The sequence below is a fragment of the Haliotis cracherodii genome, unplaced genomic scaffold (genome assembly GCF_022045235.1).
Source record: "Haliotis cracherodii isolate W230 unplaced genomic scaffold, xgHalCrac1.p SCAF_9, whole genome shotgun sequence".
NCBI classification, from domain to species: Eukaryota; Metazoa; Mollusca; class Gastropoda; order Lepetellida; family Haliotidae; genus Haliotis; species Haliotis cracherodii.
In genome coordinates, this window is record NW_027266343.1 from 37,102,588 (window position 1) to 37,246,766 (window position 144,179).

The window sequence follows — 144,179 nt, forward strand, 5'->3', positions numbered from 1 at the left end:
CCATGAACTACTGGTACACGCCTTGAACAACAGGTGCACGCCATGAACTACAGGTGCACGCCATGGACTACAGGTACACGCCATGAACAACAGGTACACGCCATGAACTACAGGTACACGCCATGAACTACAGGTACACGCCATGAACAACAGGTACACGCCATGAACTACAGGTACACGCCATGAACTACTGGTACACGCCTTGAACAACAGGTACACGCCATGAACTACAGGTACACGCCATGAACTACTGGTACACGCCTTGAACTACAGGTACACGCCATGAACTACAGGTACACGCCATGAACAACAGGTACACGCCATGAACTACAGGTACACGCCTTGAACTACAGGTACACGCCATGAACTACAGGTACACGCCTTGAACTACAGGTACACGCCTTGAACTACAGGTACACGCCATGGACTACAGGTGCAGGCCATGAACTACAGGTACACGCCATGAACTACCCTGTGGGGAGAATAAGGTGACAAACCACTTTCCAAATCAAGAGAAATATCTGCTATAAGCAGAATCCGATTCCGACTACACGGTAAGCCTGTGTTTATGAATCACTATTACATAGTGATGGTATCAGGTGTTTGTGAACAAAGACAGGAACATTTGGTTCAAAAAGGGAAATGTATCTGACATAAGTTTGGTCACTGATGCGTCAAATTTGGAAATATCCACCAAATGTGTATCACAAAACATAGTGGAAGTTTCACTAAGGCCTTGCAAATCGTAGCCCTGATCGAACAACTTCTGAGCAAGTGTGGTTACCGCCCTTTAAACGTTCCAAAGAACAGCATGCTCGATTGTACCTCAAAAAGTTGTGAAATGTAGACACCAAAGGCTGGAACTGCTGGAATATAACTCTACATAAAGGGAAAGTTGACATCATCCCTCTTGTCTTTCAGTCATGACAATATGGTCTAGTCAAACAGGAGCGTTTAATCACTGAAAATGTAGGTTACTTCTTGCTTGCTGGAGAGAAATGACAATGATTTTACACACAAATAATTTGGAAAAATATATAAATTCGTATCTGTGCAACGTTCTAGTGATAATATTATAACTGAAATATTTTGGACAATATAGAAGCAGCATCAGTAGCAGCAGCAGCAAAGAAATAGTGAAATTGTTGCCTCATGTAGGTGTCACTATGCATGTTCCCTCTGCAATGCACTGGACATCTCGTCTTGTTATTTACTATTAGGGGCTATAGCATTTTATCGAAAACAAGATGTCTGTCAATAATGTTTCATGTAGTTTTTGTTTGGTATTTAACATTGCACTCAGCAATAGTCGTTATATGACACACAAACCAGTGATATTATGAGTAAAGATCCACGCCGTACTTTGACACGCTCTTATACAAGTCACCAAATCTGACTACTCTAATCCATATCGTCGCCTCTTGCGACAAGCAAAGGATACTGGGGACCGGAGTTGACCTCGAATCAACATATGCATGGCGTTGAATTATCTCCCTTTATCGTGCATGTATGACCTTGACGAGACCGCGGGTCCACAAAGGAGTTGGGTTTAACGCCGCTTTTGACAGTATTCTAGTTATATCACGGCGTGTCAGCTTGATGTGGGAGGAAAGCCCGAAGTGATGCATGTCTTAGACGTTTACCACTTCGGTGAAACCCACGAGCGCAGATATTGTGCTGACAAACCTAGAAACGTAATCGGGGCGAACCGTGATTCGAACCCACAATCATAGGTATTTGGCGTGCCCAAGGGACGCAACTCCCGGTTATAAAACGAGCACATATACAAAATAATGAGTCAAGGTTGATTGCAGGTAATAGAAGGATTTGGGCAGTAACCGACCCACGGTTATAATCAAGCACCATGTACTTAAATGTTTGTGTTTTCAGCCAAGACATTATGTTAATGTGCCCTTTCACCAAACAGAATTGACAATATTCACGCATACTTCAAGTAAAACCTTTTACGTTTGACTTCGCAAATCAAAGCTACAAAGTTTTTCAATTACAATTGGAAATCTCTGCTAAAGGCAGGGTCCACTGTACGATTCCGACGACTGTCGAACCTCGCTTATCCGAACACTTGCGTACACAAATATTGTCCGGATAAACGGGTTTCCGGATATATGTATCCCTTGTTAACTGACCAGAATTAGCTCCAATGCCCAAGTACTGCCGAGGCATATGTGAAATAAATGGCAGAAGTGTGATGCATAAAGGATCGTCCGACCTCTGATGGTAGTTCAGGGTGATGACGGAAGACAAAATTCATTCGAGGATGAAACCGAATGTTTGTTGTTTAAATTAACAGTCAAATGGTATTTTAGATCAATGAAGTTTTAAATAAAAGTATTGAAATTGTTTGCATATAACATTATTGAAACAGCTGATGCATGTTTAGATAATACACTTGTTATTCATTTGTGGCGGAGAGGTTGGGGCAACCAGCCTCACATAAACATTAATTATAGCCATGTTTACTTCCACCAAAACTAAGTTGGGGTCATTCGTGTATGAACTAGGAACATATTACACACGAATGCACTGTATATAATAAACATCAAATTGGGTTCGTGATCGAAGATCCGTGTTAGAATAGGTCTTCAGCAACCCATGCTTATCCAAATCAAACATCGAAATGCATGAACATCAAACGTGCCATTTTCAATAACATGATACACTGGAGTGAGTGAGTGAGTTGGGTTTAACGCCGCTTTTAACATTATTCAAGTTATATCACGGCGTGTCAGCTTAATGTGGGAAGAAAGCCCGAAGTGATGCAGGTCTCAGACGTTTACCACTTTGGTGAAACCCACGAACACGGGTATGGTGCTGACAAACCTACAAACATAATCGGGGCGAACCGGGATTCGAACCCACAATCATAGGTTTCTGGCTCGCCCAAGGGACGCAACTCTGCACAGCGAATCGCTGCGCCTTCGACGACTGGGCCACCCGTGCCCCCTGATACACTGGAAGCCTACAGTACCTGTGATCGTATTTCTTTATTGATAGATGCACATTATTAATAATCACGATCATTTAAACTTAAGGGCTTAGCTGATAGCGTGGAGACGTACCCCGACCACGTGGAGTATTACTAATGATACTGATCGACACGTGAAGATCTGGGGTAGAAATCAGAAATCCGTGCTTGTCGTAAGAGGCAACTAACGGGATCGGATGGTCAGGCTCACTGACCTGGTTGATACATGACATCATATCCCAATTGCGTGGATTGATGCTCCTGCATCTCATCGTATCCCATTTACGTGGATGCTCATGATGTCAGTGACTGGATTGTCTGGTCCAGGCTCGATTATTTACATACCGCCGTCATATAGCTGGAACACTGCTGAGTGCGGCGTTAAACAACAAACAAACAAACAAATCTTTTGTTGAGAGGAGTGTGACAAACGGCTTTGTTTAACTGCCTTATATGCACTTTATGACAGCCATGATGGCGTCTCATGTTATCTCCGCACATACGCGAAGAAAAAAGGCCGGGCAGGAGAAAGTATACACCATGTTTGGTGGTTGCTAAAAATATAACAAACAAGAAAATGGTTATTCGAAGGTAATGTATTTGATACCGGTAAATTGTGTTTTGAACCTTACGTTTACAGTATTCAACCTTGTAACGTTTTGACAACGTTTGTAAGTTTGTGGTGAAACATAAAAACATGGTGGATATCAAAGAACTCCATACACCACAGTCCATTGTCTTGATTCCCTTCTATCAATAACTATACCCGCGTGTCATCAACATCAATACATGAAACTCAGATCTCAGTTCTCGCTACCTCTAAACAAAGATCTGAGTACATCCCAAAACGGGTCATGTCAGAATGACCTTTCATTTGACCAATCGAACCGAGCGTCGCTTACCAGATCGGGAAAGTGACAGTCGGAATGTCGGTATTTGAAACGGAAGAGGCTTTCCACATCCCGTGGGTAGTATCGCCATACAATATCACACATATATTAGACATTCCATAATTTTCGTTCGTTCAGTTTTCAAATTGTGAATCGAGAACATTGTCAAAATAGTTTTCAAAGCGAAGTCGGGAATGGAAGTCGCCAGTTTGAAACTAGGACCTTAAAGCTCGAGAAGGCTGCTTTGTAATTGGCTAATGTCGATTTCTTGTTAGTCTATTCATTGGTCGGTCACAGTTCGCCAAAGGACGTAACCTGAAATGAGATGTCCTTTGACCTTTTTTCGCTCGCGAGCACTAAGATCTGATTTGAATGAGATTGCACCAAATTGGAGTGTGCTGTGTTCATGTACTGGAGAGTGTGACATTTTCTGAAAAAAACACAGTGTTCCAACATCCACATTTCACGTCAATAACGTTGACAGGGGTCAAGGACACTGCTTTGAAGACATCAGATGACCTTGTGTGACCTTGACCTAACTGACCGTACTTGTTCCAACCTGATGTATATAAAACCCCGTCATCTGAAAAAAAGTACACTAAAAGTATCAAGAACTATATGACAAAGTCATTGACTCATTAAATAATTGCTTCAAGTTGGATGTAATTAATTTTCAGAGGTGAAGGGTGAAACGGCCTTGAGCTTACTTCATTGGCCAGATTATTTATGTTAACAGGTATGCAGATGGGCAGTAGTAAAGTCACTGGCTCTGCTCTCTCACAACAGTCCTAACAAGAGAAACAAAGGGATGTTCGAGTTTGGGTTTCATGCCACAATATTGATATTTAAGTTCTATCACGGAGTGTCTGTCCGTGTGTGTGTGTGTGTGTGGGGGGGGGGGGGGGGGATGCAGGTCTCAGACGTGTACCACTTTGGTGAAACTCACGGGAATGGTGCCTACAATACTTGAAATATAAACGTGGCGAACAAGGATTCGAATCTACGATCATAGGATTCTGACGTACCGAAGGGACGCAACTCTGCACAGCGAAATGCGGTATCTTCGACAGCTGCTCATCCCTGCTTTAGTAGTGTCAAGACCATCTAATGTCCCTTATTAGGCTTCAAAACACATAGGGCCCGTGAGGATCCGGGGTAGAATAGGTCTTCAGCAACCCATGCTTGCCGTAAAAGGCGACTTACGGGATCGGGTGGTACAGGTTCGCTGACTTGGTTGATGCATGTCATCGATCCCAATTGCAGGGATCGATGCTTATGTTATCAATCACTGGATTGTCTCGTCCAGACTCGATTATTTACAGACCGCCGTCATATAGCTGGAATATTGCTGAGTGCGGCGTTAAACAACAAGCAAACAAACAAACAAAAATCAAAACACATGGCAAACATACCTGTAACAACGGCAGTGTGGCGAGATCCACACGACACCTTGACAGCAGTGTAGTCGTCTGGCAGTGACGTCACCAACAACGGGGAGCTTATCAGCAACACTCTGGCCTCATCTACAAACTTCCCATGTTCCTCATCTACAAACTTCCCATGTTCCTCATCTACAAACTTCCCATGTTCCTCATCTACAAACTTCCCATGTTCCTCATCTACAAACTTCCCATGTTCCTCACCCCTAACCTTCCCACATTCCTCATCTATGACCTTCGGATATTCCTCATCTATGACGTTGTCATGTCCTGCAACATCTCCACGTCCAGACCCCTGTCCCACGACACTGGTAATGATGGTGTTCAGAGGTTCTGCAGGTTGCCTACTGGCATCAGAGCCCGCTGTTTCTGTATTGAGGGGATCCGAACAGACTGAAGGATTCTGTGTTGGATTGAAACATTGCTCGTCAGCATTAACGGGAAGGACTCCTTGAATCTGCGTGACTCTAACAGTCCCTGGTGTCTGACTACCTTCTTGATCTGCACCTTTGACTTGAATCGAATCAGAATCAGTAGCTTTGATGGGGCTGATTTCAGCAAGATTTGGCGAGTCTCTAGCTGTCCCTTCCATGCCTTCATCGTGTATTGCAGTGACATCTGTTCCACACAGATGCCCAGTCGAGTGTCCAAGTTGGCCGCTCTCATTCCACCCCCATGTAAACAGATCACCACTAGCTACAAACAAAGATTATATCAACCACCTAATATAACAGCAAACCGTAATTGTGTCCGTTAGAATACAAAAGACAAAATAATAGCACTATAATACATGCATCGTAACCATTATCTGAACAGGTCCTATCATAAGGTCTGAAAAGCTTAACACAGTACATTTGTTAAAAAACACACATATCAAAAATGAATTGTCACAGACAATTGAAGACAAAATTACAAATGCTTGGATTTTCGATACAACTATCCTTTAACCCCAATGTCCCCACATACTTTTAACATAGCTTTTACAAACTGAATAATAAAAGAATAGATTGATGTGGAATAATGATGCCACTTAACTTTGAAGCTTAGGTTTTGGCACCAAGAATGTCCTAACGTGCCAGGTTACATTAGTTAATTGTGAGTCCTCCGAATTATATTAATGACTCGTCTTACAAACTCAAGTAATCATGTTTGTATTTTGTACTTGTTGTTGTTTTTATTGTTGTTTATTCAGCAAGGTTACGTAGGCCATCGACCCATGTCACAGCAGTTGTACAGCAGCCATTATTGTTATTGAAATTTACATCAGCAGTTTTATCCTTAATTGCAGAGACTTATAAATATACATATATGAGACTAATTTCTTATAATATTAAATTTATTACTCGACATCAAGACATTGAATTTATGTAATGTAGGTAATACGTAGTAGTTTCTTGGAATATACTGTTCACGCAGTTCGGCATACACCGTGCATACAAACAAGAAATTATACTCATCCTCAACAAAACCTTTTTTACAAACATTGCAAAACCTTTCGTTTCTTGGAACATTGCATATCTGCCAGGCTCCATTTTACTTGGTGAGAACTACATCTAAACTTAGTTATAGAAATATACTTAATGTAATACTCTTGACACACAAAAGATACATTCAGTACAGAAAACTACGGTTATAACGAACACGCTTGTAACGAACTAACGGATATAACGAACTAACTTTTTAGTCCCGACTATATGCTGTAGTTATGCTGTATATATGCTTATAACGAATTATAGTTATAACGAATTATGGTTATAACGAACTAAAATTAGTAGTCCCTTTGAGTTCGTTATAACCGTAGTTTACTGTAATTGAATGTTTTTGCACCATGTGACGAGGATGCATGCCAGTCTTGCTGATAAATAAATGTTAAATTCTGATAAAAATGATTGAATACTACCAATACGCTGATTACCTTAAACCTAGCCAAATCCCATTTTAAATCATACATTTCTTAGCTTTGACGTCAAATTCCTGTTACCATGACTCATATCTAACAATATCATATCATAGCATGTCTTTGGTAGTCGTGAGACATTCGTCATCGCATGCCCCTTTCCGTAACCTGCAAGAAGACTCGTCCCCCTCTCGATGAATGTTATGTGCGAAAGTACGGTAAACCAATCAGAATGCGCATATGACTTCAAGTTCTTCGGTCAAAGAACCCCTCAGGAATAATTTTTGATTTTACGTATGTCTTGCATCTAAAAATATACCAAAGATACAGTTAAATGTGTTCAATCATACTGTATAATTCCGCATGTACCGATCTCTTTTAAATGGCATCCGAAATTATATAATATATGGGGAAATATATGTGAATCATTACGCAACGAGTAGACAATTCTTTCAGCTATTTCCATATGCGCTGAGACGGAACCTGGTCGCAAAAATGGCCACGAGAGTGACACGAGAGTGACACGAGTCACTATCGGGCTTGTCCCGGAATAACACGATTTGGTCACGAATGAGTCGTGAGTCTGGCATGGATAATAATTTATGCCAATATTTTATACAACGCTTGTTAGCATAGATATATACAGAGTATCTCTTGTTAATGCGTGTTATACTTGTCAGCCTATCTCTTTCCCATTAGTCTTGCTGTTATATTAGAAAGAGTCTTCTTTGAGACATTGAGGGCGTGGCAAGCGAACACTTTAACCACCTGGCTCCACCGCCGCTTGCCTCAATGTAGACAGTGCACTGTATTGCTCCACACAGTCGGTATATATAGTACCTGTGACAGCAGCTGAATGCCACCCTCCGGCTGCCACGCCCACAACACAGAGGCCGTCCAGACAGTCCACCATCCTCGGCTCCTTCTCCTCCTCCACGGTGTCGTGACCCAGCTGACCACGGCTGACAACACACAGTGAAACCCCGTAAGTCTGGTTCTCGTAACTCTGGGCCCCGTTAGTCTGGGTCCAGTTAGTCTGGGCCATGTTAGTCTGAACCCCATTAGTCTTATCACCATTAGTCTGGTCCTCCTTTGTCTTGTCACCGTTAGTCTGGGCCATGTTAGTCTGAACCCCTTTAGTCTTGTTACCATTAGTCTGGTCCTAGTTAGTCTTGTCACAGTTAGTCTGGTCCTCGTTAGTCTTGTCATCGTTAGTCTGGTCCCCTTTAGTCTTGTCCTCGTTATTCTGGCCCCCGTTAATCTGGTCCTCGTTAGTCTTGGCCCCGTTAGTCTTGTCACCGTTAGTCTGGTCCCCGTTAGTCAGGTCACCGTTAGTCTTGGCCCCGTTAGTCTGGTCCACATTAGTCTGTTCACCGTCATTTTGGTCCTCGTTAGTCTTGTCACCGCTAGTCTGGGCACCATTTGTCTGGTCAACATAAGTCTGGTCACCGTTAGTCTGGTAACCCGATTCCATACCAGTACTGTTGGGGAAGTCCAGTTAATATTTTACGTCACATCGGCAATATTACTGCCATATCATGACGAGAAACTATACAATGTCATTAAAAAGAAGACTCATATAAAAACTTGTCACACACAAAGGACCCAGTCATAATTAAAGGAATATGTAATAATTGACTTCAATACATATAGCATCATATATATTGTTGCGTTTATTGATGCAGATCACTTGTACGTTTATAACTCCATAAACTCAAAAGAAAAAACGTATGAATAAATACGAGAGCAATAATAATTTCATAGCCTGCTTATTTAACGAACAATACACAAACAACTAGGCAATACGAAATCAGTGACATTGTTTTTCTTATCAGTAACTTCGCACAGAATTGCTTTCGTCCGTGCACGAGTTCAGTGCGATGTGGCAGCTATTTGTAGTCACGTGACATTAAACTCGGACTCAAAACGAAGATATAGTAGCGGGTCAGTAATGGATATTTTCTCAGGGTATAACGGAGATACAAAATGCTGTTATTGAGGAGGCTAGGAACGGCCACCACGGAATATCGCGGTGTCTCTGTAAATCATTCGATTACATGGTGAAATTGTGCTAAGCGAAATATAGTTTTAGCAAATAACCGAATTTTTATTTGTTTTGTTGTTTAACGCCGTGCTCAATATTTCAGTTAAAGGACGACAGTAAATGTCGCATTCATATTGAGTCGCATTTTGGCTAGGGGCCAGCGGTCGCATTCTTTTGGAGACGCATTAATTTCACGATTTACAGTATATTCCCCATCGTCTCCTTTCGAGTGAGTGAGGGAGTGAATATGGTTTTACGCCGCTTTAAGCAATATTCCAATATCACGGCGGGGGACACCAGAAATGGGCTTCACACATTGTACCCATGTCGGGAATCGAACCCGGGTCTTCGGCGTGACGAGCGAACGCTTTTACCAATAGGCTACCCGACCACCCGTCTCCTTTCGAACACGACACGTGAGGACCTTCCTCTGTATTCGCCCGCTTCAGTATAAGTAAAAAGATAAGTCTAGTATTCAATATTATTAATCGAGTTGAATCTAACGGTACACATGGCCACCACATAATTGAACCACTTACCTACCAAGTCCAAAACTGAAAACATGGCCGTTTTCTGTGAGGAAGAGAACGTGTTCTTTGCCGCAAGACAGGCTTGTGACTGGACAAGCTTCAAAAACCTGTCTCAAAAACGCGACCTTTCCATCACTACATTTACGAAGGTTATCGTCCTCTGTTGTCCCTCTACTGATAGCGCCACCATCCACGATCTCTGATAATCGTCCGCCATCTGCAATGACCAGTCACATTACAATTACATACGTCAAGGGGAAGGTCAGACAGTTCGTTTAGAAATCAGTACAAGTACTTCAAATATTAAATTGAACTTCTATCTTCCATTTGTCACCGTGACTGCACCTGTCACTTACATACAACTTGTAAGATGGTGAGGTGAGGTGAAATGGGGTTTAACGTCGCGTCCAAGATTATTGCACTTATATATAGCGACGTGCATGCACGAGTGTGTGTGTGTGTTTGTGTGGCTGCTTGTACTAGTCCGGACTCCTGCCGATTTATAGTGCTAGCCCACTGAGATACCATGCTGCAGTTTAACATGAATACCCCACTCAGACAAAGTATACTGACTCCGAGCCGACCAGTCCATGTTTTAACCCCTTAATGCCGAGCGCCAGACAGGGTAACAACAAGTACCATCTTTGAACGTCTTTTGGTATGACGCGGCCGGGGATCGAACACCGGACCTTCCGCTTTCCGGGTGGACGCTCTACCACTGGACCACGGAGGCGGTCTATGCAACTTGTGAGGCGTCCCCTATTCGTCACAACTTGCATCAATGAGGGGGCAAATCCCTCCTTTCCTGAACACCGAATACCATAACATAATTTCACTCGGAGTCTCATTGCTCACCCTTGAATCCCGAATACTACTTAAAACAAATCACAAAAGCATTGAGAAAAGGCTGTGATTTGAAGTTTAATTACAGAACATATGTTTAAAAAATAAAAAAATATGAAGGAAACTTTTACGTACACCATTATAAATTATAAAATATTATTAAGTTGTTATATAAGTCTACTCATTATTTTAAATAGCCATGACACTGAACTATACTGTTGGGTGAATGTGTATCGTTTTACGCCGCTTTTAACAATATTCCAGCAATATCAGGACACCAGAAACGGGCTCCACTCATTGTACCCAAGTGGGGAATCGAACTCGGGTCTTTGGAGTGACGAGCGAACGCTTTAACCACTAGTTACCCCATCGCCCCGAAATATACTGTAGGAGTGTTACACACGTACCATGTATACAATACAGCCTGTCCTCTCCGCCAACAACGTGGTCTACCCGAGGGCCCACGTCTACACATACTGTGGGGTGGGGCACGGCATCCCCGTCCCCGTCCCCGATGTGGTATTGACCTGTTGCTGTTCTGTACACCGTCCTGCTCCAGAAGCCCGCCACGGGACCACATGACTCTTCCGTGTCACCAGACTCTGAAACAACACACCCTCAATACACGGCCCAACGTCAGACCAAGAACACATAACGAGTCTCATGGCCCCTTTTTTGACCCACGAGATTTAAATAAATCGGTACAAAAGTTTTTAAATTTCTTATGAAATCATTTCGAAGTCCCAATACAAAAAAAGCTATTTTTATTTTTTTTTATTTTCGTGTTTTGGGATTTATTGTAACACCACCAAATTGCAAATCATTTAAGGTCCCAATACAAAAAAGTTTATTTTTAATTTTTCTAAATTTCGTGTTTATTGTAAGACTACCAAATTGAACAAATAAAAATATAATGAGTCAAAAACTGCTGATCTTCGAGGTTTGTACGTTGGATCATGTCATGACTTTACAAATATTACAAATAAAAGGCTCGATGTGACATAAAAGTTTTCAAAGATTGGTTTAACTTTAACTTAATAGTTCCATTTGTTCAGAAAACCCCGTATTTACGTTGCCCTTTCTAAGCACAAAATATGCTCTGAGGAGGAAGGGTGAACGTGAATGTTTCGAAAATTAACTTATATGCACATATATTTTCTGCATCTGAAAGTATCTATCATTTCTTTGTGAATGATTATCCGGGGATTTATGCTTCAAAACAGCCAGAATACGGTGTGTCAGACTTTTGAGAGAAGAGGTGATGAGATTGTGAAATGGGAATTTAATCACGACGTTCATGAGTGGTGTGCGTGCGTGCGTGCGTGCGTGCGTGCGTGCGTGCGTGCGTACGTGTTCATGATTTAAAAGGCTTCTAACAATATTTCATCAACAGCAAGGATGGACACCATTTATAACTTTCACATATTGTTTGTTTGTTATTTAACTCCGCACTCAACAATATTCCAGCTATATGACGGCGGTCTGTAAATAATCGAATCTTGTCCAGACAATCCAGTGATTGGCGTCATGACGCGATAACATGCATCAACCAAGTCAGCGAGCCTGACCACCCGATCCCGTTAGTCGCCTCTCACGACGACAAGCATAGTGGCCTTTCACATATTGAACCCATGCATTTTGGAATCAAACCCAGGTATCCAGTGTGACGAACGAACGCTTCCTCCACTAGACTACTCCGTAGATACACTAACGATGACTCATGTTGTACATAGATATACTAGATTACTTATATGATTCGGCCTCGTCTGCGAGTTTGTTCACAAAGGATATTACTACAGTTACTTGGTCCAATGGTTACCGTGCATCCATTCCAAGCTCTTCGTACCACACTAGTGACAGTCATAACAAGAAAACTTTTGATGCGATACTTCACCACGGCGGCAAATTCTTTGTACCGCAAATAATATTTACATTAAAATAATTTCCTCAAAATATTTAATCAACACAGGCATGTTCCAAACAATATGAACAATATCAGTTTCTATTAATTTTCTGTTTTAGGGCGGTCGGGTAGCCAAGTGGTTAAAGCGTTCGCTCGTCACGCCGAAGACCCGGGTTCGATTCCCGACATGGGTACACTATGTGAAGCCCATTTCTGGTGTCCCCCGTCGTGATATTGCTGGAATATTGCTAAAAGCGGCGTAATAACATACTCACTCACTCACATTTCCTGTTTTACATCTTAAAACATGTTTTTGATGTCTATGCGATTACCTCCCATATATACTGAATTAGATAAACACTGTCTTCCACAGTAGCCTTTTCAGGCTGAAAATAGATCAAACAGCATTCCGCTTGTAATTATTCCGGTAAACTTTCTTACAAATGTCCTTCATTTCAGGGTTTAAAAATATATATATATAACTGAACAACTAGCAACATAATGATACTTTTAAGAACGCGTAGACCAAATATGACATGTTATAAACAATTGTTTAAAAAGATAGATGCACCCATAGCCTTCTCGGAAAACTGGTTCCCTCTCATTTTTGCGCTAAACTGTCACACAAATGCCACGTCTTTCACGTCTTAACTAAACTGAACATCTAACAAAATATCGAGAATTTTAAGAACTACTAGACCAAATGTGGCTTGTTATACACAATTGTTTAAAATTGAAATACATGTACTTTCTATTCAATTATCCACCAGGCCATTTTTCAACTACCCACGAGTCCCACATACTTTTTAGAAAACTATAACAAATAGAAATAAAATATTCAGAATGATATATAAACACAGACACATTTTGAAAAAAAACAATACTGGTTCGAATGAATTATTCATTCACAAGTTCTACTATTATATGTTTCACTATTGTTTTATGCGGTTTTATGTTTTATCACTCATATGCGGTTACCTCCCGTACTTACTGAATTCATAAACACCGTGGAAAAAGCGATGTAGACTATTCGAGTCACAGGTCTCCCTATCATTAATGTGACATTTTATGAATTTAAGGTTTTCGTTGAAAACATAAAGCTGAACAACTATCAACATAACGGGAATGTTTAAAACACATGTTCTAAAATGTATTGTCACAGAAAATTGGAAATGCATGAATTTCCTATACAACTACCCATAAACCCCATGTTCCCGGAAACACGTGAAGATCCGTGGTAGAATAGGTCTTCAGAAAGCCGTAAAAGGCGACTATGCTTGTCGTAAAAGGCGACTATAACGGGATCGGGTGGTCAGGTTTGCTGACTTGGTTGATGCATGTCATCGATCCCAATTGCGTGGATCAATGCTCATGATATTAATCACAGGATTGTCTGGTTCAGACTCGATTATTTACAGACCGCCGTCAGATAGTTGGAATATTGCTGAGTGCGGCGTTAAACAACAACCCAACCAACCGAACCATGTTCCCAGAGACTTTCAACAGAACTATTGCACGTAAAATAAGTGATATAAAAAGAATACCATATAGTACATATATGAAATATATGTAAAAGAAATATAGTAAATTTCATATCGTAAGCCTATGTTAAAGTATGGGAGTTACGATCATCTTAGCGCTGAGATCGCTTTGTGCAAGTGGACCCTGATGAGGGGATATGGTAATAGCAGTCAAAGATCCGGTTATACATTTATAGATATAATACGACTCACTGATTTGCAAAGTACCTTTGTTGCGTAGGAAACGCAGTTTTGACCACGTGATCAAACATCGTGAACTGGACAGACTGTCTGTTGTCACATTTAGTTTGACTGGGCTGTCAAAATATGGTGGCACATTGACCTGTGTAGATTTCTTTTGAACGTCCAGTTCCTGTAGTTGAGATATTTGTTGAAATCCATTAAACCCACAAGCGAATACATCCATTTTTATTCCTGAAAAAAAGAACATATTAAAGTAAAGCAATATATGAATATCCTAAATACTTCCGGTGATTTAAATGGAAGGTTACTACTGCACAGATCCTGCAATGACTTAACATAGAACATAAAATGTATGGAGGTACGCATATCTGTTTTGGGGGCACGGGTGGCCCAGTCGTCTAAGGCGCCGCGATTCGGGGTGTGGAGTTGTGTCCCTTGGGCACGCCAGAAACCTATGATTGTGGGTTTGAATCCCGGTCGCCCCGATTATGTTTCTTGGTGTGTAAGCACCATATCAGGGCTCGTGGGTTTCACCGAAGTGGTAAACGTCTGAGCCAAACATCATTTTGGGCTTTCCTCCCACATTAAGCTGACACGCCGCGATATAACTGGAATACTGTTAAAAGCGGCGTTAAACCCAACTCACTCACTTGCGTATATGTTTCACGCCTGTACAAAATATGGATTGTTATTACTGGTCGAGTTGATCGGTTTTATTTCAACTTAGCAAGCTCCTTGCAGTGAATTAAATCATAACACCGTCCGTGTATACATAGCGTTTGTTGCACGCTTTGTACCGGAGCTGAGGTAAAGCTCTCTGCCGCGATGCACTGTAATGGAGCATGTGTATCGGGCAAGCGATAGGCAGTGGTGTCTTGTGCGATTGCTAGATTGATGAGATTCATCTTTATAAACAACTAGGACCTACTTGTCATGCAGTAATTGTGAGAGATGAATATTTGTATTATCACACGAAGTGCATTCTACTCAATTTAAGGACACCATAAACGTATTGTTAGCAATATAATGTCCACTACTTGCAATAACATTCCCAGCCGCCATTCCTTTATGAGTGCAAAGAATCACTCAACTCGACCGAGTCTTCAAGTTTCATCTACAAATTTACAACACTATTTAGGAACGCTGATGTGAGGACGTGTGTGTGTGTGTGTGTGTGTGTGTGTGTGTGTGTGTGTGTGCTCGCGTGACGTTCAAGAATATTGCATATAGCAAGTGTGTGTGTGTGTGTGTGTGTGTGTGTGTGTTGAGATGCCGGTTTTATAGTGGTAGCGTACCGAGATACCATGCTGCAGTTAACACCCACCTCACGCAGAGCATAACATTCCTTTGTGAGGGAGGCCAGGCAGGGTAACAACACGAAGGCAGTCACTTTGAGGAAACATAACCAGATCGTCGATCAGCGTATGTCTCAATTCAGGTTCAAAGCACCCAAAGCACAGTTCCCTGTCATCATTCATCTCCCTTTGTGAGGATTCTAAAGATACTCAAAGGGAGAGCACTGCTGTCATTTTCAGATAGGGATCTGATGGCTGGGAAGTTTTTCTTTCAATTTAATAGTCCTTCCTGTCATTTGGGGCTATAACAGCTTGCTAGTCAATTGAAATAAATGCAGTAGCAGAGGGAGATCCAGGATTTTGAAAGGTGGGGTGAAAACCCGCCCCCTGCAAATGCATGAGTTTCCCTTTCTGTTGTGACCTGTGAAGATTCCGGGATAGAATAGGTCTTCAGCAACCCATGCTTGCCATAAAAGGCGACTATGCTTGTGGTAAAAGACGACTAACGGGATCGGGTGGTCAGGCTCGCTGACTTGGTTGATGCATGTCATCGATCCCAATTGTGTGGATCGATGCTCATGATATTAATCACTGGATTTTCTGGTTCAGACTCGATTATTTACAGACTGCCGTCATATAGCTGGAATATTGCTGAGTGCGGCGTTAAACAACAAACCAACCAACCCTTTCTGTTGTAATGTATTTCATGGATAATGAGATATACTGAGAGCAAAGGTAAAACCTGTCTTCTAAAACAAAGGCACTGCAGTGTCACAACTGGTTGCAATTGGTCTGGATCCAATGAAAGGGTTCAAATCCAATCTCATTAAAATCAGATCTTAGTTCTCGCTATCACTAAACAAAGATCTGAGTACACCCCATTAAGGGTACCGTCAGAACGACCTTTCATCTAACCAATCAGAGCGTCGCTTACCAGATCATGAACGTGACAGTTGGTATGTGTTTTCTAATCATGCAACCACGAAGTATTTAACACGGTGTATTCCGAATGACAGTTATGGGATTAATGATTATATCCATACAATCTAGGCCATCTATAAGCCATTCCAGAATGATATCAGTTTTAATTTTTTTAAATCGAGAATACATCAAAATATGTTTCGAAGCGTAGTCGCCAGTTTGAAACTAGTTCCATAAAGCTCGAGAAAGCTGCCTTCTGATTGGCTAATGTCAATGTCTTGTCAGACATTGGTTCGTCAAAATTTGCAAAAGGTCGTTATGATGTGACCCGTAATTGGATGTCCACAGATCTTTGTTTAGCGGTAGCGAAAACTAAGATCTGATTTTAATGAGATTGGTGCAAATCAAGATTAATCATGAAATTATTATCCTTGGTCAGTCAGTGTATACCTATATACTCCTTGTTTTCACAATTATGGCTGGAATAACTTTCCTTTCGTTTTCCTCTCAAACTAGAATTAATAGATCAATAATTGAAATACTGTTAAAAACATGCTCGTACACATGCATTTCATAGGATTTCCCCCTCTCGAGCAGGCTAGGTAGCCTAGTGGTTAAAACGGTCGCTCATTCCACTGAAGACATGGGTTCAGTTTCCCCAGATGGGTACAATGTATGAAGCCCTATGGAGATCATAGTTAGATTTTAGTCTTCAGCAACCAATGCTGTCGTATGAGGCGATGGGATCAGGTGGTCAGGCTCGCTGACTTGGTTGATGCATGTCATCATATCCCAAATGCATAGGTCAATGCTCAATCACCGGATTGTCTGGTACAGACTTATTTACAGGCTGCCTTCATATAGCTGGAGGGGATGCGGGTGGCCCAGTCATCTAAGGTGCCGCAAATCGTTATGCAGAGTTGCCCTTGGGCACGCCTGAAACATGATTGTGGGTTCGAATCCCGGTTCGCTCTGGTTATGTTTCTAGGTTTGTCAGCACCATACCGTGCTTGTGGGTTTCACTGAAGTGGTAAACGTCTGAGACCTCCATCACTTCGGCTTTTCCTCCCACATTAAGCCAACACTGTGATATACAGTAAACTACGGTTATAACGAACTCAAAGGGACCACTAAGCAGATATACAGCATATATGCAAAAAATGGCCGGGACTTAAAAATAAGTTTGTTTTATCGGTCAGTTCGTTATAAGCGTGTTCGTTATAACCGTAGTTTACTGTAACTGGAATACTGTTAAAAGTGACGTTGGGGTTAAACCCAACGCTCACTCACTCATATAGCTGGAATATTGCTCAGTGCATCAAACAAACGGTCACTGAAGATAAAATGGTCTGCCCCTAATGGGTTCAATGGATGACATCATCTAAAGAAAAGAGACTCAGCTTCCCATTTGAGGGTTTATTTCCAAATAAAACATTCCACATATCCAAAAGGACAGAACTGTGTGGTAAAAGTAAAGGTACATGTTACTAAAACTCTCTGGCCTTCTAGGAACAATCAAAACAATAGAAAATATCTGATGTACAAATTGACAGCTTCACAACACTGGTCAAGCACTGGTTTCTGGTGAATGTTATAACTCCCTAGCCCCTGGTAAAGCTTGCGGGAACCAAGCGGTCCACAGGACTCCTCTACATAATCAGATTTGTGACTTTGTGCGAGTGGTGGACAGTTTGTGTCGGTGAGTTTTATACAGACACCATAGTCGGTAGGAGTTTAGATCACAGTCGGTGGGGTTTTGCACCGTAATGAGATTTTACATCTAGTGGGGTTTACACCAGTGAGGTTTCAATCTAGTCCGTGGAGTTCAAGAGTACACTCGGTGGGTTTTTACACCTCAGATGGCAATATTGCTGCTACAACAGCTTCATTTGCATGTTTAAGACAAACCATGCTGTGCACCACATATTTCTGGGAGACATTTTTGTTTTACAGCGGTACAAAAAATGCCACGTGGGTATAGTTTCGCATTCTTGTATGCCTGGCAGATTCTAGTACATTATCGGCTAGTTGAAAACATACTTTCTATCACACGAGGGGAAAACATGACACTTGCATGGCCTCTTCCTATAAATGCGATCATTAATCAGATTGTTAATGCCTTTAAATAATGATACTAATAATAAACTGAGCCTTGTAACAACTTTGTGACAATCTGAAATGTGTCATGGATAAACAGGTCACGCTGCATGTTGAACACAACTGGATCTCTTCACCTTCCGACCCGTAAAGATCCGGGTTAGAATTGGTCTTCAGCAACCTATTATGCTTGTCGTAAGAGGCAACTAACGGGATCAGGTGGTCAGACTCGCTGACTTGGTTGATGCAAGTTATCGTATCCCAATTGCGTAAAATGATGCTCATACTATCAATCACTGGATTGTCTGGTCTGGACTTATTTACAGACCGCCATATAGCTGGAATATTTCTGAGTGCGGTGTTACGCACCAACCAAAGAAGCAAATCTTGACCTTCCAGTGCTGACTTCACGTTGCGTGCATGCAACCAAACGCCAAGAACATCAGCACATCATATGTGACATTAGATTAAGGTTTCATTTGTTGTCAACTTGGTTGACATTTCACACTTGAATATAATCTTGTATATATTAATATCATGATACATCATAGATCACAAACAATGCTGGAGAACAAATCATAAATAATAAATACTATCACACAGTAAAAGACCAGTGCTACATCTGAATAGTGAAAATATTGCACATTTTAACTGGCAACCTTTACTCAAGCTAGGGAGCATCCATTTGATTTCTTGGGGGTGGGTGGGTTTGGTTTGCGATTTATTTACTTTTTAATGTTTCAAACAGGTCATTATTTCTGTTTTAGTTAAATGAAAAATAACAAACTGTATTCTTCGGGCACTCGTCTTCAAGAAAAGGACACATTATCATTTCTCTTATCAGTAAAACAGGCTTTATGATTTATAGAATCAACCCCCGCACTCCTCCTGCCAACTGAAAATCAAATGGTTGCTCCCTTACCAATAAATAACAATTAAATATTTTCAAAAAAAGTTATTATGAATAGTATTACCATTTCCTCCTGAAAATATACTGTTTTTTAAAAAAAACATTCAAATGATATATATACATTTGCTTGTAACTTGCATTGACAAGCATTTGCTAAAAGAGTGGATTTCAATTTCATGACCATCTTTTCAGCGTTGACTGACATGTGAAGATCCAGGTTAGAATAGGTCTTCAGCAACCCCTGCTTGCCTTAAAAGGCGACTATGCTTGTCGTAAGAAATGACTAACAGGATCGGGTTGTCAGGCTCGCTGACTTGGTTGATGCATGTCATCATATCCCAATTGCGTAGATTGATGCTCATGCTATCAATCACTGGATTGTCTGGTCCAGACCCGATTACTTACAGACCACCGTCATATAGCTGGAATTTTGCTGATTGCTGCGTTAAACAACAACCAAAAGCAGACAGTGTTGACTTGTCTAGTTGACATGATAATGCTATATTTGTAACGTCATGTAACTGTCCATAACAGAAGACAATGAACGAACACACCTAGGGATTTATACAACCCTGCTCAGAGGCCAATATGTTGCCCCAAGTCTGCAGCAAATGTCAGAAAGAATTCCCAAATTGAAATATAAAATATCCCAATTCATGTTAAAATAGTCATATCTAATGTTCTCCAATCTGTCAATTTATGAAGTAGGAAATATCACCTCAACAAGCGGTCTAACAATCATCGTGAGCAATATTAAGTAATTATCACCTGATTCTATAAATAAATAACTCATAAACAGATAATTAACTAAAATCAACAACTCCAAGCCAAACTGGCAAGAATTATATTTATGGTACATACACTAACCGAAAAAGACTTTCAAAATAATGAAATTTTTCACCATGAAATGGCTTACTGAAGTGCCCATAAAATGATGGAACAATGTATGGGGTTTAATAGAAATTCAGTTTTATCTGGTTAATCTCAGCTTATTAGTATATATTAAATACTTTTGAAAATTCATGATACATATTAATGAAATGTCAGTTTTAATAACTTGTTTCCTGGCGTTTTTACAATAAAACAACAAACACAACATGGTGTAATCAAAGTTATAGGTATGTGAAATAAAGACTGGATCCAGTCTAGAAAACTAATAATAATCTAGATGTTTCAAATAATTACGATATTTACACATGAAATAATATGTTCTGACATTTGAAAATACTTTCGAAAATTTCATTGTTTTATTATACTTAATTTCTTTTGTTTACTCGGAACCCATTTGAGTTTTTTTGCAGATTTTTTTTATACAGTACATAATAACACATGGAAGAACACATTAGCTAAAAAAATACCTCAGTCCAGTTTTGAGACAATGTGGAAAATAAATTACATGATAAACGGTATATTTACAAATAAAGTCATTCACACTTCAGTGAAAAATACACATAAAAACATCTCTAAACTGAGACTGAAGTAGAAATATATAGGAGTGAACACTGATGATGTGAAAAAATGTGTGGGTCCTGACTTGCATGGTTAACTGTTAAGACAGGCAACATTGTATTTAGAAGTTTCCATGCAAGTTCAACTTCTTAACACTCTTATTTTGACAGGCATATTCCACAAAATACTTGTAGAGCTATGACAGTTCTATCCCATAATACATAATTCTTGTGATGTCACTGTTTTGTCTTAATCATGTATTATTCCCACAAACACTTTCTGTCAAATAGCTGAAATCCCCTATCAACATGAACTATTTGATTGTCATCAGGCATCTCCGAGTGATTTATTAACCTCGTGCATCAAGTGAGTGAGTTAAAATTTAACGTTGCATCAGCATTATGCATCAAGCTCTGTACCTACATCTTGACCTTGACCTGTGCATCCACCTCTTTCATTTCGACACCGGTGTAGTTGGTTGTGTTTGTGCGTTGGTGTTCATTTATCTATGTATAAGAAAGACCTCAAAAGTGTGTATACGACATATTAATTTATAATGGTCGCAGTAATTAAGATTGCATTGTGGAGAGATGCAACAATCACTAAGGCCTTACTTTTATGGATTTATGCTCTTGAAACATAAAGTCAGTGCTAAAAAAAACAAAACACTTTCAATTTCTTTTTTGCCTTTTGTGTAAACATATGGTCAGTAGGTTTAAAGATAATAATAATTATAATTCAGTGCCATGATAGCCAAGTTCGTGAACAATTATTTAAACATGCTGTCATGGCGAGTTTAATAGCATGTGTCTGGACATGTATGAAAATAATTTGAGATATATTTTTTTGCTAAATGAGCTATCAGACGCAGTAGTAAAAAGAAATCCTTTATATTGAGAATATATTAATTTTTTTTACTTTCCTGATTTTAAAGTCGGGAAATCTGTAAACTAATTAATAAAACAAAAAGTGACAATTTAGAAAAAACAAACCATAAACTATTTCTTTTATTCACCAGCAGATCTCTTTCTGAAATGTTATATTGATGAACAGTTGTCTTAATAGCCCTGATTCAAAATACATGATTATTTCCTGAACAAAAAAGGTTACGGATCATGAATATTTTGGGGAAATATTTCTGTTATGACAACAAAAAATTAAATAAAAATATCCCCCAAAATATTCATGATCCCTTACTTTTCTTGTTCATTGCAGCGATTTTTAAGAAAATGATCTCAAAGAATCACATGAATGGTTGCACTGAATCCAGCAGGGAATCAAACCGTGATGGGTGTCTATAATGATTACAAGATCAGACAATATATTTATTATCTTAACCATTATGGAATAATAATTGAAAATGATGAGATACCGTTTCAGAGTTCCTGTGCGACCGGCTGATACAGGTCAGCTTTGATCATAGTGGAAGCTCAAGTTAACCCTATTGATGTCAATGACATCCTTATTACTGCTGCAGCACCAGACTACAGAAACAGGCAACATTTCGATTTCTACAGCCATTTGGATTTTACATCAAGAGGCGACAGTCAGTCTAAAATCATTAGAGTATTGTGAGATCATAAGAGCCATACATAACACTGTACCATCAATGTCTGGCCTATACTACTCAAAAGAAGTTAAGGACCACCGATTCTTACATATTACGATAGTGGTCCTTTACACTTCTTTTGAGTAATATGTATTTCTGGTTTCCTATATGTTACAGAAAAACATTGTTGATTCAAACTTACTTTTTCTTTCAAAGGTTTTGGTTGGTATTGTCTAGAGTTTATTATTCTTGGCAACATTTTGAAGAGTATATCACACATACTGTTGTTATCCATTACAATAATGCCAGCCAGCTTGTGCAGCACCACTGGGCCTAACTGGTGGTACAAGTTGGGTCTTAATTCAGAATCTGAACATTTAATAATTGTTGACCTTGACAATACAATCAAATTCTGTTCTGTGTCATGATCACAATACACCTTTACAATATAACATTCATGACAAATGTAGATTAATCGACTTAAGGGTAAGGAGACAGCTAGGACCTTTTCCACTTTCTAACGAAACAGACTTTTTTATTTTCTTGTTAGATTTAAATAGTTAAACAGACCTTTGATTTCAGAACCATGAAAAGGGTGTACTATTTCTGAAGCCACACCAATGTATTTTTCTTATCTATCGGGAAATCCTTACCTCAATTCCACAAAAAACATATTTTACCTTTTCTTGGCAAAACATTTTTAAGTTATTTTGTAATTAACCTAAAATTAACCCTGAAAACCATTATTTTTATTGACCATGGCTTAGCATGTTGATACACAGATAAACCAAGAAAATATTTGGTTTGATGTAATGACCCTAACACCTGCCTGTGTTTAGGTGACCGACCACTCTGAACTCAACATCCTACAATAGAAGATCAGTTCGAGGGGACCAGACTCAGGTAGAGAGTCAGGAGTCCCAAAAAACGGTCTTAATATTTTCTCCTTTTTTTTAAGAAACAGCAGGACCACTGAATCCACATACACTAATGAAAGATAGATCCTTCAGCCACGTGTTCACTTGTATCAGTTGAACAACAAGTCGCTGTAGTTGGCCAGCAAGCAGACGATACTTGTGCTGTAGTTGGTGGTTGTCCGAACAACTTTCAGGCGGTCAGCTCGCTCGAAATTTGACTTGACCATTTCGTAGTACTCCCCATCACTCAGTGTAAAGGACTTTAAGTGGGGGCAGCGCAACCTGAAAATGAAACCAAAATTAAATATACCCACATTTTATGAATGCCGTCTGCATATGCAGGTTCAGAGAGGTGTGCGGGGGTGCATTTATTTCGGGGGAGGAGGTAGAGGTTTTTGATCTACTGTAAATAATGACCCACCCCTAATGCTTGTGATATTTTTGGATGACTCTCCTCACGTCGTGATCCAAAATGCAAAAGCACTTTATGACCCTCCCCTGAATCCCATCCTAATAAATGAATGGTCCCTTATACATTTAGAAGCTGGCAAACCAAGTATACATATATTACAACACTATAACTCATTTGGTCACAGATTGTCTACAAACATATCCCAACTACTTTGCTTGTTGTTTAACGCCGCACTCAGCAATATTCCAGCTAAATGACAGCGGTCTGTAAATAATCAAGTCTGAATAAGACAATCCAGTGATTGACATCATGAGCATTGATCTACACAATTGGGATATAATGATATGCATCAACCTAGTCATCGAACCTGACCACCCGATCCCGTTAGTCACCTCTTACAACAATCATGGGTTGCTGAAGACCAATTCTAACCCTGAATCCTCACACGGAGCATTCATTTGCACTTGTATGTTTACTCTTGATGACAAAATATCTTTTCTAAAAAGCTGTAATTATGGCTGTAACCATGGCTGTAACTATGGCTGTAAACATTGCTGTAACCATGGCTGTAACTATGTCTGTAACCAAGGTTGTAACCATGGCTGTAAACATAGCTGTAACCATGGCTGCAACTATGGCTGTAACCATGGCTGTAACTATGTCTGTAACCATGGCTGTAACCATGGTTGAAGTAAGGAAATTGAAGTGGAACCTGAGATGATCTATGAACTTGTTGCTCTTGTCGCTGTATCTGATGGTGTCCGGGTCCCACTGAATCTCCACACGCAGCAGCTTGGGGCAGTGTTGGGCGAACGCCTCCACGATCTGGTCCACATGGACACGGCTAGACATCTTCAGGAACCAGCCATTTGCAGTGCCAAGACCACACACTCTGTAACATCATAAGGAAAGATACAGATTTGGAAGTATGGACAACACATGGACACGTCTAGACATCTTCAGGAACCAGCCATTCACAGTGCCAAGACCACACACTCTGTAGAAACATAGGGAAAGATACAGATTTGGAAGTATGGACAATGCATGGAAGCGCCTAGACATCTTCAGGAACCAACCATTTTCAGTGCCAAGACCAAACACTTCATAAAAGTATATTGAAAGATACAGAATAAAAGTATTTATAAAAGCATTTAGTAAGATATGTTTGCCCTATGTGAACTTTTTCTTGTCTTTTACTTTTAACAAAACAATTTTTCACCATTTCTTGGCACAACTCTTCCATCTAACCTAAAGTTCTACTTTACAAATTCTGTGTTCAAGGTAAAAGAAAATTTACAACTCAACATCAATTTGGAGACTAATTTCTGCATTTGGAGCACATGATTTGTCATAAAGTCCACTCAAGCAACCTCTTCGTGGCTAAATTATCATAAATACTGACTCCAGTTTCTACCAATTTGGGTCAGACTTTTTGCCTTCAAAATCTGTCTTTGTGCCCTACAGAATGAAATGATTCATAGGTTCTAAACTGAACAAGAACTTGGAAGTCTGATTGACATTGTTTTGTAACATGTTTAATGTGGTTCCTTGTGGAAATGACATGAGGAGCCATGTCTATCTCAGGACAAACTATCATGGCCAACTGCAACATGCAGTAATACAAATTACCGTATTTGCCGTAATAAGCGCCCCGCTCTAATAAGCAGTCACAGCGATATTTGCTAATATATTGACTGTTGAACGATCCCAATTAGAACCCCTTCCGATTGATAAATGTACACAAGACTTATTTATTCTTGTATAATACACACTTGTATGTTATATGCACCCTTAATTATGGGCAATTAAATTCTGGAAAATATGTGTGTCGTGTATAATACGCACATAGTTTTCAGGCTGTCAGCATAAACCACGAAATTTACAATCTTTCAATTCCGTTTTTTTCTCACCAAATTCATATTCTTATAAGAGCCCCCTATTTCTAATTTTGAGAGCGCACTGGGCGCTTATTACGTCAAATATGGTAGTTTGAAATGACTGTCTTGGTACCAGCAAATCAACATTTTATAAAGATGACCAGGGTTGGAATAGCTTGAAAATCTTACTGCATTTTCTTCAAGAATGGAATGACATTCAGCCAGAAGTTCTCTGTAAGCTTGGGCTTCCCTGCCAACATCAAGCCACGGAGATTGGGGCCGTGGAGCTGCAGGAATTGGTACAGCGTGTTCTCGGAGAGAGCGTGGGTGTGGCTCACATCCAGGGCTTGGAGGCGGTTGAACTTGCCTTTCTCCATCAACTTTTCCAATACCTGGACAAAATCACCAGATGTGATCAAAACAGTCATGGAAATATGCAAACCTTATAAAAATTAAATACTCCTACTGATAAGTTATGCTATATATCATGGGCTTTCTGCTACCCGTGGCGGAAGCACATTTTATGTAACAGGTACTTCTTTATAAAATCGATAAAAGAATTTTTTTTTGAAATATCCCATTAATGAGAACTCAAACTTAAATGAAAGAGGGAAGTGTAAGGCTTAAAAAAATAAAAGAATTGGTTCACAGGCAATGACTTTTGAAAATATAGTGCGAGCTGGTGGTGTTTTTTGTTTGTTTGCTTGTTCAAACTAGTATGTAACCAAATAAACTGTTGTGTACCATCAACCTGGGAAAGGGCCTCCCTACATGAAGAAGCATACAAACTCCTATTGCCGCCATGACCATATGCAGCATGTCATGGTCCAAGCATGTCTGGTTGACATGGCAGGTGACATCCATGCCACTCAGTGAAGTGCCTAACACTGGCTTATCCTATCATGTCCGTGTCCCCTCTCACCTTGACCAATGTGATTGAAGCATTCGTAAAATCGCTAAAAGCTCACGTTATCACTATCTTTGCGCTGTGACACACATTGTGTACAGTTCAGTCACCTTCAGAAATGGTATTCAGTCAATCCTGTTGCTTCAAGTGTAAAGTCAGTATTACGAATATAAAAACTGCACATATGCACAGAAAGTTATACCTGTCCTGTACTTGCTAATATATTGGCACGTGAAAAATCCAAATTAGCACCCCTTCCGATTGATCAATGTACACAAGACTTATTCATTCGCGTATAATACGCACTCCCGTGTTATATGCACCATTAATTATGGGCAATTAAATTCTGGAAAAATATATCTGCCGTACATAAATATTTCAGGTTGTCAGCATAAACCACGAAATTAATCTTTCACCAAAATAATATTTTAATAAGAGCCCCCTATTTCTAATTTTGAGAGCGCCCTGGGCGCTTATTACGTCGAATATTGTAATAGGTTTTCTTACTTTATCTGAAAAGAACTCGCAATGCCCGAGACCAAGGTACGTAAACCCAGGCATCCGTGTGAGCACGTTCTCCAAGCACTCTGCTGAAAGCTCCGTTGAAGTGAGATCCAGTTCATTGACCATGGACGTCTCCCACGGCACACTCTGCATGTGTGCGTCTTCAACACCTACAACAGTACCATCAACATATTACAGGGCGAACAAGGTTCAAATTCATCAGCAATGTTAAAGTGCATGACATACAGAGAATTTCACCATCATGTCCTTTGATGTCACATCAATGCTCATCAATAACAGCTAAAACTCTAGGGCTTGCCAAGTGTTTTTAACTTTTATCCAGTGATTGATATCAGTGAGTGAGTGAGTCTGGTTTAACGCCGCTTTTAACAGTATTCCAGTCATATCACGGCGTGTCAGCTTAATGTGGGAGGAAAGCCCGAAGTGATGCAGGTCTTAGACGTTTACCACTTCGTTGAAACCCACGAGCACGGGTATGGTGCTGACAAACCTAGAAACATAATCGGGGCGAACCGGGATTCGAACCCACAATCATATGTTTCTGGCGTGCCTAAGGGTCGCAACTCTCCACAGCGAATCACGGCGCCTTAGATGACTGGGCTACCCGTTCCCCCGATTGATATCAAAAGACACAAAGATGAGATGATATCAAAAGACAATAAGGTGAGATTATATTTATCATCCAAAATATTCTTGCAATATTTTCAGCTTGCAAACCGCAATGCCCACTGCCTGGAGTGTAGAAAGTACTTCTAACCAGGTTTAGTAGCGCAGAGATTAGCGATGTCATTTGATTGTGACGTCATAGTAACTGATGACATCACAATGGCCCAAAAAGCATTGTGATGCAATTTCATTGCACTGATATCTCCTAGGACAGATCACTTGATCTTACGAAATGATATATCCAGTGGAGGCCATTTTGGGATGATAAATTACACCTGTCAACAGAGAGCATACTGATTGCTTTTCAGCTTCCTGGGGATCATTCAACCCTTGCTGCCTGTCTGGTGCATATCTGTGTTGATTGGAGATTGATTACTGTTTCAAAGAAAAAGACCAATGTTCTTAGATACTTATAATCCAATTCACATGACCAGTATTTCTTATTGGCTTTTCATTGCAAAAAGTCAGGCAGGCTTATAAGCCACATTTAATAAAAAATGAGTCAATTTGATAACCAATATGGATCTTTTGAATACTCATGGTTAACAAGACTTAGTCTGTACAGTGTTCAAATTAATGGGGGTCCTGGTGTCCTTGAAGTCTTCAAGGGTATTTGAATCCAGGGGCCCACAAAGTCATCACGTGATGCAGCCTCAGAAATTCAGGGTTCTGTAAGACTTGTTCTGAGGAGTAGTGTAAATCTTATATCACTAGTCCTCAGAGCTTGTGTCTAGTCCTGCTTGAAGGGGACAAAAAGGTTTATTATGTTTACACTTTCTGTCAGTTTTGTAGTAAAATTAAAGCACTTAGAATTTGTTTTAGAATTAAAGCCCTCAAATACTACATTTAGTCTATGAGGACTACCATCATTTTATTTTTCCTTGAAGGCACAGATTACAGTGTGTGAGTGAGTGTGGTTTTATGCTGCTTTAAGCAATATTCCAGCAATATCACAGCTGGGGACACCAGAAATGGACTTCACACATTGTACCCATGTGGGGAATCAAGTGTGACGAGCGAACACTTTAACCACTAGGCTACCCCACCGCTCCCACAAATTAGAAATTTCAAGCTAGAGGACAAGCACCAGTTAGTAAAGGCTGGTTACTACAAGGACACCTTGACCTTGACACAGAGCATGACTGCTGCTGTGGATGAAGAAGTCCCTGACTCACCTGTGTGCTGCAGCAGGAGGGACTTCAGCTTCTTGCAGCGCTGTATCAGGGTCTTGAAAGACGATCCTCGCACACGGAGACAGAAGTTGAGCGCCAGAGTCTCCAGATGGATGCAGTTGGAGGTCAACAGTTCGATGTGGGAGTCATCAATGAAACCAATTCCATAAAAGTTGACAATCTTTAAGTTTGGCGTGTGCGCTTTGATCTTGCTGATGTTGATGACCTCATAGCTGTCTTCATCAGACTCCGTAGACAGCTCAAATGTTCCTGAAAATATTGTGGTTATGTAATTCCAAAAGGAGACATTTTGTAGTTGGAAACTTTGAGATATGCAATAGTCCTGAGGAATGTTTGGTGCAAAATAGCTTCCCAGAAACCATGGTAACCCATATCTGATAATTAACAACTAACTGAAATGAGGATTAGATGGTTGTATAATGATGTTTGTTTATTGTTTAACGCCGCACTCAGCAATATTCCAGTTATTTGATGGCAGTCTGTAAATAATCGAGCCTGGACCAGACAATCCAGTGTTTGACATCATGAGTATCGATCCATGCAATTGGGATCGATGACATGCATCAACCAAATCAGCGAGCCTAAACACCCAATCCCATTAGTCGCCTCTTACGACAAGCATAGTCGCCTTTTACGGCAGCATGGGTTGCTGAAGACCTATTCTACTCCGGATCTACACGGGTTTTGTATAATGTAACTTGGGTGATTGTGCGTCACTGCACCAGACAGCATGAGACATGTACTGGACACCTTTCATGGCTTTAACTTAGTTCAGGTATACAGACAGGTTTGATAAAGACATCTGGCAAAGTCCCCACGACACTGGCAGCTGAGGGACTAAACTCTGTACCAGTGTCAGAAATAACTGCCTGCCCACCTGCCCGTGGCTGGTAACTTTTCTGTCGGGCTGAATAAAATTTTCCTCTACCTGCCTGACTATCTGGCAGATAATTATAAGCCAACGTATGTATTCAGTTTTATTATAACTCAGATGTTCTCAAGTAATTATTGGCATTATTTCAACTGAATTAAGATGAGATTTGTCTCTTATTTTTCGTGATTTTTCAATATTTATATATCTGATTGCGGGCAGGTAACTTTGAAGATGGGCCGGCAAGATTTATGGGTCACCTGCCTGACTGTCTTGTTGGGTTTTAGAATTATTTCAAACACTGCTCTGCACAGCACATTTGGCTTTTGTGATGCTTGTTGACAGTCCTTCATGGAGGTGTTTAGTGTTGGTGGTGAACTTTCTGGTGAGAGAATCACCTAAACCTCCTGAGTGATGTAACATTATATTATCATATCCACTCGCACCAGGGAGGCAATAACACAGGGTTATACAAAGAAATGACATTGGTATCAGGTTCTAAAAGTAGTTAGTTCAATTTCTGCAAATATGCACTATATCCCAGATTTTTTATCCGAAAATATCTTATATATTTTTGTATTTTGTCTTTTACCTCATTTCACTTGTTCGACCCATGAACCTGTGTCACATAGCGACAGTCACTGACAGACAGTGCTTGGTGTAATGAGCTGTGGCTGGGTGACACAATGGTCGTGACACTGATGTCAACTGTCACATGGATAATACATGCATGGAATTTGACAGCGATAGGCCACAGACGTGTGAGATGTGTAATGACTTTGTTTACAGATTAGCAGAACCTAAATGTCACAAATGTGCCCAAATTTCACAAATGTGCCTAAATTTCACAACTGTGCCTAAATTTAACAAATGTGCTTAAATTTAATAAATGTGCCTAAATGTCACAAATGTGCTTAAATTTAACAAATGTGCTTAAATTTCATAAATGTGCTCTAAGTTCATAAATGTGCTCTAAGTTCATAAATGTGCCCCATTTTCATAAATGTATTTAAATTTCATAAATGTGCCTCAATTTAAAAAATGTGCCTAAATTTCACAATGGGGATTACAATTGATATTTTCAGAACAGTCATAAAGAAATTCTTCATGCCAAGTCAGTGAAATAATTTCAGTAACGAAAAAAAGTAGGTCAATATATACAGGGAAGTAACCTTCTGACCATTCCTTACACCCCCAAAACTTTGTTTTGTCAATTTTCCAGAAGCCTGTCTGACAAGCCATCATAAAATTAATTGTCCAGGTTAATTGGACCAGCACATTTGTGGAAGCCTGACAATAGCATAACACAGCAGTAAAGTAGCATATTGCAGGGATTAAAGTACAGAGGTCATCAGCAAAACCTCCGACCAGACACGTTGACAGATGGTATACCTAGCGCGTGTGTGTACCTTGTGCGTGTGTGCCACAAGTCTGCCGGCGGACTTGCATTAACACTGTAGAGTTTCTAGGGTGAACACAGGATGTAACAGCAGGGTTGATAACAGTGCCTGATTTGTATACACAAGAGTAATTGTCCAAGCAGTCTTATCTGGGAGTGTAATTATAATAATAATCGATCCACATACCACGTAAACAGTTAAGCACATTTCAGGGCATATGCGATGAAAAGATGCCCTCAGGTGTCAATAAAACCACGAACTGAGAACTAACAAACGCAACATTAAGCAATCTAATGGAAAAATAGCAGCTGGGTGTATTCCGGAATGGTAGAATGGATATAACTGAAAAATTCAAATATGGCTGCCATGTTTATACCAGATGAGAATTCAGTGAGCAGAATGTAGAGACACCATTTCAAAGTTTCCATGTAAAGAATTATTGTGCACCCAGCACTTATAAGATAGAAAGGAAAGGCAATACACATAATATTAACAACAAAAAGCGACAAAACCTATTCATATGAAATCTCTGCTCAAAGCAGAGTTTGTTTGTTGCTAAACACCACACTCAAGCAATATTCCAGCTATATGACGGCGGTCTGTAAATAATCAAGTCTGGACAAGACAATCGAGTAACTGTCATCATGAGCATCGATCTAAGCAATTGGGATACGATGACATGCATCAGCGAGCCTGACCACCTGATCCCGTTAGTCGCCTCTTACCACAAGCATAGTCGCCTTTTATGGCAAGCATGGGTTACTGAAGACCTTTTCTACCCAGATCTTCACAGGTCTAATAGCAGAATCTATTGTACGATTCTGACTATATCATGAGCATAAGCATCACTTCCAAATGGCGACAATACCAGGTGTACCAGAAACAATTACAAACTGAATGAGGGGTATAAATATAAAACATAAAAACAGATTCCATTGGGTGTAAAAGGCAAAAGAGCAGTGAAAATCACTGAAAATTTTTAAAAAATCACAAAAAGGGTAAGCATGTCCTGCCCTACCTTTAACACCCACAAATCACACAATTTAATTACCGTATTCGACGTAATAAGCACCCTGGGCACTCTCAAAATTAGAAGTGAGGTGAAATTGGGTTTAACGTCGCGTCCAAGATTATTGCACTTATATAGCGACGTGCATGCACGTGTATGTGTGTGTGTGGCTGCTTGTACTAGTCCGGACTGATGCCGATTTATAGTGCTAGCTCACTGAGATACCATGCCGCAGTTTAACACGAATACCCCACTCAGACACAGTATACTGACTCCGAGCCGACCAGTCCTTGTTCTAGCCCCTTAATGCCGAGCGCCAGACAGGGTAACAACAAGTACAATCTTTTAACGTCTTTTTGTATGACGCGGCCTGGGATCGAACCCTGGACCTTCCGCTCTCCGGGCGGACGCTCTACCACAAGACCACGGAGGCGGTCTTCAAAATTAGAAATAGGGAGCTCTAGAATATTATTTTGGTGAAAAAACAGATTTGAAAGATAAATTTTGTGGTTTATGCTGACAGCCTGAAATGTTTACATACGAGAGATATATTTTTCCGTAATTTAATTGCCCATAATCAAGGGTGTATATAACACACAAGTGCGTATTATACACGAATAAATAAGTATTGTGTACATTGATCAATCGGAAAGGGTGCTAATTGGGATTGCAAATATTGCCGTGGGCGCTTAATAGAGCGGGGCGCTTCTTACGTCGAATACGGTATGAATTACGTCAGAGATTTTGATGCTAACAAGTGGTGAGTGAGTTTGCTTTTAGCAATATTCCAGCCATATCAAGGCGGGGGACACCAGAAATGGGCTTCACACATTGTACCCATGTGGGGAATTGAAAGTGGGTCTTCAGCGTGTCTATTAGGGCTGGGATGGATAACTCGGGTACTCGGGTTGGGGTGGTTCCTGAGTAGGACCCGGATAACCACAGGAGTACCCGGACCCGTGGTTAGTCACGTGATATATTGTTTAATGGCAACAATTATCTAGAACTTCAGTGGTTAGACTATAAGTGACTAGTGTTGAATTTCTTTCTGACTATACACCAATTCCTTCTGACTTTATATGTTTGAATAGAGATAAAACTTCAGTCAACTTCAATGTATGCATGGCCAGATTGTTTTCTCTGAGTATCTAAATACATTGTGCCAGTCTACAGTCAAACTATTCCCTACCGGACATTTGTACCTATCTCTTGAGACCTACAGCAGGTACCCAGGTAGGGTCAGGTAATAGTGGGGTGGGTACCCGGGTAGTAAATTTAAACTCGTCCCAGCCCTAGTGTCTAGCAAACGCTTAAACCACTAGGCTACCCCACCGCCCCTAATAAGTAAAGAAAAAACATTTAAGAAATATGTTCGTTTCGCATCACATTCACTTACCTATCAAATGCATGACTTCAAGTGATGACAAACAGCTATATATTCTGCGCATGAACCCTTCCAGAAAGATGACCTCCGAGAGACAGATACAGAGACTTCGCAAATTGCAGGGGAAGGCATTGAGGTCATTAAAGTCATGGAGCTGCATGGCATTCGAAAAGTCCAAGGTCATGTTTCGAAGATTTGGGCATTTGTTTGATAGTTCATGTAACACAGGGGCTTGAATAAGTTCACTTGGCAGCTCAATGTACTTGAGGGTGACACCAAACCGAAGACTTATCAGCGCCATTAGAGTTTCTATGTGGTTAACATGTAGACCTGAGAATTCCGGGCGGAGCGATACGCTCTGCCATAGCCGACTGTCATAAGCAAGCAGACGCCATTTCCGACACACCTGTGCCACTCTCCCAAGCTCCTTGTGCTTCAGAAATGAGAAGGCATTGAGCAAGAGCTTGTCTGGAACTTTTTCGATTGTCACCACCTGAAAAATATGAAGAAATAAGTTAGTATGCAGTTTCAAATTATGCAGTTAGGAGCTCTGTCATTACAGTTTGTTTGAACTGCAAAAATGGTAGAAGTTAGTTTTGTGTTTTCTGTTGACATGTAAACAGCAAGTAAACTGTGGAAGAGGTAGACTTGGAACAACAGCAGTCAGATTTGACCAATCCTTGATAATCCAGGAATCTCCCTTTCATTATGCTAATACCCGGACCCCTTGCCACCACAGTTTATTTTCATTAGTGATGCACACCTCAATCAATCCTCAAACAAAAAGACAGAAAGACATTATTCCCCAAATCTTTGTGTTGCATTGATTTTACCAACAGGTTGACTGGATGTTTGTATTTACAGGAAGAGGATACAAGTCTGACATTCAGTCACTGAAAAAAGGGGGCGGTCGGGTAGCCTAGTGGTCACACTTGTCACACTGAAGACCTTGGTTTGATTCCCAACATGGGCACAATGTGTGAAGCCCATTTCTGGCATCCCCTGCCGTGATATTGCTGGAATATTGCTAAGAGCGGCACAAAACTGAACTCACTCATACCTCACTTAAAATGAAAGAAACCAAGAGTAGCTGATAATTTTCCTAAAACTGAAGAAATACAAACTTGTTAATTTTTTTGTTTCAGGATCTTTCGAACGACGTGAGAAATACATGTATTGTGAACAAGTTTTTCAAAATTTGTAGGATGGACAAATGAACGTAATATTCTTTTTATCATTCACACTTGATAATTAGCTTTAGTGATAAAGTACTCTCTTCCATCTTCTATATTGAAAACTGTATCAGGTGGTGTAGAAGGAACGGTTACATCAGTACTATTGACCTCACTCCATCACATCAACAACGTTGTAGGTGTCTGTCAATAGTATGGGTATTACATCAACAATATTGGCTGAGTCTGTCAGTGGTATTTGTATTACATCAACAATGTTGTTAAGCATATGTAATCATCATAACATTTGGTTTTCTCAGCTTGCTCAACTTTGAACCATATTGGCTAGTGACCAATTATCACCAAGGACCAAATATCGCCAACGCCATTATAGCCGCACATGATCGCGACTTGTTTCATTTTTGCTCATTTTCATCAGAAGCTTAAGGGAGAAATATTTATCTGAAATCAATGAGCAAACTTGCCTCTTGTTTGGAAAAACACACATGATAAGCACCTTGCTGGAATAGAACTTTAGAAAAGACACTTGGGGTTCATGTTTCATGCACTGTAACGCAATGTGAGTACTGTCACTGTTACCATGGTTACTGCAAGTCGACAGGAACATTCTGTTTCCACTTTTTTTATTACCACTCTTTGTGGTATAACAGAAAAGAAATCTTTTTCCACAGACGCAAATAGGTGAATTTGTTCAAAGTTCCACTAAAGTCAAAGTAAGTGGTACAGGCAACTTATATTTCAAAATATTTTTATAATAAATTGTGATGAGTGGTCTGAGACCTGAGGAGATAATTCGCTTGTTCAAATGCCCATGAAAGGAGTTGAGTCAAACACATTAGCATGCATTCCACTACATCAGCACATTTCATTATCCAAGCTTTGTATCGATTTGAAAGTCATCAAGCACCTGTTTCATGTAATCACTGAAACACTCACCATCTCAAATGGATTATGGAAATTTGTCACCACTATTGCCAAGCTTACCCAATATTATAACAATCAGACCTTTTACTCTGCTACCTCCCTGTGTGAAGATCTGAGGACATCTCCATAGGAGCTTGCATCAGGTACTTTCTGGTCAGCCAATCAGCTTTGAGACTTCCAAATTCTCAGCCTGAGTGAGCGAAGTATTCAGACCAGCATGATTGCTGTATCTCAAATACTAGCTCAAATGACTTTTCCCTCATGTACATAATGAAATTAAGGCTTCAACATAATATTGTTGTTGATATTTATATAGCAATATGAGGTGGTAGAAAAATGAAGATCTTAACACAGAGCGGTATCATATTGAAATAAAAGACTTTATCCCTTCCCCAACTCACCCCTCAAACCCAGAATTGTGGAACCCAATGAAACAAAACATAAAATAATAAAAAGATGTACTTAAGTACATAGTCAATCCTCAAAACGAAGGTAACAATTGAAAATTGAATTATAGAAGATAACAAACTAAGTGCCTGCGGCAAGCAAATTTGGGAAAAATTATCATTTCATTCAAAACTCAGCATATTTTATAAAGTTGATATTTTTTTTAATTCAGAGGTATATTATCATTGTATTTTACCATTGCAATAAGGGACCGGTCATTTATTAAAGGGGTGAGTGTGTCAGAGGGTATAAGGGGAGGATCACCCAAAAATATGAGTCTGTACGGGGGGGTAATTAAATATAATACACATATTTGAGGAGGGTCATGAAAAGATGTACTAAAGTGTATAGTCAATCCTCAAACTGAAGGTAACAATTCAAAATTGAATTATAGAAGATAACAAACTAAGTGCCTGAGGCAGGCAAATTTATGAAAAACGATCATTTCATTCAAAACTCAGCATATTTTATAAAGTTGATGGGTTTGTTTAAATTCAGAGTTATTTTAACATTGTATTTAACATTGCATTCATTGCAATGAGGGACCAGTCATTTATTCAGGGGGGGTCAGAGGGAATAAGGGGAGGATCACCCCCCAAAAATATAATACTAGTACACATATTTGAGGAGGGTCATAAAAAAATATGACAAGGGGTTGGTTATTAGTTTCCTCACAATAGCACATCAAAAACCTCTGACACACAACCCAATCTTTTGCAAAGAAAATGGAGTAACCTAGTCATGATAGTGATTATTTGTATTATCTAGCTCACGGCGAAATGGCATTCACAGAGCTTGAAGAAGGATCAAAGTACTGTTCTTGTTGCACTCTTACACTCCAAAGGGCACACTGAAACATCCTTGAGAGTAGGCCCGATAACAGGGACATGATATAGGACTCGGCAACATTAAGATACCACTACTAGTGTGGCCTCATCAAAAACTAGGGGGTCATAAAATTTTATATGGAACCAAAACATGCCCATTACGTTTGAAATTGACTCTGGAATGCTACTAGGATATTCTCTAAAGAACAGCCAACTTGTGGAAAGGCAATGTCTGTCCCTTCCAAGCCTCTCCAATGGACCAATCAGATTCCACCTCTCGCATCACTCGCATTTGCTTTAAACAAAATGGCGGTGCCCAGACAGGACGATCTGATCAATAATCTATATTGTGACAAAACGGGTCTTACATCGCGAAATGCATCAAATCACGTGAAACCCTGGATTAAAAACATGTAAAGATTTGGAAAATATCTGCTGACAAGTAGGTGGTGCACATGCTTTGCAAATCCTACAATCGACCGAAATCTGCACGACAATTTAGGAACCAAATTTTGTCGCGCGATTTTGATTGGACTATGCATAGACTCATTAGTTCAGCCAAAAATACCAGCCCAATTCAGCAAGGGTTGAAACTGGAATTTTATAGCCAGTAAACTCTCTTGCCTCGGGAAGGAAACTGGACTTGTAAAGTCAGTTTACTCTCTTGCCTCGGGAAGATGCGGGAAGATGGAAAACCTCTGAAAACATGGAACAATGTTTCAAATGTTTGATTGTTCAAGGTTATAATACATTATTTCCATATTAATATTATAATAAAATGGAAATTGCTCTAAAGACAATCTTGTCTTTAATGATACTAGCACAGCTACTAAAAGCTATTATGTGATCTAACTTCAAGGAAATCAAGAACAGGCATTTCGAAACAAGCCATAATCAAATAAAATAGGTCAGGTCAACTGACAAAAATTGGGAAAGGTTCTAAGTGTCTGTACACGAGGTTGTGCAACCTTATCGCGACGACTGCTGTTACTGTACTGTAAATTTTCATCATGTGGGTAAGCAGTGTTTTACTCCTAATTATAAGATTATTTGAAAAAATTGTGAAAAACAAAGACACCTTCATACACTGATGGCGACTGTCATAACTGCTTTATCAATTTGCAACTCATGTGAACAAACTGACCACTCACTCACCTTAAGTGAATGAGTAAGGTTTTACGCTGCTTTTAGCAATATTCCAGCAATATCACAGCGGGGGACACCAGATATGGGCTTCACACATTGTACCCATGTCTGGAATCGAACCCTAGTCCTCGCCGTGACGAGCGAACGCTTTAACCACGAGGCTACCCGACTGCCCCCAATACCTTGAGCGAAGCACTAAATCAAGCACTCAACCACATTGTGTATTGGGAGCTTGTTGTAGGTCATTATTTCGGACATCAGCAGTGAACCTGATGTCACAATAACCTCCAATCTGTATGGAAAATAATGTCACTCTATTAATTTGAGCAAGGCTTACACAAAAATGTTTCATCCTAGTAAAGTAATTAAATTTAATTAAATCACACTAATTTCATAATCTACAGTATACTTTTTTTTGCATATCCTAATGTTGCTTAAAATTAAAAGAAATATTTTTGTTTTAGAGACCCTTCTTCCAATCTATCTGAAAATACAAACAATGTGTCTCATTTCAGATAACTGCACAGAGCTTGAAGAAGGATCAAAGTACTGTTCTTGTTGCACTCTTACACTCCAAAGGGCACACTGAAACATCCTTTGACAATCAAAAGAGAATGCTGCACTGCTTGCCTATACAAATTTCTTAAAAATTTGTGAAACATTTTTGTAAACCCGCTGCGAAAGCATATCGTCTATCACTGCTAAAGAGAAAACCATTCTTTATTGGCAACATTATCTTGTAAATGCAGATTGGAAACCAAAGAATCCATTGCCGACACCATGTGAGCAGGAACATGATAACATATGAATGTATATGTAGGTCAGACGCATGGGTTCCCCATTGGGGAATTCTGTGAAATAATAAATTATGTAAGGAGAATTAGCATACAACAAGGGTGTATTCCAGGTCATGTTTTATTCATACAATTTTCTTAATATATCATTTTCCCCTGTGGTGCATATTCCAAAATTAATTCTAAAAGTTTTCCTTGTTATGGGGATACCCAGTCTGCACTTCCCACTCACTTGACCCTTACCATACATACTCAAATACCAACCACATGACCCAAATCTTTACTGGGGTAAACTCTGTTTACCTTTATATACCCTGAAGGTGTTAAACAAGAGTTTATGTTACCCCACAGCCGTCGATATAGGTGCCAGTACAGAACCATTCTATATATACTGACGGAGACCGTTTATTGAACATCGTTGCTAAGCTCTAAGCCTTGGCCATACCATGTAATCAGATATCATCTATATCGTAAACCAACGACTCCCGGCTGATTACAAAAACAACTCTCAAAAGGCGATCATCGGCTATTAACATTTGTGCTGAAAATACTCCGGGATTGGATGATACAACTGATAAAGCATTGTAGAGTCCGGTCTAATATCGTTCAAGATACCCTACAAGGCCTACCTTTCGTATGAATATTTATACACCTTGTATGGAATATGCAAGGTGGAAAACGAAGGTCAACGCACCGGTCTAAGGAATCGCGCATTGTCCGTGTCGTGGTGACTGGCGACTTGGGAGGCATCTTGAGCTATATCGTAGATTGAAGTCTTGCTCAGAAAATCCATATTCTTCAGTAGACGACCTTCGCCCCGATCCAACACCCTTCCCGTCTCATTCCCCGGAACGCCTCTTGTTACTCTCTGCTTCCATCTGCTGGGTTTTTTTTAGACGTATATTCCTAGCCCGGATACATCCTTCCCCTCGCTCGCATCTTCTTCGCGGTGTCTTCTCACTTTCCCGCGAGAAAAGGACTGCCAGGAATAGAGCTGAGGGTCAAAGGTAACATTCCGTACCAATATCTCAGGCCACAGTTTGGCAGAAAATCTGAAGTTCTTTATTTAATACGGCATAAATATTGTAAAAGAAATAATTTTCTAAATGTATAATCTCCAATACAGAGCTACTGCATACGTTTTGTGTTTGTTCGTTTTCAGGATACATTATTCCGACCAATTCCTCACAAGGGCAAGGACGAATTCCCCCATGAAAGCATCGGCGGTCACCTCATCCTCGGGTATTTCCGTGACTTCCCGATGTATTTACGGAAGTAATTGAACGACGTGATCGCTCAGCCGTGAAAGTAGGATTTCGCTTGTTATCAGTGATAACGTGCAGCCATTGCAAAGCTCCATCATCTAACTGCGAGCTGAATAACTATCGCCAATATAACAAGCACCACATTCGGTAGACGTGCGAGGCAGCACCACAAAGAGATTTAACTTTCAAGGGAGGCAACTGTCAAGGAGAAACAAGAAACATCGTCCATGTGGCGAGGTCAAAGTTGAAAGGTCGCGTCAATGTTGTTGTGGACAGTGCACATGTATATTCAAAGGTGATAAGTCTTGTCACCTGCCGTAATGGCGTGCTATCAACATCTGGTATATGTGATGATAGTTATCTATGCAATATGCTCTACTTATACCACAGCGGAGATTCATCGGGCAAAGCCCACAGTGTTGAAAAACGGTGTCAAAGCCAAACGACCACCAGACGTGGCGCTCGATTCGGAAAGTCAGGATATGACTGAAGAAGTTTCCAGTAGAACTTATGAAATCTGGGGTTACTCTCTTCTAAGTTCTGTTCTTGTTGGACTAAGTGGCATATTCCCTCTTCTAGTGATCCCGCTGGAGTCCGGATGCGCTCTCAGACATGGAGGCAAGTGGTGTTTACGTGTTTCTTTAGACCTGAGTGATGCCGGTCATATCGTTTATTGTAATATGATACAGTGATCTCTAAAATGATGCATATCTCATGATTATCATTACGTTCTACCTAACAGAATCTGTTGATGATGAATGGGAATATATTTGCCATGCTCTTTTATTTTATACTACACACGATATTGTCAGTTTCATCATCTAGTTTCAAGAGTGACTGTTGGGATTTAATCACAGTACACGAGAACTAGACACATTGAAATGCACGATTTTGCCCAAAGTTGACAGTTTTTTTCTGTATCAAAACGATCACGGAATGGTAATTAATCTGAAAGCTGTACACTTAATGATCACATGTACAAAGTCACACCTTTTGGTAAAAATCAGTACTGTATCAGTATCAGTATCAGTATTGGTTGTGTGAAAATTATTAGACTGGCGTTTGAACGTCACAGGTTGTACAATATTAACAGATTGTTGCATTCTTTGTGCCTATGTTTAGCATGTGCTTCATTTGGTGTATATTTGATTTAAAGCACAGTGACATGGAATATGGCAAATGATTCACACTTAAACGCAGATGATATTGAATTCATATATATGTGATAGTTACATATTCTTCAGTGTTTCGTGTTTGCTATCTGCCAGATGTTGAAATGAACTCTTTTTCCTTGTGAAATTGAACTTAATCAGTTTCCTGTTTCCAGAACTTAATGATTTCTCAGTGGAGATGGGGGATAGTGTTCAAATTATTATGTTTCCAGCCTTAGACAAAATCAGTGGGGGTTTTTCAAGTCCAGTCCAGCAGACTAGTTTAAACCATATTTCACTAGTCCTCAGAGTTTGTTACCATGCTCTGCTTGAACATTTAGACACAAATATTTACTATGTTCACATAGTCTGTCGGCATCATTCAGTTCCTATTCGTAGCAGAAATTAAGCATCGAGAACTGAAGACAACCGTGACTTTATTTTTACTTGTTCCCAGCACAATTATGTAGTCTTTGGCTAGCAAACTTGTGGGAATTGGTTTGTAGACATGAAAAGGATATTAAGTGAGTGAGAGAGTTGGGTTTAATGCTGCTTTTAACAGTATTCCAGTTATATCACGTCGTGTCAGCTTAATGTGGGAGGAAAGCCCAAAGTGATGCAGGTCTCAGACATTTACCACTTCGGTGAAACCCATGATCAAGGGTATGGCGCTGACAAACCTAGAAACATAATCAAAGTGAACTGGGATTCGAATCCACAATCATAGGTTTCTGGCGTGCCCTAGGGACGCAACTCTGCACAGCAAATCGTGGCGCCCTAGACGACTGGACCACCCATGCCCCTGAAAAGGATAACCTGTAAAGATGACAGCATCTTATTAATACGGAGTAAGAACACCTGGCAACTCTAACAACTACTTGTCTCGTTACAAGATATATGGGATGAGTTTCAAGTAATCACAAATCCAATATATCTGGCTGCTGTCACTGCAATTAGTGACAACTGGTGCAGCTCCAGCTGACTTTATCCTGCACCATGACTGCATTCTGATATTCTAATTCTCAACACAAGATGATTTAAATAGGTTAGTGGAGATAGGCTTACATCATTTTATATTCTACAAATAAGTATTGGGAAAAAGACTTTTTCAATAGAAGAAATGTTTTTTAAACAGATGAATTTCTCAAGTTAATAGACATTACCTTACTTCCTTGATTAAATGATAGTTGTAACAAATGGTATATTTAGCATGTTTAGGATAACACTTTCTGAGTAAAGTACGGATTCGCATACTTTCGAACCCACACTGTCAGATTGAAGCACCTAATCGCCAGCACACAAAGTCAGGGATCTATCCCACTCAGCCACAGAAGCTTCCTGTTGTTTAATCAAGGCATTACGGTACAATATGATGTAAGTAGTTATTTACAAGTAGATGGAGGAGTTTTTAAAGAATTAGTGCCAGGACAAAAGAGATCTGTTGAAGTCCGCAGATACATGGGAACAGCCTTCTTGTGTTTATCATGTTCCGTTTAACATTATTATCATCATCATAAAAAAAACTTTTGTCACTGAACAAAAGATAAACGTAGTTCACACAGCTGTAGATAGTCACTCTCAAGTGATTGTCTACAACTCATTGACAAAGGTTTGACTTGACGACTATACCATAGAATGACTATAGTCATATAGCCCAAGATAGATTCCCTTCCAAATGTTTTGTTTGTTTGTTTATTTGTTGTTTAACGTCACACTCAGCAATATTCCAGCTATATGACAGCGGTCTGTAAATAATCGAGTCTGGACCAGACAATCCAGTGATTGACATCATGATCATCGATCCACGCAGATGGGGTACGATGACATGCATGAACCAAGTCAGCGGGCCTGACCACCCGATCCTGCTAGTAGCCTCTTACATGAAGCATAGTCACATGTTACGGCAAGCACCAGGGTTGCTGAAGACCTATTCTCTCCCGGATCTTCAAATTTAGTAATGTTACATCAAAAACTTTTCAAAAATTAAATCTGGTCCACATGTAATTTGATTTTGCTCAATGTGATGCATCGGAGTGACATATATCATAATATGTTGTCTAAATCAGTTTTATTATGATTGAAGAAATAGATAAAAATGATTGAACATGTTGAAGAGCTTGCTGTGTGCATGTCATGGTGTATGCCATGTAGACTAATCAGTGATAAATGATCAGTAGATGATCTGTATTTTCTCAATAATCTGATGAATTTTGGAGGGCTCAAAGTGTGTGAGTGAGTGAGTGAGTTGGCTTTAAGATGTTTAATGTTCCTTTTAGCAATACTGCAGTAATATCAGGTTGGGGACACCTAGGTTTTTCACATTACACCCATGTGGGGAATCAAACCCAGGTCTACAGTGTGACGAGTGAATACTGTAACCACAAGGCTACCCCACCGAACTTTCATGCTTAATACTTCAAAATAGGTGATAATCTAAGACGAAATTGTTATGGATGAGCAACTTCTTTATTACAATTGGGCGACGTTTCGGTGTAGATTCTAACACCGTTATCAAGCAAATGATGATAACCTTACAAATATATATTTAAACAATGTCACCTAATCATGCTCACAGTTTGACATTCTTGTCGACATATTTTCACAGTTAAGATCAGACAGGGATATAAGAAGTTTTAAATACATTTGCTATGTTAATGCTTACGCTTTTTAGAATATGTAATGCAGTTTAATTTCAGCATTGCATCTGTGTCTGAAATGAACCCTATGATTGGTGTATAATGTACTTGATGTATTTTGAATACTGTTGTCTTAGATGATGTTTGATACATCTTATATTTACTTTAAAATGTATTTTTAAGGGGGCAGTGGTGGCCCAGTCGTGTAAGGCACTTCAATACAGTGTGCAGAGTTGCATCCCTTGGGCATGCCAGAAATATAAGATTAACAGAGATTTCGAATCCCGCTTCACCTTGATTATGTTTCTAGGTTTGTCAGCAAATGTAATTAACAATTCCCATATCAGAATCTAAATAATTCCCAATTCAAAAAGTAAATATATATAACTCAGTTTGTGACTGGAGAAATAACCTGTATTTCACTGATCACAGGACCAACAAATACAAAGAGGTTTGAATGTTTAGTTTTATTATTGCATTTTATACAATTTCAAAATGTACACAAGACTTATTTATTCGCGTATAATACACACTCGTGTGTTATATGCACCCTTAATTATGGGCAATTAAATTCTGGAAAAATGTATCTGTCGTATATAAACAGTTCAAACAGTCAGCATAAGCCACAAAATTTATCTTTCAACTCTGTTTTTTCACCAAAATAATATTCTAATAAGAGCCCCCTATTTCTAATTTTGAGAGCGCCCTAGGCGCATCTTTCAACTCTTTTTTTTCACCAAAATAATATTCTAATAAGAGCCCCCTATTTCTAATTTTGAGAGCGCCCTAGGCGCATATTACGTTGATTACGGTATGTACAATAACTACATATAACCAAGTAGATGGAGAAATAGGTAACACTATATCCTGCTGCAATTGAGTAATAGTAATACCTTGAGTCATATTTCATACTGGCTGGGTCATTTGGAATGAGACTTAAACAGTTGTTTGGAAGTGTTATTTATGCATGGTATTCTATATAATTATTTGCGATTTGAAATATCACGAATGTTTCCCAGTCATATTTAATTTGAAGAGTCATGAACAAATATGATTCATCTATGGTAAAGAGATAATTATTATGTAATGGGCTATGAATGTATGCTACAAGTTATCACAATGAATATTTATTGCCAAGATATCTGACCAAGTAGATACAACACTTGTTTAAGGTAATATTTATAATAATACATATGTATGTAAATTTTATCATATTATGATAATACATATATATGTATATTTTATCATATTATTGTGATACATATATAGGTATATTCTATAATATTATAATAATACACTGAAACATTCTGTCGAAGTATAAGGGACCTACGTAAATAATTTGAGTTATCCGAGGTTTGATGCAACCGAAAATTGAATAAAGGAGTATGCAGGGACCAATTTCAAAACAACGGTTTTTGACTGTATTTATGTGTATATATATTCTATGATATTATGATAATCTGATAATACTTATATATGTATATTCTATATTATAATAATACTTATATATGTATATTCTATATCATAATAATACTTCTATATTTATATTCTGTAATATTATAATACTTCTATATTTATATTCTGTAATATTATAATACTTCTATATTTATATTCTGTAATATTATAATACTTCTATATTTATATTCTATAATATCATAATACTTATATATACATATTCTATAATATTATGATAATACTTATAAATACATATTCTATAATATTTTAATAATACTTATATACATTCTACAGTTTTCTTCACACGATAGGGGGCACAGGTGGCCCAGTCGTCTAAGGTGCCACGATTCGCTGTGCAGAGTTGCGTCCCTTGGGCACGCCAGAAACCTATGATTGTGGGTTCGAATCCCGGTTCGCCCCAATTATGTTTCTAGTTTTGTCAGCACCTTACCCTTGCTCGTGGGTTTCACCGAAGTGGTAAACGTCTGAGACCTGCATCACTTCGGGCTTTCCTCCCACATTAAGCTGACACGCCGTGATATAACTGGAATAATGTTAAAAAAGTGGCGTTAAACCCAACCAACTCACTCACTCACTCACTTCACACGATAAGTTAAGCTGTAAATAGAACCAGAACGAGATCTAATTAACCTAGTTTCTCAAAGCCAAGTCATTGAAGTATGACAGAGATTAAACAATTACAGCCCAATCACAGCGTGGGAGGAAACGTATCAGTCGGGATGCATGTAGTGACTAATTGCTTGTGTGTCCACCCCCTGAGGGCATTGTGACCTAACATGACAAGGAGTTTGATGGGAAGCCTCTCAACATGGCAATTCGTTTGTCAGTTTAGATGTTCACATGTCTATGTTAGACTGTTATGGCTCACTTGTGTTTTATGCATCTCAATGTACTTTTTATTGTAGTCAGAACAGCCTCATAGGGCCAGGTACCAACTAGCTACATTTTGGAGTATCGTATTCGACGTAATAAATGCCCAGGGCGCTCTCAAAATTAGAAATATTAGAATATTATTTTCGTGGAAAAAACTGAGTTGAAAGATAAATTTTGTGGTTTATGCTGACGGTTTGAACTGTTTATATACGACAGATATATTTTTCCAGAATTTAATTGCCCATAATTAAGGGTGCGTATAACACACGAGTGCGTATTATACACGAATAAATATGTCTTGTGTACATTGATCAATCGGAAGGGGTGCTAATTGGGATTGTTCACTTGCCAATATATTAGCAAATATTGCCGTGGGCGCTTATTAGAGTGGGGCGCTTATTGCGTCGAATACGTTAAATTTAATTCTAGACATGGAAAAGTATGAGATATGAGTGAGATAATTGGAGGTCATGCAGCTTAGACATTCTTTTTAACTAATCCTTTGATTTGATTTTGGAGCTTAGTCCTGCTTGAACAAGACAAAACAGTTTCCTTATTCTGGCAGTATTACTAAGTTCCAATTTGTAGCAAAACTGAAGCATTGAGAACTCAGGTTCACAATTACAGCCCTCAAATGCTTCTTGTCAATGGGGACTACCATCATTGGATTTTTGCTTGTCCTCTTGACAATTTAGTATCCTCAGGCCAGCAGACTAGCATGAATTTTGAAGGCTGAATATATAGATACAAAATGATTCATGTAATTGTATATATAAAATACAAATTTAGTTTGAAATTGAATAATATAATATTATACTGCGCAAGAGTTTTCAAGTAATATCTTGTGCTATAATACAAATGTGAGGTTACATAATTGGTATGATTGGTTGGTTGGTTTAACGTTTAACGCCACACTCAGCAATATTCCAGCTACATGACAGCAGTCTGTAAATAATCGAGTCTGGACCAGACAATCCAGTGATTAATATCATGAGCATCGATCCACGCAATTGGGATCGATGACATGCATCAAACCAAGTCAGCGAGCCTGACCACCCGATCCTGTTAGTCGCCTTTTACGACAAGCATTGCAGTCACCTTTTACGGCAAGCATGGGTTGCTGAAGAACTATTCTACCCCGGAATCTTCACGGGTCTAATCGGTATGAAACAATACATTCATATGTTACTACTAAACAGTGCATGCTGTTTTATGTGAAAGTGAATAATTGAATACTATTTTCTGATGGCATATCAAGCCATTGTTGGTTAGACTGACTCAACTTTGCCAGTTTATGATGTTTGGATTTGGTCTCTAGTGGTTGCCAGTCATTCCCTTTGAAGATAGAAACCCCTCCGTATGATGGCAAATGTTCAATGTTTAATTTTCATATGGGGTGTGGTATGACAGCTTTACTACCAATACCATGTCTATGGTCTAGTGGATAGAGCATCTGTCAGGGTGGGAGTTCGATCCCTGGCCATTAAAAGATGGTAGTTGTTGTTACCATGCCTGATGCTTGGCATTACGGGGATATAACAAGCACCTGTCAGCAGCATGTCAGAAAACTGTACAAGCGTACCGTACGGACTGGTACAAGCAGGCACATAAAAATAAACATGTGCATTAATGTCGCTATGTAAGTGCAATAAACTTGAATGCGATCTTAAACCCCGTTTCCCCTCACCTTCACCACAACAATACACTTTGTATCACTGTTAAAAAAAGAGATGTTAAAGTTCAAATGGCCATTTTATTATGTCACACTGTACTCACAAGCTGCATGACTAACTCTATCAGCAGGGTTAGACAAATATTGTGATCCACTAGGCAAATGTCAGAAGGCTTTAAAAAGGACCAGTAATTTAAAAAATGAGAGGTTGGACTGGCAAGAATATTTGTTGTTTAACTAAGCACTATTCCAGATGTATGTATGGGGCGGTCGGGTAGCCTAGTGGTTAAAGCGTTTGCTCGTCATGCCTAAGACCCGGGTTCGATTCCCGACATGGGTACAATGTGTGAAGCCCATTTCTGGTTCCCCCGCCGTGATATTGCTGGAATATTGCTAAAAGCAGTGTAAAACCATACTCACTCACTCACTCCAGCTGTATGAAGGTTGCATATAAATAGTCAAATCTGAACCACTATCCAGATAAACCAGTGATTGATATAGCGAGCAACGTCCCATGTTGTTGAGTCTGACAGCCTGATTAGATCCATTGCCTCAGTTACAACAAGTAAAGGTTGCTGGAAACTGATGATGTTCAGTTATGTATCAATTATTCAATATATAATTAAAATATGAGTGAATATTGCTTATTGTTATGTAGCTTTCTTTAAGCATATAGCTATGCAGTATTATTGTTGTCTTGTTTCTCAACATTAAGAAAAACATTGTGGTTGTACGACATATATCTGGTTCTAGATACATGGACCTTAATTTTGATGAGTAAACTCATGTTGATAGGTGAAATGATGATAATAAAAGATGCAATCTCATTAAAATCTGATGTTAGCTCTCGCTATTGCTAAAAAAAGATCAGAGGACATCCCATTAAGAACGACCTTTCATCCAACCAATCAGAGCGTCGCTTACCAGATCATGAAAGTGACAGTCGGAATGTGTTTTCTAATCATGCAACCACGAAATATTTAACATGGGGTATTCCGATCAACAGTTACAGGTTTTATGATTATATCCATACAATCTAGGCCATCTATAAGCCATTCCAGAATGTTCTTATCAGTTTTAATTTTTTTAATCGAGAATACGTCAAAATATGTTTCAATGCCTAGTCGCCAGTTTGAAACTAGTGTCGTAAAGCTCGAGAATGCTGTCTTCTGATTGGCTAATTTCGATTTCTTGTCAGTCATTTCATTGGTTGGTCAAAATTCGCGAAAGGTCGTTCTGACATGACCCGTAATGGGAAGTCTCTTATGGAATTTGTTCTAAAATTAGAATTTGGCTTTGACATTGAATAAGATCTCACATGATTTATATATATGTAACAACGCTGACATTTAGTATTTCTTTCTGCATTGCGTGTGCCATGTGACAATTTCTGTGTATCCCCAACATAACTTGTAGTCAGTGATTCTGGAATACCAGTGGATTTGAAACAGAAATATCTTTGACATTATCATGAATACCATATTTGCAAAAAATTGCAAGCTCAATTCTGATTGGACCCTTTGCTACTTTCAGCCAATTAGATAAGCTGATAGTAATTTAGACATAGAAGGAAACAAAAATCAGAACGTTGACATTCAATAATTGAAGCAGCTGTCCGAGGGATGTAAAATATTTTTGACACTGGTGGTGACTCCCCTAATTATATAAACTACACCCATCTATAAGGATGTAATGTCCCATTGGGCGAAAGTATTATACGCCAATCAATAAATTATTGGGAGAATCCTGTGAGGTCGCTGCCTTGGCAGAATGCTGTACATAGCAAATCAACATCTCTTTCAAATGAACAAGTTCCTAATATTAACAATGATTAACTGAAATCAGAAAGGTACAAATTATTCCCCATCTTCTGATTAAAGCCATTGAGCTGAAGTAACCACCCATGTAATATACATACTAAACCATCTGTACATTCAGGATGCTGATGTCTATGTATCAGGAGGTTATGCTTAACTAGGGGTCGGATACAACATTTATACAGTTTAGATTTGAAAACCCCCCTTATTTGTCACCATCCCCCAAACCTAAGTAAGGGAGATAACTTGTGCATGCTCAAAGGTGATAAGTGTGGGATAAAGATGCATGTTCACACTTTCAAAGGCTCCCACTGTAGCTTGTTAACATTTTGTCATGCATTACTGGTAAAATGATGTGTTACTTAACATACTATGTGGGCGGTCGGGTAGCCTAGTGGTTAAAGCGTTATCTCGTCACGCAGAAGACCCCGGTTCGATTCCCGACATGGGTACAATGTGTGAAGCCCATTTCTGGTGTCCCCTGCCGTGATATTGCTGGAATATTGCTAAAAGCAGCATAAAACCTCACTCACTAACTTACTATGTGAATAAATCTACATTTAAAAAAAATATATATATTATATTTTTAGGTTGGTAAATCAAACAAAAATTGAATGAACCAATTTAGTCTTAAGTCTTTAAAAGGCATTTAAAAGTGAAACATATAAGGAAGAGAATTTTTTATGTCAGCTTCTAATTTGGTTTTGCATATAAATTGGCTTTGCTTCTATAGAAGCTAAAAACGCATAAGTGTTTGCATGCATGGATACATTCATCTAAATAAAGCATGTTTACCTAACTCTTATAAATCAATATACAATATATGCATATCAAACTTGGTATATTTACACATCTCAGTGTGTATTGCTAATTATATCATTGCCAAAACACTTATATATAACTAATGTGGCTTGGTGTGTTTGGATAAAACTATTCTGAAAGAGTTGTACCTATATTCAATGTATATTATTTGTTTTCTTCATATACGTGAAAAAACCCACTGTTTAATGAGGTGGTCCGTTTTAATTATTTTACCTATAGTCAATGTATGTTAGTGATTTTGTTTTTATTAGACACCAGGTATGTTTTGGGTTACAATTATTAGTAACAACTTGTCAGGTATGTGATCAACTTCAGACTCTCTCACTAGTAATGTTGTAGACTAACATCTTGTCTCTGAAAGGAAAATATTAAAGTTATCTTAATAAAATATAATAAAAAGGAGCCCAGAGACTTCATGTTTAGAGGCCTGGGACTGTAGTAATCTAGACTTGCCAACTATTATAGACTTGCTTGGGCTGTATTGGATGTATTTGTTCAAGGTCTGTTTGTCAAACTTGTAGTGTGGCTGTAACCTACATTTTGAAATTCATAAGGATAAGCACATAACCCCTGATTTGAAGAACATACCTAAGATTGTCTTGTATTGTTACAAGATAGTGCTATCTTATACATTGCTATCTTATACACCTATGTAGATAAGCAGCTCATCAGTCTGACCGCACTGCACTGTCACATCTGTTGAACTTCGATATCACTGTGTCAATATTCTACTAGTAAGAGGTGTAATGATACGGTTGGGTTGCGATACGATACGTATCCCAATACTATGGGTGCGATACGATTCGTATCCTGATACAGTACTTTTATTTCCTAAGTTGACATTCTTTCTTTTTGCAGGTGAATCACAACCCTAAATTATTTGTTTTTAAATTTAAAAGAGTAGATGGGATGTTGTAGGGAAGAAACATATAGGATAGAGGGCGCTGTGAATATAATGCTATTTATAGACAACCGCGAAATACCAGAGAATCTGTGTAAGCTGGTGGTTGAACAGTTCTTATTATGCACATGTTTTTACACCAGTGTAACTTGTAATGGATCATATGTATATCGCGATGCGGGGGTTGAAAATCAATGTATTGTTATGTGGACCTCATATCAAGAAACAATTCTGTGTCGCCATATCGTTACACAACTACTGCTAATAAACATGGAATTGCATTTGCTCGAATGGTGACCAAACTAGATGAAATTTCATGTAATAAAAGTGTAGCTGCTAGGGTCACTCTCGAACAGTTTGCCATCAAAATGTGCCCTGGGTACAAGACGATATAAATAAAATTGCACCCAGATTTTCGTTGGAATATCATTTTGTATCAGACCATATTGAAGCATACCCAGATTCTGGAAATCTTGTGATATTAAATATGTTGCAAATGAATCCATGATCAGTTGACGTCATTCAAAAACATTCCTGCTTCTGCCAGAATTCCCAAAGAATTTTCTGTCCATTTAAAAATTTATACCACAGTTTTCCCAAGCCGATTTCGTTAGACAGGGACATTTTCAAACTATGGCTTGACTTACAAAAACTGTCATCTGTCAGTGACTTACAATAAAAACAACTGTGGTTTGACAAATGTAAATAACAAACAAATATTTCCTTGGAATGTCAGCAAAATAATTCTGAGAACCTCAATTCCTCCTGAGTTCATTGACAATGTCTAATCTCCATAGATGACGACTTTCTCACTGCTGTAAAGCTTTTTAATTACCCAAGTGTAGCAGGATGTGGAGTCGTCCCACAGATGACATCCTTACCTTGTCAGCTTGCTGACGGGGTTAACCTCTTTGGTCATGTGGACAAGGCGTCCGACCTCTGCTCAGAAGGTCCGTGGTTCGAATCCCATCACAGGATCGGAAATTTTATGGCCGCTACATTGGCGCCCAACGTGGGGCTGAGCACGTTCATATTAAATTTGAGCAAAATAAGCCTCAGTACCCTACTCTGCGGCCCGGGTCGTGCCTTCTGTTGACGGGGGAGTATGTAGCAGGGCGTGGAGTCGTCCTACAGATGACATCATTACCTTGTCAGCTTGCTGACGGGGTTAACCTCTTTGGTCATGTGGACAAGGCGTCTGACCTCTGCTCAGAAGGTCTGTGGTTCGAATCCCATCACGGGACTCAGAAATTTTATGGCTGCTACACAAGAATATATGAAGACTAATAGAATATATGGTAAGTATGTTCACAGATTGATTGTCCAGTTCTCATCACTGGATTACTTGATAAGGATCAGCTCGATCCTGTTCCATATGATTGTTGCTATTTTTGGTCTATTTGCAGAAGAATATATATGATAAACAGCTTGTTTTGATAGCTAGATCCTGATGTCCATCTGTTTCAAAATGATTCAGTGCACAGCAGATGGTTTCAGTACTTCCGAACAAGCACAGCACTATCAGTGTGTTGTTCAGTGACACATTTCTTATATAGTTTGTCACATTCAGCCTTAGGGCCTCGCTTGCTGCATTTCATGGTCACAGATTTTTGCTGAAATTGCCCTGGGTTGGTCAAAATGATAAAACAAATAATACAAATAATTGTTTGTGTAAGAGTCTAGATAGGGGGTCGAAATAATTATTACAAGGAGTATAATGTCCTTGTTGTTATCTTTAGTCAGCGTCATTATAAGGTCATATTATATAGAGTCACACATAATAAGAGATAAAAGGTCACATTTTCAACTTCCAGGAGTAAATAAATTGTAATATATTAAATATATAGTTTAAATATATGTAATCTCAAGCTTTCAGCTTTAATATATAACTTATAAAACTTTGTCTGTTATTTTCATTTATAGAAATGGGTAAAAATGGGATGCCGGAGTTGAGAAGGTGATGAGAATGGAATTGCTTTATGAAATATATACCCAGGGGTCTGTTTGAGACACCATCACGATGATCTACATCAAATTATCTTACCTCCCTGTGGAGATACTGGGTGAAAATAGACTCTCAGCAACCTAATAAAAGGGGGTCAGACTCAGTGGCTTAAATGCGTGTCCTCGTACCCCAACGGCATGAATTGTAATCATATCATTGTATCAATCACTGCTTTGTTCAGACGTAAACAATAAGCAAGTATACAATTTAAAATTTATCATTCTCTTTCTCCTTTCAATACAAGACTGTTACCATAGCTTCTACCTTTAGTGTACAATTGCCCTGCCCCTAAAATGAAAAAAATATTGAGCACTTTAAAAACTTAAAAAGTTTGGGACTTTTTGCACTTCGAACTTCAAGGGGCATGGCTACGAGAGGTCATGTGGAATATTAGAATTGAGTTTCCTTTATAGATTAGTAACCTACCGGAGAAATTGAATTAAAAAATAAATTTAAAAATCCCACCTGTAACCTCGGTCAGTTTTGGAAAAAGTCATGAGAAACAAGAATATATTTTGAACTGGCCTGACTATCATCCCAGTATATGTATGTATTGCAGATGTTTACTCTACTGACAGTCAAACACAGCCTTGTCAGTAACACTCTGTCCATTAATACCGATGACAGACAGAAAATCCATACTTCTATTGAGAAACAGATGACTTTTTGTCAGTATTATATGTTGTTCATATTGTGCACAGATGTATGTAACTTCAGAAAAATGTATTTTGTTGTGTGGACATCTTTTGTGGTATATTTTCTTATTTTAAAAGGAAGAATGTTGTTGTTGCATAGAATATGAATTTGTTCCTATCTTGTTTTGAATGAATCTTTATTTCGTTTTGAGCCCCTTATGGCAGTTCAATGTCTTGATGTTTTGTCTCTTCAGCTGTCCACATCTCAATCCATTTCTCTTAATTAGTCTATAAATTGTAGGTTTTCTATGCTTGTGTCATGATCATTAAATATTAATGTATCTTTAATGAATAACCACCATTTTCTAACAGTTATTTTACTTTTAAACATTAAGCATTTTTTCAAAACTCATGTTCATATTTGTAATAATGCTTAATGTTTAAAACTAAAATGACTTAAAAACTGGTAGTTATTCATTACAAAATTCTTCCCTCGTCACACCAAAGACCTAGGTTTGATTCCCCACATGGGTACAATGTGTGAAGGCCATTTCTGATGTCCCGTATTGTGATATTGCTGGAACTTTGCTAAAAGCAGCGTAAAATCATACTCACTCACTCACAAGTGATCTGTCAATGTAAAAGTACTTATACTCTATAATACACATCATACAAGCACATACAGTTTTTGTGACATATTCCACGTACGAGTACTTGTACATTTAAAATACCACAAGAAGATTGGGTACAAGTGATCTATCAGTGTAAAAGTACTTATACTCTATGAGTTGCATCCCTTGGACACGCCAGAAACCTATGATTGTGGGTTTGAATCCCAGTTCGCCCCCATTATGTTTCTAGGTATGTCAGCACCATAATCGTCCTCGTGGATTTCACCAAAGTAGTAAACGTCTGACACCTACATCTTTTCGGGCTTTCCTCCCACATTAAGCTGACACACCACGATATAACTGGAATACTGTTAAAAGCGGCGTTTAACCCAAATCACTCACTCACTCAATGGGCCTTCATTAAGTAGATGCATCTGGCTACACACAGGCTATCAACAAACATGTGTCTACAGCGATGTAAACTGTATTCTCCCCATCATCTCGCAGTGATGTCAGAGTGTTCTAACTGGTGATGTACTGACACATGTTTTCAGTTGTGTTGCTATGGCGTTACACTCCCAGATTGGCCAGGTACCAGGTATCCAGCATGAACACTTGAAGATCCACGCTGTTCGCCCGCCACATTATACAATTACTCAGTCAATGCTTTCAGGGCCATTGTTCCTATTGCTCAGGGTCAATTTGTGTTGAGGCGGATGCTCACATAGATACAAGCAAAATAATAATTGGCATTGTTCACAGATAACTTTGTTTGGGTCTACTAAAATTGTTTGGTATCATAACGCTGGAAAGATCATAATGATCATTATGCAGACGTGGCAAATGTGAGAAGTATTCGGCTGTGTGAGGTTCATGTACTACTACTATTGACATCAGGCTAATATTAGCCCTCCACTGACAAGCATGGAGCTGAGTTAACATAGATAATGCTGACAATGCACTTCATAATGTCAGATGTCAAATAGTGCAAGTCTTTGCGAAATGGCATCCAAACGATGTTTAGGTACTAAAGTCACATTTTTCCTAGGTACTGTAGAGAAAAAAGACATTTTGTATATTTCTTTGTATATTAAAATTTCAGATAGACTCTTTAGGTATTTCTGTAGCTATGTAAGATTATATATATGTAATTGGGGAATATGATATGTTCCAATGTAAACCCGGGTCTCTTTTCACAATGCGATCTTCAAGAGCTCTATGACTGTCATCATCTGCGTTAAACAGTGGGAGTTACGATGATCTTATACTGCGGTATGAGTGAATGAGTGAGTTGGTTTTAACACGGCTTTGAAAAGTATTCCAGTTATATATCACAGCATTTCAGCTTAACGTGGGAGTAAAGCCCAAAGGGATGCATGTCTTAGAGGTTTACCACTTTGGTGAAACCAAAAGCACAGGTATCACCTGCTGACAAATCTTAAAAGCATAATCGGGGTGAACCCGGAGGATTTGAACCCACTGTCATAGGTTTCTGGCATGCCCAAGGGACACAACTCTGAACAGCGAATTGCTGGACCTTAGATAACTGGCACAACCAAGAACTCACTTCTGTAATACAATATTCCTTTGGATAATATATATATAAAGTTCATCTAGAAAACCCATCCTTTGAATGATTGTTTTGGGAATACAAGATGATTCATTAATCTGGTTATTTGATGATGAGGATGATTACAATGGACGCATTACTGTCTGAATTTATTAAATTTCATTGTTTATCAGAGGAACATATTTTTTAATTAGCTTGTCCTATAAATACCTTAACCATTATGAATTTCCCATTGAATGATAAGGACTTTTAACGATATTCAAATTAAATTTACATTAGTATTTTTAGACAATGCTAAAGGTAGGTCAGGATAGGCTTACCCTTTTCACGTACACCTGTGTCATCACTGATTTTTAGTGGTCCATTTGTATAATTTTCACCACTATTTAGCCTTTTACATCCATTGGAATCTGTTTTGGCGGATTATTCTGACTGGTTACTCTCTCGTGTTGATGTTTTATATTTAGGGCAATTATAGAGGCAGAGGACACAAAGTGGACATGACAGTACATTTATCTGAGTTCATTCGATGTAGTGTTGACCAAAGTGTAATCACATGATGGTCGGTATGCAGGAGTGGAACTCTTCTCGCGTATAGCTGCGTCCGGAGAGCGGAGGGTCCGGGGTTCAATCCCCGACCGCGTCATACCAAAAGACGTTGAAAGATGGTAATTGTTGTTATCCTGTCTGGCGCTCAGCATTCAGGGGCTAAAACAAGTACTAGTCAGCTCAGAGTCAGAGTATACTGTGTCTGAGTGGGGTATTCATGTTAAACTGTGGCATGGTATCTCAGTGAGCTAGCACTATAAATATGCATCAGTTCCGGACTAGTACAAGCAGCCACACACACACACGCATGTCGCTATATAAGTGCAATAATCTTGGATGCGACATTAAACCCAATTTCACCTCACCTCACCTTGTGTATAGCAGTATCATTTATATCTCTGCTGATGATAAAAATCGCAAACATTCAAAGTCTGTTTGAGTTTCCGATGTCAAGCACCAACCTGGACTTGACATGGATTGACCCATAATCATCATCATCATCATCATCATCATCATCATCATCATCATCATCATCATCATCATCATCATGTATCTTTTTATCCCAAACAATTGTTTCCTTTCAACATGTACAACCCAAGGCAAAACGATTTTAACAGTTCACGGGAAATACAGTTTGTTTAATACTGTCTTCAGTATGATGACAGCCATGTTTAAAGATGTTTTCTTATATTATATACAATTATATGAGGTCAATTGCTGTTTTTATCGACCCAAAAAAAGCAATAGAGGACAATTCAACATATTAAACTGTTAGCTACAATAATTTTTTAAGATGCCAACAATTAGAGAGATTTGATTTGCTCTAAGGTTTGGGGTTAAACACGACTTTGGGTAGTTTACATTGTAATTCCCAAGGGGGGGGGGTCCAAATTATAAAACTCTCTCTCTGATAATTATTTTCTTTTCAAAAGGGAGAGGTAGTGGAACCCAACTGCCCCCCTGGATCCGGCTTTGATTCCCATTCAAGTCAATATCGAAAATGATCAGACCTGTCGTAGAGTCAACATGCGTCGCTATCAAATGACACATAACCCATTCTAGGTCAAGGAATATGGGGGAAGACATTGCATTATATAATAACATTCCGTATCATGACTGTTGAATTCCTGATGGGTGAAACAACAGTTTATGCTTCTCTACTGATCCCGTCTGTTTCCCTCACTGCAACGTTACACAAGCATGCATCTGTCATGATGTGGCTATGTTTCCTGTAAGGCTCAGTGGCATTTGAGACCTGTAGCAATTACAGATATGATACAACACAGTATTGTGCCCCAAGCAATGGATCTCCACCTCGTGGATAGTACACGCTTCCTTAGCCTTGCTCCAAGGCTGTACTGAATGATAAGTCCATGGATGTGTAGTGATTCTATCCTTATTATAGGCAAGTCTAGATAAGCAGATAGTAAGGACACCAGTGTTTTATAGGGACAGCTTGTTCTTTAATTATTTATATAATCTAGGAATTATGATTTGAATAATCACTGCCTTAGAGACTTGTGCAAGTCTAACACTTCCTTTAAAGAGAGGTGGAAAGATGTCAGTCTGAGGATGGAAAGTTGGTGGGGTTCTATATTTTTAGGCTTGCTGTCATTTGGGGTCAAGTAAGTGACTCATACACATATTCATAATGTTTCTTCTGCTTCTCCATCTTCGTCAACTTCATGCCCATTTCTGGTGTCCCCCGCCATGATATTGCTGGAATATTACTAAAAGAGGCATAAAACCATACATACTCACTCACTCACTCACTCACTCACTCACTCACTCACTCACTCACTCACTCACTCACTCACTCACTCACTCACTCTTTGTATTTGTTCATTTGGGCATAGTCAGTTCCATGGTAAAATGTATTATATTGTTCATACGGAATATTTATGATGTAAAATTTAATCATGATAATTTTAATTACTTATTCTGCTATTTTGCGATTATAAGCACACATTTATAAAATTATGATTTTCACAGGCCTGATTATTTCTGGGAGCAATCTCCCCATTTACTGGCATCACTTTGGACTTTCCTCATTAAAACTGACCTGCTGTGATATACCGTATTCGACGTAATAAACGCCAAGGGCACTCTCAAAATTACAAATAGGGGGCTCTTATTAGAATAACATTTTGGTGGGGAAAAAACAGAGTCCAAAGATCGTAAATTTCGTGGTTTATGCTGACAGTCTGAAATAATACAAAAGAAAAGTCTATGCGTATTATACACGACATATATATTTTTCCAGAATTTAACTGCCAATAATTAAGGGTGCATATTACACACGAGTGTGTATTATACACGAATAAATAAGCCTTGTGTACATTGATCAATCGGAAGAGGTGCTAATGGGGATTGTTCACTAGCCAATATATTAGCAAATACTGCTGTGGGTGCTTATTACGGCGAATACGGTAACTGGAAAACTCTTCAAAGCGACATTAAACCTAACTCACTCACTTTAAGATACAATTACTGATGTTTTTTTCTCTTCATTACACATGTTAGTAATATCTGTTCACCTCTAGTCTGACACCTTGTCAGTGTTTATATTCTTGCTATTTCACATGGTATATAGCTTGGTATATGTTCAGCATTGATGCAAGAACTGCATCCTTCTGCAAGGACTCAACCAATGGCATTTGTGAATGATTAATGCTGAGGGTCGGTGCAGTGTGGCAGTGCGGGCTATTTTCATATCTAACATTTAAGATACAATAAAAGAAAAATAACCATTTTAAATACAATCAAGATTAGATATCAGTCATCTGCGCTGTGTACAGACCAGAAGATCCAGATTTATCAGAAGGAGCAAAAGTTTACATTTGGCGATAAGATTTATGGCTCTTGCATGTTTTATATGCTGTTACTAAGGGTCCATTTGATGAAATGTCCCTTCTTGTTTTGTAGTGAGTGAGTGAGTTGGGTTTAACGCTGCTTTTAACAGTATTCCAGTTATATCGCGGCGTGTCAGCTTAATGTGGGACGAAAGCCCGAAGTGGTGCAGGTCTCAGACGTTTACCACTTCGGTGAAACCCACGTGCATGGGTATGGTGCTGACAAACCTACAAACATAATCGGGGCGAACCAGGATTCGAACCCACAATCATAAGTTTCTGGCGTACCCAAGGGACGCAACTCTGCACAGCGAATCGCGGTGCCTTAGACAACTGGGCCACCCGTGCCCCCTCTTCTTTTGTAGATTTCAATGCTGTAAGGGAGTATCATCTAATTAACTGCCATTTATTAGTGGGTTGGAAAGTTTCAATTCTTGAGTGTACATAACATGCACTCATTGTGTTCATTTAACATGTGTTCATTATATTAAATGCCTCTCTTCTGTAAGCTCTCCTCCCACATTAAGCTGGCATGCTGTGATATAACTGGAATACTGTCCAAAGCCCATTCAACCCAACTCACTCACTCTAGACCAACCTGTAAGTAATCTTTGTATAACCGCCCAGTTACTAAGCCCTACAATTTGCATGACAGGATGGTATTATATATTATGAATTGCCTTGTTTTTGTTTCATCGACGTTTGTACTGTCAATACTAGGATTCTTTACTGCCTGATCAATGACAACTGAGATTTAACTCATGAATGGTCTGAATATGCTCTTCCCTTTGTAAATTTTCTAAGCACCCAGTGGGCTAAATATTACCATGGTCACCATGGTCACCGTTTGTGACATCACAGGAAACAGCTGATAACATTTTTTTGCAAATGGCGAAAAGAATAACTCGCCTACAGTTGTTTATTTGCCTCTTTCAATAAAGGTAGATACTTGTTCACTATCAATTTTTGAACTTTGCAAAACTTTTGAATAGCTATTGGCGATTTCATCTTGGGATTATATATTATAGCTGTGGATTTCATATATTGTTACATGTAAAGATTGTGGAGTTATTGAGGAAGAACGATAAACTTTGAACATTCAGTTGAAAACTTATTATCGGAAGTAGTAACATGCATAACATTTTTTTTAATAATGACAACATTGGTGTATAATAATAACTTTATTGATAATTTATAACAATAATGGCTCTAGTCCAAACTTTCGGAAAGTTGTAATATATTGGACCGCCATTCAGGCAATGTTTCTGACAGATCACGATCTGAAGAATACTATCATGAATGTGTATCCCGTGGATAAGCCGACTCCTTTCTACAGAATCTTTTTTTCTGGTCCTCAAAATTCGGCTTATCTGTGGACATATACGGTATGTCAAATAAGGTATATGTTTATAATTTGAACGGGGCATGATGTGGTCGACCTGATGGGGATGCTGATGGTGATGCAGTGTTGTTTTGAGCTGGCCAAACAGACAGATGATCAAACATCATTGTGAAAGTGTTCGCTTGTCACGCCGAAGACCCGGGGTGAATCCCGACATGGGTACAAATTGTGAAGCCCATTTCTGGTGTCCCCCGCCATGATATTGCTGGAATATTGCTAAAAGCGGTGTCAAACCATACTCAGTCACTCACTCTAACAGGTATGATAATAAACGCTTTTCATAATCAAGAGAAATCTCTGCTAAAAGTGTCCTCTCTCTGATTCCGATATATTAAAGGCACATGTTTATGAATCACTATCAAATATTGATGATAACAGGTGTATGTGAAAAGATGAGTGTATCGCGCCCCATCAGTGGCACCTGTCGCAAACACATGCAAAGACAAGTCAATTGTTCACCTTATAAAACATAGAAACACAAGCGACAGATTCCTTCTAAAGGTATGTTGGTCACCCAGGCTAAAACAATCAAATTTTCATAACATATTTTTAGCCTTAACTTAGCACCTAATATATCAATAGAAAGACATGACCTGTGTCATGTGCATGTTTTTAAAGTCAGATTTGATAATTTATGAAGTATAAGTTCAAACATAATCTTAAACTAACAAGGTTGGTGTTGCCTTGTGTTAATTGTGTTGAAATCTAATTCAAAAGGAACGTGTATGGGATACTGTTTTCTCTATAACAAACAACATGGAGGATCGTGACCTGATCCTTCAAAACTCTAAAAATACAAAAGTAGAGATATTTAATGCTTCCTTGACATAATGTTATCAACGATCTGTAGAACTGAGGGAAATTTAGCAGAAAGTGCAGTGCTTTCAAAATAGCAAATGATAAAAGGTTATGTTTAGACTCACTAAAGATAGTATGGCACACTGTCAGGGACATCTTTCTTTCTCCATAGTAATAGCAAACCTATAATTAAGTACTATAATGTTATGTATCCATTCTCTGATATTACTAAGGTTTGTATTCTCTGACAACTAAGGTTTGTTGCAAGGCATCAAACGCGAAAATCTGATCGTGGTTTCTGTAAATGACGTTAATGTCGTCCGACCTGCTGATCAGTTCACACATGATTTCGACGAAATTTATGTAAACAATTGTGAATGAAATTTCAAATAAAATGAGTAAAATTGGTTACAAGTATAAGTCCAGATTATGCACTTAATATTAGCAGAATGTGTAAAAACAGGATTAACATAATTCAGCATGCATTTTTTTATGTGCTATTTTCAGTGTAATGCACTCACGTTAATGTGTCTAACATTGACACAGCTGTATTTTTTAGGACAAAAGGTGCACCCAAGCTCAAGAAAATATGGTAATACAGAACAATTAAGCTTGTGTGAGTCTGTTCTGATGATGTGATTCATGGAATGTAGCCTTGCTAATTAACATAACATGGTTTTCCATATGTTGTCTCTGAAATAAGGTGGGAATCTGGTACTTCACGGACACTGATGGCATTTCATTGGACATGGCAAGACAGGACACTGCTATGAAAGATTGCTCTTTAAAGGGAGTCTTGGCTCCAATTTGAATCTTGGCACCTTGTGATAGTGCCAATGTTTCTCTTGAATGGTCTTAAGCAACCCTTGATGACATGCTGTAAAAAGCAAAAAACAGGATCGGGTGGTCAGGAGATGGTAATGTAGCTGTTAACCTTTTAGCGCCTCACAGGCAGCTTTGGCTGTATACTCCCCAGGGAGCTGAGAATGAAATTGGCTGGGGTAATAGTAGTGTAGCCCTTGATGAGCATCCACTAGGTGAAAGGAACTTTATATATTTATATATGATGTCAGTCACTAGATTGTCTGGACCAGACTCAGTTATTTTCAGACAGCTGTCATATAGCTGGAAATTTGCTGAGTGCCGCATTTAAGCAACAAACAAACCAATAAACAAAGAAATTTTCATAAGCCTGTTTGGCTGTTTTGGCTGTGGAATAAGCCCCATCTATGTACCACCATGCAGTGGATCATATAGCAATGCACTGATCATAGAGTAAATACGGTATCATGTTACTTGACACAGAGCTTTCAAAACTCTACGCGTTGAGGATATGCTGTAAGCCTATTATGTTATATGTGATCAGAGTAACATGGGGAGCTAATGGACATTTCCATCAAGCATCCTCCAGCCATCCGACAGGACATAAATAAGTCAGTTTTGTTCATGATAGAACAATGTTTTCATTTTCTGTCAGTTTTATTCAGTTTCAGTTTGTAGCAAAATTGAAGCATTGAGAACTGGTTCAGAATTGCTCAAATGCTTTGTATTTGACTAGTCATTGAAGACTACCATCATTGGAGTTTGCAGTTGTCCTCAGCACAATTTAGTAGTCTCGTGCTAGTAGACTAGTGTGAATTTCAAAAACTGTAATCACACGTTTCACGATTATTATATTCTTGTCACATTTACAAACAATTTCAGAGTTTTGTTCTGAGAACTGCCAAGTTCAGCATGTTCAGTAACGACACATAAATGCAAAATGAGATCCTTGTCTGATATTACAACTTTTGTCCTCCTCACTGTAGTATTCAGTGGTATGCTCATTTATTGCCAAGGAGGAAGCGCCATCATGCATCTGGAAAATGCAATTGAATCTCAACAACTCAGTCTTCACTAGTCAGCATTATGTTTGTTTGTACACAGAGCTGTATAGATGTAAAGATGGGAGACAATCTGAGCATTTAGCCCCTTGAAGAGAAATGTACTTTTTAACATAATCAACTGGTCATACACATGTATGTAAGTGATGACGTAACACACATGTACCAAACCGGATGACGTAGTAAACTATTCTATGAACCCGCCATGCTTGTTGTTCAAAGTATTACACCCGGTCAGGGTCAGGTAATAGGGGGTTGGGTACCCAGGTAGTAAATTTCGGCTTGTCTAAGCCCCATTATATATCTCAATGTGAGGTCCTTTGTCGACAGGTTTTATAGTTCAGTTTTGTGTTTCATGACTATATAACTTGATTTAGTCACGATATGGCTGAAATATTGCCGATGTGACTATAAACCATAACTCACTCACTCACTCACTATGTGAGAGAGCCACCTCCATCTGCAACCTGCGACAGAGAATGACTGTGGCCCAAGGCATCTGATGTAGGCTACCGTAAATTGTATAATCGTGCATCATTAGCATCCCCCATTACCCTGATGAAGACGTTAACAGGCCTCAGTGCATGTTTACTGCTTCTAATGTTATTATCTGTATGTGACTGCAGACAGTGACTCATCATTGAATAACATGTCTTGACAACAGATGGAATGTCTTTGATCGTGAGATTATTCAGGATCTTGGTATAGTTCTGCTTGATGGTATCTCAGCATGCAACTGTGTATAATGTTGATTAGGTTTATTGCTTGAGCAGAGATAGAAGTGAACAGCTTATTAATGTGTTAATAATTAGTAATTAGTGATTAGTAATCTATGCTTGTCGTAAGAGGCGACTAAATGGATTGGGTGGTCAGACTCGATGTTTTGCTTGTGTGCATGTCATCCTATCCTAGTTTGTGGATCAATGCTCATGATGTCAATCATTGGATTGTATAATGCTGACTTGATTATTTATGGACTGCTCTCGTTATGGGTGAATATCACCAGGATTTAACAAACAGTAACAAATGTCATGGTCATTTTGGAGAAAATGAACTGAAATATGTGTTTGTGAATGAGAAAGTGAATTAGGTTTAACGCACTAGTAGCTGTGGCTATCATTTGGAATGTTGTTGACATCCCAAGGATCATAATCGGGGAGAACCTTGGCATGCTGGGATTTGAACCCATGATCATTATGAGGATACAAGTGGTATCTGTGACATCTGCCATACATCTTCCTGAGGTAAGGGTGCTAACTGACTATAAAAGTCCAGTTTCCACCCTTGCCGAACTCAACTTGCAGTTGGTGGTACACATGTTTTGCAATTTTTTTAGCCTACTGTCAACCGAAATCTGCACATTGAAATCCATGTTGTTTATTAACCTGATGTCTAGTTCATCACATGATTGTGATTGGACTATGCATAGACTCGTTAGTCCAGCCAAAATATAACTCCGGAATTCCAGCCTAGTTCGGCAAGGTTGGAAACTGGACTTTTATAGACATCTTACACCCTTGCCTCAGGAAGATGTCTTACATATAATTTAATACACTTTGTCAAACTCTCCGACATGTGTTAGTGTTGATGAAGATCCTTCTCAACCTGTTCAGCAGCAAGGCCTAAACTAATGGTGATGTTAGCATAAGTAATCATCTTTATGATCCAGTAAATATTTCTAGTAGAAGATCAAGTATTCATTTTCAGAATATAGTTCCAACACTGTTATAGAAAAAGATATAAACTGGATTGCTTGGCAGACCTTAGACTAACACTTAGTTTCTGAAGGTATATAATTTTGATAGAAACAAACTCCATTTAAATTGAAAGAAGCCCCAGTGAAATGGGAGATTCAGAACCTGAGGAGAATCTAGACTAGACTTCTTTAAGACATGTTAGAGCTAGAGTTTTATAGTAATGGTGGGCAGAAGAGAAAATAATATGGTTCAGGGACCTTGAGACATACATTCAGACTTCTTTAAGACATGTTAGAGCTAGAGTTTTACAGTAGCGGCTGGTCAGAAGAGAAAATGATATGGTTCAGGGACCTTGAGACATACATTTGGACTATTCCTTCCTTCATAAAGACAGCCATAGAATGTGACCATATTTTGTCAGAGTGATGGATGAGAAAAGTAGTTGCTATGATATTGGAGAAAACTCAGCTTCAATTAATCCATGCTTCCTGTACATTCCTCTCCTTTCCTTCCTGCAGTCATCAGTTGTATATATGCAGAGCTCCAGATAAGCTTTTGGTGTTGTGGGTATTTTACCCATGCATTTTAAAATCATTGGGTATCAGTAATTCTATCTGGGTGTTCAAATTTCTGTTACCCACTAGTTTTTACACATGTGGGTATTTAAGTTAAATATTTATAAACACTATTCATCTCGTCCCTGCAAACTGGTGTCGTGTGGGTTCGAGAGCTTTATAGGACTCAAAAATACCACTTCACAAGAAAGTGTGATGGCAAATGATCGTGATGTAACTGTCATTATGGAGTTTGGCAAGGTTGACGGAATGCCCGTTTATAATTTCAAAATAAGTTGCTGATTTGCTAATCGAATACGCTGGGTTACTGCACAATATTTTGATGATACACACAAGTTATATTTTTGTAGCGTATCTGTAATGTTCGTTGCGTATTTGATACGCTTGGATTATATTTTACTGTGTATTTCTGCATTTCTGATGCGTATTTTACGCAGATACGCAGCATATCTGGAGCTCTGTATATGTCATATCATGTGTCAGAATTGTGAGAAGGAGAAAACTGATCTCTGAGAGTAATGCAGGTTGCTAGGATATATTCTATTTCTTTCCTAATTCAATTGTGTCTCTTCCTTCTGTTGCCATCAATTGCAGTACTTGTGCCTCGTTATGGTAAAATGATGAAATTGGGTATGAGAAACGTGATATGGTGTAATTTATTTTGAGAGAAATGAAGCCTGCTTGCATTGGGTTACCTTCCATCCATCCTTTTATTAATCCCTGTGGCTGATGGTAGAGAGTATTATGGCAGAAGTTAATGTTCTGAAATGACACTTAGTCTATTTCAGGCACCAAAAAGAAATGTTTTAGAGATCAACAAGTGAAGGTTAAATTTGTGATTACATTTTGTATTACTTTTTGGATCGATTTGAAAAGTTATAAACTATGACAAACTTTTGTTTTGTATATATTAAGCATTGTTACCATTTATCCAATGCTTACAGTATAGCCAATGGACACTTAAAATTTATAGAAGGAGAATCTTGTTACTCTGTAGATAGTAGTGAGTGAGAGACTTGTGTTTTATGAATCTTTGAACAGTATTTCAGTTATATTACAGCATTTGAGCTTTTTAAGGAAAGCATTGTTTTAGGGCTGGGATGGGTCCAAATTTACTGCCTGGGTACCCACCCCCATATTACCCAACCCTACCCGGCTACCCACTGTAGGTCACAAAGGAAAGGTACAAAATGTCAGTTGGATTTTTTTTACCATAGCCCGAAACATATTTAGATACATGTATTAAACAATCTGATCATGCATACACTGAAGATGGCTTAAGTTATATCTTTATTCAACCATACGAAAAGTCAGAAAGAGTGAGTGCATAGTCAGAAATCATTAGCAACCTGTTATGTAACCACTGTGCTGAGTATACTGTATATAGAGAATCTCACCCTCGTGTCTTTTGATATCAAATATATCAACATGAGTTGATAAAAGTGGAAAAACTCTGAGGCATGCTGAGGATTTTTTTTCACTTTTATCAACGAGTGTTGATATATTTGATATCAAAAGATACGAGAGTGAGATTTTATTTATCATCCAACATCATTCTTCCAACTTTTTCATCTCACCCAAGCGATATCTCCTGTAGGAGCCAGTTTTGGATGATAAAGAGTATTTGTCATTAAACAATATATTGCATGACTAACCACGGGTCCAGGTAGTCCTGTGTCCTACTCAGTACCTGTCCGACCTGGGTACCCGAGTTACCCGTCCCAGCCCTACATTGTTTGCTGAAGACAAGGTCTAACCGGAATCTTCATAGGGGATGTGGACTATAAGGAAATATGCCTTGGCATGGTTATCCAACTTTACCCGAAAGAAAAGCTTTATTATTTAAGCCAGCTCCTTTGTTTTGTTTTGATACCAAAGTTCTGTGTTCATTTCTCCACATGAATGTTAGTGACATGGATTCTTGGTGACTCCAGCCATGATATTTCTTGAATAGTGTTAAAAGAAATGTAGCACCTTATTCACTTGCTACTCCAACTTAAATATTCTAAAGCAGACTGCATTTGTTATGCTTCTTAGTAGACAAATGTATAAGAACTTCCACTGTAACAGTGAATGAGTGAGTGAGTATAGTTTTACGCTGCTTTTAGCAATATTCCAGCAATATCACAGCGGGGGACGCCAGAAATTGGCTTCACACGTTGTTCCCATGTGGGGAATCGAACCCGGGTCTTCGGAGAGATGGACTTACGCTTTAACCACTAGGCTACCCCACCGCCCCAGGAGCTGTCAGGGGAATGAGAATGGAATGGGGTGATTGTAGGATCATATATCTGCTGTAAATTCTGTAACAGAAACTCAATGCCAGGCAGGGGTACATATATACAGTTGTGGAGCACTTGACTCAAACATAGTCTACGGGACCTCCTGCAGGTCTCCCTCTTCAGGAAATCTGACCAGTATTCAGGCAGTGTGTTTATGGGAGGCACAATATAATGGTAGAGGATGGATGACACGGGCCAGGTGCAGGAATGCAATACTGGCTATCTGGCTACTGGCCCTCCGACTACTGGCTATCTGGCTACCAGCTCTCTGACTACAGCACAGCTGGCTAGATCCATAAAGGGTTAATGAGGGCCATGACTGGCGTGTGTTTCAAAACATCCTTAATGAAAAACAAAATGACCTCTTCTGTCAAATATCCACAGAGGTCTTCCTGTATCTACAGTAAATGTTTTGAAAACATCAAATGTTCAGTGACCTGTGTTTTTATAATTAAGCCCTTGCGGCCTGGCTGACTGAGGCCTGCGTGTAGGTTTGCTCAAGTATAGGTATCCGTGGATGTCTGTAAACAGTGGTTAAATGCATCATGAAATGCTATCATCAAAAGTTTGAACAAGATTGTTATCTTAATTTCAGTATTACATGTTGGTAATTTATTAACTGCCAGAAAATTTAAAGCTCATTTCAAAACCACTAAAATGAAGATTGTGTAAGTCTAGTGTTAAATGTATGGTAAATATTATGATGAATTTCTGCCGTTGTTTGCCCTTTATCTTCCATGCATTCATCTATTCATACAAATGTAAGTATGCGACTCAAAAGAAGTTAAGCACCACCGGATTCTTGTGTATGACTATACTTAATCTGTCATGGCGTGGGAGATTAACAATAGTCATATGAAAGAATCAGGTGATCCTTAACCTCTTTTGAGTAATATATGTTACTCAATTCCGTTATTCAGTTGTTTAGGACCAGTACAAGCAGTCATGTTTGACAGCTGTGTATGATACTGTCAGCCAATTCCATCGATCCCTGCTTTTCCTTTCCTCTGTTATTTAGAGTTTTAAGCACTCTCCTGTATACAAGGAACATCACATTATACTGAAGCATGTATTTACCATGTATGTGTCTGTACCTTGACTTTGACAAGTTCATGAAATAATGACATACATTTGAGAGGGTCATGTTGCTTGATTGGTTGATTTGTTGATTTCCGCACTCAGCAATAGTCCAGTTATATAACAGCAGTCTCTTTGAATAATCATTTTACGGGGCAAGGGAGTTAACTGACCATAAAGTCCAGTTTCTACCTTTGACGAACTTAGTAAAGCTGGAATTATGTGGCTCAATCGTTACTCAGCACTACCAGTGGCTATGTTGCTTCTTAATAATGTCGCTCTTATTGACCAATGAGAATCAGATTCCACCTATCTTATTACTCGCATTTGCTTCAAACAAAATCGGTAATCAAGATCTACCTTACCATGCTTACAAAATGCATCAAATTACTTGTAAAAAAACAAAAAGATTAGGAAACTTTCTGTCAACTCTGAATTAACTGTAGACATGCTTTTCAAATCCTGCTATCGACTCAAATGTGCATGACATTATGTATACTGGAAGTCGATTTTGTTACATGATTTTGAATGGACTTAAGACCCGTCAGTCCAGCCATGTCCAACTCCCTTGTTTTGAGAAGATGTGAATAATCAACTTGAGTGACATCATTTTTGTTTGTTTATTTGTTTGTTTGTTGTTTAACGCCACACTCAGCAATATTCCAGCTATATGACAGTGGTCTGTAAATAATCAAGTCTGGACCAGACAATCCAGTGATTGAGATCATGAGTATCGATCCACGCAATTGGGGTACGATGACATGCATCAACCAAGTCAGCGAGCCTGACCACCCGATCCCGTTAGTCGCCTCTTACAACAAGCATAGTCGCCTTTTATGGCAAGCATGGGTTGCTGAAGACCTATTCTACCCAGGATCTTTAGGGGCCGAGTGACATCATGAACATCGATCTATGCAATTTGGATTTGAAGATTGCAATCCACCAAGTCACTGAACGTGACCACACGTCTCTACAAACATGACCAATTCTAACCTGGCATCCTGGAACATGTAGAAAACGGGCCCAAGTTTTGTGTATTCTGATATACAAGGTTCATGCTTTGTCATGGTCATGATCATGTCCTAAAGGAATCTCATGAAATAATGACATACGTTTGGGAAGGTCATGAAAATGGACATGTTTTCCCTGGATAAAAGATATGGTGGGTAATTCAGTTCCGTAAGGAGTCTCTTAGACTAACGCCAGTTGTCTCTGAAAATATATCATTTTGACAGAAACAAGCAACTCCCTTTAAATTAAAAAGGAGCTTCAGGGAGATGGGAGATTCAGAACTTGAACCTGTGGAAAATCTAGCCTTGCTTTATTTAGGACTACAGACCCGTGAAGATCCCGGGTAGAATAGGTCTTCAGCAACCCATGCTTGCCGTAAAAGGCGACTATGCTTGTCGATAAAGGCGACTAACGGGATCGGGTGGTCAGGCTCGCTGACTTGGTTGATGCATGTCATCGATCCCAATTGCGTGGATCAATGCTCATGATATTAATCACTGGATTGTCTGGTCCAGACTCGATTATTTACAGACCACCGTCATATAGCTGGAATATTGCTGAGTGCGGCGTTAAACAACAAACCAACCAACCAATTTAGGACTACAGCATTACTAGTAGTAAGGGTTGGTCGGAAGGGAAAATATTATGATTATGTGACAGTGAGACTTATAAGGAATGTCTTGAAACAATTACATATGTTTGGGGAGGGACATCAGTTTGTACCCATTGCAGAATATTTCTTGATTCAAATCCTGTTTTATGAAGCTATATATTATTGATATATACAGATAGATATGAACATCACCCTTGTCTCAATTATTCTTCTCCTTTCAACTTTTACTCAAGCACCTAATGAAGAAATATGGGATGTCCTCATCAGTTAAATGTATCCATCAGTATCGATTTACAGCATTTGTTAACTCATTCGCACTCAAACAGGAAGTGAAATTAAAAAAATGTTTCACAAAGCCTAATGCATTTTACCATCACGCTGTTTGTCAGCTGTGAAGACGAAGATATTGATTCTTTGTGGCTTTGTCTTACTTAGATGTACACATGTTGCGTACCTGGTCCAGGTTACTGAAGCCTGGCTGTACACTGCAGCCCTCACCGACTTTGTATCTATATTCAAACTGAGCAGTCCAGGGGTAGCCTTGTGGTTTAAAGACGTTCGCTCGTCACACCGAAGGCCCAGGTTTGATACCCACATTGGTACAATGTGTGAAGCCAATTTGTGGTGTTCCCTGCCGTGATATTGCTGGAATATTGCTAAAAGCGGTGTAAAAACCATACTCACTCACTATATTCAAATTGACAACAGTAGGAATTTTCAACCTACAAATTTATATAATGCCAAATAATTCTAATTTTCAAACTTTTCAAATTCGTGCTCTATGAAATTATGTAAACCATCCTTTCTCTGTAATAAACAGAATAGGTTATCAGGTATCAGCGAAGAAAAAAACCAATTCTGTATAATTCCCAGTGGCTTGAGAGTTATTATGCCATAACCACTAAGGATTTGCTTGACATTCATGTGAACTTTGTATTATGACAGTAACATGAAGTGGTGACTTGTGGCCTTTTGTTGACATTCTAGTGACTTCAGATAAAGCCATCATCATGCTCATATAATGTGTGATCTTTAATACTATAGGTTCGACCTTCAGTAGTAAATTAATGAAGATTTCACCATCAAAATAAATTATTTTGTTTTAAAAGGTTTGAAAAATGAGATATTAATGATGTCAACAATATTGATATAGAATTCGGAACTTTCGAACAGTTGTGTTAAATGAATCATAATGAAAGTAAAACAAAATTATATAAAAATGAAATTTCAACACAGCATCTTGCATTGATAATCATCAGCAACTGTTAATTCATCATAAAAATACAATAGACAAATGACTTCACAATATATATCAACATGAATAAAATCCTTGGTAATTATATCAGTGACATGATATAAACAGGTCCTAAGACAATGTAAATGACAAGTCGTGTAGAGCTTAATGTATGGTGACATTTCCTTACCATAATCACACAGATAGAATCCAATTTTTGGGGTAAGATCCGACACACATCTACTCGCATCCATCGACCATGTAACAAATAGTCTTCACATGTTCAGCACAACCAAAGTACCACTTGAGACTGGACCGCTTCTAATAAGCACCAAAGGTACCCCAAATTCCCGCCTGGCGTTTAGAAGGTTAGGTTTGCTATCACAGTGAACTTCAAACAGACAGGGATTCCGCGGCCCACGCTATAACACTGGCTATAGCAAGCAGAGTCTTGCTGTCATCTGAGCTTGGAGGAATCTTCATTCAACAGGACCATCACTGCCGCCATTTCTCCCCACACAACTCATCCCTTGTCGAGTTTGCCAACAAAACTGAGGAAATGACATGGATGGATCATATCTATCATTGATGTGTTGAAACCAACACAATATATCAAGCCCCATGCAAAAGTAATTATTGTAAATGTTAATGTGTTGGGAATGGCTCTGGTATGGTTCTTTTTGAAAAGTTGTTTGTTTATTTTTACAATGTTGGCTTTATGCTTGGTTAATTAATTTTAATCATGATGTGGAGTTTTACTTGACTACAAGTCTAGGGTTCCAGTGGACCCCAATAATTTTGTTTGTTTGTTTGTTGTTTAACGCCACACTCAACAAAATTCCAGCTGTATGAAGGCAGTCTGATCAAGTCAGGACCAGACAATCCACTGATTGACATCATGAGCATTGATCTGGTATGATGACATGCATGCATCAACCAAATTAGCGAGTCTGACCACCCAATCCCGTGAGTCACCTCTTACCACAAGCATGGGTTCCTGAAGACCTTTTCTAACCCTGAATCTTCACAGGTCCCCAATAATTAATGTAAGCGTTCCTAAGGGAATATGATGGTCCTGTAAAGTAATGAAACCTTAAAAAGATTTCATAATTACTTCAATTACAAGACCTTTGTCAAGAATTGGGTACATTGTTATTGTGCTTCCTTTGACAAGCAACGCTGTGTTTTTTTCAGAATCCATTCAAAACATTTGTGCAAACTGGACGCTCATTTCGGCATTATATAACCCTGATGATGGAATTAAATAACTGAAATACATCTATTTCTTTGAATATTTAAAAGACTGTATTTGCCATTTTGAGCACCCTACTCCAATAAGGGCCCACTGTTAAGTCTTCTTAACACCCTCTAGAGTATTTTCTTTTGTACACTGAACAGCAAAAGAAACATCACTTCATGAAAATACTTCAATACAAAGTTTCCCACGCTTTCCATGATAATCAAGGGGTGGTGGGGTAGCCTAGTGGTTAAAGCTTTCGCTTGTCACGCGGAAGACCCGGGTTCGATTCCCTACATGAGTAGCCTGCAACCTCGGGGTATCGCGGTACTTGTCATGTACGCTAAACAGAACAAAATGCACTCACTAACCTTTATGATTATTCGTGTTCTCTGTATCAGATATCATTCATTTTATCAAACAATGCATATTTTACTGATAAAAGTTCATTATTCACATTAGTAGCTCCGAGTAAAAGCCGGGCCTCGCGCTCTGTTTGACAAGGGTGAGAACTCCATCGTATCGCGGTACAGAGAAAAGTTGTGTATGGAGGTCCGAATTGGACAAAAAGAGGACATAATTCTACCAACCACTTGGTATGATCATGCCAGACATCAGTGATTTGTCCAGACAAGTGCAAAGACAGCACAAGTAAAATTCTAAATGTGTTTTCAGCAATAGGTATTCAATGCATTTCTACCGAAAAGTAAGAGAAAAATATTTTTGTAAGTCAACAACAAAATATCAGAAATGATATTTTAAGATTGTTTAAAAAAAATTGGATGACAATAATTTGTCACAAAATGGAAAAATGTTAAAAGTCAACAATAAATATATATAAAGCACTCCTAGTATGCCCAAAGTATGTATTTATCTTTTGACTTCTAGTGAAGAACGTATTTCTAAGTTTGGCATTATGGCCCTTATGATCTCCCGATAGATTCTGGGCACAGAGCGGGAAAAAATGTGCGGACTACGTAACTTCCGTTACCTCATTAGTCGCCATGAATATGCAGATGATCTAGTTCAGGTCGATCGAGAAAGTTTACTTGGGGAACTGCGGGTTATATCGTTGGCCATTGATAGATGGGGGTAAGGCAATATTACAACAGATGCCAGAAATATATATTGACGGATTAATAACTCCTTACTTATAGCAGACGGAACATTCCGAGGAAATTGAAATTGTTTACGAAGTGAGCACTTCCTGGTTACCGATTTGCATTAATAGACAGCCGCTAAGAGGCGTGTCCCGCGTGAACTATCAGAAATCACAAATGCCGCGATACGATGAATGCCGCGGTACCATGGGGTCCGAGTATACAATGTGTAAAGCCCATTTATGGTGTCTCCCATCGTGATATTGCTTGAATATTGCTAAAAGCGGCTTAAAACCGCACTCACTCACTCACTCACTCACTCACTCACTCACTCACTCACTCATTGTTTACCCAATGTTGAAATTTCAAGATAATTTTGATTACAGAATACAGATGATGTATTATTTCAAATCCTAGTCAGCTCTTGAAACATGAAGTACTGGGTCTGTACTGGAATCAATACATTTAGCATGCATAAGTATATAATATTTTCATCACATGTCAGGATTAACAGATGAAAAGTAAGAGCACATTGTAATCAGTATGGTAAGTGTCACAGCAAACCAATGGCAGCTTGCTGGTGACTGCCAATGGGACATGCTGAACCACATGTACAGTCAGGTCATGGCGGTCCCCTACTTGGCACCGAGGCATGCAGTGATTCTTTGTGTAAAACTGATTTGGTGTCTCATTTGTGACCAACTCGTGTTATTCCGGGACAAGCCGAATAGCGACTTGTGCTCCTCTCATGGCCATTTTTGCGACCGGGTTTCGTCTTAACGCAAACGGGCATACCTAAAACAATTGTCAATTCGTTGCGTAATGGTTCACATATATTTCGCCATATATTATATATATTTCAGATGCAATTTAAAGCACATCGGGACGTGCAGAATTATAAAGTATGATTGAACACATTTAACTGTGTCTTGGGTATATTTTTAGATGCAAGACATATGTAAAATCAAAAATTATTTCTGAGGGATTCTTTGACGAAGTACTTGAAACCATACACGCATTCTGATTGGTTTTTCGTATTTTCACACATACCGTATATCGCTGTGTATAAGGCGACCCCACGTATAAGACGACCCCCCTGTACACGCCTTAAAAATCAACCCAAAATCCTATACTCCGTGTATAAGGCGACCTGGAATGAAACACATCACAAGTCTGACTGATATACCGGTAGAAGATTTAACGTGCTCTTGCCGACTGTAGCGTATTTCGCACACGGACATCACAAATTAGTTAGTTAGTTACTTTGGAGATTTAATGTGCGCTTTCCGACTGATGCGTATTTCGCACACATCACAAGTGCGCACACAAACCTTATATATGCAATAAAAATATGTTTATCTTGCGTTGGTTTTTTTCTACAATGATAGGTCGCATGTGTAACTCCGGCACACGTCGCCATTTTGTGTTTACACGGTACGACACCAAATTGGTGCCCGTAAAATAAAATTCATTTATGAAGTAATAACATATAAGAGACAATGGTGAGTAATTTAATCGCCAATGAACTATGTTGTAACTAACTAGGCTTATGTTTGCTTCACATTCAGCGTGTTTATTCCACAATCACTTGTACACACCGTCTCCAACACTTGTTAATACAACTGTAAAAACAGCGGGAATTGATTTCAGCTTCACCGGTTATCACATGTTAGGTCACATGTGCAATATGCAAATGATTACTGGTACTTCCGGCTCTCTACTCACGGATGTTGATTGTTTTACCGTGTCAGCTGGTTCGACAATCTGCATCGAGGCGAGGGTCATTTCAACTTTATTTGCAGAAATTATTAAACTTTATTCAAGGAAAAGAGATACAAATCATGTTTATGTATGGAAATAGTTATTTGAACAGTTATTTAGGACGAAATGCAAAGTTTTATTGTCAAATGCTGGGCTGGCTATCGGACGCCGGTTGACATTGCCAGTGGAAAAAAATGTGAGATCTTCGACTCCGTGTATAAGACGACCCCCCTTCTTAGCCCCCTCATTTTAAAGTACGAAAAACTCGCCTTGTACACAGCGATATACGGTAACATTCATCGATAGGGGGCGAGTGGTGACGAATGACAATGTCTCAGTGTAATGAAGGTAACCATTAACAGTTAGACTGATATATACTACTCAAAAGGAGTTAAGGAATGCCGATTCACACATTAAATATAGTAATATGAAAGGATCGGATGCTCTTTAACTTCATTTGAGCAGTATTCATACTAAAATTCGACTTTGCAGACCAAGGAACAACTTGGATCAAAATGATGGGATTAACAGTTTGTCAGAGCCAGGTCTCCCTTAAAGTCTTTGACTGAGAGAAATGTATAGAAAATCATGACAAGAGGTGCAATACATGCCAGCAATATTATACCAACTGGGTGGATCGATGCTCATGATATCAATCACTGGATTCTCTGATCCAGACTTCATTATTTACAGATCATCGGCAATTAGGTGGAATATTGCCAAGTGTGGTGTTAAACAACAAACATTGAACCATAGACCCATGGGGGTTCATGAGGATGTCCTGGTGAGGAAAGAGTAGGTTCATAGTATTCAGTCGTAAGACAGCCTCCGTGGTCTAATGGGAGAGCGTCCGCCAGGAGAGCGGAAGGTCCGGGGTTCGATCCCCAGCCGCTTCAAACCAAAAGACGTTTAAATGGTACTTGTTGTTACCCTGGCTGGCGCTCGGCATTAAGGGGCTAAAACAAGGACTGGTCGGCTCGGAGTCAGTATACTGTGTCTGAGTGGGGTATTCATATAAAACCTGGCATGGTATCTCAGTGGGCTAGCACTATAAATCGGCATCAGTCAGGACTAGTACAAGCAGCCAGACACACACACATACACGTACATGCACGTCGCTATATAAGTGCAATAATCTTGGACGCAACGTTAAACCCCATTTCACCTCCCCTAGTATTCAGTCGTAGCGCTAAGATGATCATAACTCCCATACTCTGACATTCACCTATGACAGTAGTAGTGCTGGTACTGGAGCACAGCTAAAGGCTCAGAGACTGATCCAATAGCTGTCTACAAGATCAACTTACTTTAAACACAGATGTGCTAGGCCTTGGTACCCACATATGGGGCTGTACCCTTGAACTAATGGGTCATCTAATTCACTGTCCAGAGCTGCTTCCCTTGGGCACATCAGCGCAACCTATGATTATGAGTTCAATTCCTGGTTCACTCCGATTATGTTATCAGGTTTGTCAGCACCATCCATGCTCGTGGGTTTCACCAAAGTTGTAAATGCCTGAGACCTGCATCACTTCGGGCTTTCCTCCCATTAAACTGATATAACTGGAATAGTTACCTACCTCCACCCAGCTTGCAGGCCGAGCTGGCCATGCTAATTAAGCCATGCCTCCTCGTTAGTGCTTTTTAAAGATTCAGTGTGGATTGTTAAAAATTGAGACCTCCAAATATGTTCACGCTGAGTTTATGTTTTCACACCTGTTTTTCTTGGCCTTCATTATTGTACATCATACTGGCTATATTTTGGTAAGAAAAACCTATCACTATTTTTCATGATAGTTGGACTTTAAAATGGTACGAGCACCTTTAGGCACTACAATCGCTTTGTGAAATGGTGCCATTGGAACTGTTCCGTTATGAAGTAGCAGTAGTTACGAATGTTTGTAATATTATATTGTGAGATCTGATAAGGCCAGATTATTGGTATTTCTTGTTTTATTAATAGAAATATCAACCCAGTTAACCAAGAGGCAAGAAATAAAATATGGCAATAAAAGAAATTGCCAATTTTACTATTTCTAGGGTTGTCAAACAACAAGAAAATATATTGTTCTGGCCTAAATATGGAAACCACATGACAAGTTTAGAAAAAGATTGGAAATTTATTCCTATCTTATAGACATGTTGTGAGAAGGATAATCTAGTTGCATGGTTACAGGCAGGAAACTGTTTTTATGACCCATTTGTACATGTGCATTCCTGATAGCATCCTAAGTGGCAACCTCAGAAACTGAGGCACACTGTCATCTCTGGCAGTCACAGTGAACAGCCAGCAAGTTGAGCGTAATCTAAATGGCAAATGACGTTTATTTTGAGTCACTGACGTACTAATATCAAATTATGTATGAAACATGTCAAGACTGAGTAAGAAGTTTACTGGTTAAATTTTCGCCTCAGTTTGCGATTTATTTTGTCTTTCCACATGTTCACAGAACTACAATGCTACCAACTACAAGGAGACTGCATTCACAGCTGCTCCCAGTTCCAAGACACTAGGGTTTGAATCCCAGCTGATTGTTAGACCAGGTCTTGTGTAGTTGTCACCAAATACCTGCATGACTTTGGGTTTTCTCCCACATCATGACATAACACTGACAGCGTTAAACACAACTCACTCACTCACTCACTCACTCACTCACTCACTCACTCACTCACTCATCATGGTTCCACGTCACAAAGCTACAACATTCGGAACTCCCTTTAGGCCATATATTATTTTCTAGTTTGTTTACAAGACTGACTGACATAAAAAATATAACAGCTTTTGACAAAAAAAGATAGAACAATTCATAGACCTTCAGTATCATCATCATATAGCTGCAATATTGCTGGCTGTGGCATAAAACATCATTCACTCATTTAATATGTTAATTTTTATTTTTCAAAATTAGGCAAAAGTGCCATCCAATTTTACCTTCTTTCATCACAAAGCCAAACATAAGCCGTCAAGGGGAAACAATCCCTATACTTATAACCATGCACAGAATCAGCTACGACTGATTGATTTGGCTAAATATGAAAATGAAATGGAACGTCACTTAGTTTTGTTGATGGTTTATATAAAAACACTGAGGCATCATAAATGCCTTTATGTGTGTTATATGTCAGCAGAAATGTATGTTTGTATGTTTGTTTGTTGTTTAACGCCACACTCAGCAATATTCGTGCAGTATGACAGCGGTCTGTAAATAATCGACTTTGGACCAGACAATCCAGTGATTGACATCATGAGCATCTATTCACACAATTGGGATACGATGACATGCATCAACCAAGTCAGTGAGCCTGACCACCTGATCCCATTAGTTGCCTCTTACGACAATCATAGGTTGCTGAAGGCCTATTCTAACCCGGATCTTCATAGGTCTCGAAATATATGTAAATTTTAATTATATTCTTCCATTATTGATGAAAATAGTGTTAGTGGATCTGAATCCAGCAGATAAGGAGCTGAGTCAATATCAATACGCAGAATGTTAAATGGAAAGTTCTACTTTTGTTTCATTAAGCAATGAAGTAAGCCAGCAGTATTTCAGTATCGCCAGTCTTTGTTTTGTCTAATACGTTAACACAGAAACTCTTCACTGTACATGATGAATCAGCCACGATGGACACATTAGGAAGTACATGCCTCTTGGCCACGCGTCTGAGTTTCATATACAAACGACTCTCTGGGGATTCTGGGTTAGCATTGTTCCGTGCAACCCACGGAGGTCGTAAGAAGTGACTAACAGATCTGGTGGTCATGCTTGCTGACTTGCCTGACGCATGTCATCATATCCAATTGTGTACATCATGATGTCAATTACTGGATTGCCTTGGGTATTTACAGGCCGCTGTCATACAGCTGGAATATTGCTGAACGCAGTGCTAAACAACAGACAGATACAAATTTGTGGCTTTTCCTTCACACTGAGGGTCTTTGTGGGATTGGTGAGGGGCAGAATAATTTAGTAACCTACATGTCTACTTTCAAGTATAAGTCTTGTGTAAGTTGAGGAATAGTTCCGTTAATCTCCTCAAAGAATCCTTAAATAGGGTAAGATGGAATATATGTGGGTATTGGACGGGATATATTGACTTATATTGACTTGTTAGTTCGCAATGGAACTAGTGAATAATTGAGTATGCTTTTTTACGCTGCTTTTAGCCATATTCCATCACGTCTGGGACACCAGAAATGGGCTTCACACATTGTACCCACGTTGGGATTCGAACCGGGTCTTCGGCGTGACGAGCGAACGCTTTAACCACTAGGCTACCCGACACACCGAAGGAACTAGTGAATGAGTGAGAGGGGTTTTACTTCATTCACAGTGATCATGACAACCTGATACCTGTGATTGAACCTGGAGCAGGTAAACCAACAGCTAGTTAATGATGACCATCTGATCTGTGCCACCAGAGTACACCCCTATATTAACACAGCTAAGTCACAGAGAGTTGCCATGGTGGTCAACACTATCTAATTAATGTTCAGACTCCGCAACCATTGAGCCACTGATCCCTATGTTAGTCTCTATTTGTTCTGAGATGACCTTGGCCCAGAAACACCACCATTAGAAATTTTGAAAATAATATATTTTACCCAGGTAATAGCTATTTGATGAATTTTTTTATTTAGCCTGTCATACAGACCCAGAAACAAATTTATCCAATACAGCCGATGCAAGTCTATAATATTTGGCAAGTCCAAAATTCTGCAGTATCAGGCACATGAAGAGAGTCTCTGGGCTCCTTTTTAGTATGTTTCATAACTTTAATTAACTGTTTTTATCTGTCAAATATATTCATTTCAGAGACTAGATGTTAGTCTAGAAATTTATGTGCGTATTCTTTGGTTGAATTCTTTATTTAACAGATTGGTTAATTACATGAATATTCTTCTGTCAAACTTGTCATCAGTGAGAAACAATGAACATAACCAACAAGTGACTAAAATTAGACTGTTGTTTGTTTATTTGTGAGAGAAGTCATCTCTATTTGTTGTTTCTTGGTAATGTGTATAGTTATTTTTCACCAGGCCAGATGATTGGACATTAAATAGTGCCTAAGTTTGTCAAGCTTGCCATTCCATTACAGTATGACTGACATATGTATATAAACAACCTGCTGTATGCTTGGAGAGATGGAGCATCCTTGAACTATACCGAGATATTTGATACCTTTTCTTTTTCATAATAAATGTTATGTATAATACAATTTCCTTTTCATAATATACGTCATGTATTTATAATATATGGTTAATTTAGATTATGAATTCATAAGCTCTTTAGATAGTATGCATTACTGACAAAAAAATACATTGTCAAGGTTTGTTTTGATAGGTGTTGGCGCTGATGAAACACAGACACAATGCCAACAAAAAATTTGCTGATTCAGTTTTAATGTGTTTTCTTTGCTTGACCTGTCATGAGTTTATATGTTCATTAGCAGTTAAATCTATAATATCATCCATAAATATTTACCAAGTGACATTAACCTTATCATCAGAAACCAGACACTATAAACCCAGTCAGAAGAAAGTTTCAGATCTGAAAACAAACATAATGCCAAAATGGTATCATATGTTAGACATTACTCTGGATGATATACCATTGAGATGAACACAAGGCACACCACACACCCCAGTTATCTTAACCGATGTGCACCAACCTTCATCCTGATGCTAGCATCATTCCGCCTACTGTCATCCATCACGTTCACTTCTCCTGGCATTCTCGTATTCCACACTCGGGGTATAAACTCTCTTATCACCGGGTGTTACTCCTGGTTCTGTTGGTCACTCTTAGGGACGTCCAGTCAGCCAGAAGACTTGTTTGAGCTCCTCTGGCCACTAATTCTGCCCATGTGCAGTGCCAAATTTGGCTGCAAGATTCCTACGTCTTCAGATACAGTGGGCAGTGTTATGTATACTACAGCTGGCTGCATGCTCAGTGTCGGAGTGTGTAGGTTATGGATGGCACAAGAACCCATCCAGCCATTAATTGACTTGGATGTGATAAGCACCTGACTTTATCATTAGTAGTAATGTATTGAAGTCTGTTCATGGGCAATTAGAGAAGGTGGGCAATTAATTGTTGTTGCACTCGTTTAAGTCCCAGGTTTGTTAAAATAGAAGCAGTTCTTGAGATGCTACTGTCCCATGTGTTTGGTATTACTGTATATTTTCTTTATTTTCTTGGGTGTAAGGTAGCTTAGTGGTTAAAATGTTGACCTTTCTCACAAAAGATCTGGGTTTCTTTTCCAGATATGGGTACAATATGTAGAGTCCTGATTGTTCAACTGTGAGGTTGCTTCTATTTAAGAGCTAAGTGCAGTGGGAAATTCAAATGACTCACTGTTTTCTTTATCATTCGTGCGATGGGGTAGCCCAGTGGTTATCCTGAAGACCCGGATTCGAACCCACATGGGTACAATTTGTGGAGCACATTTCTGGTGTCCCCTGCCGTGATACTGGTGGAATATTGCTAAAAGTGGCGTAAAACCATACCCACTCCCTTCTATGGTATTGATTCACTGAAATAATGTTCAAAGCCTTCTTAAAACAGAACTGTCACTTTATGTTTAATGCGTTATATTTTCATTTTAGATGATAAATATGTATGGTGGTTAATTGTGTTTTATAATGATGGCTTTTTGTCCCAAACCATGATTATTTTCAGTGTAACATAAAATGAACACCTGCAAGAATCATTCTGAACTCTATACAGGAAAACATGAATAATAAACGTGGCAGTGTTTTCTATCCACTTACATTAGCATTGTTAGGTTAATATGTGCTTGTATCTGTGGTGAAGTGAACACATGAATAATGAAATTATTCCTTGCCATGAGCTTTGCCTGTTGAGTAATGAATCATAAGCGCTCGCCCCAGTGCTGAAATGCTAGTAGTGTAAAACTGCCATGTTGTGTGATAGAAACTCCCAGTCATTCAGACATCCTTAGGTTCATTGTCAACTAGCATGTGAAGACATCTACAGTCATTTCTCATATGTGGGTCATATTTACATGAACTCTCAGAGTCAGGGAGATTGTTGTTGTAACAGTGCTGCTGACATAGAGATGATTACATGAGCATGTGTGTCATACTGATTTTTACGAAATGAGTGTCAGAATTATTGTATTTCCCGAGCGGGAAATAGGGTAATACGTGAAGTGAAGTGCATCAAATCACTTCAGCACCTTGATAAAAGAAAAGATTTGCAAAATATCTGTTGACACCCAGTTGGCACTACACATGCTTAGAAAACCCTGCAGTCAACTGAAATCTGCACGTTGAAATCTGTGTTGTTTACAAACCGGATGTGTAGTTCGTTATGCGATTTTGACTGGAATATGCATAGACTCATTAGTCCAGCCAAAATGTACCACTGGAATTCCAGCCTAGTTTGGCAAGGGTGGAAACTGGACTTTTATTATAAGGGTTACACTATTTTTCAGGGCATTATCATTTGCAGAAGCCCAAGGTCATCCATTAACTCCTGACGAAGGAGTGCAGTTGATTGAACGACCGAGGGCTTCTGCAAATGATAATGCTCTGAAAAATAGCGTTACCGTTATTATAGCTAAAATGGATAGAATTTAGTGAAACATTTAGTGCAATCAACACAAATTTCACTGACCCACTTTTACAAATATGGAAACGCCATAGAACAAACCAAATGGCATCACTATTGGACGTGACATCACCTTCCCATATCCCTATGACGTCACCTAACAACGTGCATGATAATGGCCCATCGTCAAGCAATATGAGTGAGTGAGTGAGCTGGGTTTAACGCCGCTTTTAACAGTATTCCAGTTATATCGCGGCGTGTCAGCTTAATGTGTGAGGAAAGCCCGAAGTGATGCAGGTCTAAGACGTTTACCACTTCGGTGAAACCCACGAGCACGGGTATGGTGCTGACAAACCTAGAAACATAATCAGGGCGAACCGGGATTCGAACCCACAATCATAGGTTTCTGGCATGCCCAAGGGACGCCACCCTGCACAGCGAATCGCGGCGCCTTAGACGACTGGTCCACCTGTGCCCCCTCAAGCAATATGAGGGCATTATCAAGTTACAGTGGCCCGCTCATTTTTGATAACATGCGGGCAGTTAAATGATAATTCTACTCATTTCAGCTATAAAGTCAGTTAACTCCCTTGCCTCGGGAAGATGTCACAGGAGTAACAGAGTCCGAATCTGTTCAGGGTTTATGATCCAGCAAGAAGCATTAAACTGCCTCGTCTCATGTGATTCAGTTCACATTAAATCTTTGGGAACTTGTTTAGAAAGTTTGCCAAGGGCTTAAGAGTGCTAGAATATTTTAGGGACAATACTTGGCACAAGTTAATCAGTGTTCCTGAAATAAGATGTTAATTGCTTTTCTGAAACCATGTGTATCGCCATGTGGTCAGGAGTCATTTCTGGAGGCCTTACGAAGCCCAGCTTTCTCTACTGCTGCTGATTTAAGTGAAAGGTGCATGTCGTTGCTGAGAGAAGTCCTCAGCAGAAGAAACTGAAATGTCAAGGTTACAGATTTGTTTTGGTGCATGGCATGCAGTTATGCGATTACAACGGCACTGACAGTAGTCAGTGTCTGCCAAAGAAAAGATAACATTATCTAAGACTGAAAAGGTAAGGCAGGGATACAGATTGCGCAAAGATAGGCCCTAATATTAGTATTTGAGCAGAATAGGTCACACTTGTACCTATGTACCCATTCTGCTTGTGTTATAAAGTATAGTACATTGATAGATCACTTGTACCCAATCTTCTTGTGGTATTGTAAAGGTACACGGTGAGTGAGTGAGTGAGTATTGTTTTACGCCGCTTTTAGCAATATTCCAGCAATATCATGGCGGGGGACACCAGAAATGGGCTTCACACATTGTACCCATGTTGGGAATCGAACCCGGGTCTTCGGCGTGACGAGCGAACGCTTTAACCACTAGGCTACCCGACCGCCCAAAGGTACATAGTACTCATACGTGGAATATGTCACAAAAACTGTATCTGCTTGTATTATAAAGTAAAAGTACTTTTACACTGATAGATCACAAGACCCAATCTTCTTGTGGTATTATAAAGGTACAAGTACTCGTACGTGGAATATGTCACAAAAACTGTATCTGCTTGTATTATAAAGTATAAGTACTTTTACTCTGACAGATCACTTGTGAGTGAGTGAGTATGGTTTTATGTCGCTTTTAGCAATATTCTAGCAATGTCACAGTGTGGGACACCAGAAATGGGCTTCACACATTGTACCCATGTGGGGAATCGAACCCAGGTCTTCGGGTTGACGAGCAGTCCCTTTAACCGCTAGCCTACCCCACCACCCCTATAGATCACTTGTATCTTCTTATGGTATTGGGGCGATCGGGTAGCCTAGTGGTTAAAGCGTTCGCTCGTCACACCGAAGACCCGGGTTCGATTCCCGACATGGGTACAATGTGTGAAGCCCATTTCTGGTGTCCCCCGCCGTGATATTGCTGGAATATTGCTAAAAGCGGCGTAAAACCATACTCACTCACTCACTCACTCACTCTTATGGTATTATAAATAGACAAGTACTTATTCGTTTAAAGTATAAGTACTTTTACATTGATAGATCACTTGTACCCTGTCTTCTAATGTGGTATCATAAAGGTACGATTCCGACTGTACCATAAGCACTTGTTCATGGATCACTATCAAGCAGTGATGATATCAGGTGTTCGCGAAAAGTTGAGCGTATCCTGCCCCACCAGTGGCATCCATCACAAACACATGCAAAGACAAGTCAATTGATTATGTGAAGAAACACACAAACTCCATGAGACATGACCCTTGTCTCTGATGCATCAAATGTGACCTCCACATGCCCACCACATGCACCTCCACATGCCTTTTCGAAAGCACAAACATACATCATCTTAAATCTTGGATGAGTTGATGCCAGACGTTCATTGATACCTTTGTTTTGTAAGCTTGTTAACGGTTTTATCACTTCATACTTTCAGCTAGATTCACAAGTGTCCTGTCAGTCTTTAACAATGTTAGCATCCTTCAGGCATGTTGGATTTTACAAGTATCAGTGGTCTCTCTTACAGACCCCAGAAATATATTTAGTAATACATTCTCCCCATTCCACTTTCATTGCCTTGTCAGTCACCGGCCTGTACTGAGACGGGTTCCCTTCTCTCAGCTCTAGCAGCCTTATACTGAGACCCCTTTCTCAGCTCTAGCAGCCTTATACTGAGACCCCTTTCTCAGCTCTGGCAGCCTTATACTGAGACCCCTTTCTCAGCTCTAGCAGCCTTATACTGAGACCCCTTTCTCAGCTCTAGCAGCCTTATACTGAGACCCCTTTCTCAGCTCTAGCAGCCTTATACTGAGGCCCCTTTCTCAGCTCTAGCAGCCTTATACTGAGACCCCTTTCTCAGCTCTAGCAGCCTTATAATGAGACCCCTTTCGCAGCTCTAGCAGCCTTATACTGAGACCCCTTTCTCAGCTCTAGCAGCCTTATACTGAGACCCCTTTCTCAGCTCTAGCAGCCTTATACTGAGACCCCTTTCTCAGCTCTAGCAGCCTTATACTGAGGCCCCTTTCTCAGCTCTAGCAGCCTTATACTGAGACCCCTTTCTCAGCTCTAGCAGCCTTATAATGAGACCCCTTTCTCAGCTCTAGCAGCCTTATAATGAGACCCCTTTCGCAGCTCTAGCAGCCTTATACTGAGACCCCTTTCTCAGCTCTAGCAGCCTTATACTGAGGCCCCTTTCTCAGCTCTAGCAGCCTTATACTGAGACCCCTTTCTCAGCTCTAGCAGCCTTATAATGAGACCCCTTTCGCAGCTCTAGCAGCCTTATACTGAGACCCCTTTCTCAGCTCTAGCAGCCTTATACTGAGACCCCTTTCTCAGCTCTAGCAGCCTTATACTGAGACCCCTTTCTCAGCTCTAGCAGCCTTATACTGAGACCCCTTCCTCAGCTCTAGCAGCCTTATACTGAGACCCCTTTCTCAGCTCTAGCAGCCTTATACTGAGACCCCTTTCGCAGCTCTAGCAGCCTTATACTGAGACCCCTTTCTCAGCTCTGGTAGCCTTTGAATGACTCATCCCCTTTTCAGTAAGAGACTTGAGGGTTCCTTGACTTAACTTTGCATGCGTTTTTGACCGGTGCCACCAGCGGTACAGGATACGCTCAGCTTTTGGCAAATAACTTACGCCTTTACATTTAACTTAGGCGCGTATTTATGAATGAAATGTTGCTCTTTTTGAAACAGTGTAGGTTCATGAGCAAAATTTAGCTTATATAGCGGGAAAACTAAAAAGTTGCCATTTCCACATGTATCTAAATGTTCACTGAGTGGAATCGTGTGGTTGTGTGGCTGCTTTATTTGTGAACGGTGAAGATTCATTCTTCTTTTTGATGTTAGTTCTGTCTTTCCAATATTCTTTTCATTGCATCCACCAGGAGTGAGCAGAATCAAATTTAGAACTTGTCAAAATCTTTCTAAGATTTTTGGGTTGTCTTTGGCTGTTGATAATTTTGTATTTGCTCAATATCTTCTCCATTTTAACGCTTTGATTCAAAATAGGCAGGTATCGTTGAAATGTTTTTTCATGATTAGGGTTGAAGGTAGATACTAGAGTTAAATTATTCCCCATATTGTTTTCTTCAGACTTTTCTCTCAGTTTTAGTTGCTCAATACTTAGCGCCTTCTGTATGCTATCGTCAATTAGCTTTGCGGGATAATTTTGATGCAGTAGGAAACTCTTAAGTTCAGCAAGGCGGTTAGTTTTAACATCATTCCTGGAAACAATGGTACAAATACGTCTTGCGAGACAGTAAGGGATATTATGTTTTGTATGATACGGGTGACATGATCCCAAATCCAAATATTGGTGCGTATGAATATCTTTATAAAAGATATCAGTTTGTACAAATCTCCCAGATATTAAATTGATTCTTACATCGAGAAAGGTTAAACTGGATTCGCTTTTTTTCATGTCACCTTGGTATTGTGACGTCATAGTTTCTTAAATGTTATGACGTCACGTAACTATATGTTACTACTTCATGTCCGTTATTCAGTTATGGCCTGATGAGACTTGTACGTGGTACGAGTTGAAAGCGCTAGCCTATTAAAACTGTGTTCAGTCTTACTCCACTTATTTAATTATTACTATATTGTGCCTGAGAGTTAGAACTTTACAGTGCTTTTTATATATATATAACATGTCTAAAGGACAATTTGTTTATTGGTTAATACCACTATATGATGATCTGTAGGTAATCAAGTCTGGACCAGACAATCCAGTTATTGACCACACGAGCATCTGTCTATGCAATTTGGAATCGATGACATGCATCAGCTAAGTTGCCTCTTATGACAAGCATAGGTTGCTGGAGATCAATTCTAAACTTAAAGACCATGAAAACCTGTATGAAAAGTCAATAGTAATTGTCATGAAGACAGAATTTCCAGATCAAGAGGTTTCTGACTGATGGTTTATGTCTATATTCTTACATTCACTTAGTATTCAGGAATATTGGCGAACAAGCATTTATGAATTTGTCATTGCCCTATGGAGTTATTTTCAGTCATATCACCTGCCTTGGGAATAGATACCGGTGTATAAGTTACACTATACAGCAGGCAGTTATTAGAAAACTTGGGAACAGATATTAAGGATACTTTATACAGCAGGTAGTTATTAGATAAAATATCCATGCCCATCAAACATTAATTATTTTGAAAATGCAATTACTGTGTGCACAAATATAATCTTGACGTTAGAATAGCAAACATATACTTTACAATTACTTTAACCATGGGTACCAGATGCACTACAGACATTTTCATGATCCACCATATTGATTTAGTAGATGTAGCCACATTCAGTCCAACATCCTCATAGTTACGCTGGCCGCCTCTGTGGTCTTGTTGTGGTAGAGCATCCGCACGGGGAGTGGTAGGTCCGGGGTTTGATCCCCAGCCACGTCATACCAAAACACGTTAAATGATGTTACTTGTTGTTACCCTGCCTGGTGCTCAGCATGGAGGGGCTAAAACAAGGACTTGTCGGCTTGGAGTCAGTATATTGTGTCTGAGTGGGGTATTCATGTTAAACTGCGGCATGGTATCTTAGTGGGCTAGCACTATAAGATTGGCATTAGTCCGGACTAATAAAAGCAGACATTGAAAACACACACACACACACACACACACACACACACACACACACACACACACACACACACACACACACACACACACACACACATGCATGCACATCGCTATATAAGTGCAATAATCTTGGACGGGACGTTAAACCCATTTCACCCCACCTCATTGTTACACTGAACATCACATGTGGGCACCCAGTGGTTGATAGTGTGAGCACTGATTCATGTGATCCAAGCCCTGTGTGTAGATGTATTTATGCATTCCATTTGCACGAAATTGAAATCGCATTGAAAGACTCAAGAGGTTGAAATATGTATGTCAACTTTGTCTTTAGTCGAAAAGAGAATAACAACAACATTTAAGAAGTTATGGATTATCTTTCTTGAGTGAGGGGCGACTAATGGTTAACTCCTTCAGTTGTCATGCCAAACTCTCGGGTTCAAAACCCCACATGGCTACAATGTGTGAAGCCCATGTGATATTGCTGGAATATCGCTGAAAGCATGTTAAACCATACTCACTCACCATATGCAATTCTGGTCAATAGGTGGGGAAAAAAACAAATTAGGAACAAAAATTTGTTCTTGAATTTTTATTCTGAATATGTAGCCTTTTGAACAGAGTTAGTTTAGCTTTTTACATTGTTTATCCAACCGGTAACCTATTGTTATTGCAATCTAACTATTTATATGCATGTGTTTCGTAAACATGTCAGTTTGTATTCACTGAAACAAATATATGGCTCTCTTTTTTCATTTTTTTCACTTCTACAGTTGGAAGAGTGCATAACAAGTTAAATATATCACCTTTTGTATCGTTTACTAAAGCCTTTGTCAATGACATAAACTTATCATACCTCAATGACATAGGTATGCAAAATATATAACAAGAAATGGCTTTTTGAATAACTTTATTCAAATTTACTGGGACACTCAGCTGCCCCAATCCTAAAACATTGACAAAAATCTACACGCTTGTCCACAAGAGTAAGTGAGTAAGATTTTATGCCGCTTTTAGCAATATTCCAGGACAATCACGTCGCGGGACACCAGAAATGAGCTTCACATATTGTACTCATGTTGGGAATCAAACCCGGGTCTTCTGCAAGACAAGCTTTCGCTTTGACCACAAGGCTACAAGAAATGTAGAAGTCCTAAGCCTATCTCACAGTTCCTCAACCATAATATTTTCCCTTTCTGTACAGGAAGCAAGTCTAATCATTGTCCTCACGTTCAGGTTCTGTATCTCCCATCTCACTGGGGCTCCATGGAGGTACTTAATTCTATCAGGGGGCACGGGTAGCCCAGTCATCCAAGACGCCGAGATTCGCTGTCCCTTGGGCATGCCAGAAACCTATGATTGTGGGTTCGAATCCCGGTTCCCCCCGATTATGTTTCTAGGTTTGTCAGCACCATACCCGTGCTCGTGGGTTTCACCGAAGTGGTAAACGTCTTAGATCTGCATCACTTCAGGCTTTCCTCTCACATTAAGCTGACACGCCGTGATATAACTGGAATAATGTTAAAAGCAGCGTTAAACCCCACTCACTCACTCACTCACTCACTCACTCACTCACTCACTCACTCACTTGATTCTATCAAAATAATACATTTCAGAGACTAAGCATTATTCTAAAGCCATGACAGCTGCACCAAACTTTTTAATTAATGACGCATGGTAATAAGTTCTGCGTCAGTTGCTTCCAACCATGTTTGATGTCCCTTTAATAAGTGTATCTACTTAACTAGTCTCTCAGTGTGTTTAAGAACCATCCACGTAAACAGTTTACAGGAAACTAAATATGATTAGCTTTTGCCCAAGACGCCTGGACAGCCACCGTTCTAAGTCTTTGATAATGTGTTTCCTGCAGTTCTGAAGGCAATTAAGCCATTGGTTCATCAGCATGCCAGTTAAAGACCCCAGCCTCATGTACTGAATACAAACAGGGAGCCTCCAGGGTGAGACTCAATCTCTTGGCTTTGTGTGTGTCTGAGTTCATCAAGTAAACTCTTCAGGGGTCCCAAGACTTGCATGTAAAGTAGTTTAATATGGAGGCTTGTTGCTTGGATGAGTGTTCGTTATGATTAGACACTGCTTTGAACTGTATTCCAGTTATATCACTGCGTGTCAGTGAGTGAGTGAGTGAGGTGGATTAGACACTGCTTTGAACTGTATTCCAGTTATATCACTGCGTGTCATTGAGTGAGTGAGTGAGGTGGATTAGACACTGCTTTGAACTGTATTCCAGTTATATCACTGCGTGTCAGTGAGTGAGTGAGTGAGGTGGATTAGACACTGCTTTGAACTGTATTCCAGTTATATCACTGTGTGTCAGTGAGTGAGTGAGTGAGGTGGATTAGACACTGCTTTGAACTGTATTCCAGTTATATCACTGTGTGTCAGTGAGTGAGTGAGCGAGGTGGATCAGACACTGCTTTGAACTGTATTCCAGTTATATCACTGCGTGTCAGTGAGTGAGTGAGTGAGGTGGATTAGACACTGCTTTGAACTGTATTCCAGTTATATCACTGTGTGTCAGTGAGTGAGTGAGTGAGGTGGATTAGACACTGCTTTGAACTGTATTCCAGTTATATCACTGCGTGTCAGTGAGTGAGTGAGTGAGGTGGATTAGACACTGCTTTGAACTGTATTCCAGTTATATCGCTGCGTGTCATTGAGTGAGTGAGTGAGGTGGATTAGACACTGCTTTGAACTGTATTCCAGTTATATCACTGCATGTCATTGAGTGAGTGAGTGAGGTGGATTAGACACTGCTTTGAACTGTATTCCAGTTATATCACTGCGTGTCAGTGAGTGAGTGAGTGAGTGAGGTGGATTAGACACTGCTTTGAACTGTATTCCAGTTATATCACTGCGTGTCATTGAGTGAGTGAGTGAGGTGGATTAGACACTGCTTTGAACTGTATTCCAGTTATATCACTGCGTGTCAGTGAGTGAGGTGGATTAGACACTGCTTTGAACTGTATTCCAGTTATATCACTGCGTGTCAGTGAGTGAGTGAGCGAGGTGGATTAGACACTGCTTTGAACTGTATTCCAGTTATATCACTGCGTGTCAGTGAGTGAGTGAGTGAGTGAGGTGGATTAGACACTGCTTTGAACTGTATTCCAGTTATATCACTGCGTGTCATTGAGTGAGTGAGTGAGGTGGATTAGACACTGCTTTTAACTGTATTCCAGTTATATCACTGCGTGTCAGTGAGTGAGTGAGTGAGGTGGATTAGACACTGCTTTGAACTGTATTCCAGTTATATCACTGCGTGTCATTGAGTGAGTGAGTGAGGTGGATTAGACACTGCTTTGAACTGTATTCCAGTTATATCACTGTGTGTCATTGAGTGAGTGAGTGAGGTGGATTAGACACTGCTTTGAACTGTATTCCAGTTATATCACTGCGTGTCAGTGAGCGAGGTGGATTAGACACTGCTTTGAACTGTATTCCAGTTATATCACTGCGTGTCAGTGAGTGAGTGAGTGAGGTGGATTAGACACTGCTTTGAACTGTATTCCAGTTATATCACTGCGTGTCAGTGAGTGAGTGAGGTGGATTAGACACTGCTTTGAACTGTATTCCAGTTATATCACTGCGTGTCAGTGAGCGAGGTGGATTAGACACTGCTTTGAACTGTATTCCAGTTATATCACTGCGTGTCAGTGAGTGAGGTGGATTAGACACTGCTTTGAACTGTATTCCAGTTATATCACTGCGTGTCAGTGAGTGAGTGAGCGAGGTGGATTAGACACTGCTTTGAACTGTATTCCAGTTATATCACTGCGTGTCAGTGAGTGAGTGAGTGAGTGAGGTGGATTAGACACTGCTTTGAACTGTATTCCAGTTATATCACTGCGTGTCAGTGAGTGAGTGAGCGAGGTGGATTAGACACTGCTTTGAACTGTATTCCAGTTATATCACTGCGTGTCAGTGAGTGAGGTGGATTAGACACTGCTTCAACCTGTATTCCAGTTATATCACTGCGTGTCAGTGATTGAGTGAGCGAGGTGGATTAGACACTGCTTTGAACAGTATTCCAGTTATATCACTGCATGTCAGTTTCATGTTGAAGGTTTTTAGCCCAAAGTGTTGCAGGTCTTAGACTTTTACCACTTTGGTGAAACCCATGAGCATGGGTATGGTGTTTACAAACCTAGAAGCATTATTCAGGGTGAACTGGGATCGAACCCAATGTCCTAGGTTTCTGGCATGCCCAAGGGACACAACTCTGGACAGCGAATTGTGGAGTCTTTGACGACGAAGCTACCCGTGCTCCCTGGTGGTCTGTGTGTAGGTGGTCTGTGTATAGGAGATCTGAGGCTTGTAGACGAGAATGGTTGTCCAATACATTGCTTACAGATAAGTGGTCTATGTGCAGAAGATGAAAGCTTAGTGTAACCAACACTAGAGAACAGTCCAACTTCAGTCCCAGTAAACAACACAAGGCATCCGTTCCCCACTTTAGAATCCTAAAACGCAATCTAGAGACGAGTTTGAGCGTAATGTTACCAACTCAAGACCTCAGTCCAACTTCAACCCCCTGTATTCAATATTAAGAGACCAGTCTACCTTTAAGCCCCTGTAACCATCACAAGAGGCCAGTCTACCTTCAAGCCTCTGTAACCATCACAAGAGACCAGTCTACCTTTAAGCCCCTGTAACCATCACAAGAGACCAGTCTACCTTTAAGCCCCTGTAACCAACACAAGACTTCAGTCCTACTTCAACCCCCTGTAATCAATATTAAGAGACCAGTCTACCCTTAATCCCCTGTAACCAACACAAGACACCAGTCCCACTTTAATCCCCTGTCACCAACACAAGACACCAGTCCCACTTTAAGCCCTTGTAACCGTCTATAACCAACACAAGAGACCTGACAAACTTCAAGCCACTGTAACGTACATTCTAGAGACAAGTCCCTCTTTAAGGCACAGTCACCAAAATATGAGACCACTCTAACTTTTTAAGCCCCCAAAACCAACACAAGAGGCAAGACAAACTTCAAGCCTTCAAGCCTTCAAGTCCTCCTTTAAGGCCCAATTTGTAACCAAGAGAAGAGACAGGTGCCAGTGTTACCCAGACAGACACATCAGCAGGATGATGTTGCATGTCACCCAATACCCATTTTCTGTAACACATCCCAGGGCTAGCCTGGAGATCCGGCTGCTGACATTTGGTTTTGTCTAAGGTATGTAAGGTGTTCCCATACACGACCTCAGCGTCATATAACCCTGCCAGCTGCGACAAGGGCAGGTCATGCCTGCCGTATTTGCTCAGCTTTGCCGGTCCACGCCTCTTTCATCATTAATGATATGCAGTCGGGTCCACTCAGCGTACTCTACTTCCTATATAACACCTCAGCCAGCCCTAGAGTAGCGATTCCAGGATTTCATTGTAATATGTTGCTAATCTGGTCAGTAGAGCAGTCAAGAAATGTTTCCCCTTCCACAGCCTTAGGAGCCCTGTTGTGTCTGCCTAAAACCCACATACTTTGTGTTCAACCCTGAGACATGCATATTTATCCTTTTAGAATAGTAAAATAGTACATCTATTTGGGTTTTTATCTCCCACCATGAACAGGAAGGGGGATGTAGGAATGGGTGCTGTCCATCTCTCCATCCGTCCTTACGTCCATCCCTCCGTCACTTTATCACGTTTTGTTTCCGGAGCAGAACTCAAACACTATGAGAGATATCTTAACCAAACTTCGCACTATTAGATAGGTCAAGTGATGAACTGATGTCTTTAGATAGTTTGGGATTTTAGAAAAAAAATTAAAAAATAAGTTTCCATGGCAACCACTTTGACTTGGCCTGAAAATGGCGGTAGTACTCCTTTCTGGAGCAGATCTTGAAAACCGTACAATATTTCTTAAAAAAACTTGGCACATAGATAGGTCTAGTGGTAAACTGGTGCCTTTTGATAGTTTGGGATTTTGTAAAACTTATTTTTCGAGTTTCCATAGCAATGACTTTGACATATCACAAATACAATATATAGTATTCTATCATAAATTGCAGATGGCAAAGAACATCAGTAATAACTTTTTTAGCGCTTCCAATTAGGCCATTTACAAAAAGGTCCATTGAACGTCATGAGTTCACAGGAGCTTGAATAAACGCCTTCCACACAACCTGACATGTCATATTGGCAGGAAATATGAGTATTTCATGCTTGTTGTATGTGCTTTATATAGGCATTTAGAAGTTGGAAGAATGTGAAATTATGGAACTAATAATAAAGAAGTTGTTATCCATAAGAGTTTCATGTCTTAATAAATCTTCTTTCTTTCTTTCTTTTCCTTTTTTTCTTTCTTCAAATTGAGTCAGATCCCATTTCTCCTAATATCGGTACAGCATGATTGTTGTTCTTGTACATTGGGTATACACCTGATTGGTGGCAAGATGCTATCAGCCACATTCATAATACATTCACTGCTGTTACCTTGTTTCAATGTCACGTGGTTGTCATGTTATTAAACAAGTTTCAATATGGCCTCCTTCTGAGTGTTGACGAAGATGACCCAGGTGAAGTTGAATTAGAAACAGTTGATGACCATTTTCCAGAGGCAACAGATTTAACTGACTATAAACATCAGGTTTCCACTGGAATTCTAAGGAGTTATATTTTGGCTGGACTAACAAGTCTATGCATAGCCCAATCAAAATCACGTAAGAAATCAACATCCAGTACGTAAACTGTATGTAGGTTTCTGTCGATTGCACGATTTGCAAAGCATGTGTCCCATCAACATATTTTTTATCAAGATGCTCACGTGATTTGATGCTCTTCCCAAAGTTACTAAGACCCATTATATCACAATATAGATTTTGTTTGTCGATCAGATTGTCTACACTTAGTGCTGCCAATTGAAGCAAATGCAAGTGATATGAGAGGTGGAATCTGTTTGGTCAATAGGAGGGACATAGAAGGGTCACATTAAACTCATCATAGCCACTGGTGTCTGTACAATGGAGCCCAGAAATTCCAGCCTAGTTTGCCAAGAGTGGAAACTGAACTTTTACAGTCAGTTAACTCCCTTGCCACAGGAAGATGGTTAGTGACATACTGGTAACCTCTAAGGGAGGTAGAGAGGTGTGGAGGTATGTGATATGCTTGTTGGTGGAGAAGAAATAGTTTCAAAGGGAGATAACTGATATGATGGGGTATGTAGGTGGCAATGTGTGGGAGTTTCATCCTCCCTTTGTAAACTGCTGACTGCACTATTCTGAGACACCCTGTGGGATATCGACACCTAAACTGTGCACTACTCATGAGTCAGTCTGAAATATGGCGCTGGTTAATGGCTGATTCTGCTGCCACAGACGTCTCGTAAATCTTCTTCATAATAAGTTTCTATTTAAAATCATGCTTTTTTGGAATAGGTTTTATTCATAGATTGCTTCTGGGCATTTATTTGTTAATATTTGTAATCACTGTGATGACTGCTTCAAGGCTGGAAATTGATGATGCATAAATCTTTCATTGTACATTTTTGGATAAGCTCATTTCTGGTGTCCCCTGCTGTGATATTGGTGGGATGTTGCTAAAAGCAGCATAAAGCCATACTTTCTCACTCACAGACATATATTACTCAATGAAATAAAACATAAGAGACTCGCAGCCTCCGTGGTGTAGTGGATAGAGCATTATCACAGTGCCTGATGAGCAGGTCTGTGGTTCAATCCCCAGCTGCGTCATACCAAAAAGGGCCCATTTCTGGTGTCCCCGGCCGTGAAATTGCTGGAATATTGCTAAAAGCGGCGTAAAACCATACTCACTCAGGCACTCATACCAAAAGGTACTTGATGTTACCCTGCCTGTCACTAGTCATTATTAAAAGCGGATAACACAAGGACTGGTTGTCAATAGTCCAGAGTGGTACAAGCAGACAGACAGCATGCACACGCACACGCACACGGACACATGCACACACACACACACACACACACACACACACACACTTCACAGCGACTCTCTCATATATTTGTGGGTGGTAGGATTACTAAGCCTAGTGATTAAAGTGTTTACTTGTCATGCCGAGGCCTCGGGTTCGATTCTCGACCATACTCACTCACTCACACATATTTGTTGTTTTTGCATAGAGCAGTGCAATAGACAGGATCCTGATATTCCTAATTACCATTATGTGGGTGTGGCATCTCTGATACACTTGATGATGGTGTGGCATCTCTGATACACTTGATGATAGACCCATTCAATCAGCTTTGTTTCTTGATGTAGGCTACAGGTTCATGCCTCAATATAAGTGGTTGTCCTACACTTCTTGAGATCATTAATGAAGATCATCAGCAGTTCAACCGGTTAAGCCTGCCACAACCAATTGATCCGGCACAATTACAGCTGTCCAATCAGCCATCAGTCTGCTGCTTAGTCAAATACCGTATTCGACGTAATAAGCACCCAGGGCGCCCTCAAAATTAGAAATAGGGGGCTCTTATTAGAATATTATTTAGGTGAAAAAAAGAGTTGAAAAACAAATTTCGTGGTTTATGCTGAAAGACTGAAATGTTTATATACGACAGATATATTATTCCGGAATTTAATTGCCCATTATTAAGGGTGCATATAACACACGAGTGTGTATTATACACGAATAAATAAGTCTTGTGTACACTGATCAATCGGAAGGGGTGCTAATTGGGATTGTTCACTAGCAAATATCGCCGTGGGCGCTTATTAGAGCGGGGCGCTTATTACGTCGAATACGGTATCACACACTTTTGTGTTAATTATCATACCTTGACCTGGTGTGAACTACAATATGAGATAAAATAATCTCTTAGTGTTCCAGGACATGCTTACCATTTTCACGAGCACCTGGTGTCATCTCTGTTTTGCAGTGGTCCATTCCAACAGCTATTTTACTGTTTTCAGTGTTTCGGCGGATTATCTAGACTGGTTATTCTCTTGCATTGATGTTTTATACTTCCCACAAACTGACTGTTCCACCTGACCATGAACAGGAGTGCACTTAGCCTCTCTATGACATGTTTATGATGTTTACATCATGTTTATCTTGTCTGTTTATTTTTCCCAGCGGCTGCATCTCGCCTCAAGTTGATGTTAAGCTTTGCAGTTGGCGGATTGCTGGGTGATGTATTCCTTCATCTGCTGCCGGAAGCGTGGGCGTACCTCGATAAAGGTAGATCTCTATCTGAGGACAATCAGCGTGTGCATGTGCAGCTGGGGGTAAACATTGCTGCTGAAAGATGAAGCAATTTCGGCATGGGATAATTTGGCTGTCAGTTAGTGCTGATTGAGAGTAGTTATATTACCAATAGAAATAGGATGTTGAAGGTCTATGATGAGGAATTTCTGCTGTTCATGATGTAGAATGAGATAGTTTTCTGCATAAATCTGATTAAAGAGCTTTTTCTGTATTATTTGTGATTATACATTATAATTTTTTATACCATTTTTCTGAAACATTTACAGTTTTTGCGTAACAATTAAATATTTTTATAAGTTTGACCATGCTTATTAAAATAATCTCTATTTAAATTAGTGGTATGTTGAATATATGTCTGATAAAGTTTTTTTACAGACCACCATCATTTAGCTTGACTATTGCTGAGTGTGGCGATAAAAAACAAACAATATTTTTTATTTATCAATGTATTTTAATGGGGGTTTTCTTTGAAGTATTTAGAGTTCTGAAATATTCATGATATTATGAGCACAGATGGATGTGTCCTGAGGCAACCATTGTGAGGTGTCCGGGATAGAAGAGCATTGGGCCCCCAAAAACCTGGCTTGTTTAAGATCTGTTTAAGGTCCAAAATATCAAAATCCTCTCTCAGTCAATATTTTTGCCTACAACATACGACATTTGGTTTTTAAAAAGAGGTTTCCAGTACCTCCTGGGGACCCCCCTCCCCTTCTGAATACACCTATGATCATCAGATGGTTACAAGGTATAACCTGCACAATGGTCATCTTCCCGCGGCAAGAGAGTTAACTGACTATAAAAGTCCCGTTTCCACCCTTGCCGAACTAGGCTGGGGTTATGGAGTTAGATTTGGCTGGACTAATGAGTCTATGCAAAGTCCAATCAAAATCGCGCACTGAAATTGAAATCCGGTTCGTAAATTGTCATGCAGAGTTCGGTCCATTGCAGGATTTGCAAACTCTTTATCAACAGATATTTTCCAAATCATTTCATGAATTTAATCAAGGTGCTCACGTGACTTGATGTACTTCGCGAAGTAAGAACCTTTTTATCACAAAATAGATCTTGATGGTCGATCAGATCGTCTTGACTGGGCGCCACCATTTTGTTTGAAGCAAATGCATGTGATACGAGAGGGGGAATCTGATTGGTCCATATTGGAGAGGCATGGAATGGACATAACTCATAAGAGCCACTGATGACGCTACAATCGAGCCCAGGAATTCCAGCCTTGTTCGGCAAGGGTGGAAACTGGACTTTTAAAGTCAGTTAACGCTCTTGCCTCAGGAAGATGCACAATGGTATGTACTCATACGATCAACCAAAAGTGTGTCTGGTCACTAGGATACAGCTACGATTGCATAGTTTGTGGACATATAAACATTATTTTTAGAAATGATGAATCAAACTTATCACAAATATAATCTTTACAATTCAGATGATGTCCACAATAGCCATTCACGGATCGGCCTTTGGATCATCAATGGTCTGCTACTGTTCCTGATTCTAGAGAAGACATTTGGAGATGAAAATGAGTTTAATCCAGTAAGTAAAACCCACAGTGAAATTTCAGTCAAAGCATCATTTTTCCAGACGGTCTGTTTTTACCATGATAATCAAAACTGATCTATATGAAGCTACTGGACTGAAATGAAACTCTTAAATCCTCAAATGATATTTATCAAGATGCACTAATTCAGATTACAAGAAATTGTATGTATGTGTCTAATTTTGATACAACAGAGGAATCCAAAAGTTGATTGAAGCTCACCTTGGCATCGTACGGAATGAACTCATACCAAAGTTACCAATGACGACCAGCAGAGAGCAGTCAAACTATGGAATATGTACACACTTTAATAGAAACAGACACACAAATTACAAACACGACACAATCACCATAAGTATGCATCGTAATGATTAAATTTAACATGCCATATTTTTGATGGAACCAAAAACAGTAAATCACACAGAGTGCAAACATTTGCTTTGTTGCGATCTCCATTGAAAATGTGGCGGATTTCAATCATTACAATACACACTTTTGGGGATCAGGGCTGGGACGGGTAACTCGGGTACTCGGGTCGGGTGGGTCCTGAGTAGGACCCAGTTACCCACAGGACTACCCGGACCCGTGGTTAGTCATGTGATATATTGTTTAATGACAAAACATCACTATAACTCAGTGGTTACACTACAAGTCGCTCATGTCGCATTTATTTCTGACGATGTACACACATTCCTTTTGACTTGTATGTCTAAGCATCTTCCCGAGGCAAGGGAGTTAACTGACTTTAAAAGTCCAGTTTCCACCCTTGCCAAACTAGGCTGGTATTATGGAGTTACATTTTGGCTGGACTAACGAGTCTATGCATAGTCCAATAATCGAGCAACAAATTCGAAATCCGGTTCGTAAACTGTCATGCAGATATTGGTCAGTTGCAGGATTTGCAAAGCATGTGCATTGCCAACTCGTTGTCAACAGATATTTTCCAAATCTTTTCATGTTTTTAATCAAGAAGCTCACATGATTTGATGCACTTTGCGATGTAAGACCCGTTTTATCACAATATAGTTCTTGATTATCGATCAGATCGTCTTGACTGGGCACCAGCATTTTGTTTGAAGCAAATGCATGTGATACGAGTATTGGAATGTGATTGGTCCACAGGCAGAAAGGGGAAAGGTATGGAAGTTACATAGCTCGTAATAGCCACTGGTGGTGCAACGATCAAGCCCAGAAATTCCAGCCTAGTTCGGCAAGGGTGGAAACTGGACTTTCATAGTCAGTTAATTCCCTTGCCTCGAATAGATGATGTCTGAGTAAAGATAAAGTTTTAGTCATCTTAAGTGTATGCATGAACTTATCGTTTGAATCATGTATCTAATAGTTGCCAGGGCTCCGGTAAAACAATTCACAATTGGACATTTTGTACCCTAATCTTGAAACCTACAGTGGGTACCTGGGTAGGTTCGGGTAATAGGGGCTTGGGTGCCGGGGAGTAAATTGTGACTCGTCCCAGCCCTAATGGAGTTTGTGTCTTGTTTGGTTGTAATTTGTGTGGCTGTTTCCATTTGTGTGTACATATTCCATAGTTTGGTTGCTTTCTGCTGGTTTTCATCGTTATGCACTCTCAAATAATGTGTTCCGTGAGTAACTATTGTTTCAGTGACGGAGTTGGGTTTAACAGTTTGGACAGCATTAGTGTTGAATATATCATAGTGTGGAAAGCCTGAAGTGATGCTGGTCTCATACCTTCACCACTTTGGTGAAACCCACAAGCACGGGCATGGTGCTGACAAATCTAAAAACATAATCAGGGCGAACCAGGATTAGAACCCACAAGTTTGGTTTCTGGTGGGTCATTAGATGCAATTCTGTGCATCAAATTTGATGCCTTAGACGACTGGTTCCCACTTGTCCTTCTAGTTGAACCCTATGCAACATAATATTGGAATCAAAATATGTACTTAATGTTTGTTTGTTGGGGTTCACTTTTAAATTCAAATTTAAATGTTAATGTGCATACTTTTTAATCTTGTACCATGAAAAACCGAAAATCATCAACACTCTGCCTGACACTGCTGAGACATAAGACCAGCAGGCATTAAACAACAAACAAACAAACAAACAAACAAACAACCAAACCTTGAGGATGGTAATGAAAATCTTGGTTAAGGATGAAAAACCAGTGCCCTTTCCTAACAGTTTGTAAAGGAATGTATGAAAGTAATAACCTGTAGCCATGGTAACAAATGAGGCCTTTTTTCACTTAAATTTTTGAAGTACAAAGAATTTCTGCTTCCAATGAAACAGCAGATGGATACCCTATCACAGAAGCTGATAAACCTAATCTGAACTGATACCTAGATGGCGTATTCCCATGCTGCACCCTGACACATCATTAGTCACACCCCTGGCGATCTCATGGATATCAGATACGAATCTGTGATAGTCACTTATAAGAACAAACATTATCTAGAGTAGATTTGCATGTAATCTCTAATCCTGTGCTATCTATTTCTGGCATGCCACATATCCACTTTCCCTGAGACAGCCATTAGACTATTGTCATGCCCTCAGCCAGACTAATCTCTTAGTGGGGCGGTCGGGTAGCCTAGTGGTTAAAGCGTTTGCTCTTCATGCATAAGACCCGGGTTCGATTCCCGACATGGATACAATGTGTGAAGCCCATTTCTGGTGTCCCCCGCTGTGATATTGCTGTCTGTGATTATTATCTTTCATTATTTAAGACTGTAGCCTTTTGGATTGAATGTTGCTGAGTGTGGTGTTCAACAACGAAAACGCAACAGCAATCAAAACCATACTCACTCACACATTAATCTCTCAGTGATGTCAGTCCAAGTGGGGATGGCTTCTGGTATCATTGTCAGAGCTTCATTAATAATCCAAACTGATTTCCTTCAAGTTGTTTAATATTGCATTTTTTGGAAAATATATAATTTCAAAACCCAGTGAACAGGTTACAATTGGTCTTCAGCAACCTGTTTTTGTCGTAAGAGGTGACTAATGGGTTGGTTGATGCAATAGCATCGGGTGGTCAGGCTTGCTACTTGGTTGATGCATGTCATTGATCCCAATTGCGTAGAACACTGCTCATGATGTTAATCACTGGATTGTCTGGTCTAGACTTGATTATTTACAGACCACTGTCATGTAGTGTAATATTGCTGAGTGCGGTGTCAAACAACAACAAAAATGTTGTTAAAAATCCAAATGAGGGTGTAGGTTTTCTACCCACCCAGAAAGGACATTATTGACTCACTCTACCAATGGGTTTAAATATACTTTTTTTTTAAAACAGTTGCCCAATGAATAAGATAAAACCACTTGCCTGTACTATTGAATTTCTAGTTGATGACGTGACACGTACCCTTGCAAATGGTGGCGCATTCTTTTATGGCAACTTGAAATTCAATATGGGCAAGTGGTTTTATCTTATTCACTTGTCCTTTGGCAATTGATTTGTAAGATAAAAAAAAGTAAAAAAATAAATTCTTTCATGGCTGCTTAACACCCATGAAGAACGGGACAGAATAGGTCTTCAGCAACCCCAAAAGACGTAAAAGGCGACTATGCTTGTCGTAAGAAGCGACTAATGGGATCGGGTGGTCACGCTCGCTCACTTGGTTGATGCATGTCATCGGATCCTAATTATGCGGATTGATGCTGATGATGTCAATCACTTGATTGTCTGATCCGGACCCGATTATTTACAGGCCACCGTCATATAACTGGAATAATGCTGAGTGCTGCGTTAAACAAGAAACAAAGAAACATCATGTCTGTTTCGGGGTTGACTCATTCAAACATATTGGACCATTTGTCATGATGGTCAAAATGATGTTGATATAAATTATCAGGCACAGGACCTGATGAGATGTTTCAAAATATTTATGTTGGAACACAATCTCTCATAAGTGAAATGTTGAATGAAATGTGAATTTGCTATAAAATGTCCGAGACATGATGATTTGTAATTTCAATTGTATTTTCTGATATATTTTCTATTTATATATGCAGAGATTAAGATTGTCACATGTAATTGTCTCATAAACTAAGCTAGAAATAGCAATGAACTGTTGACACAATGATCTCCTGGTGATTAAGTCAAGAAATACACAAAATAATAAACCACATGACTTTTTATGCAATTTTCAGAAGAAAAGAATCTGAAGCTATTTTGTACCAGGAATAATATATTCTGATAATGGTTATTTTGAAAGATGCTTTTATTTTATCTAAAATTAAAAAACTAAAAAAATTAGCAGTTCCACACACTATTTTGCTGAAAGTAATGTTAACAATGGAATAATACACTAAACTCTCCATAGCCAGATAGCAAATAGTACTGGCGCAAATTGAAAACACTTTGACCAAGGATAATCAAGGATTTGTACGGTGAGGTAAAGTGAAATGGGGTTTTATGTTGTGCCCAAGATTATTACACTTATGTAGCAATATGCATGCACATGTGTGTGTTCGTGGCTGCTTGTCTGGACTGATGCCGAATTACAGTGCTAGCCCACTGATATACCATGCCAGGTTTAACATGAATACCCCACTCAGACACAGTATACTGACTCCGAGCTGACCAGTCCTTGCCAGGCAGGGTAACAACAAGTACCATCTTTGAATGTCTGCTGGTATGATGCAGCCGGGTATCGAACCCCGTCCTGCTCTCTGGGCAGACGCTCTGCCACTAGACCACAGAAGCGGTCAAATTTGTATTATCTCTCGTTACTGAGACTGTAACCTTTTTGATGGAATGTTGCTGAGTGTGGTGTTCAACAACGAAACAGCAACAGCAATCATATATTCTGTCACTATGTTTCAGATGGAAGACACTTGTGATGAAAAGATTAGTCCTGTCGTTGCCCCTGTGAACAGACAGAGTGAAAATAGCCACAAGAAGAAGAGACATAAAAATCACAAGAAAACATCTGAGGCTATGAATAATAAAAAAGTTATGCACAAAAACTCTTTACCAGATACTCAGCAGAAAAATACTCCTGAAACTAGTTCAGGCAAAGACCATATAAAGGTGAGAAAGGCTTAGATCTCTAAGACAGGGATGTTATAATATCCCGGGGACTTTATTAATTCAATTACCTTTTAGATTGCTACATGTGAATGTTTCTCGCAAGATATTTAGTTTGCATTTTAACACAATATAATGAAATATAATCAAATTATTCAAATGACAAATGTTTTCTTTATATTCCCGAGGATCCAACATGCAACTTTCTTATCTGTAGTCTAGTGAGTGTACCACTAGGCTACAGAGGCGTTGATAAGTCATAATGTTTTTAAGAATGTCTTTTTCAAGAACTGGCGCCAGCAACAGACTGAGACCTCACTGATAACTGCATACCACTGTATTCTGCACAACAACATCTGTTTCAGGTCAGCGGTTATTTGAACTTGATGGCCAACTGTATAGACAACTTTACCCATGGACTGGCCGTTTCAGGCAGCTTCATCGTCAGCACAAAGGTAGGTGTCCATGGTGGGGGCGTAGAGGTCAGAACATGCCTGCTTGGCTGGCCGTGTCAGGCAGCTTCATCGTCAACACAAAGGTAGGCGTTCATGGTGGGGGCGTAGAGGTCAGAACATACCTGCTTGGCTGGCCGTGTCAGGCAGCTTCATCGTCAGCACAAAGGTAGGTGTCCATGGTGGGGGCGTAGAGGTCAGAACATGCCTGCTTGGATGGCCGTGTCAGGCAGCTTCATCGTCAACACAAAGGTAGGCGTTCATGGTGGGGGCGTAGAGGTCAGAACATACCTGCTTGGCTGGCCGTGTCAGGCAGCTTCATCGTCAACACAAAGGTAGGTGTCCATGGTGGGGGCGTTGAGGTCAGAACATGCCTGCCTGGCTGGCCGTGTCAGGCAGCTTCATCGTCAACACAAAGGTAGGTGTTCATGGTGGGGGCGTAGAGGTCAGAACATACCTGCCTGGCTGGCCGTGTCAGGCAGCTTCATCGTCAGCACAAAGGTAGGTGTTCATGGTGGGGGCGTAGAGGTCAGAACATACCTTCTTGGCTGGCCGTGTCAGGCAGCGTCATCGTCAGCACAAAGGTAGGTGTTCATGTTGGGGGCGTAGAGGTCAGAACATACCTGCTTGGCTGGTTGTGTCAGGCAGCTTCATCGTCAACACAAAGGTAGGTGTTCATGGTGGGGGCTAGAGGTCAGGACATACCTGCTTGGCTGGCTGTGTCAGGCAGCTTTATCGTCAACACAAAGGTAGGTGTTCATGGTGGGGGCGTAGAGGTCAGAACATGCCTGCTTGGCTGGCCGTGTCAGGCAGCTTCATCGTCAGCACAAAGGTGGGTGTTCATGGTGGGGGCTAGAGGTCAGGACATACCTGCTTGGCTGGCTGTGTCAGGCAGCTTTATCGTCAGCACAAAGGTAGGTGTTCATGGTGGGGGCGTAGAGGTCAGAACATGCCTGCTTGGCTGGTTGTGTCAGGCAGCTTCATCGTCAACACAAAGGTAGGTGTTCATGGTGGGGGCTAGAGGTCAGGACATACCTGCTTGGCTGGCCGTGTCAGGCAGCTTCATCGTCAACACAAAGGTAGGTGTTCATGGTGGGGGCGTAGAGGTCAGAACATACCTGCTTGGCTGGCCGTGTCAGGCAGCTTCATCGTCAGCACAAAGGTAGGTGTTCATGGTGGGGGCTAGAGGTCAGGACATACCTGCTTACCTGGCCGTGTCAGGCAGCTTTATCGTCAGCACAAAGGTAGGTGTTCATGGTGGGGGCTAGAGGTCAGAACATACCTGCTTGGCTGGCCGTGTCAGGCAGCTTCATTGTCAACACAAAGGTAGGTGTTCATGGTGGGGACAAAGAGGTCAGAACATACCTGCCTGGCTGGCCGTGTCAGGCAGCTTCATCGTCAGCACAAAGGTAGTTGTTCATGGTGGGGGCTAGAGGTCAGGACATACCTGCTTACCTGGCCGTGTCAGGCAGCTTCATCGTCAGCACAAAGGTAGGTGTTCATGGTGGGGGCGTAGAGGTCAGAACATACCTGCTTGGCTGGTTGTGTCAGGCAGCTTCATTGTCAGCACAAAGGTAGGTGTTCATGGTGGGGGGGTAGAGGTCAGAACATACCTGCTTGGCTGGCCGTGTCAGGCAGCTTCATCGTCAGCACAAAGGTAGGTGTTCATGGTGGGGACGTAGAGGTCAGAACATACCTGCTTGGCTGGTTGTGCTCTTGGTCACACTAGAAGGAACTACCACAGGAATTTGTACTATTGTGATAGTCTTCTGAGCATCCTTGCCTTCCCATATTGCACATGTTGAACTTGTTGGAGATTTAATTAGCGCTAATTATTTTCAGGTATAGATGTAAACTGAAAGTGTATGGTAAAGTTTGAACTACAGTGGTGGTAATATAGGTCTTTTGTACTAATTTGATATTATATTGTACAGTAGATATTTCAACCTCATCATTGGTGTCTTGCCAATGGCCCATAGACAACTGAAATTCATTGACAGATAGATCAGTCATTACACCCCAAGTGCATACTTTTGTCAGGTATTACTGCAAACTTGTAGTCACCTGAAGGTGGCCATGCCTTAACAGGAATTGCCCTGTAGGATTCAAATTGTTAGAATAGTGGTAGGTCCCAAGCAACCTCATCTTCCTGAGGCAAGGGAGTTAATTGACTATAAGAGTCCAGTTTCCACCCTTGCCAAACTAGGCTAGAATTATGTTGTTATATTTTGGCTGGACTAATGTGTCTAACGTGTCTATGTGTAGGCCATTCAAAGTCGACATCCGGTTCTTTAACTGCCGTGCAGAGTTCAGTGGATTGTAGGATTTCCAAAGCATGTGTAACTCGGTATCAACAGAATATTTTCTTTGGATCTTTTAATGTTTTTAATAAAAGTGCTCACATGATTTGATGGACTTCGTAAGATAAGACCCGTTTTATCACAATATAGATCTTGATTATCAACGAGGCTGTCTTCATTGGCAAATTCATGTGATATGAGAGGTGGCATATGATTGGTTAATAGGAGGAACACAGAAGGGACATAACTCGTCATAGCCACTGGTGACGCTACGATTGAGCCTAGTTCGGCAAGGGCAGAAACTGGACTTTTACAGTCAGGGCTGTCCCTTGCCTCGATAAGATGCAGCAACCTATGCTGGACAGTGGACAAATGGATCGGGTACTCCAATTCACTGACTTGGATGTGGCATGCCATCGTAACCAGACTGCGTGGATCGTTGTTGCCCATATTAAGAGCCATGCTAAATAAACATTACTGTAGAGACCTACGTGGAAATTCCTCGTTGTTATTACAGTTTTGCATAAAAGTAGATCCGTGAAGATCCGGAGTAGAATAGGTCTTCAGCAACCCATGATTGCCATAAAAGGTGACTATGCTTGTCTTAAGAGGCGACTCAAGGGATCGGGTGGTCAGGCTCGCTGACTTGGTTGATACATGTCATCGTATCCCAATTATGTTGACAGCTGCTCATGATGTCAATCACTGGATTGTCTAGATTAGATTATTTACAGTCTGCCATCATATAGCTGGAACATTAATGAGTGCAATGATAAACCATATAGAAACAAAGACAGAAATACTGTTCAAATAAATTTTGAAGAAATGATAAAGAAGTTAACCAAGTTTCATGTTTTCATGTTCTCCATATTTTGCCAGGTTGGGCTCATGACAACAGTAGCAATACTCTTACATGAAATTCCACATGAGATTGGAGACTTCGCTATACTACTTCGGTCAGGATTTGATCGATGGAAAGCTGCAAAAGCTCAAGTAAGTACCAAGACTGTTATTGACAGAACTGTGTCTGATTTCACAGATCTCCCGTAGGGTGTCACGAATGCCTAGTATCGATACATGTTGCGATACTTGAGACACGATACTATACAGAATGTGTTTGCTTCAAATTCCACATGTTCCAAGCGCCCTTGCAAGAACTCAGGTCATGTTATTAATCAGTTTGTGTTTTATTCCGATGATTGGTTAATCTAGGCTAGCTTTATCTGCTGCAATTAGATTTAGAATTGAGTTAGGTCACAGGAGGTTTGGTAAGGCTACCTGTAGGGCCCTGTTCCACAAAGCGGTCTTAGCGCTAAGATGATTGTAACTTCCTTACTTTAGCACTGACTTATGACAATCATAGGGCCAAAATCCCTTCGTGGAATGAAGCCCAGGTCGTTCTCAGGCTTGGTTATATTTAGAAAAAACAGTACAGAATTAGAACATCAACTGATACATGGGTAGGAGTATCGTGTATGTAAGTGTCCCATGTAAATTCACGATGCATCAACACATCGGTGAATCATGACAGCCCTATCTATCATTGTTCTGTCAATCACAAGTAGTCGTATTACTGAAATGTTATAGAGTGTTATCACCCACAGTTCCTGACACTATGGAGATCAAACATTACATCATTAGAGAATGGTCATCTATCAAGATTGGACTTAGGACTGGATGTTAATTTCTGTTCCTCCCTAATACATGTAACACTTTTAAATGGCTCCTCCCTAATAGATGTAACTCTTTTTCACGGCCCCTCCAAAATACATATAACAATTTATTTTTTTTATAGCAACTCCAAAATACATGTAACGTTTTTCATTGCCCCTCCCTAATGCATGTAACACTTTTTCACGGCCCCTCCCAAATACATATAACAATTTATTTTTCATAGCCCCTCCCCAATACATGTAACACTTTTTCATGGCCCCTCCCCAGTACATGTAACATTTTTTCAAGGCTCCTCCCTAATACAGGTAACATTTTTTCATGGCTCTTCTCATCTAATAAATTACCAGTTCCTAAACAATGTTCTAATATATAATTTAAAAAAATAAAATTGGAAGTTCTAGTTTCCCTCTTCAGCAGCACTTTTGTTTGTGTATTTCCTGCAGTTATTTCTGATTCTCCTCCTGTAGTAAAGATGTCGTGCTGGTATCAGTTCTGGTCAATGCACAACTCAAACTGTTGTATATCCGAACTATGATGTCATGGCATTGTAACCTCATTTTACGATGTCATGGCATTGTAACCTCATTTTGTGATGTAATGGCATTGTAACTTCATTTTGTGATGCCATGGCATTGTAACCTCATTTTGTGATGTGATGGCATTGTAACCTCATTTTGTAATGTCATGGCATTGTAACTTCATTTTGTGATGCCATGGCATTGTAACTTCATTTTGTGATGCCATGGCATTGTAACCTCATTTTGTGATGTCATGGCATTGTAACCTCATTTTGTAATGTCATGGCACTGTATGACATCCACTGAATGTCGCTTCATGTTAGAAATTGAAGGAATACGTAAACGTGAAATTTTATCTATATGCAAAAACAAAAGCACCATAACATATAGATATTAGGATATTTGCTTGTGGATAAACATTTTATCCATGTATGATTAAAATATTAAAAAATTAAATGTGATTGATCATACTTATTATTATTTATTTATTTGTTTAATGCCGTGTTCACCAATATTCCAGCTATATGACGGCGGTGTGTAAGTAAAGTCTGGACAAGACACTCCAGTGATTAATATCATGAGCATTGGTCCATGCAATTGGGATACGATGACATGGATCAACCAAGTCAGCGATCCTGACTACCTGATCCCGTTAGCCGCCTCTTACGACAACCATAGTCGCCTTTTATGGCAAGCATGGGTTGCTGAAGACCTACACTACCCTGGAACTCTACTAGCCTCTCCGCCAGTGAATGTTTTATATGATTTCTGTCCTCAGTGATCTGAATCCTCCCCGCTTGTTAAGTTATGGTTCTGAATTCATTGCCAATCACAGTATGCTGTTCTCCACAACACAAAATTGCCATTTCAGCACATTGCTATATGTAACAATTGCAATCAATTTCCATGGTTTTCTGTGCATTTGTTCCTGTGACAATGCAATTGATTCCCAGTAGAGTAATCCAGATATTAACATTAGCAAGCAGGGCTGGTCGTGTATCATTGCAGCATATAGTCTAATAGGATATTGATCTGTGAGGATGCGAAGGTGAGGCCCTGACGGTCATCGTTTAAGTAATATAAATCTTCAGAAAATAATAGAAACAAAGCCAGCATAACTAGGTGTGGTGAGGTGAAATGGGGTCGCGTCCAAGATTATTGCGCTCATATAACGACGTGTGTATGTATAGTGCTAGCCAACTGAGATACCATGCCGCAGTTTAACATGAATACCCCACTAAGACACACTATACAGACTCCAAGCCGACCAGTCCTTGTTTTAGACCCTTAATGCCGAGCGCCAGGCAGGGTAACAACAAGTACCATCTTTTAACGTCTTTTGGATCCAACCCCAGACCTTCCGCCATCCAGGCAGACTCTCTACCACTAGACCATAGAGGCGGGAACTAGGGTCTTCTTGTTGATCACATGATTTTTTAGACACAACAAAATACTCTTTTTCTTTGGAAACTTCATGGATGCATGTGTTTAATTGGACTAATGATGAACCACATAAGCTTTTAAAGGATTTTGATTTTTTATACAATTCAAATTTTTTTGCCTGTCAATTTTTGTGTACTTCATACAATTAACATAAACTGTTTGATCGTTTTCATCCTTATTAAAGTAGCATTGGGGTAGCGCAGTGGTTAAGGTATTCCCTTGTCACTCTGCAGGTCTGAGTTCAATCCCAGGGTAAACTGTGTGAAGCTCATTTCTGGTGTCCCCCGATGTGATATTGCTGGAATATTGCTGAAAGTGGTGTAAATCAATACTCACTCATTCCCCAGTAGAAAATTACAGCAATCTTAAAAGGAAATACAATTTTAAGTGAAACCTTCTTTCTGACCCCAACTGAACTCCATCAAGCTGTTATAGTCTGTCTTGACAAACAGTTTGTTGTGTACAGAGAAGAGTGATCAATCAGCCCATGAAGATGCAGGTGACAATCGGTCTTCAGCATCCCATGCTTGCGTAACACATGACTAAGGGATCAGGTGGTTAGACTTGCTGACTTGGATGATGCATTGTCGTAGTAGCCCAATTGTGTTGATCAATGCTCGTGATTTCAATCACTTGATTGTCTGGCCCAGACTTGATTATTTACAGACCACAATCATATATGCGGTGTTAAACAAACAAACAAACAAACGAACAAACTGATCAGTCAGTAAGACCTACAGGACGTGCAGAACATTATTACTTACTTGTTCAGTTTTCAATACATCTATTCATGTTTGAGAATAAAAAATTAAATATTTTCATCCACATTAAAGAAAAAGTGTTTTTTTAGTGTACTTATATATCATCAAAGGATGCTGCTGAAATATTTGTATCTGGTGCAAGTGTAAGCAAGGATTATATCCTACCTAAATATTATCCAGGGGGAAGTAACTCTAAAGTATAGTATCGGATAGGATTAAACACACTGGTAAGGGTTCAAATTCACTAGGGAGAATTATACTGACACTAGACAATTTCATCCCCAGGATAAAATATATAGTAGGATGATATTCACTCTTACACAAGGACCACCTGTGGGGCCCTCAGTCTGGCCAGCTGTTAAATCTGTAGGTGTGGAAGTGAGGCTGTCTCTTTCAGATGGTAATCACATGTAACATGTGTCGCGAATATTTTTATGCTCGAATGAATTATTGACAATTTCATTGAAAAGGTTAAAGAAATTGAACTATAACTGATTTATTAACAAGGACCAGCTTTTTTTAAATTCTTTTGCAAATCATTTATTTTGTTTCATTACTTAATGTCATTGTGTTCGTTTTTAGATGATTTAATAAAGAGAGTATGATTTGTTTGTTTGTTTTTTAATGCCACACTCAGCAGTATTGCAGTTATATGGCTGCGGTGTGTAAATAATCGAGCTGGGACCAGTCAGTCCAGTGACTGACATCATGAGCATCAATCTAGGTAAATAGGATACAATGACATGCATCAACCAAGTCAGTGAGCCTGACCACGCAATCCGGTTATTTTACTTGCCTAGCAATCTGATTTGTGGATCAGTGACTATTCCAAGATGAAAAACACTTGGATTTACAAGATGTTTAGTTTTATGAAATACTTGAATCAATGTGTGTTAGTCAAGACAAACAGATTGTCTGGTCCAAACTCGATTATTTACAGGCCGACATCATATAGCTGGTATATTGCTGAGTGGGTGTAAAATAACAAAGAAACAAAAACAAAAATCAAGAGAAACAATGTACAAAGATACATTTTCTTATTCACCTACTCGGGGTAAAATTTAAGTAGAATAGATCCCCAGTACGTCATGCTTGTCAACTGATATAGGGTCCAAAAATGTCAGGGTCCCTGATTACTTGCATTGTTGCTCATGCAGTCGACCACTGGTTATTTACAGGCAGCCATTATATAGCTTGACTAGTGCAGACTACTTGTAGAACAACTTCCATTCATTGCTTTTAATGCATAACTGATGTTAGAGTCTATGATCACGTGGGGGACACCAGAAATAGGCTTCACACACTGTACCCATTTGGGAATTGAACCTGGTTCTTCGGTGTGACAAGCGAACGCTTTAACCACTAGGCCACCCCACAGCCCTGTTCACATTATGTATGTTCATAACTGATATGAGAGTCTATAAGTGTTTGGTTTTATTTGGGTTTTATCATTGTGGGGACACCATATATGGTCTTCACACACTGTACCCATGTGGGGCCCCAAATAGGAATAAAAAATATATTCGTGTTGTACTGTTGCTGAAATGTTTTACTGTGATTTCAAGAGAATGAGGACAAATATTGTATTTTTCACAAGTGATGACTGCCACAGGAACTGCATTTAGAACTGAAATGCTGGTCAGTGTTCAGTCCTAATTCACTCCTAACTCACTCATTCAAACTCAGACACAGCAAAATTGTCATATCAAAAGTTGAATGATTCAGTTCACTATGACAAAAAGCTTAACTGCTGACCAACCCAAGAACAATAAGCCAAGAGGATATTTAAAGTACATTGACTGTAAACCTTACAGGATATCTCCAACTTGTTTCTGTTCTGGTTGTCATAAGCTCAGGATGGAGACAGGGAGACATAAATGTGAAAACCAAGAAGAACAATTATGGAAATATTGTGTCAATTTTGGATTGGACTATGTCGAAAATGAATACCATTTCTTTTTAGTATGCCAGCAATATTCAGTATTATGAACTAGCTATTTTGATATGCATCATTTCACTATAATCCATCTTTCAGTAATTTGGTAAATCTTATGTCTTCAACATGTGAACGTACGATCAATCTATGTATATATATCACGCTCTAAAACTTAAAATGTCGCTTAACATGTAATATTTATTAAGTTAATTGTATATATTCATTGATATACCAAATATCATGACTTTGTATGTCTATGGGCCTGTGGCCTTAGAACATCTGGGGGCACGGATGGCCGAGTCTTCTAAGGCGCCACGATTCGCTGTGCAGAGTTGCGTCCCTTGGGCACGACAGAAACCAGTGATTGTGGGTTCGAATCCCAGTTTGCCGCCATTATGTATCTAGGTTTGTCAGCACCATACCCGTGCTCGTGCTCATTGGTTTCACCAAGTGGTAAACTTCTATGACCTACATCACTTCAGATTTCTTCCCACATCAAGCTGATATAAGTGGAATACTGATAAAAGTGGCGGTAAACCCAACTCACTCACTCACTGTAACATTGAAGACCTAGGTTTGATTGCATATATCATGGGTACAACATGTGAAGCCCATTTTGGTTGTCACCTGCCCTGATATTGCTGATATTGCAGGAATATTGCTGGAATATTGCTAAAAGTTGCATAATATCATACTCACTCACTGACTTTAACATTCGTAAAAAATATTCACTGGGATAAGTTTCTGAGGGTTTGATGTGTCTTTGCAGCTATTCACGGCTACAGGGGGTGTTATCGGAGCTGTGACAGCTCTTGTGTCAGACTCAGCACAGGCAGCAGGTATGTTGTGTTATTACAACATTGTGTCATTTCAACAGAGATAGTCAACATTGTGTTCTTATAACAGAGGTAGTCAATATGTACTACATTACAACAGAGATAGTCAACATTGTGTCGTTACAACAAAGATAGTCAACATTGTGTCATTACAACAAAGATAGTCAACATTGTGTTTCTGAAGCAGATAGTCAACATTGTGTCATTACAACAGAGATAGTCAACATTGTGTCATTTCAACAGATAGTCAACATTGTGTTTCTGAAGCAGATAGTCAACATTGTGTCATTACAACAGAGATAGTCAACATTGTGTCATTTCAACAGATAGTCAATATTATGTTATTAAAGCAGATAGTCAATATTATGTTATTAAAGCAGATAGTCAACATTGTGTCATTACAACAAAGATAGTCAACATTGTGTCATTACAACAAAGATAGTCAACATTGAGTTATTATAGCAGATAGTCACCATTGAGTTATTATAGCAGATAGTCAACATTGTGTCATTACAACAGAGATAGTCAACATTGTGTTATTATAGCAGATAGTCAACATTGTGTCTCACAACACTACAGATAAATAGAACAGTGTATCTCTTTCAAAATAAGATTTAATATAATGGCATAAATAGTTGAAAATCAATTCATGAAAAAAGCAAAATTCTTGAAACTTGCATTTATTCATAATTCTTTGTTGTGCAGGGGAGAGAACTGCATGGATTCTTCCATTCACATCTGGAGGATTTCTATACATCGCCTTGGTAACCGTTGTACCTGATTTGCTACAGGAGAAGCATGGATGGTAATGGATAGAATCATTTGCATCTCTTTTCTACCAGGGGCCTTCAGGTAGCCTAGTGGATAAAGCGTTTGCTTGTCATGCGGAAGACCTGGGTTCGATTCCCGACATGGGTACAATGTGTGGAGCCTATTTCTGGTGCCCCTGCTGTGATATTGCTGAAATATGCGTAACTCACTCACTCACTCACTCACTCACTCACTCACTCGCTCGCTGGTCTACAGTTTTTGTTATAACCCTTTGGATAACACACACGTCTGCTGTAGGTGTGGTGTGCATGATGGTCATGCCTTGTGTGGGAGACAAAATTATTTTGATCCTCCCAAGGTGAGCGAGTGAGGTGCCAACTTTTCACAAATATGTCTTCAACATGCTTTGCCTGCCAGTAATAGTGCACATACCAGGCAGGAACCTTAGCAGCGTTAAGTCCACTTTATATATTCTTAAAGGGACTCTTTGAGTGGTTTGAAATAAGGATGAGGAAAATATCAAACTTCCCCCAAAGTCAATGGTTATTGCTTAGAGAGCCCCTTTAAGATTAATGTTGTATATTTCGAGTTTCAAATGGTACTATATCCTGTTTCTGTTTCAGGGAATCGGTGAAGCAGGTATTATGTTTAATAGGAGGCATTGCGACCATGTGTGTTGTGACTCTTGTCTGCTGATGAAGGTCCTGAAGTGGATGATCCTCATCCTGCAGGATGAAGAAGGTCCTGAAGCGGATGAAGATCCTGAAGCGGATGAAGGTCCTGAAGTGGATGAAGATCCTCATCCTGCAAGATGAAGAAGGGCCTGAAGCAGATGAAGATCCTCATCCTGCAGGATGAAGAAGGTCCTGGAGTGGATGAAGATCCTGAAGCGGATGAAGGTCCTGAAGTGGATGAAGATCCTCATCCTGCAAGATGAAGAAGGGCCTGAAGCAGATGAAGATCCTCATCCTGCAGGATGAAGAAGGTCCTGAAGTGGATGAAGGTCCTGAAGTGGAGGAAGATCCTCATCCTGCAAGATGAAGAAGGTCCTGAAGTGGATGAAGGTCCTGAAGTGGAGGAAGATCCTCATCCTGCAGGATGAAGAAGGTCCTGAAGTGGATGAAGGTCCTGAAGTGGAGGAAGATCCTCATCCTGCAGGATGAAGAAGATCCTGAAGTGGATGAAGATCCTCATCCTGCAGGATGAAGTGAAAGATCAAGGGACGCTGATAGAAGATTGTTATGTAGCAAACTTAGATTATGACACTGTTCATTCAAGGATGAGGTGGCCAATGGGCCTGTATGTATGAATCAATCATTGATTGAGTGCCCAATTTATGGTCACAGGATGATGAATCAATCATTGGTCGGGTGCAATACTAGTATGGGGAACTTAAAGCCCCACCCTGACTATAAATAGCCTTAAAGGTGGCGGTGTTTCAATTTCGATCAGTGACTGGCAATGTAAATACAACCGTGTGTCAAGAGAAGCTATTTGAAAACAATATTACCTTAGACTGTCAAACTTTGTATCAACTTGATTGGCAAACCTTGGATACCACAAATGGATCCATATCTAGATATAAGTTAATATTTTTGGGGTAGTTTTATCCTTAAAAAATTGAAACGGTCGTGGTTAAGTGTCTGCATCAATCAAAGTGGGCGGAGTTTCTTTAGGGTTGCGTTATAATTAACAACACGGTTAACTCATGGTCATGTGTACATGTGACACATTCTATGCATTTGTGGTCAAATTGTGTTGTGGTGTATATTTTTATAGCAGAACAGCAGCACCACAACAGTTTCAGTAAATGTGTAAAGTTCTAAGAGTACTACTTGTGTTACATCAGTAGTCTCTCCAACCATCCCAAAATATTTGGTCTACTGGATCTTCTTGTTTTGTAGCATGTCAACATTTAAAAGCTTTTATAGTAAAAAAAATGTTTTTAATATTTTACATCAACCACAGGTTGAGAAAGGATTAGTGCTAACTTTGCTTATGGCAAAGCTCAAAACTTACCAAAGATCATAACTAGATCATAATCTAGTCTAAGGTGTCGCAATTCGCTGTGCAGAGTTGTATCCCTTAAGAATGCCAGGAGCCTGTGATCGTTGGTTTGAATCATGTCTGGGCCACGTTCCACAAAGTGGTCTTAGTGCTACGACAGTCGAAGGTCTATGTTAAGTGGGTGAGTTATGATAACCTTAGTGTGTGACAGAGTCAATAGTTTATGTAGCATCAGCAATGTATCTATAGTGGTGAATCCTGTAATGAATTGTGCATTTTACACAGGAAAATCCACAGTCACATCATCTTGTGGAAACAGGGCTTTTTAAACACTGAATTACATTACCATATTCGACATAATAAGCCCCCACTCTAATAAGCGCCTATGGCGATATTCGAGGAAGGCATGTTTTTTAACATATTTACAACACCTACCGGTTTGACAGTTTGTCAAGATTTTACAGCATTTTAGAAAAACATGTTTTAACATTTTATGGCATCTTAGTTTTTTGTAGCTTGTCAAGAATTCACAGCTTATATAGAAAAAATTCTTTAAAATATTTTACATCTTGCACAGGTTGAGATTGGATTAGTGCTTGCTTTGATAGAGGCAGCTGCCAGTGGAGGTCAAACAATACATGAAGTCAGCACAGTGATGTCATAAGACCCAGAAGTGATGTCATATACGAGAAGTGATGTCATAGAAAATGCCATTATAACAGTATTTTGAGTAGTAATATCAAGATTATTGTGTATTTTCTTAAACATTTCTGTGTTTTCTCATATTAACATTACTGTCAACTATCCTGAATTACTATATGCTAGATCCCATCACATACAGAAGTTCAAAATTCAGTGATTCAGTTGAACAGGATCTGTCTCCCTTGTACACAATATCTTCCTGATATCTATACCACTTAGATATGGCAAGCTATTTACATGTTCCAAGGGTGGTCGGGTAGCCTACTGGTTGTCTTTACTTTAGGGTTGACTTCCACTTTGTGTGAGTGAGTGAGTATGGTTTTACGCTGCTCTTAGCAATAGTTCAGCAATATCACAGAGTTCATTGAAGTATGGGGCCGGTCGGGTAGCCAAGTGGTTAAAGCGTTCGCTCGTCATGCCGAAGACCCCGGTTCGATTCCCGACATGAGTACAATGTGTGAAGCCCATTTCTGGTGTCCCCTGCCTCGATATTGCTAAAATCGGTGTAAAACCAAGACTCACTCACTCACTCACTCACATGTTCCAAGTAATCAGATTAGTGAACCATGGTATCATAGTGATGTCCCTAGCTGTAATAGGTGGCACGGGTGGCCCAGTTGTCTAGGGCGCTGTGATTCACTGTGCAGAGTTGCGTCCCTTGGGCACGCCAGAAACCTATGATTGTGGGTTCGAATCCCGGTTCGCCTCGATTATGTTTCTATGTTTGTCAGCACCATACCCGTGCTCGTGGGTTTCACTGAAGTAGTAAACGTCTCAGACCTACATCATTTCAGGCTTTCCTCCCACTTTAAGCTGACACGCCACAATATAACTGGTATACAGACCGCCGGCATATAGCTGGAATATCGCTGAGTGCAGCGTTAAACAACCAACCAACAAACAAACCTTGCAGTAGGACAACGAGTCTCCCCATAAGGGTTAGAATTAAGGGTCTCATGTTGAAAAAGCATTCTGTCAAATATTCTATGGAACTGTTTCCGGGTAGTAATTATTGCCTGTATAGTGAGGTGAAGTGAAATGTGGAATAACGCTATTGTCTTCAAGATTATTGCACATAACTACTTTGCGCATATGCGTGTGGGCGTGTTCTTGTCCAGACTAATGCCAGTTTTATGGTGCTATCCCCCTTACATACATACCATGCCGCAGTTAAACATGGATACCCCACTTAGTCACAGTAAACTTGTTTTATCCCCATTTTGCTGAGCACCAGGCAGGGTAACAACAAGTACTATGCTGATGTGGTGTTAAACAATAATCACTCCATCTTTTGGTATGACGCGGTAGCCAAGTGGAAAATGCATTAGCTCATCTATCCAAGGAGCTGGGTTTAATTCTTGACATAGACGATGTGTGTCGTCCTTTCTTGGTGTCCCTTGCTGAAATATTGCTGGAATTTTGGAATATAGTAGAAAGTGGCTGACATACCGCACTCCATAATGGTATTAATTAAAAGTGGTATAGATTGATTAGGGCTAGTCGCAAACTAACTTAAATGCAAGTCATAAACTAAATGTTGGTAACCGAATAATTTCCAAGTACCACCCATAGGCTCGCAGCAACCATTGCTTGTTGTAAGAGGCGACTACGTGATTTAGGTGATCAGGCTCGTTGACTTGGTTTATGCTATCATCCTTTCCCAATTTTCTAGGATTTATGCTCATGATGTTAATCACTGGATTGTCGGTCCAGACTGAATTATTTACAGACAGCAATCATAAAGCTTGAATGTTGTTGAGTGCAGTCGTAAAGCACAAACAAAAACAAAACAATTCATTTCAAGTAATACATGGTCACAATGAACTCCAAGGGATTGCTGAAATGTTTTTGTATATCCATATTTTGTATTGATGCCATTTTGGATTTCTTCACTATGTATGTGTTTTATATGGTTTTTTTAAAAATGCTTGAAGACAAAGAGAAGAGTAAATTGTAGGTTAACTCAGTGAATTGTTTTCGTCTGACTTATTTGTAAAACAAGATAAAACTCTCTCTTTTTTGTACAAAACAAAAGCAAAATATGTACTGGTGTTAGACACATGCAGGTAGCATAATGACTGTACAATGACTGCCTTTGTTAAGGCCTTTGCCTAACAAGTACTGAATAAAGAAAAAATAGAATCAAAAATAATAGGCACATGTGTTCTCCAGAGATGCTTTCATACCCTTGCCATCAGTATGAACTGTTTGTACATATGTTGGAAGGGAAATGCAAAGATGCATGTCTTGGTCAAGTCTTTCAGTTCCCCACTCTTCTATACAGCCATAATAGTCTGCTTTGTTATAGCCCTATACTTACTGGTAATACTTGTATGTAGATATTTATTAATGACCTTAAGAGCATTGGAATATATTAATGGTACATTATTGGAAAAGAATTATCGACATATTAAATTATGTTTTATGTTTTTATTTGAAAGATTTGTTACCGAAGCCGATTTGAAAAATGTTTTTCATCTTTGAGAATTTATTATTTTTTGTACTATTGCCCTGAAGTCAATCATCAGCAGTATCATATATTTAGAAAGTCATGTCCAAGGGTGGATCTAGAATTTTTAAAGGGAAGGGTCCAAAATATCAAAATCCTCTCTCTAGATAATTTTACTGCCTACAGCATACTGCATTTGGTTTTCATAAGGGGAGGGGTGACCCAAACCCACCACTCCCCTCCTCTCTGGATCTACCTATGATGTCAAAAAAACTTTTCGTGTGAATGATTTTTAGTAAGGGGTATTGTACAATGGTTCAGTCCTCAGGTTTAGATTCTAGCATTTCCAACTTACTTGGAATCAACATGTCCAAACTAAAGGGGAAACATGTAGAAAGAGCAATAGAGGATCTCCCCCAAGTGTCTTTTTATATCAAATATATCAGCACAAATCGATAAAAGTTTAAAACTCTGAGGTTTGCACAAATATTTTAATTCTTATTGATGGTGTTGATATACTTGATATTACACAACACGAGGGTGAGATTCTAATTATCATCCAAAATCATTCTTCCAATTCTTTCAGTTTGTAAACAGTAATAGCCAGTGTCTTGAGTGTAGAAAGTACAACTGACCAGCATCAGTGGCAGAGAGATGAGTGATGTCATTTGATTGTGATGTCACGCTTATTGATGATGTCATAATGGTATGTAACCCACTGTGATGCAATCACCCAATCGACATCTCCAGTGGAAGCCTGTTTGGGATGATAAATGATCTTCTGGATGTTTTTAAGTTATGGTGCAAGATCTTCCTTCAACTAGTTGATGTCTTTAGTTGTCATTTCATACTCTGATATGGAAGTCCTATTTTCTACACACAACACTGAACCCATTCGCCCTCGATCATGAAGATCCTGGTTAGAACTGATCTTCATCAACCCTTGCTTGTTGTATTAGGCAACTAACAGCATCGGATGGGCAGGCTTGCTGACTTGGTTGATGCATGTCATAATATCCCAGTTGTGTAGATCGATGCTCTTGATTTCAATCACTAGATTGTCTGGTCCAGACTTGATTATTTACAGACCACCAACTAAATTCTGATCTAGCACCTTAAAATATAAAAAAATGAAATAGTCAAATGTGTGTGATAATGTGAGATTTTAGAAGTCATGTTTTTCTCATCGTTGCTTCATTTATTATTGTGTTATATACATAGATATTCACATACATGTATGTTGCATAATGTGTAAATGGGTTCGGGGTGTCAGTCTTCTTTCATCGGGGTACTGCATAATAGCATGAAGTAAACATAAACAAATTGATATGTAAATGAATTAGTCATAAATGCCAGTATTCAATATATATATATCATAGAGAATATGGAATTTCTATTTCTAATTTTAGTCAAAAGATGCCAGTATTGAAAAAAGATTAAATGGAAATATATCACAGTGAATTTGGAATTTCTAATTCCGAACATGTATTGTTTTGTTGGTATCAAATGGAATGGATATTTCGGGAGCTTGTATGGTTGAGAGTGTAGCAAGTAATTTTACTGAACAAATTAACATAAATGTTTCTTTTTGTTTATAAAAATAACATCCAATGACCCATTTCATTGACAAGGGGGAAACTACGCTAAGAATTAAAGCTCATGGAAAAAGTATGTAAACCATTGATCTAATATCACCCTAAATGAGACCAACTGTACATTGTATTAAGGGTTATTTATATTGTGTACACATTCAACTTGTATATCAATCTATTCAAGATCTTGAAAATGAAAACTTGTTTTAGAATTCTCCAGACAAGTTACATCTGATGTTTTTTGCTCTGTTTATATTTATCTCAACTTCAGGATATTCCTCATAATTGCAGAAAATATATTTATTCACAGTTCTGTTTTCCTTATTTTCTTTTATTGATCATGTATTGTATCATATTATGTTCATATCGGTACTTTTACGTGTGTGAAAAATGATATTGTATCAATTATCTGTTTTCATCATCAAAAACTGTTAGACTGTAATGATAAAACATACTTAGTAACAAGCTATGTTTGCTTCTGATAATACTCTACTTTAGGTATAGAGGGAAAATAATTCATGTTCCATACTAAAAATTAGCTGTTAGACTAGATTTTGTATATTACCAAGCTTTGTCCATATTTATTACCTTATATCCGTCCATACCAACACAAACATCCAACCCTTAATGTGTTGCTTGCCAAGTAGTGTTCGGAAGCCATCCAGTTGAAGGGAGATAACTCCAGTTAGCTTATTTTGTCTGCAGTGATGTGTATATTCCATTTCATGTTATGTCTACAGGACCTATAGTCTGTCCTGCTTGACTCACACTAATTAAAACTATTTTTTAATATAAACTTTATATAAAGCTGTGGAGACCAATGAGTAACTCCCCTGTACTTTGCATTTAAATTATTTGTCTACTACTAATTGAAATAAAATATACTAGTTCTTTCACAACTGCTCTTAAGCTGTATCAAAAATATAAATATTTCTCTGGCACATTTTTTTAAAAAGTGAAGTGGGAGGTCCGACATTATTTTTTGTCTTATTGAAAATTAAAGTGATGGAGGAGGAACACTTTTTATTCTTTTCCAGCAAAGAACGCCAACACACAACTGAACTCAGTGAGTGTGTGGGTTACAATTTTATGTCATATCTGCATTGTTTTAACCACATAGTGATGAACTCATTTAACACATTGAACTTGGCTCTTTAACATAATGTCTGTATCATGTTTTGGATGACAGAATGGATATTTGAAAATTATATATTATATTGACAATAAAACTGACAGATTAAAAGTACCACGCCAATGAACTTTCTTTCGAAAAATATGTTCCAAACTTTTGGAAAACTGTATGTTTCCTACAATTTTAAAACATAAAAAATTTTTTTGTCTGCACATGCCGGATGCCCTGAAGAAATGTGTTGTGACAAAATAAAAAATGTTCAGCTCACTTCAGAGAAAAATATTGTAGGAGATCCTAAAACATGTCTATAGGAATATTTAAAAATAAATAATCACATTTCTTCTGTAAATCAAGTTATCTTTTGTCAATAAATTGAAAAGGTTAAGATTGTTGTATATATGTACAAGATTTGAACTTCTGTGGAAATACCAAATCATGGGAATAAAGACTGTATATTATTTTCAGCCTCATAGCTGTTCCAGATATGTTGATGTTCACTTTAAACATCACAGGTCAACATATCTAAAATATATTGTGATTTATTTTTTTTAAACAAGGCACAATGATATTTTATTTCTTCATGCATCCCTGACCCAGATCTTAATGTCAATCAATAAGTGGTATAGATTGATTAGGGCTAGTCGCAAACTAACTTAAATGCAAGTCATAAACTAAATGTTGGTAACCGAATAATTTCCAAGTCCACCCATAGGCTCCCAGCAACCATTGCTTGTTGTAAGAGGCGACTCAATATTTCTGGCTCATTTGAAAAAGAAATCTTGTTAATTAATTATCCTATAAGGATAAAGTTCACAGGTTTATGGGAATAGGTGTAAAATTTACAAATGCTTCCATGATATGTATGCCAGCTAATTCAAGGGTTCACTGAAGCGTTGTGTGTTATGAGACATATGTGAAAAAAGAGAGGGTTTTTATGATATTCCAGCTGATAATAATTATATTTTTTATACAATGCTGTCAGTATTTATGCAAACGATATTCTGGTTACCCATAGTAACATGCAAGATTTGGATCAAACTTCACTCTGTGACAACCCCCATGGGGATTCCAGGTTAGAATTGGTCCCCAGCAACCCATGCTTGTTGTAACAGGCGACTAAATGGATCGGGTGTTCAGGCTCGCTGACTTGGTTGATGCATGTCATCGTATCTCAATTGCGTGGATCGATGCTCATGATGACAATCACTGGATTGTCTGGTCCAGACTCGATTATTTACAGACCGCTGTCAATATAGCAGGAATATTGCTGAGTGTAACCTTGAAAATAAATAAACATACAAATACACCTTATCTTTCCAGGTATTTGACTTTAAGCACACTTTTCCAAATTTGGTAGTGGAATTTTCTGAAATTTCTTTAAATGAGATGGACTTCCTGTGGGTTTTTTATGGGAGGAGAATGTATCTAGGATTACATGACAATGAATATGACTCCAGAATGGTTGAGATATGTAATATTTGATATCTGTAACATATCCTAAATTAGAGGTTAACATTTTTAATTTTCAAGCTCTTTAGTTTTTCCCCTGCCATTATGAGTAGATTTGAAGTCATATTTATATTTGAGTGCATGTACAATAATGAAGTCATGGAATTCTTAAAACGTGTGACAGAGATATAAAAGGTGTTTGCTATGTATATTATCAGTAGACACAACTTGTTGAGGGTTTTGTAGCAAATGTTGAAAGATGCTTGATATTTTGTTAATGACTTGTACTAGGATGCCATAGTTTAACTATGTATATTAATGGAAAGAATTAATAAAACTGTTGCATCCATACTTTCATTATTTTGTTGTCTTATTATTGTGATTCTCTCATTCATCATATTAATGTAGTCAAACTATTTAGATGTGTATGTACATAATCACAGCCCCATGAGTGAGTGAGTGAGTGAGAGAGTTGGTTTTAACGCCGCCCTTAACAGTATTCCAGTTATATCACGGCGTGTCAGCTTAATGTAGGAGGAAAGCCCGAAGTGATGCAGGTCTCAGACGTTTACCACTTCGATGAAACCCACGAGCACGGGTATGGTGCTGACAAACCTAGAAACACCTCGCGTAGATCAAGAGTTGTGCCCCTTGTAATGAAAACCCGATATCCAATCAGATCGCTGTTCTTATCTCGTATAGCTTCACAAAGATGGCGACTCCCAAAGGCGACGACCTAGTCGATCAGATACTGAAAACATTCGCGATTTCATCCCTAACACAAAAAACACAGGCAATTGTTGTGGGGTTTAAAAGATGAAAAAATAAATAAAGACCAGCATCAGCGATAGTCCAATCATATTTAGCACAGGAAAGTGGGCTTGATGTGGCAAGGGTGGAAACAAGACTTTGATAATGAGGCTAGTGGACGCCCTTGCCTCAAGAAGATGGGTAAAATTGGCCGTAAGCAACCCATGCTTTGTAAGAGGCGACTGACAGGGTCGCGTGATCAAGCTCAAGGATCTGGTTGAAGCATGCTATCGTATTCCAATTGTGTTGTTTGATTTCCAATTGTGCTGGAATATTGCTAAAAACGGCTTTCACCCATTCTCACTCATTCACTCCCCACAGATAATCATTGTATGATCTGTAACAATCTGTAGTTTGTGAGATATGGCCCCTGTGGGGACACCAGGGCCCACTTGCACAAAGCGATCTTAGGGCTAAGATGATCGTAACTCTCACACATTAACATAGGCTTACGAGTGAGTGAGTGAGTGTGGTTTTACGACGCTTTTAGCAATATCACGTCGGGGGACACCAGAAATGGGCTTCACACATTGTACCCATGTCGGGAATCGAACCCGGGTCTTCGGCGTGACGAGCGGACGCTTTAACCACTAGGCTACCCGACCGCCCAACATAGGCTTACGATCGTCTTAGCGCTAAGATGGCTTTGTGCAAGTGGGCCCTAGGAAGAATAGGCGTATGCACGTCGTAATAGCTACAGAGGATACACTGGTAAGGTTCAATGACTCGGCTGATTATATGTCATTGTGTGCCAGTGGTGTGAATCACTGGTTTGTCTGGTCCAGATCACAGTCGGACTGCAGCAATGAACAACATTAACTCACTCACTATAAATATATGTCAGGAGTGCGGTGGAGTGAAATGGAAATTGAGTTGTAACCTTCAAGATTATTGCACTTATATAGCAGTGTGTGCGGGGCTGCTTGTACTACTTGGCTGAGATACCATGCTGCAGTTTAACAGAGATACCCCACTCAAGCACAGGTTACAGACTCCAAGCTGACCATTTCTTGTTTTATCCCCATAATGCCGAGTGCCACGTGGAGTAACAACAAGTGCCATATTTCACCCTCTCGCGTTGAGGATGGAATCACGACCCTTCTGCATATGGTATGTGTATAGTATGATATTGTAATTGTGTCAAGCCAAGGGCCCATTTAACAAAGCTGCCCATGTGACGACAGTTGTAGATAGAAAAAACCCTAGTCCTGACGAGTGAGTGAGTTGAGTTTTATTCCAAAATCTGGCTTGCTATGTAGAATCGAACTCAGGTATTTGGCAGTAACTCTTAGGCACTACGAATGCCACTTAGCCACACTTACCTTCACCACACATGAAGAAATGCATCTTTGCATATTCTCATCCACCAATGGTTACTGCTTCTGATACTAAAAGAAGCATTTGTTGAATGGTAAGGTTCTCTGTTGCCTTCGTCCATGTCAATGTGAGGTTCCTTTGTAATGTTGCACATTGAGTAATTCGCTTTTGCTCAACGTTAATTTCACTTGTGGTAAGCGTTTGAGTGAGTGAGTGTGGATTTACTTTTGCACTACGTAAATTTCACTTGTGGTAAGTGTGTGAGTGAGTGAGTGAGTGTGGTTTTTACGCCGCTTTTAGCAATATTCTAGCAATACCCCGCCGTGATAATGCTGGAATATTGCTAAAAGCGGCGTAAAACTATACTCACTTAATCACTCATAATCAGAGTGTCATGGGAGCCACCTATGAGGTAGGATACGTTCTCCTTTTCGCGAACACCCGGTGTCATCACTATTTTACAGTTATTCATAAACACATGCTTATGATAAAGTACGTGAGTGAGTGAGCTTGGTTTTACGCCGCTTTTAGCAATTTTCCAGCAATATCACGGCGGGGGACACCAGAAATGGGCTTCACACATAGTACCTATGTCGAGAATCGAACCGGGTCTTAGGCGTGACGAGCGAACGCTTTCACCACTAGGTTCCCTACCGCCCCTCATGTTAAGGGATTATGTATTAAGCCTTGTTTTATTTATTACTTTTTTTTATAACCACATTGTCATACACATATAAGGGGCAAATGTTAACCACATTCACGGATGTCCATAACATAAGCAATTGCATCTACCCTAAGACTAACTAACTAGTACCTGTCTATGTGGCTGGTCCGATATAGGAAATGGCCTACAGCAAAATAAGTACTCTACGAGAAGCAACTTCAAGACGTCGACGCCTGAGAGTAGTCAGTCTCGATTATCTGCCGAAACAGATTCCACAGGGCGTCAAAGACAAAATGGTGATGAAAATTATATAAATGGATCACTGAAATTCAGTGATGACACCATGTGCGACAAGTTTAATCATGTCCTGTTCTTCCGGTAGCACCCATCACTCAAACACTTTTCATAAAGAAATAAGTGATTGCTGCCTAACGCCGCACCCAGCGATACTCCTGCCACATGTGAGCAAGCGAGTCTGGGCCAGGCAATCCAGTGATCAGTATCGTTGTCAAGCAAGCCACCAAGCATGACCATACGAGTCATTAAAGTAACAGCGATTAGGGGATAGCCACATTCATCATGTTTACAATAAAAGCGACAAAACCCTTTCCATATTCATAAGAAATATCTGCTAAAACCACCGATTCTGACTTCATCATGAGCATGTGTTTATGAATCACTATCAAATAGTGGTGACACCAAGCAAAGTGTCATATTTAGTGGATCGATGCTCATGATGTCAATCACTTGATTGTCTGGTCCAGACTCGATTATTTACAGACTGACGTCATATAGCTGGAATGTTGCTGAGTGCGTCGTTAAACAACAAACAAACAAAATACTCCTCGGAATGTCTGCCATGAAACGTCTCAAATGACGTGATGGCCGAAACCTTGGCCTTAGCTGTAAGCAAAATGTGTCTTTTCATGAAAATTGAATAAGATGTACATGCTCTTAAGCACCTAAGCAACTAAAACACGTAGACACCATAAATATTGCTCGACATGAAGGGAAATTTATAATCGGAAAATCGAAAATCTTGGTCAAAGTCATTTTACAACTGGCATACATTTAGCTGAAACCAGTCGGTCGATGGTCACTCTGTTAATCTCTGATTTGTATGCTACAAGCCTGACCACACCCTGCACATCGTTATAAGAAATCTCTTTAAGAAGCAGAGTCCATTGTACGATTCGTACTTTATCGGGTAGCCTAGTGGTTAAAGCCTTCGCTCGTCACGCCGAAGACCCGGGTTCGATTCCCGACATGGGTACAATGGTGAAGCCCATTTCTGGTGTCCCCCGCCGTGATATTGCTGGAAAATTGCTAAAAGCGGCGTAATACCAAGCTCACTCACTCACGTACTTTATCATAAGCATGTGTTTATGAATAACTGTAAAATAGTGATGCCACCAGGTGTTCGCGAAAAGGAGAACGTATCCTACCTCATAGGTGGCTCCCATGACACTCTGATCATGTGTGATTAAGTGAGTATAGTTTTACGCCGCTTTTAGCAATATTCCAGCATTATCACGGTGGGGGACGCCAGAAATGGGCTTCACACATTGTACCCATGTCGGGAATCGAACCTGGGTCTTCGGCGTGACGAGCGGACGCTTTAACCACTTGGCTACCCTCTGAATATGAAACCACTTGAGCAAATCTCTTTGCATCAACTGATTGTGCCGTGAGGCCATCTAGCCAATATGATCAAAAGGATCCGTGCCCATGTACATGATAACAAGACCAGTTGTATCACTAATTCGTTTACGGTTCATATGATTGGGGCAATATACATCAATATAGCATGAGTTTTCTGTAATCGAGATCAAACCCACTGACTGATAACATCAGTTTCCCTACACTGATGTCCTTATCTCTCACATCATCACTGTCAGCAAATTGCTGTACCGTTTCCATTGACAAATAGGTTTATGATGTGGTAAGCAATCTGGGTGTCATCTTATCCTCCATCCATGATTACCTTGTTTTCCAACCTTCCATGAGCAACAAACGAACAAATATCTCCCACTCAGTAGTCAGGGTTGATTGAAATAACATAGCTTGTTCTCCCGCACTTAGAGAGCCGACTACACCCTGACACATCTGCATCAAGTGTGGCGAGAGTATGGAGGAGCTCACTGTGGTAACCCTTCTGGTGTTCGCTGTAGGTACCATTGCGGCACAAATATCGTTTTCAACACCAATAAAGTTTGCAACCAGTGCAGAGAGAAAGACTGATTTAGGAAATGGACATCAAAACCATGTGCTTGGAGAAAAAGTGACAAGAAGCGGAATCCAATGTATGACTGAATGTACCGTTTTGTCAAACTGCGGAGCACTTCTTTTGGAAAATTCTAATATGTCTCAACTGAGGAGATGTGTTCTGTTGTCAGGCAAGAGGCACGGTTGGCGAACTTACGTCTCCTCGATGAGAATCAATTATAAGCTTTATGAATGTTTGGACAGTTCCCACCACAAGGGCAGATCTGATGTCATGCTTCATAAATTCGCCTTTGTTGATAAACAAGTGGAAACCCCGAATGCCCCGGCGACTCAGTCAAACCCGGGTCCAGAACGTCCTCCTCCTCCCCAGGAAAAACCTTCTCAACAATGCAGTTGTGGTAATGTTCCCCGTGTGTCTCGCTCAAGTAAAGACGGAATATTGCTGCTTCTGCTTCCTGTTCGACTGCTTGGCTACGAAGTATTAGCACTTCACAACAACACCTTCCAAACGGTTTCTTTGGAGTTGCCCCTTTCACTGAGCGCCTTGATAGTCTGGTCACAGCAGTGTCTTGTGGTATACAAAGGTTCTTCGTACAAATCCAGGCACTTGCACTCGATGTGTCTTGATGGTTCCAACAAAATAAAAATATCCAAACTTATTGTTGGTGCAATAACACTTGACAGAGATATGGGCATTGTGGTATATTCAAGCAAAGGGAGGAAGCTATCAGAGGGATATACATGTATCAGAACTGTTCATACTGATGGTTCAAGTGAAAAAACTTTAAAATGTCTAAGAACTTCTGTGGTAACAATAGCTGCAGATTCAGACCGAAAGCTTGCATATTACCTTACTCCACCTGCAATTATGTCCATTACATACCTTGACAAAAAGCCGAAAACACGAGTTGCTCTTAGACTTCGGGAAGGACAAGATTCGTTTTTGAACTTTGTAACAGCTGGGGGTATCCCAGCTTTGGCATGGTTGAGAACTAAACGCCATGAACTTGTACTGTATGAGTTGATTGGGCAACATGTGTTCGAAAGATTGCATGAATGCAAGTACACACTGGTTCGTGGCTTTGGCGAGATGTTATACGCTATGTGTGAAGACAACATACATGCTTACAACACAAGGTTAACAAGTAAAACGGTCATCAGAATCCCAAAAGAAACTAGTAAAACAACACGTATGTTCTGTGTTGTGGGATGAGTCACTTCAGTTCGGGGGGGCACGGGTGGCCCAGTCGTCTAAGGCGCCGCGATTCGCTGTGCAGAGTTGCGTCCCTTGGGCACGCCAGAAACCTATGATTTTGGGTTCGAATCCCGGTTCGCCCAGTTTATGTTTCTAGGTTTGTCAGCACCATACCCGTGCTCGTGGGTTTCACCGAAGTGGTAAACGTCTGAAAACTGCATCTCTTCGGGCTTTCCTCCCACATTAAGCTGACACGCCGCGATATGACTGGAATACTGTTAAAAGCGGCGTTAAACCCAACTCACTCACTCACTCACTCACTTCAGTTCGTAGTTAGAATCGGGAGTACACCATATATTTTTGTTAGACCCGATAATTTGTATCACGTGTCCTCGTTGAATATTTAAAATAGTTCCAAATAAACATAGGAGTAGTATTCTCTTGGAGTCTTTCTTTTCTTGTATTTGCGAAAGATGAATATTTTCACTTGTATCTTGAACTGTGGTTACTCTGTTTTTAAAGTGAGAACAGAGATTAAAACGGCAAAACCTTTGCTTTGGTGATTATTTATAAACAGAAACATTTATAAAGAATAATCCAGGAGAGACGGATTAATTGTCACTGGTGAGTCAAGGCTGTCATTCTAATTTATTTCAGTAATATGTTTACTTTTGTGATGTTTTCCTTTTATGTGGAATCATTCTGATATTATTATTTTTCTCAAAATGAGAATGCAAAGTACACAGTATTATGTTGCCAAGTAATCGCAAACTATCAATCTGCTAGAGAAAGTGAGTGAAATGAGGAGTATAACCTAACGCCGCTTTTAGCAATGTTCTAGCAATATCACCGCGGGGGACACCAGAATTTGGCTTCACACATTGTACCGGTGTGGGGAATCGAACCCGGGTCTTCGGCGTGACGAGCGCCAAGGGTCTAACCATTCGTCTACCCAACCGCCCCTAATTGGAGAAAGATACTCAGTAAATGCTGAAAGGTCGTTAGGGTAGAAGGGTGGCCCAGTCGTCTAAGTCGCCGCGATTCGCTGTGCAGAGTTGCGTCCCTTTGGCACGCCAGAAACGCCCCGATTATGTTTCTAGGTTTGTCAGCACCATACCCGTGCTCGTGGGTTTCACCGAAGTGGCAATGGCAACCTGCGTCCTTCGGGCTTTCTTCCCACATTAAGCTGACACGCCGTGATATAACTTGAATACTGTTAAGATCGACGTTAAACCCAACTCACTCACTCACTCAAAGGTCGTTAGTTATTCTTCACTCGACTAAAGTGAGTGAGTGAGTATGGTTTTACACTGCTTTTAGCAATATTCCAGCAATATCACGGCGGGAGGCACCAGAAATGTGCTTTACACATTGTACCCATGTCGGGAATCGAACCTGGGTCTTCGACGTGACAAACGAACGCTTTAACCTCTAGGCTACCCGACCGCCCCCCACTCGACTAAAGACAATGTTGACTTAAATTCAACTTCTATAATTTTTCAATGCGATTTCAATTTCTTGCGAATTGAAAGAATAAATACGTTGAAAACCATAAGTCATCGCAAAGCTTCTTAAATGCCAGATGAAGAATCTCTTCTGTCTTAAGGGAGAAAGTTTCGTTTGCTGCTGATACTACTGTGGGTATATCGAGATCTGATTGGTTCAAGATTCGGTAATAATAAGTTTGTTGAAAGACTGTTAAAGACGTATTGTAATGTTTACCGATAGTGTGTAACAGATACACCGACACATAACCGACATGGAATGTTAATGAACGATTATCAAATTAAAACGGACTCATATTTTACCGTGAAGATCCGGGTTACAATTGGTCTACACTAACCCATGCTTGCCGTAAGAGGCGAATGTGCTTGCATAAGAGGCGACTAAAGGGATCGGGTGGTCAGGTTCGATGACTTGGTTGATGCATGTCATCGTATCCCAATTGCGTGGATCGATGCTCATGTCAAGCACTGGATTGTCTGGTCCAGACTCTTGTATTTACAGACCGCGGTAATATAGCTGGAATATATCTGAGTGCGGCATAAAAACAACAAACAAACAAAATCTTATTATATTCTGCTATTTGTCATAGTCGTTTCTTTCAATAAAATATTATCAGCTTGTATCTTCTTTAACGGGGGCGATGGAGTAGCCATGTAGTCCCGGGTTCGAATTCCCACATGAGTACAATGTGCGAAGCCGTGTCCCTCGCCGTGATATTGCTAAAAGCGGGGTAAAACCATACTCACCCACTCACTCACTGACTCACTGGAACAGAACTGACAATATGGATCTAATAGTTTAATTATGATACAGAAACATACGGAAGCCTATTAGGGCCATTTATTCATTTATTTATTTATTTATTTATTTATTTATTTATTTATTTATTTATTTATTTATTTATTCTTGAAATTTCAAGATATTAACTTGAAATTTCAACTTATTATCCTGAAAAATGCTATGTTGAAATTTCGAGAAAAAAACAAAAGGCATCCGTAGAAACAAGCAAAGTATGAAAAGAAACAAGGGACTGTAATGAAATGATAATTGCGGTGCCTCTGACGATTTGGCCCCCGTGTACCCGGTCATCCAAAGAGAAATGTCTAGTTGTTTTCATATATCATGCGTGGCTGACGTTTCATCCCTTACCACGCCATCACGCTTCCCTTGGTCGGTCTCAGAACAACGTGCTTTTTCTTAACACAATTAGAAGATGGATCAATCTAAAAAGCCCAAAAAACCATTCCATCATAATAATTATTAGGCTTACTCTTATGTCCATACGATTACATAGGTTGAGACCCGTGAAGATCCGGGGCAGAATAGGTCTTCAGAAACCCATGCTTGTCGTAGAAGGTGACTATGCTTGTCGTAAGAGGCGACTAACGGGATCGAAAGGTCAGGCTCGCTGACTTGGTTGATGTATGTCATCGTATCTCAATTGCGTAGATCGATGCTCATGATGTCGATTACTGGATTGTCTGTATTATTTACACCGCCGTCATACAGCTTGAATATTGCTGAGTGCGGCGTTAAACAACAAACAAACAAAACGTAGGTTGCATTAGACCTTTTTCAGTCTCCTTTGCGTCTTCCTCGTCGGGATTCTGGTTAAGAACAGAACTCTGCAAAATCTGGTGGTCGTAAGGGACGACCAAATAGATTGGATGGACAGGCTCGGTGGCTTGGTTGATTGCGTGTGTTTGTACCCCGACGGGGTGGACCGTTTCATACACTATCGATAACTGGATTTTCTCTTCCAGGATCCATTATTACAAGACGCCCTCTTATAGCTGGCAGCGACTCCGTGGTCTTGTGGTTGAACGTCTGCCGGAAAGCTGAAGGTCGGGGTTTCAATTCCCGGTCGCGTCATACCAAAAAAGACCGCCTCCGTGGTCTAGTGGTAGAGCGTTCGCCCGGAGAGCGGAAGGTCCGGGGTTCGATCCCCGGCCGCGTCATACCAAAAAGACGTTAAAAGATGATACTTGTTGTTACCCTGTCTGGTGCTCGGCATTAAGGGGCTAAAACAAGGACTGGTTGGCTCGGAGTCAGTATACTGTGCCTGAGTGGGGTATTCATATTAAACTGCGGCATGGTATCTCAGTGAGCAAGCACTCTAAATCGGCATCAGTCCGGACTAGTACAAGCAGCCACACTGTGACAGCGAATTTTGAGTTGCACATGCTGTGTACAGCTGCACAGGATGCACGTGCAGTAACACATTGCACGTCCATAGGCCCCCATCAATGACGTCATATCGCATGGCACGTGCATGAGCGTTTGAATGTCTCCAATAATTGCTGTGTTCAAACTTATATTTCATATATGGACGGTGTGCCCTTATATCTATATTTTCTCCGTGCACAGTTTCTTTATGTGGCTAGTATAGTTAAAAAACTCACGCACACACGTGTCATGTCATCAAGCAAATACTGTGTACCCTGGACGATTTATATTCGTCCCATAACGTTTTGAAGTTAAAACTGTTAGTCTTTGAAGACAGTTCATCTCATAGCGTCATTTAAAGTTAAAGCTGAGGACTCTTGTACGCCAACGTCTCATGTCGTTATAAAGTTAAATCTGGTAAAAATATATATGGAAATCTCTGCTGAAAGCGCGTCCACTGTACGATAGTGATAAACTGGGCGGCAAAAGAAAGTATAGGTCGAGTTCAATGATCGATACAAAAATAATAAGAGGTTTTGTTTTTGAATTATAATATACTCACACGCAAAAGAAACGCAAGTGGTTTTAAGCAAATAGGTAACAAACACGGAACCATAAATTGATACAAGTTTTAGCATGTAGAGCCTGATGGTGTTATCAATATTTTTGGTTGTATTTTGGAAGCCCCGCGTAAAATCGCAACATAAAAACCGAATCGCCAAAACGCACCATTTCAATGAATATGTGGGTATCATGCACCCATTTCTCGCGAAATCGAAAATGCACGAACTGTCACGAACTGTAGTGGGTATAAAACTGTGGCCGATTCTTGGACCTACCACTCTCTGGTCAACAATGCCACGACTAACTCCAATTCAGAGAAACCAGGCTATCGGACGTTTGGAAGCTGGAGAGTCTGTCCAAGATGTTGCCCGTCATTTCAACGTTAACATAACCACAATTTACCGTCTTCTGCATCGATACAATGCTATACGGACCACAGATGATCTTCCTCGGAGCGGTCGTCCTAGGGTCACCACACCTCGACAAGATCTGCAGATTACCCGTCAACACCAGCGACATCCGTACCTAACTGCAAGTGAAAGTGCTCGACAGACCATAGGAACACATAATCGACACATTAGCCGGGACACTGTGATCCGACGTCTCCGTTCCAACAACCTCAGATGTCACCGAGCAGCACGTCGTCCTGTTCTCCAACCACGGCATCGACAAGCACGACTTCAATGGGCACAGGGTCATCGCAATTGGCGTCATCGTGAGTGGAGGCAGGTTCTCTGATGAAAGTCGCTTTTGTGTCTCCCATGCAGACGGAAGAGTCAGAATTTGGTAGCGTCGAGGTGATCGTTTCGCTGAGAGAAACGTTGTGGAAAAAGGATCCATGGGGTGGTCCTAGCGTCATGATATGGGCAGGGATTGAACTTAATGCGAGACTTGGACCCATGTGAATGTTGGTCAAGGCCGGGGACACGGCGTCACTGCTCAGCGGTATATCGACCAAGTGAACAGACCCCACGTTGTTCCATTTTTTGCACAACATCAACAACACATTTTCCAGCAGGACAACTCTCGTCCCCATGTTGCCAGAGCTACCATGGCCTTTCTGCAACAACACAACATCCGTGTTCTACCGTGACCAGCCCTCAGCCCTGATCTCATCCCATCGAACACTTGTGGGATGAGGTTCAAAGGCGTCTGCACAATGTGTGCCCAGTCCCTACAACTGCCGATGAACTACGCACAGCTGCTCTGGATGTGTGCAGGAGGATCCCTAGGGCCTTCACAAATCCACTCAATGTACAGGAGATGTGTGGCAGTGATCAAAGCTAATGGTGGTCACACCAGGTATTGACCCGAAACTGTGTAAGCCCTTAACATTTGAAAAAAACAATTATGTCATCTGCCTTTTAATCCATTAAACTGTCTTCAGTCAATTTTTTGTCAATCTTGCCCTAATAGTATTTCTTGTCTTTACTGTTGAAAATAAATAACATGTGTACTGCATACTCGACATCTAGGGAGGGGTAACAAATGATCAACAACAGTTTGAATGGAATTGTGCAATCACAGGTAATGTAAACTCAAGGTAAACAATGGTGGGGTAAGAAATTTCATTTTCAAAAGTTGTCAAAAAATTGTCAGACACACTACAAGTTCATTGTCGACACTGTTGCCTTCAATAGCGTGTATGACCTCTAGCTGCCCCAATGCATGCTGCGATACTCCGCCTCATCGATGAAGTCAGTCTTCTGATGATGTGGACTGGAATCTGTTGCCACTCGTCTCTCAGGGCCTGCTGCAATTCTTGTCTGTTGACGGGAGGCTGATGGCGTGCTCTAATCTGTCTGTCAAGACGGTCCCACAGATGTTCAATAGGATTCATATCGGGTGAGTGGGCAGGCCAGGGCAAAACGTCAACGTTCTGCTGGTTTAGAAAGTTCCGATTCAGTCGTTGTCGTGTCGTGTTGAAACAATGTCCCCTGCTGTTGGTTTTGTAAGAACGGAAGCACAACTGGCTGCAACACTTGGTCTCTGTACTGCACAGCGTTCAGGTTTCCCTGTATAATCACCAAATCAGTCTTCTGATCTCCACAAATACCGCCCCACAATATGACACCTCCCCCGCCGAATGGTCGGACCTCTCGAATACACGCCGGAGCCAAACGTTCCCCTCTGCGTCGAAAAGCTAGTTCTCTGCCGTCATTTCGGAACAAGTTAAACCGACTCTCATCAGTAACCAGCACTCGACGCCAATATCTCACTTGCCAGCGTCGAACCTTCCTCGCCCATCGCAGTCTCAGGCGTCGATGTTGAGCAGTCAGTACCATTCCTCGGAAAGGACGATACGCTCGATTTCCAGCAGCACGAAGTCGTTGTAGTACTGTACGTTGGCTAATGGGTGGTCCCAACGCTGTTGCTGCCGTCGCCGTCGTCGTTACGAATCTGTTTCGCAGGTGAATGAGCCGTATTTGACCGTCTTCCAGTGGTGTTGTCACCCGGGGTCGTCCGGTTCTAGGCCTGTCCTGTGTCCTCCCTGTCTGCCTGTACCGTTGATTCAGCCTGACTTCTGTCAGTGGTGTACAACCAAACCTTCTGGCAATTTGGACCTGTGTTGCCCCCATTTCGGCCATACCGATGGCGCTCTCTATCTCTGCTCCTGTGACAGTCGTGGCATTTCTTTTGTGTGCTTTCATCACGTGTAGTTATACCCTGCAGACGAACGCATTTATACAGCAAACATGCACGTGCAGTTTATGCCATAGGCGGGAAACCTGTTTCACCATTTTTTTGTCACCACACATGCGCCGTTCTGGTGAGGTCTTTTTCGGTACCTGTTCCTTGGCAGTCATATTCCCAATACCCACTTTCCGCTAGTTATCGCTGTTTTTAGGAAAATTACAAATTGCAAACCGAAGTATACTTTCTTTTACCGCTCAGTTTATATTATGAATCACTAGCTAATAGTGATGATACCAGGTGTTCGCAAAAAGGTGCGGTTATCCTGCCCCACCGTGTGTGTGTGTGTGTGTGTGTCTGTATGTGTGTGTGTGTGCGTGCGCCGCGATTCGCTGTACAGAGTTGCGTCCCTTGGGCGCGCCAGAAACCTATGATTTTGGGTTCGAATCCCGGTACGCCCGATTGTGTTTCTAGAATTATCAGCACCATACCCGTGCTCGTGGGTTTCACCGAAGTGGTAAACGTCTGAGACCTGCATCATTTTGGGCTTTAACTCCCACATTAAGCTGACACGCCGCAATATAACTGGAATAATGTTAACCTAGAAACACAGCTAATCGCGGCGCCTTAGACGACTTGGCTACCCATGCCCCTTTATCCCGTGGGATATCTGAAGTGTTTACAACTCTGTCTGGAGCCGGGGCATTCGGATAGTGGTTTAAGCGTTCGCTGGTCACGCCGAAGAGCCGGGTTCGATTGCCTACAAAGTAAAACATACTCACTCACCCTGGAGCATGTTTGTTCAATTTCTTTCCATTAGATGACCGTAGAATGGTCCACATTAAATGTACCGGCATGGCATTGCAAGATCATCATATGAAAACAGTTGCTATTGTTGTCTTTACTTTTGGGTTGACTTTCACTTTGTGTGAGTGAGTGAGTATGGTTTTACGCCGCTCTTCGCAATAGTTCAGCAATATCACGGAGTTCATTGGAGTATGGGGGCGGTCGGGTGCCAAGTGGTTAAAGCGTTCGCTCGTCACGCAGAAGACCCGGGTTCGATTCCCGACAAGGATACATTGTGTGAAGCCAATTTCTGGTGTCCCCTGCCATGATATTGCTGGAATATTGCTAAAAGCGGCGTAAAACCCTTCTCACTCACTCATTGGAGTATTAACCTTCATAGAGTTTGCTGTAGACTGTCACTGTACTCTAGACAGGGATCGAGTCGATACTACGATAGTTGGATGTGCTTTTCTTCATCTTTTTCTCTAGGCTGGGTTGTAGTGAGGATGTCTTTCAGCGGACATGCAATAAGACTCTCTGACTAAAACTCTAAGTTCAAGATTAAAGGGTATAAATGATGAGAAACAACGATTCTGTATTTATTCGTGCAGGGAAATTCCAAGGGGTTTCGACAGGAATGTGGAAGTATTCCGCCAGTGTTTGCGTCATATGAAAACTACACTCTTTAAAAAAACGCACAGGTAGATTTTTAGTAAATTTATTGTACCTAATAAAGTCGATCACGGTTCTGCATCACCTCGGCACTGACTGGATAAGCGTACGAATTCTGTCCTGCGGAATTCTGCGCCATTCTTCTTGTAACGCGTTGGCCAGTTATTCGAGTGTCTGCGGCGTGTTCTGACGTTGACGTACACGTCGATCGAGTTCATCCCAGAGGTGTTCGATTGGGTTGAGATCTGGAGATTTCGACAGCCAGAGCAAGGCGTTGATGTTGGCATTATGAAGGTAGTATTCCTACGAACTGTGTGCGTTGGAACGTTGTCCTGTTGAAACAGCTCCTCCTGGCGGTCAATGATTGGAAGAAGGTGAGGTTGAAGAATTTGACTCATGTAGCCATTTTCTGTCAAATTTCCCTGAACCACAACCAAGTCAGATCTAGTGGTGTGGGATACACCTTGACACTATCGACACCGAAATAGTCGAATTCACGTACACAATGGGCCAAAACGCTCATTTCGACGACGATAAACACGTTGTCTTCCATCCCGCCGGTGAAGAAGAAGTCGATGTCGATGGATCTGTTGCAAAACAGGGACGATACCTGGTCTTCTGGGTCGGATTCCAGCCTCGCGAAGATGGTTCCTGACAGTCTGGTCCGATATCCCCCTCAAACCAGGGATGCGTCCTGCAGTCTCCGTAGCTGTGGCATTGCGATGACTTAGGTGGAACAGTCAAATGTAGCGATCCTGCGCAGGGGTGGTAACCCTTGGTCGGCCGGTTCTCGGACGGTCTACAGTGGAATTGAACTGTGTGTATCGGTCCCAAAGGCGGCAGATGGTGCTGTGGTGGACGTTGAAGTGACATGCAACAGAAGACTGCGATTCCCCTCTTTGGATACGTTCTATTACGAGTCTCGGCATTTTCGAACTTGAAAAATGTTGAGAATTAAATGACAAATTATTGGCTTATGCTTGCCTTTTTATAGCAACTACCACGAGGTACGAATGCCATAACGAATGCATCTTGCTTTTTTTTTTCCTCTATGACAGTTTTAACAAGCGTGCCGATTAAGACATTACAAATCGACAATGGCTGCGTTTTGACGCACCGTTTGTCGAATGTCAGGCCACCAGCATTTTCCAATAATATATATCCAATTTATATACCGGATTTTTTGTGTAGTCAGGTTTAATGAACTACATACTACCTGTGCGTTCCTTTTTTTTTAAAGAATGTACATTCTCGTGAAAAAACTTATGAAGGTCAAAATGTGTACACAATAAAAACAAATATAAGACATGTTACTTTATGCTCACATCGTAAACTCCACTGTTCTTTTACGCCGCACTCAGCAATATTCCAGTTATATGACGGCGGTCTGTAAATAATCGAGTCTGGACCAGACAATACAGTGACAAATATCATGAGCATTGATCCACGCAGTTGGAATACGATGACATGCATCAACGAAGTCAGCGAGCCTGACCATCCGATCCCGTCAGTCGCCTTTTACAACAAGCATAGTAACCTGTTACGGCAAGCATGGGTTGCCTAAGACCTATTCAAACCCGGATCTTCACGGGTCGATTTTTCATTAGTTTGGAAAGGGTTTTGTCGCTGTTATTCCCTTGAGAAGTGCATCTGACCTTGAGAAGTGCATCTCATCTGTATATGTCAGGGCGCATCTGCTAATTTAATAGGAAGTATATAACGTTAGGGCAGACTATTAAAGCCAACACAGCTTGAAGTGGATGTGATCTAACTCCCATAGACTTTCTACCAAGTTAAAATCTTATCCTTTCGAGGGCCATGGGGTGAGTGAGTAAATGTGTTGGGTTTTTACGCCGCTTTTAACAGTATTCCAGTTATATCACGGCGTGTCAGCTTAATGTGGGGGGAAAGCCCGAAGTGATGCAGGTCTCAGACGTTTACCACTTCGGTGAAACCCACGAGCACGGGTATGGTGCTGACAAACCTAGAAACATAATCGGGGCGAACCGGGATTCGAACCCACAATCATAGGTTTCTGGCGCGCCCAAGGGACGCAACTCTGCACAGCGAATCGGGGCGCCTTAGACGACTGGGCCACCCGTGACCCCTTCGAGGGCCATGGGAGGGCCTGTACAGTATGACTCCGTGGAAATGCTGCTGTTTGAATGCTGTGTGGTAGAGTCGCGTTGAAAGGTGACTGTAGTATAGTAAAAATGTGAACGGCGTGCAGCTGTAGGATTTCTGCACAATAGCATCGGGCCGTTAAACTGTCATGCACTTCTACAGGTTTGTTTTGCCAATGTGGGATATTCCCGCCCACATCCTTAGGTATCCACCACCAAATCTGTCTTCCTTTCATTCTGCAGTTGGCCACGTCGGTACACACGGCTCTCCCCCCAGCTCAATGTAGCATACATCTTGAAATTGTCACTGAACCAAACAGTTCTCAATACAATAAGAAGGCAGTTCCCTACCGGTTCGTGAAGATCCGGGACAGAATAGGTCTTCAGCAACCTATTATGCTTGTCGTAAGAGGCGACTAACGGGATCGGGTGTTCAGGCTCGCTGGCTTGGGTGATGCATGTCGTCGTACCCCAACTGCGTGATTCGATGCTCTTGTTGTTAATAACTGGATTGCCTGGTCCAGATTCGATTACTTACAGACCGCCGTCATATAGCTGGAATAAACAGTTCCCTACCGAATGGATAGACAACTTTCGCAATCTTGAAATTGATAATGTTGTAGTTGATACTCCTGTACACCATTACCGGAAAGACCGCCTCCGCGGAAGTTCCGGGGTTCGATCCCCGGCCGCGTCATTCCAAAAGACGTTAAAAAATGGTACTTGTTGTTACCCTGTCTGGTGCTCGGCATTAAGGGGCTAAAACAAGGACTGGTCGGCTCGGAGTCAGTATGCTGTGTCTGAGTGGGGTATTCATGTTAAACTGCGGCATGGTATCTCAGTGAGCTAGCACTATCAGTCCGGACTAGTACAAGCAGCCACACACACACACACACACACGTACATGCACGTCGCTATATAAGTGAAATAATCTTGGACGCGACGTTAAACCCAATTTCACCTCACCACCATTACCGGAAAAGGGCGTAATGATATGAAACGGGACGCCGTTGTAAGAAGGTTAGGTCACGCGAGGTACTCTACTGTTTGTACCTATGCTAAAACTTAAGGGCATTTATGTTCGTTAGTTGTTATATTCCAGCTATTTGACCAAATCTGGACCAGACAATCCAATGATTGTCATTATGGGGATCAATCTACGCAATTGGGATTCGATGACTTGCATCACCCAAGTCAGCGAGTCTGACCACCCGATCCAGTTCTTGACCTCTTACGACAAACAGAGTCGCCTGTTACAGCAAGCATGGATTGCTGAAGACAATTGTAACGCAGTTGTTCACAGGAAACGCATCCCGTGAAGATTCAGGTTAGGTTAGAATAGGTCTCCAGCAACCCATGCTTTCCGTAACAGGCGACTTTGCTCGATTATTTACAGACCGCCGTCATGTAGCTGGAAGATTGCAGAGTGCAGCATTAAACAACAAACAAACAAACAAACAGGGAAAACATTTATTACTCTCATAACCACAACATTTGCCTTGCCGCATGGCCAAAACATTGCAAGTAATTTACTGCAATTAGCTCACTCGCTGAATATAGAGTGTGAGTATCATTACCTTGGTAACAGAGATATTGACAAAATAACCTCCTTTTCTCTCTCGAGAGAGCATTTCATTTGAATTTGCTTTTAACAAACGAAGATGAACTGAACTCAGATTAGCAGATAAGATCATGTTAGTACTATAAGCACATACATGTAAAAGCGAAATGGAAATCCAAATTCTATGCTATTAGATAAAACTACGTTAAGATTACGTGTATATATTTGAATGTTCCGATGGGAATAAACACTAGAGAAGAAATCACTGTAGAGATGAGGTGAGGTGAGGTGAAATTGGGTTTAACGTCACATCCAAGATTATTGCACTTATATAGCGACGTGCATGTACACGATTTATAGTGCTAGCTCACTGAGATACCATGCCGCCCCTAGTCCTAAAGTGCTCACAGAAATGAAAAAAACCAGTTTTTCTCAATTTAAAAATCGACACAAAGTGTTACGTAGCTGTAAATACGAAATAACAAAACAACTCGAAAAGTACTAGTCTGG

At 40.0% G+C, this 144,179-nt stretch overlaps 3 protein-coding genes across 5 annotated transcripts; 1 reads left to right on the forward strand and 2 right to left on the reverse strand.

Moving 5' to 3' along the window:
• Positions 1-3,600: 3,600 nt before the first annotated feature.
• On the reverse strand, positions 3,601-14,490 carry LOC139452753 (uncharacterized). The gene is made up of 6 exons (XM_071234347.1): positions 14,281-14,490; positions 11,037-11,231; positions 9,796-10,003; positions 8,053-8,174; positions 5,289-6,011; positions 3,601-4,459 (listed from the first exon to the last, which is right to left on the reverse strand). Exons 1-6 carry the CDS (start codon positions 14,477-14,479, stop codon positions 4,281-4,283), a joined length of 1,626 nt encoding a protein of 541 aa, XP_071090448.1. The 5' UTR covers positions 14,480-14,490; the 3' UTR covers positions 3,601-4,280.
• Positions 14,491-17,880: 3,390 nt separating this feature from the next.
• LOC139453348 (F-box/LRR-repeat protein fbxl-1-like) lies at positions 17,881-82,378 on the reverse strand. Of its 3 annotated transcripts, none has more exons than XM_071235019.1 (7): positions 82,148-82,378; positions 33,651-34,131; positions 28,957-29,223; positions 27,098-27,264; positions 25,873-26,075; positions 24,519-24,698; positions 17,881-23,676 (listed from the first exon to the last, which is right to left on the reverse strand). In XM_071235019.1, exons 1-7 carry the CDS (start codon positions 82,208-82,210, stop codon positions 23,505-23,507), a joined length of 1,533 nt encoding a protein of 510 aa, XP_071091120.1. In that variant the 5' UTR covers positions 82,211-82,378; the 3' UTR covers positions 17,881-23,504. The 3 variants fall into 3 exon arrangements, with proteins under 3 accessions (XP_071091120.1, XP_071091121.1, XP_071091119.1); XM_071235020.1 differs by lacking the exon at positions 82,148-82,378 and adding an exon at positions 72,567-72,718; XM_071235018.1 differs by lacking the exon at positions 82,148-82,378 and adding an exon at positions 39,664-39,958.
• A 13,758-nt stretch (positions 82,379-96,136) lies between these two features.
• On the forward strand, positions 96,137-116,957 carry LOC139451865 (zinc transporter ZIP13-like). The gene is made up of 9 exons (XM_071233159.1): positions 96,137-96,194; positions 98,729-98,833; positions 100,299-100,405; positions 105,220-105,426; positions 105,789-105,878; positions 109,055-109,168; positions 115,277-115,346; positions 116,049-116,148; positions 116,738-116,957. The coding sequence occupies exons 1-9, from the start codon at positions 96,137-96,139 to the stop codon at positions 116,808-116,810; spliced, it is 924 nt and encodes a 307-aa protein (XP_071089260.1). The 3' UTR covers positions 116,811-116,957.
• Positions 116,958-144,179: the final 27,222 nt, after the last annotated feature.

Coding starts and splice junctions, on each gene's coding strand:
- LOC139452753 (XM_071234347.1), bottom strand. CDS start 14,479: ATGGATGTATTCGCTTGTGGGTTTAATGGATTTCAACAAATATCTCAA. Junction 11,232..14,280: donor GCGTTTCCTACGCAACAAAG/GTACTTTGCAAA, acceptor GTGTTGTTTCAG/AGTCTGGTGACACGGAAGAG. Junction 6,012..8,052: donor GCATTCAGCTGCTGTCACAG/GTACTATATATA, acceptor CTTTGTTTGTAG/CTAGTGGTGATCTGTTTACA.
- LOC139453348 (XM_071235018.1), bottom strand. CDS start 39,762: ATGGATTTTCTGAGCAAGACTTCAATCTACGATATAGCTCAAGATGCC. Junction 34,132..39,663: donor ATGCGCGATTCCTTAGACCG/GTGCGTTGACCT, acceptor CATATTTTTCAG/GTGGTGACAATCGAAAAAGT. Junction 24,699..25,872: donor CCATTCTTGAAGAAAATGCA/GTAAGATTTTCA, acceptor ATGATGTTACAG/AGTGTGTGGTCTTGGCACTG.
- LOC139451865 (XM_071233159.1), top strand. CDS start 96,137: ATGTTATTAAACAAGTTTCAATATGGCCTCCTTCTGAGTGTTGACGAA. Junction 100,406..105,219: donor ATGAAAATGAGTTTAATCCA/GTAAGTAAAACC, acceptor ACTATGTTTCAG/ATGGAAGACACTTGTGATGA. Junction 116,149..116,737: donor CTACAGGAGAAGCATGGATG/GTAATGGATAGA, acceptor TTTCTGTTTCAG/GGAATCGGTGAAGCAGGTAT.